General features: G+C 45.1%; 1 protein-coding gene across 1 annotated transcript; it reads right to left on the bottom strand.

Annotated features, from left to right (window-relative positions):
- Nucleotides 1-33153: 33153 nt before the first annotated feature.
- LEMD3 (LEM domain containing 3) lies at nt 33154-142232 on the bottom strand. Its single transcript, XM_069764684.1, has 13 exons — nt 141242-142232; nt 128821-128849; nt 124261-124324; nt 115789-115856; nt 87283-87362; nt 85085-85227; nt 76620-76721; nt 74788-74890; nt 58366-58541; nt 58146-58227; nt 34336-34441; nt 34171-34249; nt 33154-34084 (listed from the first exon to the last, which is right to left on the bottom strand). The coding sequence occupies exons 1-13, from the start codon at nt 142203-142205 to the stop codon at nt 33930-33932; spliced, it is 2151 nt and encodes a 716-aa protein (XP_069620785.1). The 5' UTR covers nt 142206-142232; the 3' UTR covers nt 33154-33929.
- Nucleotides 142233-144179: the final 1947 nt, after the last annotated feature.

Raw genomic sequence — 144179 nt, 5'->3', positions numbered from 1 at the left:
GAGCTTTGCACTGTGCCTCAAAAGTAGTTTTTGACCACATATGGGGTATCGGTGTACTCAAGAGAAATTGCACAAAAAAAATTCTCCTGTTACCCTTGTGAAAATAGAACAATTTGGAGCTAAAAACATTTTTCTGGCAAAAATGTGATATTTTTATTTCACGGTTCTACGTTACAAACTTCTGTGAAGCACCTGGGGGTTCCTTAAAGGAGTCTAGTTTCCAAAATTGGGTCAAATGTTGGGGGTTTCCATTGTTTAGGCACATCAGGGGCTCTCCAAACGTGACTGTCGTCCACTCTCTGTTCCAGACAATTTTGCGTTCAAAAAGACAAACTGTGCTCTTTCCCTTCCGGGCCCTGCCGTGCGACCAAACAGTAGTTTTTGCCCACATATGGGTTATCAACATAACAAAAGGGGTAACAGGAGAAAATGGACTGTACAATTTGCTCTCCTGCGTATGCCAATAACCCATATGTGGAGAACTACTGTTTGGGTACACGGTAGGGCTCGCAAGGCAAGGAGCACCCTTCAACTTTTGGAGCTGAAATAGATAGCAGATGCCATGTCGCATTTTGCAGAGCCCCTGATGTGTGTAAAAAAGTAGAACCCCCCCACAAGTTCCCTTAGTTTGAAAGTACACCCCTCAAAGAAATTAGCAAAAGGTGTGGTGAGCACCTTGAACCTGCAGGTCTTCAAACAATTTTATAACGTTAAGGCGGAAAAAAAAAATCACATTATTCAGATTTTGCTGGAATAGTTTGAAGGTATCACATTAGCAGAGCCCCTGAGGTGCCAGAACAACAGAACCCCTCCATAAGTGACCCCATTTTACAAACTGCACCTCACATTGAATTAATCTAGAGGTGCAGTGAGCAAGTTGACACCAATTGACACAGGTTTGGCACAGAATTGTATACCATTGGGTGGTGAAGAAAGAATACCTTATATACTTGAGTATAAGCTGACCCGATTATAAGCCGAGGCACCTAATTTTGCCACGGAAAACTGGGAAAGCTTATTGACTCGAGAATAAGCCGGGTATGCATTGTTTCCTCATCCCTGTCCTGCTACACGTGGCTCCCGCATCCTGTCCTGCTATGTGTGGCTTTCCCCTGTCGCTGTCCTGATATGTGGCTCCCCTGTCCTGGGATGTGTGGCTCCCCTGTTGTTTGCATGGCTCCCCCTATACCTTCATTGTATGCATGGCTCACTTCCTCCCATCCTACTCACCCTCCTCGTGCTGTCGCTGCATCTCACCCAATGCGGCAACTCTCCTGTGCTGAGCAGTCACGTGGTACCGCTCATTAAAGTAATAAATATGCGCTCCATGCCTATGGGAGTGGAGACTATTGCATATTCATTATCTTATTGAGTGGTACCATGTGACCGCTCAGCACAGGAAGAGCCGCCAGCGCCGGGACGGAGATGCAGGGATGGAGATGCAGCTACGGTGCCAGGAGGGTGAGTATGAAGTCTTCTGTTTGCCAGCTCCTGCCCCACCGCTCTCCCTCCCCCGCCAGCTTTCTGAACAATGACTCGTGTATAAGCCGAGGGGGGTGTTTTCAGCACAAAAAATGTTCTGAAAATCTCAGATTATACACGACTATATGCAATAAACATTTTAGTAGTAAAAATGTAATTATCTAGCACCAAATCTTTAATTTGTATAAGGGCCATCAGGAATGGACCCCATAATTTGTTGTGCAATTTCTCCTGAATGTGATAATACCATACATTTAATCGGGAAATACTTTTCAGGCACAGTGGAAACCTCAGAAGGGAAGGAGCGCCATATTGTAGGGCAGATTGGCAGATTTGGAGACCCTGAGGCGCCAGCACAGCAGAACACCCTCCATAAATGACCCAATTTTACAGACTACACCTCTCAATGAATTAATCTAAAGGTGAAGTGATTATATTGACACCAAGTGACATGGGTGCCTCACAGAATTTTATAATATTGAGCAGTGGGAAATGAGTAAAAATGGCACCAAAATTTGTCACACAATTTCTGCTGATCATGGAAATACCCAATATGTGGCTCTACAGTACAGCTTAGCCACACAGACATAGGAGAAAAAGAGCGGTATTTGACTCTTGGAGAATAACATTTTGTAGAATAGTTTGTGGACTCCATATGCAGAGCCCCTAAATGACAGAAGAGCAGAATCCCCCCTCAAATGACCCCATTTTGGAAATTAAACCGCTCTTGGAATTTATTTACAGATTTAGTGTCGATTTTGACTCCATGTGTGTTTTCCAGAAACAAGTAGTACTGGATGTTGCGGAGTGAAAATTGAAAACCTTCCATTGTGCCCATACATTGCAGTGCACAGTATATTGTAGTGCCCAGTACATTGTAGACCCAAACATTGTGCCTTCTGAAGATATGGGCCAAGTAATTTAAGTGGGCTCTCAACAATACAGAAATGACAAACATGTTGACGTTAAATGTGGTGTAGGCATACTGTGGGCTCAGAAGGGAGGTGAGCATTTAGATTTGGGAGTGCAGAATTTGCTGGATGTTTTTTGGGGTGGTGGTAAGGAGCCATAGTGCTTTTCCAGAGCCTTTGTACTACCAGCAACGCAGAAGCCCGATATATTTCATAGAATGATAGAGTTGGAAGGGACCTCCTGGGTCATCTGGTCCAACCCCCTGCTCAAAGCAGGATTCAGTAAATTATCCCAGAGAGATGTCTGTCCAGCCTCTGTTTGAAGACTTCCTTTGAAGAACTCACCACCTCTCGTGGCAGCCTGTTCCACTCATTGATCACCCTAACTGTCAAAAAGTTTTTTCTAATATTTAATCTGTGTCTCCTCCCATTCAGTTTCATCCTTCATTGCTTCTAGTCTTTCCTTGTGCAAATGAGAATAAAGATGATCCTTCTACAATGTGACAGCCCTTGAGATATTTGTAGAAAGCTATTAAGTCTCCTCTGAGTCATTTTTGCAAGCTAAACATTCCCAAATTCTGTAAGCGTTCCTCATAGGACATGTTTTGCAGACCAGTTACCATTCTGGTCGATCTTCTCTGAACTTGCTCCAGTTTGTAGATGTCTTTTTTAAAATGTAGTGCCCAAAACTGGACACAGTATTCCAAATGAGGTATGACCAAAGAGAAGTAGAGGGCAATAATGACTTCACGTGATCTAGACCAGTGGTCCCCAACTCCAGGCCTCGAGGGCCGCCAACAGTGCAGGTTTTCAGGATTTCCTTAGTATTGCACAGGGGTTGGAATCATCACCTGTGCAGATGATCACATTACCACCGATGCAATACTAAAGAAATCCTGAAAACCTGCACTGTTGGCGGCCCTCGAGGCCTGGAGTTGGGGACCCCTGATCTAGACTGTATGCTTCTGTTAAAACATCCCAGAATTGAATTTGCCCTTTGTGCTGCTGCATCACACTGTTGACTCATGTTTAGTCTGTGATCTATTAGTATACCCAAGTCTTTCTCACATGTAAAGTTGCTTAGCCCTATTCCTCCCATTCTGTATATGCCTTTTTCATTTTTATTGCCCAGATGTAGTACTTAGAATGATTTCTAACAGGGAAAAATGCAGTTAGTGGCTGCACACTGCTCCAGTTTATTTGTATCTTTTTGAATCCTCTCTCTTCTCGAATATTAGCTATCCCTCCTAGCTTTGTGTCATCAGCAAATTTAATCAGTTTACCCTCAATTCCTTCATCTAAATCATTGATAAAGATGTTGAACAATACAGGGCCCAGGACAGAGCCCTGTGATACCCCACTTGACACATTCATCCAACTGGATGTGCAGCCATTTACGACCACTCTTTGGGTCTGATTACTAAGCCAGTTATCAATCCTCCTAACAGTTGCCTTGTCCATACTTAGTAATTTTTTCAATAAGGATTGTGTGAGATACTTTGTCAAATGCTTTGCTGAAGTCGAGATATACTATATCTACAGCATTTCCCTGATCCACCCAGTCAGTGATTCTATCATAGAAGGAAATTAAGTTAGTTTGACATGACTTATTAGTTATAAACCCATGCTGACTTTGTTTAATCACTTAATTCTTATCCAGGTACTTACTTACTTACATGTTGTTTAATAATTTGTTCAAAGATCTTTCTGGTATAGAAGTGAGACTCATTGGCCTATAATTCCCTGGGTCCACCTTCTTCCCTTTTTTGAAGATTGGAGAAGAGCAAATGTTGTTCCTATCTTCTGGGACTTCTCCTGTTCTCCAAGAATTTTCAAAGACTATGGAGAGTGGTTCAAAAATTTCTTCTGCTATCTTCTTCAGTACTCTGGGGTGTAATTCATCTGGACCCGGAGACTTGAATTCATTTATGTTAGTTAAGCGTTTCCTCACTATCCTTCTGTTTATAGATATCCTTGATTCTTCTATTCCCTTAATAGGACAGTGAAAATCAATTGATGTTAGATTTTCTTTCTGAGAGAAAGCAGATGCAAAATAGGATTTTAAAAGTTCGGCCTTCTCAACATCCTTTCTTACCATTTCATCATTTTCATCCTGTAAAAATCCTACAGCATCTTTGAGTTTTTACTTTTGTCATATCCCCACAATCCTTTTTTATTGCTTTTGACGTCTCTTGCAAGCCTTAATTCATTGTCAGCTTTAACTAATCTGATTTGTGCCCTGCAGACAGCATTATATTCTTCTTTAGATATGCTTCCCTCTTTCCATTTGATAAACATCTTTCTTCTTTTTTAGAATGTGTTTAAGTTCTGTGTTCATCCATCCTGGTTTCCTTAAATGCTTCCTATTCTTCCCCTTTTTCGGAATTAACGATTGTGCTTTGAGAATCTCATTTTTCAAGATTTTACATCCTTTCTGGACATTTTTGTCCTTAAGGATTTCCAGCCATTGGATCCCTCAGATTCTCTGAGTCCCTTAAAATATACCTTTCTGAAATCTGACCTTGACGTCAGACTCACAGGTCTTCCTCCTCTAGTTATCCAAAATTCTAAATAGCATAGTCACTACCTCCTAGGGTCCCAGCCACTGTTACCTCCTCAACTATTTCCTCCCTGTTTATAAGGATTAAATCCAAGGTAGCATATCCCCTTGTTAGGTATCCTACCTTTTGGAAGATAAAATTGTCAGCAAGAGAGGATAAGAATTTGTTTAACCTGTTAGTTTTGCCTGAGAGAGATTCCCAACAAATGTCTGGATAGTTGAAAGCATTAAGCTACTCACCGGTAGCAGTTTTTTTCGGAGGCCCATGACAGCACCACAAGAGAGGGGATCCACCCATTAGGAACAGGAAACCTACAGATACAAAAGGGCGGCACCTCTCCCACATATCAGTTGTTTTACAGAGCCTGAGAGGACTACCGCGGTTAATGACAAGCATAATATACAATATGACATTTTTAATAAATTATCAATACAGATATCATATCATTTTTTTTTTTTTTTTAACGTTTAAGGACGTGCAACCCCCACGTGAAAAGGGAGGGAACTAAGGGTGCCGTTATGGGCCTCCGAAAAAAAACTGCTACCGGTGAGTAGCTTAATGCTTTATTCGAACTCCCATGACGGCACCACGAGAGATTTTACAGAGACGTAAACCATCTTAGGGAGGGACTACAGCCTGAAGCACCCTTAGCCCGAAAGTGAGATCAGAAGAGAACCCAAAGTCCAACCGATAATGTTTAAAAAAAGGAGGAAGGGGATGGCCATGGGGCCGCCTTACATATCTGATCTAGTGACACTCCAGACCTTTCCGCCCAAGACGACGCCATGGCCCGGGTGGAATGGTGCCTTCAGATTCTGTGGAGCTGGACCCCCACCTGCTGTGTATGCGAGAGAGATCGCCTCCCTAATCCATTTAGCTAGTGTATACTTCGGTGCTCTACCCCCTTTACTAGAACCTTGGAAGGAAAGAAATAGTGCATTATCTCTTTCCCAACCATTGGTGACTGAGATATACTGTAGAAGACATCTTTTAACATCCAGTGTATGAAGCTCTTCCTCTTTAGGATTAGAAGGATTAGGTATAAATGATGGTAGAACTATCTCTTGTGATCTACGAAATCATGTTACTACTTTCGGCAAGTACGCAGGGTCTCGCCTAAGGATTACTCTGTCTGATAAGAATTCCGTGTATGGGGCAGTCTGGAAAGCGCTTGGATGTCCCCTATTCTGCGAGCTGATGTTATGGCCACTAGAAAAGCTGTCTTGAGGGACAACATTTTGATTGAGGCTTCTTGTAGAGGTTCACAGGGGGGTTTCGTTAGAGATGAAAGAACTAAATTTAGATCCCACGGAACCATCCTGTCTTTATGTAATGGTCTAGTTCTATTGGCTGCTTTAATGAATCTTGATACCCAATAGTTGTTAGCAATATTGCAGGAAAACAGGGCACCCAGGGCTGAAACCTGCACTTTTAAAAGGTACTGGTAGAGAGATTTAATTCTAGCCCTCTCTGCAGAAACTCTAAGATGTGATGTATCGGCACTCCTTCCTGGATATTAAAATCTGAACTGGACAAGAACTTCCTCCAGGTACTGGAGTAAATTCTCGTTATCTGCTTCCTACTCTTCAGGAGTGTGTCTACCAATTTTGGAGAGAAGCCTCTATGTTCTAATAATGACCGCTCAAACTCCAAGCCGTTAAATGGAGTGCTGCCACTTGTGGATGGCAGATCGGTCTTTGAGAAAGCAAGTTCGGAATCTCTGGTAACACCCAGGGAGCCGACACCGACATTGTCCTGAGCCAGGCGAATCAGGTCCTTCTGGGCCAGAAAGAGGCGATAAGAATTACTTTTGCTCAGTCTTCCCCGATTTTCCTCACCACTAGAGGTAACCGGTTCAACGGTGGGAAAGCATAGGCCAGCGGAAAATCCCACTTTATTAGAAATGCGTCCACTGCCAGGGGATTCTCTCTGGGATTCAGTGAGCAGAAACTTTCCACTTTTTTGTTGCCTCTGATGACAAACAGATCCACCACTGGCTGACCCCATCTGCGGACAATATGATTGAAAACGTCCTTGTTTAGAGACCATTTTCCTTGTTTTAGTGTATTGCGGCTGAGGAAATCTGCTGTTAAGTTTTCTTTTCCTTTGATGTGGAGCGCCGTCAACGATCGAAAATTTGTCTATGCTATTTGAAATGGGCGATCCGTGATCCGCATTAAGGCTTCGGAACGTGTTCCCCCTTGACGGTTTATATAAGTGACTGCAACTCGGTTGTCCGATAGGATTCTGACTTGCTGGCCCTGCAGATATATGAGGAATTTTTTAACAGCTAAATCAACCGCCAATAATTCCCTTTGATTGGATGAGGATGTAGTGAAGGGTTCCCATTGCCCTTGGACCACCATGTCCTCCATGTAGGCTCCCCACCCTGAAGAGCTAGCATCTGTGGTTATCATCCGAGTAATATCCACTATCCAGGGAACCCCGCTGATAAATTTTCTTTATCTAGCCACCATCTAAGGGATTCTAATGTTATCGATCCCAACTTTAATTTTTTATTTAACGCACCCCCAAAACTCTGTCATGGAACAAGACTTCTCTTTGCATGGATCTGGTGTGAAATTGAGCCCATTTAACTGCTGGGATGCATGACGTAAGGGACCAGAGTAGGGACATGGCTTGTCGAAGCATCATGGAGGGTATTTTAATCGCTTTTAAGACATGACTTTAAATTTGGTCTAATTTCTCTATGGGGAGAAGACACTTGTGTTTTCGAATCCAATATTAACCCCCAAAATTTTTTAATGTTTAGGGGCTGTAACTTAGATTTTTTGTAGTTTATGACCCAACCTAAGCGTTCCAATTTAGTCTTAGTTATTTCCAATTGTGATAGGCAGTGATGTACTGAATTTCCGACGACGAGGAAATCATCTAAATAGGGCATTATAAGGACATTTGATTCCCTCAAATGTGCCATGACCTCAGCGACTACTTTTGTAAATACTCTGGGGGCCGAAGTTATGCCAAAGGGAAGTGCTCTGTACTGAAAAGGTCTAATGGTTCCCCCCATTAATACGGCTACTCTCAGGTATTTTTGGAAACCCGCATGAATGGGTACATGATAATAGGCATCTTTTAAGTCCACTACTACCATGAAACAGTTGTGAAAAATAATTTTTATTGTTGAGTTGATGGACTCCATTTTGAAAGTATGCTTAACGAAAAATCTATTGAGACCTCTAAGATTTATAATACGGTAGTCCTAAAAGTTTTGTCAGGTTTTTGAATCAAGAATTGGGGAGAGTAAAAACCTTTTCCTCACTCAGAGCGTGGGACCTCTATCAGGACGTTTTTTAGAACAGAGTCATTACTTCATCCTCTAAAGCAGCTTGTTCAGAGGCAGAACGTGAATGGGGTTAACTTAAATTTATCCCATGGGGTATGAATGAACTCTAGTTTGAGTCCCTGGGAAATAGTGTCTTGTATCCAAACACTATTTGTAATTTTTAACCACTCTGCAGTAAAGTGTAACAATCTCCCCCCCCCACTGGTCTTTCTAGTCATTGGTCTGGTTTTTCTCTTTCTCTCGATGAACGGCGGAACATGAATCCTGTACCTCGCTTCCTTCTATCATCCCATCTGGACCCATCTCTGACTGTGAAAAGGTGCGCTTCCCTCCCCGATTGAACTTCCTTTTGTTGAAGGGACGACGATATGACCCAAATAAACTAGGAAATTTCTTTTTGTCATCCCCTGCTTTCTCCAGGAGTTTGTCCAAGGTGGGCCCAAATAAATATTCTCCCTTGCAAGGGATAGCACAGAGCTTTGCTCTTGCTTGTATATCCCCCGGCCAGCACTTTAACCATAGGGCTCTTCTAGTGGCATTGGAGAGTCCTGCTGCTCTAGCTGCCAACTTAACAGAATCAATGGAAGCCTCTGACAAGAAAGCAGCCCCCTCCTGAATTACTGGTAACGCCGCTAGTATAGAGTCTCTAGAAGCCACCTGCTTCAACTGGGTCTCTAACTGGTCCAGCCAAACCATCACTGACCTTGCAGTACAGGTCGATGCTACCGCAGGTCTTAAGGCGCCGGCTGCCATCTCCCAGGTACCCTTTAGAAAGGGGTCTGCCTTCCTGTCCAGGGGGTCTTTGAGGGATCCCATATCCTCAAATGGGAGAGAGGCTTGTTTTGCCACTTTGGCAATTGCTGCATCTAACTTGGGGGCTTTTTCCCAATTGCTGACTGATGGGTGATCAAAGGGATAACTACGCTTCTGTGCTGGTGGCAAGGAACCCTTTTTCTCCATTTTTTTTCCACTCCCTGTTGATTAGTTGCTGTATTTTTTCATTTAAAGGAAAAACTCTATGTTTCTTTTGTTCTAGTCCACTGAACATCATGTCTTCTTTGGATAGCTGAGGCTTGGGTTCTGTTATACCCATTGTTCCCCTGACTGCTTTTACTAATTTGTCTATCCTTTCCAGGGGTAAGCAAAAATGGGCAGCGTCTTCATCCGAAGAGGAGGATGATGCAGCGAAATCGCCGGAGATTTCACCCTTGTCTTTGTCCACAGACGAATCGGATATCCACTGGCCTTTTTGCCTAGAGCTTCCTGCATGAGATAGGTCTTTAATGGACTGACCATCCTGACTATTTCTTTCAGGCTGGCCGCAATAGAAGAGGATTCTTCCGCTACCTGAGGGGGCAAGCAAGGCAATCCAGTCTATATAGATCTATGCCGCTATCCCCTCCCCCTTTCCAGGACCTCACCGTCTGCTGGACACAGGGGTCACATAGTTTTTTAGGGCATGAGTCAGGTAAGGGAACCCCGCAGATGGCACATTCCCTATGTTTCGCTTTACTGACGCTCTTCCCCTATAACAAAACATACGAGGTGAGACCAGTCACTGGGTGAACTTTCTCGAAGATCACTTACCAGTGGTTGCCCAAAATCAGAGAGATACTGGAGTATGAGGGGGATCCTGCCTGGCTGATGCGCCAGACTCGTCTGGAGGAGCTTTTGCGGTCAGATCCATTGCTCCTTCTACGGTGTTCCACATCCTTCTGTGGTACTTCTTCCAGCAGCAGAGGCTGCTGATCCTGCTCAGATTCCATCCTTAACTGGAAGCCAGAAGCAAGGAACACACCTGGAGCGCCATTATATAGCCCCTCCTCCGGTCAGATCTGCTCAGCGCTCCTTCCGGAACATTATCCACCCCCCAGCTGCAAGAGACAGCCCCAGGGCTTGAGGGTGGGTGGCGTGTTATTTTCCGGTGGGCGCCGCCATCTTGGGAGTTACTGCGCATGCGCAGAACCCGCTCCTTGCTGGATATGCCACTGCCGTGCAGCCCTTTCAGGACCACCGTGAGCACTTCAGGAACTCCGCACCGGCCGAGGTAGGAGACCACCTTCCCCCCTCAAGCTACCAGAACCGGCCGGCCTGGGATTCCTAAGTGTTGTGAGTTCTGTTTTTGGGCTCCCTCTGGTGGTTACTGATGGTACTGGGTGACTTGTGTTCTCTGCGGTCTCTGGTGTCCACCTGTTCCATCAGGTTATGGGTGTTTCCTATTTAACCTGGCTTTTTTGTCATTTCCTCGCCGGCTATCAATGTAATCAGCGTGTCTTTTTACCTCTGCTCCCTGTGTCTGTTATCTTCAGGACAAGCTAAGTTTTGATTTTCCTGTTCCACGTTTTGCTTACTTTTTGTCTTAGTCCAGCTTGCAGATATGTGATTCCTTGCTGCTGGTAGCTCTAGTGGGCTGAAATTACTCCTCATGTTCCATGAGTTGGCACATGAGTTCAAGTAATTTCAGGATGGTTTTTTGAAGGGTTTTTCGCTGACCGCGCAGTTCACTTTTGTATCCTCTGCTATCTAGCTTTAGCGGGCCTCATTTTTGCTGATTCTATTTTCATAACTACGTATGTGCTTTCCTCTCATTTCACCGTTATTACATGTGGGGGGCTGCTATTTCTGTGGGGTGTTTCTCTGGAGGCAAGTGAGGTCTGTGTTTCTTCTTATAGGGGAAGTTAATCCTTCGGCTGGCGCGAGACGTCTAGGAATCATCGTAGGCACGTTCCCTGGCTACTGCTAGTTGTGTGTTTAGGTTCAGGATCGCGGTCAGCTCAGGTTCCATCACCCTAGAGCTTGTTTTGTTTTTGTGCTTGTCCTTTTGTGATCCCCTGCCATTGGGATCATGACAGTATAGCCGGCCAGAAAAAAATTGGTCATCGTTTTGGCTGAAGTAGGAGGAAAAGTAGTCTAAGTTTTTTTTTTTTTTTCCCTCCTCAGTGTTTGCTGCCTAGCTGGACTGCTTCTTTCCTCCTCTTAATCCTTGAATGGCTCTGACCTCAGCTGTTTATCATGGACGTCCAGAGTTTGGCTTCCAGCCTGAATAATCTTGCTGCTAAGGTTCAAAATATACAAGATTTTGTTGTACATACGCCTATGTCTGAACCTAGAATTCCTGTCCCAGAGTTTTTTTCTGGAGATAGATCTAGTTTTCTGAATTTTAGGAACAATTGCAAGTTGTTTCTTTCCTTGAAATCTCGCTCCTCTGGAGACCCTGCTCAGCAGGTCAAGATTGTTATATCTTTCCTGCGGGGTGACCCTCAGAATTTGGCATTTGCATTGGCACCAGGGGATCCTGCGTTGCTCAATGTGGATGCGTTTTTTCTGGCATTGGATTTGCTCTATGAGGAACCTAACCTAGAGATTCAGGCTGAAAAAGCTTTATTGGCTCTCTCTCAGGGGCAAGATGAAGCAGAAATATATTGTCAGAAATTTCGGAAATGGTCGGTGCTTACTCAGTGGAATGAGTGCGCTCTGGCTGCAAAATTCAGAGATGGCCTTTCTGAGGCCATTAAAGATGTTATGGTGGGGTTCCCGGCGCCTACAGGTCTGAATGAGTCCATGACTATGGCTATTCAGATTGATCGGCGTTTACGGGAGCGCAAACCTGTGCACCATTTGGCGGTGTCTTCTGAACAGGCACCTGAGATAATGCAATGTGATAGAATTCAGTCCAGAAGTGAACGGCAAAATTATAGGCGGAAAAATGGATTGTGTTTTTATTGTGGTGATTCAGCTCATGTTATATCAGCATGCTCTAAACGCACAAAAAAGGTTGATAAGTCTGTTGCCATTAGTACTTTACAGTCTAAGTTCATTCTGTCTGTGACGCTGATTTGTTCATTATCATCCATTTCCGTCGATGCCTATGTGGATTCAGGCGCTGCCCTGAGTCTTATGGATTGGTCATTTGCCAATCGCTGTGGGTTTAGTCTGGAACCTCTGGAAGTTCCTATTCCTTTGAAAGGAATTGACTCTACACCTTTGGCTATGAATAAACCTCAGTACTGGACACAAGTGACCATGCGTATGACTCCCGTTCATCAGGAGGTGATTCGCTTCCTGGTACTGTATAATTTACATGATGTCTTAGTGCTTGGTCTGCCATGGTTACAAACTCATAACCCAGTCCTGGACTGGAAAACAATGTCTGTGTTAAGATGGGGATGTCAGGGGGTTCATGATGATGCATCTCCGATTTCTATCGCTTCATCTACTCCTTCTGAGGTTCCGGTATTTTTGTCTGATTATCGGGAGGTTTTTGAGGAGCCTAAGCTCAGTTCGCTTCCTCCTCACAGGGATTGCGATTGTGCTATAGATTTGATTCCTGGCAGTAAATTCCCTAAAGGTCGTTTGTTCAATCTGTCAGTGCCAGAGCATACTGCTATGCGGAATTATGTCAAGGAGTCCTTGGAAAAGGGACATATCCGTCCATCTTCGTCCCCTTTGGGAGCAGGTTTTTTTTTTGTGGCCAAAAAAGATGGTTCCTTGAGGCCTTGCATAGATTATCGTCTTTTGAATAAGATTACAGTTAAATATCAGTATCCTTTGCCATTGTTGACTGATTTGTTCGCTCGCATTAAGGGGGCTAAATGGTTCACTAAGATTGATCTTTGGGGTGCGTATAATCTTGTGCGGATAAGGCAGGGTGATGAGTGGAAAACCGCATTTAATACGCCTGAGGGCCATTTCGAGTATTTGGTGATGCCTTTTGGACTTTCTAATGCTCCTTCTGTCTTCCAGTCTTTTATGCACGATATTTTCCGTGAATATCTGGATAAATTTATTATCGTGTATTTGGATGATGTTTTGGTTTTTTCTGATGACTGGGAGTCTCATGTTCAGCAGGTCAGGAAGGTGTTTCAGGTCCTGCGGGCCAATTCTTTGTTTGTAAAGGGTTCTAAATGTCTCTTTGGAGTCCAGAAGATTTCTTTTTTGGGGTATATTTTTTCCCCTTCTACTATTGAGATGGATCCCGTCAAGGTTCAGGCTATTTGTGACTGGACGCAGCCTACATCTCTTAAGAGTCTACAGAAGTTCTTGGGCTTTGCTAATTTTTATCGTCGCTTCATAACTAATTTTTCTAGTGTTGTTAAGCCTTTGACGGATTTGACTAAAAAGGGTGCTGATGTTACTGATTGGTCTCCTGCGGCTGTGGAGGCCTTTCAGGAACTTAAGCGCCGGTTTTCTTCTGCTCCTGTGTTGCGTCAGCCAGATACGTCGCTTCCTTTTCATGTTGAGGTTGATGCTTCCGAGATCGGAGCGGGGGCGGTTTTGTCACAGAGAAGCTCCGATGGCTCAGTGATGAAGCCATGTGCGTTCTTTTCTAGAAAATTTTCGCCCGCTGAACGGAATTATGATGTTGGTAATCGGGAGCTTTTGGCCATGAAGTGGGCATTTGAGGAGTGGAGTCATTGGCTTGAGGGTGCTAGACATCGTGTGGTGGTCTTGACTGATCACAAAAATCTGATGTACCTTGAGTCCGCCAAGCGTCCGAATCCTAGACAGGCTCGTTGGTCACTGTTTTTCTCCCGTTTCAATTTTGTGGTTTCATACCTGCCAGGTTCAAAGAATGTGAAGGCGGATTCTCTTTCTAGGAGTTTTGTGCCTGACTCCCCTGGAAATTCTGAGCCCACTGGTATCCTTAGGGATGGGGTGATTTTGTCGGCTGTCTCCCCAGACTTGCGACGTGCTTTGCAGGAGTTTTAGGCGGATAAACCTGATCGTTGTTCGCCGGAAAGACTGTTTGTTCCGGATAATTGGACCAGTAGAGTCATCTCCGAGGTCCATTCTTCTGTGTTGGCAGGTCATCCTGGAATATTTGGTACTAGAGACTTGGTGGCCAGGTCTTTTTGGTGGCCTTCCTTGTCGAGGGATGTGCATTCTTTCGTGCAGTCTTGTGGAGTTTGCGCTCGGGCTAAGCCTTGCTGTTCTCGGGCCAGTGGATTGTTGTTACCTTTGCCTATCCCGAAGAGGCCTTGGACGCACATTTCCATGGACTTTATTTCGGATCTCCCTGTCTCTCAAAAAATGTCCGTCATATGGGTTGTGTGTGACCGCTTTTCTAAGATGGTTCATCTGGTACCCTTGCCTAAGTTACCTTCCTCCTCTGAGTTGGTCCCTCTGTTTTTTCAAAACGTGGTCCGTTTGCATGGCATTCCGGAGAACATCGTTTCTGACAGGGGATCCCAGTTTGTGTCTAGATTTTGGCGGACGTTCTGTGCTAAGATGGGCATTGATTTGTCCTTTTCGTCTGCATTCCATCCCCAGACGAATGGCCAGACGGAACGAACTAATCAGACTTTAGAAACTTATTTAAGGTGTTTTGTTTCTGCTGATCAAGATGACTGGGTTTCCTTTTTGCCGCTTGCCGAGTTTGCCCTTAATAATCGGGCTAGTTCTGCTACCTTGGTTTCTCCTTTCTTTTGTAATTCGGGGTTTCATCCTCGTTTTTCCTCTGGTCAGGTGGAGCCTTCTGATTGTCCTGGAGTGGACATGGTGGTGGATAGGTTGCATCGGATTTGGAGTCATGTGGTGGACAATTTGAAGTTGTCCCAGGAGAGGGCTCAGCAGTTTGCTAATCGCCGTCGCCGCGTGGGTCCTCGACTTCTTGTTGGGGACTTGGTGTGGTTGTCTTCTCGTTTTGTTCCTATGAAGGTCTCTTCTCCTAAGTTCAAGCCTCGGTTCATCGGTCCCTATAGGATCTTGGAAATTCTTAACCCTGTGTCGTTTCATTTGGATCTCCCGGCATCGTTTGCTATTCATAATGTGTTCCATCGGTCGTTGTTGCGGAAGTATGAGGTACCTGCCGTTCCTTCGCTTGAGCCTCCTGCTCCGGTGCTGGTGGAGGGTGAATTGGAGTATGTTGTGGAGAAGATCTTGGATTCTTGTGTTTCCAGACGGAAACTCCAGTATTTGGTCAAGTGGAAGGGTTATGGTCAGGAGGATAATTCTTGGGTGGTTGCCTCTGATGTTCATGCTGCTGATTTGGTCCGTGCTTTTCATAGGGCTCATCCTGGTCGCCGTGGTGGTTCTCGTGAGGGTTCGGTGACCCCTCCTCAAGGGGGGGGTACTGTTGTGAGTTCTGTTTTTGGGCTCCCTCTGGTGGTTACTGATGGTACTGGGTGACTTGTGTTCTCTGCGGTCTCTGGTGTCCACCTGTTCCATCAGGTTATGGGTGTTTCCTATTTAACCTGGCTTTTTTGTCATTTCCTCGCCGGCTATCAATGTAATCAGCGTGTCTTTTTACCTCTGCTCCCTGTGTCTGTTATCTTCAGGACAAGCTAAGTTTTGATTTTCCTGTTCCACGTTTTGCTTACTTTTTGTCTTAGTCCAGCTTGCAGATATGTGATTCCTTGCTGCTGGTAGCTCTAGTGGGCTGAAATTACTCCTCATGTTCCATGAGTTGGCACATGAGTTCAAGTAATTTCAGGATGGTTTTTTGAAGGGTTTTTCGCTGACCGCGCAGTTCACTTTTGTATCCTCTGCTTCTAGCTTTAGCGGGCCTCATTTTTGCTGATTCTATTTTCATAACTACGTATGTGCTTTCCTCTCATTTCACCGTTATTACATGTGGGGGGCTGCTATTTCTGTGGGGTGTTTCTCTGGAGGCAAGTGAGGTCTGTTTCTTCTTATAGGGGAAGTTAATCCTTCGGCTGGCGCGAGACGTCTAGGAATCATCGTAGGCACGTTCCCCGGCTACTGCTAGTTGTGTGTTTAGGTTCAGGATCGCGGTCAGCTCAGGTTCCATCACCCTAGAGCTTGTTTTGTTTTTGTGCTTGTCCTTTTGTGATCCCCTGCCATTGGGATCATGACACCTAAGGTCTTCCTGTCGGATCCAGTCCCTTTAGGAACAGGAAACCAACCGATATGTGGGAGAGGTGCCGCCCTTTTGTATCTGTAGGTTTTCTGTTCCTAATGGGCGGATCCCCTCTCTTGTGGTGCCATCATGGGAGTCCGAATAAATCTCCCATGACAACTATGTCATTTTTTGGAGAACTTGGCCATTTGATGCATAAAGAGTTCATCCTGATCTTCAGCTTGCACAGGCGGCCTGTATTAAATGCCTACAATGGTGTCCTTTCTGTTGTTCTCTCCTTGTATTCTTACCCAGTTTCCACAGAACTCCCAGTCTCTGAAACTTCAATCTCTGTGCAGATATATGCTTTTCTAACCTACAAAGTGACACCTCCTCCTTGTTTATCAAGTCTGTTTCTTGCAAATAAATTGTATCCTTCTAGCCTTGTATTCCAATCGTGTATCGTCCTACCAAGTTTCAGTGATTCCAATGACATCATATTTCTTCCTGCGTTAGTAGTTCCAATTCTCCATGTTTGTTGCCCATGCTTTGTGCATTCGTATAGAAACATTTTAGTTTGTGATTGGTTTCTCTTTCACCAATATTTTTATTATTTAGATTTGTTGTCTTTGTTCAAATGTTCCACTTCTAATAGCAGAGTTCTCAATAGTAGTGGTCATGTGTATGGCTTTTTCTGGCCTTTTGCTTCCCTTCCCACGTTGTTCTAATTTAAAGCTCTCCTGATGAGTGTAGCAAGGCGACTTCCAAATACATGTTTTCCAGTCTTCGTAAGGTGCACCCAAGCTCTAGCAAGTAGCCCATCGTATAGGTAATTCACTCAGTGATCCAGAAATCCAAATCCTTGCAAACGGCACCATCGAAGTAGCCAGTTGTTCACCTGCAGAATCTTATTCCACCTCGTTTCATCACCATCCACTGGAAAGATGGGAGAAGACCACCTGTGCTCCCAGTTCTTTCACTTTCTTTCCTAACTTTTCAATGTTACTGCAGATGGCTTCCAGGTCGTTTCTTGCTGTGTCATTTGTCCCCACATGTATTCACAGGAATGGGTAGTCATCTGTAGGTTTGAAGAGTCCTGATATCCTGTCAGACACATCTTTACTTTTGCACCAGGAAGACAGCACATTTCTTTTGAGGTTATATCCGGTCTGCAGATTGCTGAGTGCACACGTTCCAGATTTTTTGCATTTTTTCGCAACCAAAACGTTTAAAAACGCATACATATGCATCCCATCATTTATAATGGTTTCCGCAATTTTTGTGCACATACACAGCATGTTCATTCATTTTGCAGTTTTTAAGCGGATTTCCCACTATATTATTGCACTGGAACCTCCGGCAAAAAATCCGCACAAAAAAAAAAAAAACGTGTGACAAAAATGCGTGCAGAATTCCTGTGGAAAACCTCAGGATTTTCTCAGTAAATTTCTGCATACTTTCCGGACGTGTGCACATACCCTTACACTCAACAGGGAATCCCCCATGACCACAATTCTCTGTTTCTTCTTCACAACTTTTTTCTTTCTCCATCCAGGAGGACTCTGAGGACGTCCAAGGTTGTTCTTTGTGGGCAAAATATTATCTTCATGTATTTCTTAGTCATTCTCCTGTGTAAGAACCTGTTACTGGTTCCTGAGTAGTGTGGGTGCTGACTGCCTCTTGATCCTCCTGCTTCTCTGGGTCACATGCTTCCATTCCTCTATTTCATAAGGTGCACTCTGAATGTCTTCTCTTTCTGTAACATGAAGAGATAATTCTACTCTAAGAACTCTTCACCTTCCTTAATGATTTTTCCATTTGACAGATGACGGACCTTAGTGGGGACTTTTTTATGAATTGAGTTAAAACCTTTGTTGGGAACATACATTGGCATTTACACATTTGGGTACCCCTGGTTAAAATTACTATTATTGTGAGCAGTTAAACAAATTGAATATTAAATGATCTCTAAAAGGCCTAAACTTAAATATTACACATTTACTTTGTATTTTAAATAAAACATTATATACACTGCTCAAAAAAAATAAAGGGAACACTTTTACAACAGAATATAACTCCAAGTAAATCAAACTTCTGTGAAATCAAACTGTCCACTTAGAAAGCAACACTGTTTGACAATCAATTTCACATACTGTTTTGCAAATGGAATAGACAACAGATGGAAATAACTGGCAATTATGAAGACACTCAAAAAAGGAGTGGTTCTGCAGGTGGGGACCACGGACCACAGACCACATCTCAGTACCAATGCTTTCTGGCTGATGTTTTTTCACTTTTGAATGTTGGTTGTGCTTTCACACTCGTGGTAGCATGAGATGGACTCTACAACCCACACATGTGGCTCAGGTAGTGCAGCTCATCCAGGATGGCACATCAATGCGAGCTGTGGCAAGGTTTGCGATGTGACAGCTTAGTGTCCTGAGGCTGGAGGCACTGTGATGGAAATATATATATCATGTAGATCTCACTTGCATGTATACTCCTTTATAATCATATATACACTATAATAAATTGCTTAAAATGGCTGACATAAACTGATATAAGCCAGACAGACTGTATGGGGTTTTCCAGGCAAAAGCAGAACGCCAGATGTATTAAGCGATGATCAGATGTCTCAACTTTATCCTAGATGCAGACAGCTAAATATCAGCATTCATATGTGCATTAAGCACAATCTACTATATAATTGTCTACGGGTCACTTCCGTCTTTCTGTCTGTCACGGATATTCATTGGTCGCGGCCTCTGTCCTGGAAATCCAAGTCGCTGATTGGTCGTGGCTGTTTTGCTGCGACCAATCAGCGACGGGCACAGTCCGGAAGAAAATGGCCGCTCCTTACTACCCGCAGTCACTGGCCGGCGCCGGCTTACTCCCCTCCACTCACACAGGGTTAATGCCGGCGGGGCACTGCCAGAGCCCCGCAAAATGACCTCCAGTAGGCCACAAATGTGCATGTGTCTGCACAAACGGTTAGAAAACCGACTCCATGAGGATGGTTTGAGTGCCCCATGACCACAGATGGGGGTTGTGCTCTCAGCCTAACACCGTGCAGGATGCTTGGCATTTGCCACAGAACACCAGGATTGGCAAATTTGCCACTGGCGTCCTGTGCTCTTCACAGATGAAAGCAAGTTCACACGGAGCACATGTGACAGAGTCTGGAGACACCATGGAGAGCTATCTGCTGCCTGCAACATCCTTCAGCATGACCGGTTTGGCAGTGGGTCAGTAATGGTGTGGGATGGCATATCTTTGGAGGGCCGCACAGCCCTCCAGGTGCTCGCCAGAGGTAGCCTGACTGCCATTAGGAACAGAGATGAGATCCTCAGACCCCTTGTGAGACCACATGCTGGTGCGGTTGGCCCTGGGTTCCTCCTAATGCAGGACAATGCCAGACCTCGTTGCTGGAGTGTCAGCAGTTCCTGCAAGATGAAGGCATTATTACTATGGACTGGCCCACCCGTTCCCCAGACCTGAATTCTATTGAACACATGTGGGACATCATGTCTCGCACCATCCACCAATGTCACGTTGCACCACAGACTGTCCAGCAGTTGGTGGATGCTTTAGTCCAGGTCTGGGAGGAAATCCCTCAGGAGACCATCCGCCGCCTGAGAAGCATGCCCAGGCGTTGTAGGGAGATTATACAGGCACATGGAGGCGCCACACACTCCTGAGCATCATTTTCTTGTCTTGAGGCATTTCCACTGAAGTTGGATCAGCCTGTAACGTCACTTTCCCCTTTGATTTTGAGCAACATTCCAAGTCTAGACCTCCATGGGATATTAGTTGTGATTTATATTGATAATTTTTAGGTTTTATTGTTCTCAACACATTCCACTATGTAATGAATATTTAAAACTGGAATATTTCATTCAGTGATATTGAGGATGTGAGATTTTATTGTTCCCGTTATTTTTTGGAGCAGTGTTTTTTTTTTTATAAATATAAAAGTTCAACTCCTTAAGGACCACGCCACTTTGTAGGTTAATGACAAGGCCTTAATTTTGAAATCTGACCACTGTCACTTTATGTGGTTATAACTAACGCTTCAACGGATCCCGCTGATTGAGATTGTTTTTTTAGAGAAATATTGTACTTTGTTAGTGGTAAAATTTCAATCGATATGACTTGCGTTATTTGTGGGGGAAAAAATCTAAATTTGGCAAAAATTGAGAATTTAACATTTTTCAAACTCAATTTTTATGCCCCAAATCAAAGCGTTATGTCACACAAAATAGTTAATAAATAACATTTCCCACATCTAGATCAGCACAATATTGGAAACAATTCTTTTTTTTTTATTTGGAAGTTATAAGGGTTAAAAGTTAACCAGCGATTTCTAATTTTTCCAACAAAATTTACAAAACTAAACCACATTCAAGAAGTTTATTAACCCTTCAGGTGCTTCACAAGAACTGAAGCAATGTGGAAGGGAAAAAAATAACTTTTTTTTCTGCACAAAAATGTTACTTCGGACACAATTTCTTTTATTTTCTTAAGGGTTTCAGGAGAAAATTAGGTGCACAGCAAGGCTCGGAAGGGAAGGAGCACCATTTGAGGTTTTGAACGTAAAATACGCTGGAATTGAGAGAGGATGCCATGTCGCATTTGAAGAGCCCCTGATGTGCAAACAATGGAAAGCACCCAAAAGTGACCGCATTTTGGAAACTAGACCCCTCAAGGGAATTATCTAGATGTGTCTTGAGCACCCTGAACCCCCAAGTGCTTCACGTAAGTTTATAACGTAGAGCTGTGAAAATTAAATAAATTAAAAAAAAAATCAAATTTTGTTTCCACAAAACACATCCTTTAGCACCAAATTTTTTATTTTAATTAAAGGTTGCAGGAGAAAATGAACCCCAAAATTTGTTGAGTATGCCGATACCCCATGTGTGGGTAAAAACTAGTTTTGAGGAACAGTGCAAAGCTAAAAAGGGAAGGAGTGCCATATTATAGTGCAGCTTTAACTATTATGGTTTGAGGGTGCCATGACGCACTGGGAAAGCTCCTGAGGTGCCAGAACAGCAGGACTCCTAAGCGACCCCATTTCACAAAATATACCTCTTGATGAATTAATCTAGGGGTGCAGTAATCATTTTGACACCATCGTTGGGTCACAGAATTTCATACCATTGGGCAGTGAAGAAATAACTACACATTTTTAACCACAAAAATGGTTTTAGCCCCAGATTTTATATTTTCACACAAGTAGTGGATAAAATTGGCATCAGAATTTGTCCCACAATTTCTGCTGAATATAAAAAATAGAATTAGACTTACTGGTAATTCGGTTTCTAGGAACCTTCCACGACAGCAGGATCGGAGGATGTCTCCCCGCCCTAATAGGGGACAGGAAATCAGAGAGGTTAAATACCCTCCCCTTCCTGCAACCACCAGTGTTTTTTTCTGGCCACAGTAGCATGTATAGCTACCACTTAAGTGCAGGAATCATCCAATAAGAATATCAGATAGGGAGGGAAACTAGTGCTGTCGTGGAAGGTTCCTAGAGACCGAATTACCGGTAAGGGTATGTGCACACGTTGCGGATTCCCTGCGGATCGTTTTTTGAGGTGCAGATCCGCAATTGATTTACAGTACAATGTAAATCAATGAGAAAAAAAAATGTGCACACTTTGCGGAAAATCCGCTGCGGAAACGCTGCTGTTTAAAAGAAGTAGCATGTCACTTATTTTTTGTGAATCTGCAGCGTTTTTGTACCCATTCCATTATAGAAAACCGCAGGGGTAAAAACCGCAGCAAATCCGCAAGAAAACCGCAGCAAAAACACAAAAACCGCTGCGGAACCGCAGGTGTGTTTTCTGACAGGAAAGGCAGAATCCGCACCAGAAATTCCTAAGCCTAATCCACAACGTGTGCACATAGCCTAAGTCTAATTCTATTTTCTCTAGTCACCTTCCATGACAGCAGGATCGGAGTGATACCAACAGCTAATTTCTTTAGGGAGGGACAACAGCCTGCAGAACACGTCTGCCAAACGATAGATCCCTATTGAAATTTAGTGTGTAACGCCTGGTGAATGTATGGATTGACGACCAGGTGGCAGCTCTGAATATCTGCTCCGATGATGCGTTGCCCCTCTCTGCCCAGGATGTTGAGACTGAACAGGTGCAGTGAGCTTTCAGTGATGCCAGGGGAGCAATTCCCCAGGTTGAGTATGCAAGACAGATGGCCTGCTTGATCTAGTTGGCGATAGTACTTTTAGCCGCTTTTTTGCCTTTATTCCGTCCTGACCCCCGGACGAAAAGGTTTTGGTCTATCCTCCAAACCTCTTTGTTGGAGGAAGAAGAGAACCACCCTGCAGACATCCAGGGTGTGAAAGGTCTCTTCCTTCGGATTAGAGGGATTTGGACAGAATGAGGGTAAGACAATAGCTTGACTTCTGTGGAAGTCTGAGACTACTTTCAGCATAAAGGCAGGGTCCAGCTTAAGGATTATGCCATCCATGGTTATTGTTAGGTATGGCTCCTGTACTGATTAAGCCTGTAACTCCTATACGCCTAGCGGTAGTGATTGCTACTAGGAAGACAGTCTTGAGGGTCAGGATTTTAAGGCTAATGGCTGATAAGGGCTCAAAAGGGGTGCCTGGTCAATTATTTAGTACGAGGTTCAGATCCCAAGGAGGGGTCTGGGCCCAGAGCCTAGGACGAATCCTAGCTGCAGATACCATGAAACGTTTAACCCAACGGTGGCCTGCTAAATCCTGATCAAAAGGAACTTCGTGCTGACACCTGAACGTTTAGGTGCTAGGAGAGAGAGTCCTAGCTCCAGATCCTTTTGGAAAAATTCTAATATCTGAGCGATGTTGGGACAGAATGGATCAGGTTTGTTTGGGGCACACCAGGAAGAATTTTTTTTCCAGACCTTGCCATAAATGGCATTAGGTTACAGGTTTTCTACTTCTTTCTTTTTTTTTTTTCTTTCAACGTTCTTTTTATTAAGTAACAAATAACAAGGAACAGAGAAAATACAGTAATCTTGATCATGTCAATAAAGGACTTTAAACAATTGTGAAAAGAGTGTCGAAGTAGAGTCCTTTTTAGTAAGCAATACATCAATTATAGGTCCAGGTGTTAAGAGAATCAGAATAATCAAAAATTTGATTAGTTTTCCTGGAACAACTAGTGAGATTAATGATAAAGTAAACGAAACATTCAAGAGGTGAGGATATCAAACAGGAATTAGACAGAAGAAAAAAAAAGGGGGGGATGAGAGAGGGGTGGATAGGTAGGAAGTAATACGGGGGGGGGGGGGGGGGGCGGGGTGACCCAGCGGAGAATGTTCAGAAGCAAGATATAGATAGGGTGAGAGGTTTTAGTTATTAGATCAACTATCAGATACTTCTAGTATGAAGTTGGGGTTGGATCTGAATTGGATCCAGGGTTCCCATGTCTTGCGGAAAGAGAATGATGATTCTTGTGTGTTGGCTACTATTTCAGCCGTATGAAACAATAGATCGATTTTTTCCAGGACTTGCTTTTTGGAGGGGGTTTGGGTTGACTTTTTGGAGGGGGTTTGGGTTGACTTCCATCTAGTAGGAATTAGGTATTTGCCAGCTGCTATAATAATATTAGCCATCTTGGAAGCTGAGGAATTCTCTGGCCATAAAGGTAAATTAAGAAGAGCAGATTGTGGTTTCATCACAGGGGCTTGGCCCAGAACTTTTGTAATTATTTCACCAATCAGTTGCCAAAAGATCTTAATCACTGGACATGTCCACCATATGTGAAAATAGGTGCCCAAGTCTGCCCTGCATCTCCAACATTCCTCTGAAACGGAGGGATGCCATTGATGCAGTTGAGCTGGAGTACGTTTTCTACTTCTTTGTAGGGTTTGAATGACGTCATCTGAGAGACCTCTAGCTCTCAGAATCTCGGCCTCAGTAGCCAGGCTGCCAGTTTCAGCCTGTGTAAGTCTGGGTGTAGCAGTGGTCCCTGCTGAAGGTCTACTATCTGAGGTAGAAGTATTGGGCCTTCCAGAGCCATGCAGCTTCTTCCTGGCCACATCGGTGCTACCAGAATTGTTGTGACTCGATCCATCCGGATCTTCTGCAACGTCCTTGGCAATAAGGGAATTGGTGGGAAGGCGTATGCCAGAGCAAACTTCCAAGGATGGGAGAAGGCGTCCAGGATGGAAATCTTTCCGGCTTAGGAAGTCCGCCTGGACATTGTCTGACCCCTTTATGTGTACTGTCGAGATAGACAGGAGATGTCTTTCTCCCCAGGAAATCCTTGCAGCGGTTGATTTTCGGCTGGTGTATTTTGTGCCTCCCTGGTGACGGAGGTAGGCCACCGTAGTTGTGTTGTCTGACATAATCCGTACATGGTGACCCTGGATGAGGACAGATGCGGCTTTTAGCACCTCCTCTACCGCTTTCAGTTCTTTCAGATTCGAGGATCTTGATCTGATGCTTGGGGGCCACAACCCCTGGAACTGGGAACCTTCAATTATGGCACCCCAACCTCTCTGGCTTGCATCTGTTGTGAGTACCTTCAGAGGCCTTTGATCCCAGCTGACTCCTCGTTGAAGGTTCTGGGAGTTCAGCCACCATGAAAGGGAGGATTTCACGTGACTGAGAAGGGGAATCCTCCTGGTTAGAGCATTCTGGGGTCCTTTTGAATGTCTCAGGATGTGGGTTTGAAGGACTCGTGTGAGCCTGGGCCCAGGAAACTGACTGGATGCAGGACGTCAACGAACCCAGGATTGACACGGAGTCCCTTAGGGTCGGGAAATTCTGGCTCCTGAACGTGGAGATTCTGTGGACGAAATCATGCCGACGGTCCCTGGATAAGAAGGACATTCTTTCCCTTGAGTCAAAAAAAAAAACTCCTAGAAATTTTTTCCTTGGTGATGGATGGAGGTCTGACTTCGAGTTCGGAATCCATCCCAGTGACTTCAGGGTATCCAGGACTTTCGTCACATCCTGATTTAAACGAGGAACAGATGGAGCAATAATAAGAAAATCGTCCAGATACGGGATGATACAGATCCCCTGATGCCGGATGAAGATCACGGCTTCTGTCATGATCTTGGCAAAAACCCGGGGAGCTGACGAGACTCCGAATGGGAGGAAGTTGAACTGACAATGGCTCTTTCGATGGTTCTGGGTCAACGCAAATCTGAGGAACTTTCTGTGGTGGGGATGCATCGGTACATGATAGTAAGCGTCCCTCAGATTCAACGTTGCCATTACCCAGTCGTGGCCAATCAGCGGGATTGCGGATTTGATAGATTCCATTTTGAATCTGTGGTATTTGATTACTTGATTCAGGGGTTTCAGGTTTATGATAACCCGTTGTTTCCCAGAGGGTTTTTTCACTAAAAATAGGTGAGAATAGTGGCCTTCTCCTACTTCCTGAGGAAGTACCCAGGAGATTGCCCCTGCCTGAAGCAGATCAAGAATATCTGCATTGAGACATCTCCGAAGGTGTGGAGACTGTAGGGTTGTAATTGTTAGACGGTGAGGAGGAGAACTCTCGAATTCTAACCTTAATCCTTCCTGAATGGTACTCAGGACCCACCGATTTGTGGTGATGGTCTGCATTGGGGAAGAAAACCTGAGCAGTCATTGTTTCTCAGGGGTCTGCTCGGGTTGAGGAACAAGGATGTTCCTAGCTTTACCCCCTTTGGGGTAACTCCACCAACCAGATTTACCTTTACCCCTGTAATCCCTCTGTGGGACCTGTTCACGAAGGGGGGGGGGGGGGGGGAAAAAGCGTTTCATCAAGCTTTTTTGCTCCGGAAGAGCTTTCTTTTTATCCGTAGCCTTGTTTAGGATGTCATCGAGGGCTGGCCCGAACATATAGTGTACTAGGAAGGGAAGACCACATAACTTGGATTTAGAAGTTAGATCACCTCCCCAGGACTTAAGCCATAGAGTTCTTCTAGCAGAGTTGGAGAGAACTCCAACAGATTCAGCGGAAGCATCCACCAGGAACCCCGTTGCCTTCTGGAGTAATGGTAGGGAATTTAAAATTTCCTCCCTAGATGTTCCCTGGGAAAGATGATTTTCTAAAGGTATGTAACCAGAGAAATAGGGACCTGGCAACACATGTGGAGGCCACGTTTGTCTTCAGCAGATTAGAAGAGGTGTCCCAGGATTTCCTCGATAAGCTTTCAGTTTTACGATCCATAGGATCTTTGAGCTGTGAAGAATCCTCGAAGAGTAGAGCTGTTTTTTTGGTAACCCTGGACACCTGTACATCTACCTTAGGCATCTCCCATAAAGAGCAGTGCACCCCCACCAGAGGGAAACGATTTTTCAACTCAGATGGGACATTCAAAGCTTTCTCAGCTAGGGCCCACTTATAAAGGATAAGGTTCTCAATATTCTCATGAATAGGGAACCCTTTCGGGGTCCTAGGCTTTAACCCTCCAAACATGTCATACTGAATGGAATTACTTGCTACCTCCTCTTCCACCCCCATGGTGCCCCTCACCATGGAAATCAGCTCTTCCATATCTTCGGAAGAGAAGAGATTTTTTATTGTCAGTTTTGGGGTTGGAAGTAGAACCCTCATTCTCCCAAATGCCCTCTGAACCCGAGGTATGAATCTCGCCCGAGTCAAATGTAGTGGGAGCCATCTTCCTTTTCTTAGGAGGCTGAGGAGTCGGGGCCTGAGACAGGGCCGCCATAGAGGACTGAACCTCTTGTTTGATAAGGGTTCTGATGCTGTCCAGGAGGGAGGGCTGTTCACTACGCAGCACTTCATCCATGCATGGTTGGCAAAGCTTTTTCTTATAAGATGAGGGAAGCTTGGTCGCACATGTACCACACTTGCGGCTGGATTTTTTTTAGAAGCAGAGGCCTCGTCTCCCTAGAAAAGAGAGAGAGAGAGGCTGGACTAAAGGTACCTTCACACATAACGATATTGTTAACGATATCGTTGCTTTTTGTGACGTAGCAACGATATCGTTAATAAAATTGTTATGTGTGACAGCGACCAACGATCAGGCCCCTGCTGGGAGATCGTTGGTGGCTGAAGAAAGTCCAGAACTTTATTTCGTCGCTGGATCTCCCGTGGACATCGCTGGTTCGGCGTGTGTGACACCGATCCAGCGATGTCTTCACTGGTAACCAGGGTAAACATCGGGTAACTAAGCGCAGGGCCGCGCTTAGTAACCCGATGTTTACCCTGGTTACCTTCCTTAAAGTAAAAAAAAAACAAACAGTACATACTTACCTAACGCTGTCTGTCCTCCAGCGCTGTGCTCTGCACTCCTCCTGCACTGGCTGTGAGCACAGCGGCCGGAAAGCAGAGCGGTGAAGTCACCGCTCTGCTTTCCGGCTGACCGACGCTCACAGCCAGAGCAGGAGGCGTGCAGAGAAGCAGAGCGCCGGGGACAGACAGCGTTAGGCAAGTATGTACTGTTTGTTTTTTTTACTTTTAGGAAGGTAACCAGGGTAAACATCGGGTTACTAAGCGCGGCCCTGCGCTTAGTTACCCGATGTTTACCCTGGTTACCGGCATCGTTCGTCGCTGGAGAGCGGTCTGTGTGACAGCTCTCCAGCGACCAAACAGCGACGCTGCAGCGATCCGGATCGTTGTCGGTATCGCTGCAGCGTCGCTTAATGTGAAGGGGCCTTAAGTCTTTAATAACAAAACTGGACAGCAAGGGACCTCATCTTCTACTTACAGTAAGAGGGTGAACGCTGGGCTCTGCAGAAGCAGAGTGCAGGGGTTTGTCGCCGTCCACAGGGTCAGTCACCAGTCAGAAGGGACACAGAGAGGCCTTACCTGGAGGCTTCCCCCAACCAGGAATATATATACATAGGAGGTCGCCAGCTGATTTCATGCTCCTCCTCCTCCCAGGGTCCATAGGGGGTGCCGTGATTGAACCGTCTGTCATGGCTGCCGCAGGCTTGGAACGCCGGCCGGCGCGCGCGCAGGCTCCGGAGTATGGAGGCTTAAACTGGAAGTTCGGAAGAGTCACTTCAGGTGCGCGGCCTCCAGCGGCAGTGAGGTGGGAGGAGAGCCAGGGAGCTGCAAGAGGACCCCAGATAGCTTCACTGCCCTGCTTTGCCCCACGAGCGAGGCGCAGGAAAGGCGGGATGGAGGGTCCCAAGTCACGCAAAAGCTGCGGAGATGGGAGCAGTCACCGAGGAGGAGAGCTGATTCCCCAGACCTCAACTGCCCGGCTATTCAGGTAATAGTGCTCCGATCACCGGCAGCACCATCTGAGAACCTCTTCATGCCCCATAGGGGACAGGAAAAACACTGGTGGTTGCAGGAAGGGGATGGTATTTAACCTCTGAGTTCCTGTCCCCTATTAGGGCGGGGAGACATCCTCCGATCCTGCTGTCATGGAAGGTGACTAGAGAAATACCCCATAGGTGGCTGTGCAGTATTGCTTAGCCATACGAGAGTCTTGGTTGAGACTGAGCAGAATCCCCCCTCAAGTGATACCATTTTGGAATTTATACCCCTGCCAAATGTGAATGCTAAAGGTGGTTTATGCACACTGGGGGCTCAGAAGGGAGGTGGGCATTTGAATTTGGGAGCACAGAATTCACTGAATTTCTATTTGGGGTAATGAGCCATTTTCCTTTTACAGAGCCTTTGTGCCATCAGTAATGTGGAAGCCCCCTATATTTCTGTTAGCAGGTGACATATCTGAGTGGGACCTTTTTAGTGGATTGAGTTGAAGCTTATCCTGAGCACTTACTTTGGGGTTTCCATCTAAATCTGAGATGTGACATGAAACCCCTGAGGGATCCAATTACTATAATTAGGCAGCAGAGTTACTCTGGACTCCGTCTGGCCTTTGTTAAGGATTGTCCTTCCTTTCAGAGGTGCAGAAAACTATGGTGGACTGCATTTTTATGCATGCCTAAAAATAGACACTGCCAGATCACAGGTCAGACAGCATCCACAGTGCCTCCATCTGCCACATAGGGAATCTTCTGCCGGCGGTTCAGTCTGAATCACATATTTCAGAGATGTACATGGAAACCCCGGTATTAGCCCTCAGTGTAGAGCACAGGATAAATGTGCGTCGAGCATTACTGCGATCCTTGGGAGGCAGAATGAACAAATCCAAAAGCAGGTGAAGAATTGGTTTTATTTTTTACGTCATTCCTCGTACAGTATAAGGGATAAGGCGACTTTATTCTTTGGGTCTGTGCGATTACAGCAATACCAGATTTATATCCTTTTATGTTTAGCTGCTGTCACACACTAAAAAACGCTTTTTTGTAAGGAGAAGTTTTTGCAGCACCATATTTTGAGAGCTATCATTTTTCCATATTTCGGCTGACAGTCATGTGAGGGCTTGCTTTTGTAGGACAAGTTGACTTTTGGTACCATTTTCAGGCATGACATTTTTTTGATCGCGCTCTCTATATGGGGCAGCATGGTGGCGCATTGGTTAGCACTGCAGCCTTGCAGCGCTGGGGTTCTGGGTTCTAATCCCACCCAGGACAACATCTGCAAAGAGTTTGTATGTTCTCTCAGTGTTTGCGTGGGTTTCCTCCGGGCACTCCGGTTTCCTCCCACATTCTAAAGACATACTGATAGGGATTCTAGATTGTGAGCCCCATCGGGGACAGTGATGATAATGTGTTCAAAACTGTAAAGCGCTGCGGAATATGTTAGCGCTATATAAAAATAAAGATTATTAAAATAAAGATTATTCCGATTTTTGTGGAGGCAGAATGAACAAAAAAAACAAACAGCAATTAGGAGGTCAGCATGTGGAGCAGGAGCTCTAGAAAGGTAACACCCGGGAAGGGGGCCATCATAACTGCAGAGAAGTATCTACCAGTGGAACAGACTGCTGGTGATTGTTGTATTCCATGGACATTGATGAACTGTTTGGCGTACCGTCACCCATAGTAACTGGACTCATGGTAAGTGAGAAGGCCAGCATGTTTAGTGACAGAGTTGAAGCCGTATATAATGAACTGTGCATGACCTGGTTTATGCCGCATAAAATAAACCGCATGGACTGTGTGAGAAACCCGTGCCTGTGTGACTGAATCCCGTGCCAAGCGAGTATTCCCCAACACACTCAGTAAATACATATCTATCTGGTCACTGAGGGAGCAGTATGACCTTTCAGCAATCCTCATTATGAACCAGATCACCACGTAAAGACCCCCCCACAGGCCCACCAAAGCACGAGCAGATTATGAACTGAAAATTACGATTAAACAACCACAAGATGGATTGGATTTCATCACCAGGTATCATTGTAATCAGTACAACGGCACCAACCTGACACTGTCTGTAGGTTACTGTGCACAATCCTGCTGACAGGTTCCATTTAAGTAGCAAAAACTGATTTTTTTTTTTTTAGTGGGTGCTTTAACATTCTACCAGCAATGACCGTTTCAGCACCTATTTCCTCAACCCAACATTCACAAAGTATTCAGTTGAGAGTGGGGGAGCACAGACCAATCCCCACTTGCTATAATCAGTCAGTGACACTGCTGCTGGTGACCGATCACAGTGCAGAACAGCACAAAGAAAAACACTTACAATAAAGCGATTTGTAGATTATCTATTTAGCACATTACTGTCAGACAGCTTGATCTAATTTAATATGCAGTCATCATTCAAAAAACTTCCTTTAGCTTCTTTTCCCTGGCTAAAAAAAAATAAAACAAGGATGTGTGACTATCTTTAGGATACAGTCGCATCAATTTCCATCTGTGTAAAAGGGAAGGTACTCATGCATCCTTTTCTCTCTTATTGGAGGTTAAATCTGTGACTTAACCCCTTATCGACATGGCCAATTTGTTTTTGCATTTTTTGTGGGAGCTTTTCTTTGCAAGGAGAGTTGTACTTTGAATGACCATTACAGTAATTTTACCACTGATGTAGTGTCTTGGAAAACAACTCCAAGTGCAGTAAAAATCAATTACATTTTAACATGCATTGTGTGGATAAAATGACCTGGTAATATGATCAGGACTATGCCCAAATTATTTTAGCGGAAAAATTAAATTTGTAATAATAAAAAAAAAAAGTTATTTTCCAAGCCGCATTTTTTTCTCCAGCCAACTGAACAGTGTGAAAACTTTTTGTGAGGCAAGCATTTTAGTGTTTTTATTGATTACAATAAGAAGCGAGCAAAATGTCTCATCTTTCCCAAAATGCGGTGTTACAATGACAAAAAAAACACTACAATTTTAGTTTTACCAATGAGATTATTTTTATAGACTGAAATGGTGGTGAGTCTTCTAGTCAGATTTTACAGAAGCTTATTGGGGGGTGGAGGGAGGGGCAGGAGGCCAGGTCGCTGACGGAGGAAGCTGGCGGCAGCAGGAGTGGGGCAATGCTGCGAGCCCTAGCACTGCAGGTCCTGGGCTGTCAGAAGATGTCGACAATGAGCTGCATCCCCATACTTTCCATTGATATCCCTGCAGAAAATGGCCACGGGAGGCAGCGCATGCACAGATTGAGATCCTGAGATCTCAGGAGCCGAGAAGTCAATCTGTGCACGTGCTGCCTATAGCAGCCATTTTCCCCAAAGTCCACGACAGTGGAAAGGACGTGAAGTGCTGGAACTCCGCACCCTCTTGACATTTTCCAACAACCCAGGACCTACAGTGCCAGGGACACTTCCTCCTCCTTGCCCAGGGTCCTCATCATCACCCCACTCCTGTCAGCAAAGCTGCCTTTTGTGACCCAGCTATACCACAGCAAGCTACATTTCAATTATAAGATATACACATTTTCCAAGTTTTTTGGGGAAAAAAGGGTGTCTTCTAATCCGAAAAAATTGGGTCGTCTAATACAGAGGTCCCCAACTCCAGTCCTCAAGGCCCACCAACAGGTCATGTTTTCAGGATTTCCATTGCATTGCACAGGTGATGCAATTATTACCTGGGCAAGACTAAGGAAATCCTGAAAACATGACCTGTTGGTGGGCCTTGAGGACTGGAGTTGGGGACCTCTGGTCTAATAGATCAGACTTTTATGGATGTGTCAATACCACGTGTATTTTAATGGGGGGGACAAGGTTTCATACTTTTATTTATGAGTCCCCTTAGAGAACTTGAACCTGCAATCATCTAACTGCTTGTACTGTATATAGCAATAATCCCACAGGCTGGGTTTCAAAGTAGCTTCATGACGACCGGTATGGAGGTCTTCAGTGGACCCCTGGCTGTCTTAGTAACCCATCAGTGCCCCGGAGGTCACACGACTGGTGCGACCCCATGCTGGTGTGGTGTTAAATGCCGTTGTCAATCTCTGAAAGTGGCATTAACAGTAACAGGCAGAGCTCTTTTCCACACACACGACCCTTAAGAGGCAGGTCCTGGCGGTAGGTCAGCACTATTCACTGCCCAGTGTATGGGGCAGGTTCAACCTGTGAGCCCGCTCTACACACCCATACAGACTTGATCTATACATGCATGGTTGATGTCTGTAGTGTGTTAATTACAAATGGATGTAACAGATGGGAAACAAATGGGAAATAAGTTTTAAAAAATGGCTTAAGAAAAAAAAAAAGAATCTGTGTAAACTAATCAGTGATGCCCAGAGTCTTACAGATCAGAAAGATCCATTTTATTTCTTTATAACTGGTTTATGGAACAGTGAATCTATGGATCCATGTAACTAAACAGAGCAGATGAATGTAGTCTTCAATCACTTTATAACACCTCTGGAGACCACTTTTTAAATAAAACATCCATGGGCATCCTCCAATTCCTTGAAGAGAAGTCACACCTTACAACACAAATGCAAACTGCCAACTGAACTGCCTGGCGTTATAGGAATAAAATTAACTCAAGATAAAGCTAAGGTTTTAGTATTCAAGGAAACTGCTTTGCTAATTGATGGGTAGAAAAGGAAGTAGAATAACTGCTTCTTTTAATAAATCAAAAACTTTAATAGTGAGGAATACAGGCATCTTCCTTGTTTACACATTTACTACACATTTGGGTGTCAGGACCCAATGTATACGTGTAACAAAATTCACTGGCTTGATCTTTACAATTGCTATAGTGTGGAGGCCAACATTCTGGAAAACAAAACCTACTGCCACGTCAGCCATACCCTGTTCTAATATTTCTGAATAAATACATCATTTCACAAAATAAATTGTCCAGCATCTGCCAATTGCTTATTTATTGCTCACAATAATTGGAATCTTTACAATTGGTATCAGACCTCACGTGAAACAAAGTCAGACATTTTATATAAAACCTATAAAAGATATTTAAATTTGTATCTAATACTTTTAAAGGTAACTGGCTGGTTGACCTTTATGAGATGGTGCAGCCAATTTCTTATATAAAATAACATTGTTATGAATAAAATAGGAAGCTTATTTACTGCCTCTAAGCAGACATTTGCACAAGACTTGCCGCCACCAATTACACTTAAATACAAAAGGCAAAGTACATGTCTTACAATTCTTACCTTCGTAAGCCAGATATTCCCAATACTTCAGCTGTAACAATCACCATCTACAGCAGCAGAAGTCATAGTTAGCCTCAAAAATGTACAATTTACTATTAAGAGTATACATATATATGACAAAATAGTGTGCAGGATCCCATAGGAATTCAATAAATTATCTTCCACATTTCAATTCAAGAAAACAGTCGTATGGTTCACAAACAAGTCATGATCATCTCAAATTGGTCCTTTAATGCAAGAAACCACTAGTTTTCCTCTGTTTATCTTGTAATGTCCTTTGGATGATTATTGACAAGACAGAACAAGCTGTGTTCTCAATGGAAATGTTAATATACTGACGATGGGGGGAAAAAAGAAAAAAAAAAACCTAAGAAAAAAAAATAAAGGGAAGACAGGTGCAACTCAGGACCCCCCACCCCCGCTGCAAATATAACAGTCATTATGAAAGCAGTCTCATGAGGATGGAGATGTGCCTGTTCGCAGATTTAACTGTGACAAAGAGTTCATTTGTTTGTTTAAAGGCTTCAGAGGAGTGTTGCATGTCAGCGCCGGAGGAAAACGATGATGATATCGATCTAATCGCAAATATTTCACAGTCACCAGCTTTCCTAAAGGAAGAAAAAAAAACACTTACTAAACAGCTGGCCTAATCTAAACCAAATGTACTAAAAGTACAAAATGTGGCAATCCTTACCATCAAACCAAGATCCATGCAATGCCTTAAATGCCTTTCCTGCATAGTCCGGTGACAGACACTTTACATAGACACAACCCTATATAAAAAAAAAAAACATACAATTTATAAACAAGAAAAGCAGCGTGGAATTCAGAGACATGTAAAGAAAAGTAGGACAATTACCTCACGAGAATTTTTATCAACTGCAATGTGAACAATCCCTTCATTATCACTGCATTTCTCCAGAATAGCTTCCTGAATTGCCAAATGCCAGTGATCTCCAATTTCCCTAAAAAAATAAAAATAAAAAAATAAAAAAGTGAAAACACGGCCCATGAAACATTCTTAGTTTTTCATAACCTGTCGCTTTAAAAGTTTCATTAAGGTTTTTATTAATGATGAGCGAATATACTCGTTACTCGAGATTACCCGAGCATGCCCGGGTGTCCTCCGAGTATTTTTTAGTGCTCGGAGATTTAGTTTTCTGTGCCGCAGCTGAATGATTTACATCTGTTAGCCAGCTTGATTACATGTGGGGATTCCCTAGCAACCAGGCAACCCCCACATGTACTTATGTTGGCTAACAGATGTAAATCATTCAGCTGTGGCGCTAAAAACAAAATCCAAGCACTAAAAAATACTCGGAGGACACCCGAGCATGCTACGGACATCTCGATTAACGAGTATATTCGCTCATCAGTAGTTTTTATGTCAGCCAAAGTGTTCTTAATGTATACATTTACTTTCAAATCATTTTTTATAATCTTACACTGTATAGGTGGTACCTTTCAATTTAATTTCAACTGTCATGATAATGAAACTATAGAAAAGTCTTCTGTGCATATGGTACAACATGGGGAAATAAAAAATCTACATCCTGCAATTTAGATGCTAGATTCTTCCACTTCCTGTTCTATACAGAAGATTTTCCAGCAGCCTCATGACAAATACAATGACTGGTAACACCTCTACACAGTCACAGCTCCCTTATTCACACTTATAGGGAATCACCACCCCAAAATTGGCCTATAAACTAAGGCCACCAGCATCAGGGGCTTATCTACAGCATTCTGCAATGCTGTAGATAAGCCCCGATGTATCCTGAAAGTTAAGAAAAACAGGTTATATTATACTCACCCAGGGGCGGTCCGGTCAGCGCCACGGTCCGGGTCCAGCGCCTCCCATCTTCATATGAGGATGTCCTCTTGTCTCCCTGCCGCGGCTCATGCTCAGGCGTACTTTGTCTGCCCTGTTGAGGGCAGAGCGAAGTACTGCAGTGCACAGGTGCTGGGCCTCTCTGACCTTACTTTGCAGCGGGGCCGCCCCTGGGTGAGTATGATATAACCTGTTTTTCTTATCTTTCAGAAAACTTCGGGACTTTGCCCAAATAATAATAACCAAGTTTAGAGGCCAGTGTAAAATTTAAAGGTCAATTTTTCATATGTTAAACTATATTATCAAAAATATGGTAAATGCGCACACTGCTGACACTACAGATTTTTGCCTGGAAAGGAAGATGAAAAATTTGCAATGTATTTTAAATTAACAAAGAGGGTGAGCATTTACCCAAATCTCCATAAATAAAGCTAGCGTCTGAAATGTGTGGATTTAAAAACACAGAATGGCAATTTATGCTGCAGATTGTTACCCCCAGACATCACCGTTACCAGACATTTCATTTGGCATGTTTCTCCTTTAACCCCAAGACAGTTTTCACCTTCCTGACCTGACCAAATTTTTACAATTCTGACCAGTCTATGAGGTCATATATCTGGAACGCTTCAATGGATCCCACCGATTCAAAGATTTTTTTTTTCATGACACCTTTTACTTTATGTTAGTAGTAAATTTAGGTTGATTTTTTGCATTCGTGAAAATATAGGAATTTTGGCCAACATTTTGAAATTTTCAAAGCTGATACATATCTGGTTTAAGGCAACAAAAAATATAACTATTGTATGATATAACTAACATTTATCACATGTCTACTTTACATCAGCGTCATTTTGTAAAACAATGTTTTTGTTAGTTTAAAGTTTATGCTAATCTGCAATTTCATTTTTCAAACATTTTTTTTTGTAAGGAACAGAAGAAAATGGACTATACAACTTGTTGTGCAATTTTTCCCCCGAGTACGCAGATACCCCATGTGTGGTAGAAAACTACTGTTGGGCACACTGCAGGTCACAGGAGGGAAGGAGCGCCAATTGAATTTTGGAGCGCAACTTTGGCTGGAATAGATTGTGGATGCCAGGTCACAATTGAAGAGCCGCTGACATGCTTAAAAAAACAGCAGAAACCCCCACAAGTGACCCCACTTTGAAACTAAACCTCCTGAGGAATTCATCTAGGGGTATAGGGAGTAATTATACAATATAAGGGTAAGTAAATGGAAAATTATCACTTTTCCACTAAAATGTTGCTTTGACCCCAAGTATTCAATTTCTCCTATTATCCCATTTGAAAATTAAACAGTACAATTTGTTGTGCAATTTCTCCTGAGTTAGGCTACTTTCACACTAGAGTTTTCTGCAATCCGTCACAATGCGTCGTTTTGCAGAAAAAACGCATCCTGCAAACGTGCTTGCAGGATGCGCTTTTTCCCCATAGACTTGTATTGACGACGCATTTGCGACGGATTGCCACACGTCGCATCCGTCGAGCGACGGATGCGTCGTGCTTTGGCGGACCGTCGGGAGCAAAAAACGCTACATGTAATGTTTTTTGCTCCTGACGGACCGCTTTTTCCGACCGCGCATGCGCGGACGGAACTCTGCCCCCACTTCCCCGCACCTTATAATGGGGCAGCGGATGCGCCGGAGAAATGCATCCGCTGCCTCCATTGTGCAATGCGTTAAACGCTAGCGTCGGAATCTCTCCCCGACGCATTGCGTGTGAAAGAAGCCTAAGCCAATACCTTATGTGTGGTCAAAAACTATTTGAGGCACAGCTCAAAAAAAGAAAGGAGAGCCATATTGGTTTTCCGATTTTGCTGGAATGGTTTGTGGGTGCTATATCACATTGAAAGAACCCATGAAGGCGTCAAAACAGTAGAACACCCCATAAGTGACCTCACTTTACAAACTACACCTTTTCATCTAGTGGTGCAGAGATCATTACTACCACAAGTGTGTCACAATTTGATACCATTGACAGTGAAAGTTTTTTTTATTTATTTATTTATTTATTTTTACCACAAATCTTGTTTTAAGCCCAGATCTTACATTTTTTACATTTATAACGTAGAGTTTAGTTTATAACGTAGAGCCGTGAAAATAAAAAAATCGCTTTTGTTTACACAAAAATGATCTTTTTGCCCACAAATTCTTATTTTCACAAGGGTAACAGGAGAAATTAGACCACAAAAGTTGTTGTGCAATTTCTCCTGAGTACGCTGATACCCAATATGTGGGGGTAAACAACTGTTAGGGCGCACCGCAGAGCTTGGAAGAGAAGGAGTGCCGTTTTACTTTTTCAATGTAGAATTGGCTGGAATTGAGATCGGATGCCATGTCGCGTTTGGAAAGCCCCTGATGTGCCTAAACAGTAGAAATCCCCCACAAGTGACCCCATTTTGGAAACTAGACCCCCCATGGAACTTATCTAGATGTGTGGTGAGAACCTTGAATGCCCAAGTGCTTCACAGAAGTTTATAATGCAGAGCCGTGAAAATAAAAAATATTTTTTTTTTTTACAAAAAAGATTTTTTAGCCACCAAATTTTTATTTTCACAAGGGTAACAAGAGAAACTGGACCCCAAAAGTTGTTGTCCAATTTGTCCTGAGTATGCTGGTACCCCATATGTGGGGGTAAACCACTGTTTGGGTGCACGGCAGAGCTCGGAAGGAAGGAGCGCCGTTTTGGAATGCAGACTTTGATAGAATGGTCTGCGGGTATTATGTTGCGTTTGCAGAGCCCCTGATGTACCTAACCAGTAGAAACCCTCCACAAGTGACCCCATTTTGGAAACTAGACCCCCCAAGGAACTTATCTAGATGTGTGGTGAGAACTTTGAATGCCCAAGTGCTTCACAGAAGTTTAGAATGCAGAGTCGTGAAAATAAAAAATATTTTTTTTTTCCACAAAAAAGATATTGTAGCCCCTAAGTTTTTATTTTCACAAGGGTAACAGGAGAAATTGGACTGCAATAGTTGTCCAATTTATCCAGAGTACGCTGATGCGCCATATGTGGCGGTAAACCACTGTTTGGGCGCACGGCAGAGCTCGGAAGGGAAGGAGCGCCTTTTTGGAATGCAGACTTTGATAGAATGGTCTGTGGGCATTATGTTGCGATTGCAGAGCCCCTGATGTACCTAACCAGTAGTAACCCCCCACAAGTGACCCCATTTTGGAAACTAGACCCCCCAGGGAACTTATCTAGATGTGTGGTGAGAACTTTGAATGCCCAAGTGCTTCACAGAAGTTTAGAATGCAGAGTCGTGAAAATAAAAAATATTTTTTTTTTTTCACAAAAAAGATTTTGTAGCCCCCAAGTTTTTATTTTCACAAGGGTAACAAGAGAAATTGGACCCCAGAAGTTGTTGTCCAATTTATCCCGAGTACGCTGATGCCCCATATGTGGGGGTAACCCACTGTTTGGGCGCACGGCAGAGCTCAGAAGGGAGGGAGCACCATTTGACTTTTTGAGCGCAAAATTGGCTGTCGTGTTTGGAGACCCCCTGATGTACCTAAACAGTGGAAACCCCCCAATTCTAGCTCCAACCCTAACCCCAACACACCCCTAACCCTAATCCCAACCTCATCCATAATCCTAATCACTAACCCTAACCATAATCACAACCCTTACCCCAAAACAACCCTAATGTCAACCCTAACCATAACCCTAATCAAAACCCTAAATCCAACACACCCCTAATCCTAATCTCAAACCTAACCCTAATCCCAATACACCCCTAATCACAACCCTAACCTTAACCCTAATCCCAAGCGTAACCCTAATGCCAACCCTAACCCTAATACGAACCCTAATCCAAACCCTAACCCTAATCCCAGCTCTAACCCTAACTTTAGCCCCAACCCTAGCCCTAACTTTAGCCCCAACCCTAACCCTAGCCCTAAGGCTACTTTCACACTTGCGTCGTTTGGCATTCCGTCGCAATCCGTCGTTTTGGACAAGAAACGGATCCTGCAAATGTGCCCGCAGGATGCGTTTTTTGCCCATAGACTTGTATTGCCGACGGATCGTGACGGATGGCCACACGTCGCGTCCGTCGTGCACTGGATCAGTTGTGTTTTGGCGGAGCATCGGCACAAAAAAACGTTCAATGAAACGTTTTTTTGTACGTCGCATCCGCCATTTCTGACCGCGCATGCGTGGCCGTAACTCCGCCCCAGGACATAGATTGGGCAGCGGATGTGTTGAAAAACTACAGCTGCTGCCCACGTTGTGCACAATTTTCACAACGTGCGTCGGTATGTCGGGCCGACGCATTGCGACGGCCCCGTACCGACGTAAGTGTGAAAGAAGCCTAACCCTAAGTTTAGCCCCAACCCTAACCCTAAATTTAGCCCCAACCCTAACCCTAAATTTAGCCCCAACCCTAGCCCTACCCCTAACCTAACCCTACCCCTAACCTAACCCTAACCCTACCCCTAACCTAACCCTACCCCTAACCTAACCCTAACCTAACACTAACCCTACCCCTAACCTAACCCTACCCCTAACCTAACCCTACCCCTAACCCTACCCCTAACCTAACCCCTAACCCAACCCTAATTTTAGCCCCAACTGCTGTTCTCCTGCCGGCCGGCAGATGGAGACAGATGGCGGGCGCACTGGGCATGCGTCCGCCATGTTCTGCTACCGGCGGCCAGGAGGAGCAGCAAGAGGATCCAGGGACCTAGGTGAGTATGCTAGGGTCCCCGAATCCCCCTATTTCTCTGTCCTCTGATGTGCGATCACATCAGAGGACAGAGAATTACACTTTACTTTTTTTTTTTTTTTTTTTTTGCGGTCGCCGGTAAACAGTTAATTACCGGCGATCGCAAAACAGGGGTCGGTAATACCGACCCCGATCGTGCTCTTTGGGGTCTCGGCTACCCCCGGCAGCCGAGACCCCAAAGATTCTCCCGGTGCCGGCCGGCGGGCGCACTGCGCCCGCCATTTTGAAGATGGCGGTGCCCACCGGGAGACACGAGGAGCATCGGGGGAGCTAGGTGAGTATTGGGGGGCCACCTGGGACCCCTTTTCTCTGTCCTCCGATGTGCGATCACATCGGAGGACAGAGAAATTAAAAAGAGATCGCTTTTTTTTTTTTTTGTGATCGCCGGTAAACGGTTAATTACCGGCGATCGCAAATGCGGGGTGGGTTAAAAACCCCCCGAATCATGTTCTCTGGGGTCTCGGCTACCCTCGGCAGCCGAGACCCCGGAGAAAATCGGCCTCTGGGGGGCGCTATGGACTTTTTCCACAGCGCCGTTAATTAATGGCGCTGTGGTTTAAGTACCCTTAGCGGCCGCCGTTAAAAGGCGTATCGGCGGTCGCTAAGGGGTTAAACTAGGCTATTGTTTATGTTCTGCTACAAGGCCAGAGTGTTCTCTTGAACCAGATAATGAGGCACCTGTTGGTATGCTTTTTCTATCCTAAGAAGACACGACCATATCTGTAGTTTCCGTTTTTTCTGTATCCTCATGGGTTAAGTTTTTCCTGCATTTTTATAGGTTAAGAACTGAGCGTGCTCTTATGCTGATTGGTTGAAGTGTAATTTCTAAGATTATGAAAAGTGATACACAATAAACGGAGATCAGAGATCTGCTCGATCCCCCATACAGAGAGACACGTCTCAGTCTGGTCATTTTCAGTTGCCGGCAACGCCCTGTAGATTAATTTGGAAATCAGAGTCAACCGTGAAGGATCAATTTAGATTCTCCCTCAACAATATCTCTATGGGGCATCTTATGGGGCCATAATCAGCATTTGTGCAGCATTATAGGGGGCAAATGTGTCTATGGAGCATCTTATGGGGCCATTATTAACCTTTGTGCAGCATTATATGGGGCATATTTTAATGTGGAGCATCTTATGGGACCCATCATAAACATTATGGAGCATTATATGAGGCGTATTTTGTATGGAGCATCTTATGGGGCCCACCGTGAACTGTATGGAGCATTATATGGGGCTCCTGATTAAATATGGATATTCAAAAACACAACCTACTGATGTCTCAATTTTACTTTTATTAGTACCCATTTTTGAAATTTATCGGTAGCTGCTGCATTTTCCACCCTAGGCTTATACTCGAGTCATTAAGTTTTCCCAGTTTTTTGTGGCAAAGTTAGGGGTCTCGGCTTATACTCGAGTATATACGGTATTTTCCACCATAATTTTCAAAATAAATCTTGCCAAATCAGACAAGGTGATTTTCTGGATTTGTTTTCTCATTTTGTGGTCCAGCTATGATGTCAATTACAGGCCTCATCTTTTTAAGTGGAAGAACTTGCACAATTGGTGGCTGACAAATACACCAACCCCCCCCCCTATTGAGGAACAGGTGTAAAACGCTGCGGAATCCACACAAAAAATTGACATGCTGCAGAAAATACAATGCAGCACTTCCGTGCAGTATTTTCCGCACCAAGGGCACAACGGATTTGGTTTTCCGTAGGTTTACATGGTACTGTAAACCTGATGGAAAACTGCTGCGGATCCGCAGCCAAATCCGCATATAGCCTAACCCTAGTTCTAACCCTAACCCTAGTTCTAACCCCAATTATAACCCTAACCCCAATTCTAACCCTAACCCCAATTCTAACCCTAACCCCAATTCTAACCCTAACCCCAATTCTAACCCTAACCCCAATTCTAACCCTAACCCCAATTCTAACCCTAACCCCAATTCTAACCCTAACCCCAATTCTAACCCTAACCCCAATTCTAACCCTAACCCCAATTCTAACCCTAACCCCAATTCTAACCCTAACCCCAATTCTAACCCTAACCCCAATTCTAACCCTAACCCCAATTCTAACCCTAACCCCAATTCTAACCCTAACCCCAATTCTAACCCTAACCCCAATTCTAACCCTAACCCCAATTCTAACCCTAACCCCAATTCTAACCCTAACCCCAATTCTAACCCTAACCCCAATTCTAACCCTAGCAGAAAAAATAAAAAGTAAATAGATTTTCTTTATTTTATTATTGTCCCTACCTATGGGGGTGATAAAGGGGGGGGGGGGGGGGGTTCATTTACTATTTTTTTATTTTGATCACTGTGATATGTTTTATCACAGTGATCAAAATGTACCTGGAATGAATCTGCCGGCCGATTCGGAGGGCACACTACGCATGTGCCCGAGATTTTGGAAGATGGCGGCGCCCATGGACAAGACGGACAGACACCGGGAGGCTCGGTAAGTATGAGGGGGTGGGATCGGAGCACGGGGGTTGGATCGGAGCACGGGGGGGGGGGGGAGCGGACAGGAGGACGGAGAGGAGCGGAGCACAGTATGGGACAGGACGGAGGACTGGGGAGGAGATCGGTGGCGGGGGCAGATCAGGGTTTCCAGCTATGGCCGATGATATTGCAGCATCGGCCATGGCTGGATTGTACTATTTTACCACTTTTCACAGGAGAAATATTACAAATTACTCTGATTGGCTGTTTCACTTTCAACAGCCAATCAAAGCGATCGTAGCCAAGTGGGGGCAAAGCCACCCCCTGGGCTGAAGTACCACTCCCCCTGTCCTTGCAGATCGGGTGAAATTGGAGTTAACCTTTTCACCCGATCTGCAGGGACGCGATCCCTCCATGACGCCACATAGGCGTCACAGGTCAGATTGGCACCGACTTTCATGATGCCTACGTGGTGTCACAGGTCGGGAATGGGTTAATGGGAGCGCTGAAGACCAGCTGAACACTGCTCGGCTATCTCTGGTGGTTTTTAAGATCAAATCCCCAGAAATCAGGAAGTTATCCCCCAACAGAAACATACTCCTGATTTCAATTAAGTTTACAGAAATTTTTTTTTTTTTTTTTTTTTTTAACACAAATACCCACATATCCCTGGCTCGGGACCCTCCTTTACCTCTCCACCAATGGCAGGAGGATTCACATTTATTTTATTCATATGGTGCCAATAATTCCAGAAAGCATTAGGGTATGTGCACACGTCATTATTTCTTGCAGAAATTTTCCTGACAAAAACCGGACATTTCTGCCAGAAATCCGCATGCGTTTTTACCGCGTTTTTGATGCGTTTTTTTGTGCGTTTTTTCCCAGATGCATAGAATTGCGGGGAAAACGCAGAAAATCCGCAAAAACACCGGATTACGTACCGGTAATGCTCTTTTATAGAGCCACGACAGCACCCACTTGAGAGAGGGGATCCGCCCCTAGGAACAGGAAACCCTATGGAGAGAATAAAAGGGGCAGTCCCCCTCGCTCCCACAGTTGGGTTTACAGAGATTGCGAGGAACCGCCCATTAGATTTTAGTAGGTCATTCAATATTACCGTTTATAACTAGTTAACTTAAGTATGGCTAACTACAAGAACCAAACACCCTTAACCGTGCTTCTAAATAAAAAACCTATAAGGGTGGGAAGTGAAGGGGTGCTGTCGTGGCTCTATAAAAGAGCATTACCGGTACGTAATCCGGTGTTTTCTCTTCGCCACGACAGCACCCACTTGAGAGACTTTCAGAGATAGTCATTTGGGAGGGATCACCGTGTTAAGGACTGATCTACCGAAGGACAAGTCAGATGAGGAAGACAAGTCTAATCTATAGTGATTATAGAAGGTAGTAGGTGAAGACCAGGTTGCGGCCTTACATATCTGTTCTAACGGAACCTCCGCTCGTTCAGCCCAGGATGATGCAATCGCCCGGGTGGAATGTACTCTTACGGTCTCAGGCGGATTCTCCCCTTTGGATGAATAGGCCAGACATATTGCATCTCGAATCCACCGAGATAAAGTACCCTTCGTGATTCCAGCTCCTTCTCTATGACCCTGGAACGAAACAAAGAGAGCCCTGCTCTCCCTCCAAGCACTAGTCCTATCCAAATAGGCTAATATGGCTCTCCTCACATATATGTGTGGTATTTTTTTTCTTCCTGACTTGTAGGGTTATCATAGAAGGAGGGAAGGAAAATTTCTTGTGATCTGTGAAATTTAGTACATACTTTGGGTAAGTATGAAGGGTCTGTTTTTAAGACAACTCTGTCTGGGAAGACTGACATAAAGGGAGGATCTATAGATAGTGCCTGTATGTCACTTACTCTTCTTGCTGATACTAAGGCTACGAGAAGAGCTGTCTTGAGGGAGACATGTTTTATGTGAGCTGAATGTAGTGGCTCAAAAGGGTGGTCTGTAAGAGCTTCCAGAACTAAATTAACATCCCAAGGTGGTACATAGGGAATTCGAACTGTCTCTGACCTCTGGCATGCTGCAACAAATCTGGCTACCCATTTATTACCTGCGATATCATGACTATATAAAGCCCCTAGCGCAGAAATGTGTACTTTTAAGGTACTGACCGCCAGACCTAGACCGCGCCCTTTTTGAAGAAATTCTAGAATCATGGGAATATGAATTTCATTTGACAGGGCCGTTGGGTAGAGGTTTAAAAATTTTCTCCACACTCTTGCGTAGATGGAGGTAGTGGATTTTTTTCTACTTAATAGCAGAGTGTCAATCACTGTTTGAGAATCCTCTCATCTTTAGCAGCTGCCTCTCAAATTCCAGGCTGTTAGTCGAAGACCCTTCACCTGAGGGTGGTTGAAGGGGCCCTGGAAGAGAAGATCCTGATCCACCGGGAGGATCCATGGGTCTGAGATTGACATGGCTCTCAGCCAGGAAAACCATGGCCTCTTGGGCCAGAATGGAGTTATTAAGATCACGTTTGCTCTGTCCTCTCTTATCTTCCTGATCACTGTCGGAAGTAATATCAGCGGGGGAAAGGCATATGCCTTCTTGAATACCCATGGCACTTGAAGGGCGTCGAAGATATCTGGATTGTCGGATCGGAACAATGATGCAAATTTTTTGACTTGCCTGTTTTGTCTTGTCGCAAAGAGATCTATCTCGGGAGTGCCTTATTTTTTTACTATCATGCAAAAGATACGACGACTTAGAACCCATTCTCCTTGGTGGAGAGTGTGGCGACTGAGGAAATCTGCTCTCGAATTGTCGATTCCCCTCACATGCAGTGCTGACAGGGACAGAAGGTGCTCCTCTGCGATGGCTAGAATGTCGTTGGCTATAGACATGAGTGCTTCTGATCTTGTTCCTCCTTGGTGGTTTATGTATGCTACCGCTGTCATGTTGTCTGAAAAAAGACTCTTGTATGCGTTCCGTGTAGCTGCGGAAGAAATTCAGACACGGCATGATAGATAGCTTTTAGTTCTTTCTTATTAGAAGAATCATCCGATTCTCTAGGAGACCACAGACCTTGCACTATTTGATCTTCTAAGTGTGCTCCCCAACCACTAGGACTGGCATCAGTGAAGATAGTTTTTGATGGTTTAACCACCCAGGGAACCCCACTGGTAAAATGATCCGGATTCAACCACCAAGTGAGAGATTGTATTACATCTGTTGGTAAGGGAATACGACTATCCAGTCGGCCATGTAATCTTTCTTCCTCACGAAGAATTGTATATTGTAATTTCCTGCTATGGAATTGGGCCCACGGAACAGCTGGAATACAGGAAGTAAATGAACCAAGAAGGGACATACCTTCTCTTAGGGAAATTAGAGGGTGGTTAATCACTGATTGTACTTTGTTTATGATTGTTATTTGTTTTGATTCCGGAAGAAAGCACATTTGATTTGCAGAATCTAGAATAATTCCTAAAAATTTTTGCTTAGTTGTGGGGGATAATCTAGATTATTCCCAATTTACTAACCACCCTAACCCCTGTAGGGACGAAATTGAATCAGCTAAACGTTGATGACATTGAGAAAGAGTTCCCGACTATCAATAGGTCATCTAAATATGGTATTATGAGGGTGTCTTTTAACCTCAAATATGACATTACCTCTGACATTAGTTTTGTGAAAACTCTAGGGGCTATTGATAGACCAAAGGGCATTGCTGTGTATTGATAATGCCGAACCTGACCTTTGACCATAACTGCCACCCGTAGATATTTTTGATGTTCACTGAAGATTGGAAGATGATAATATGCATCTTTAAGGCCAAGAACCACCATGAAGCAATGGGGAAACAGAAGCTTAATAGTTGACCGAATAGATTCCATCTTAAAAGTTTGATTCTCTAAGAAGACGTTTAGTCTCTTAAGGTTAATTATTGTTCTATATGACCCGTCAGGTTTTGAAATCAAAAATAAAGGGGAATAAAATCCCCTTCCCTTTTGATGACAGGGGACTTCCACCAAAACTCCTTTGGACAGGAGAGTTATTATTTCCTGTTCCAAGGCTTCTTGTTGTGATGGTGACTTTAAGGAAGTCAGACAAAATGAGTCTTGGGAAAAACTTAATTTTAGGCCCGTAGTAATGAGGCTAGTTGCCCATGGATTAGAGGTTATTGTCAGCCACTGTATAGAGAAGAAGGACAACCTACCACCAACGGGTAGATCTGTCCTAACGGGGTTTATCCTCAGGTTTGAAAGGGCGTTTTCCGAAGAAGGCTCCTTTTTGTTTAAAGTCTTTATTAGCCCAACGGTCCTGGTTTTTATAGTCCCGTCTTCTGTTGAACATGGGCTTTCGGAACGCTCTCCTTGGCATGGTAGACCACATAACTTAGATTTCGTCTGTGGATCTCCTTTCCACCCTTTTAACCACAAGGCGCAGCGAGCCGCGTTGGTCAGACCTGCTGATTTGGCTGCTAACCGGATGGAATCAGCTGAAGCATCAGCTAGAAAGGCAGTAGCTCCTTTAATTAACGGAATAGATGATATGATTTTATTGCGGGAAAGGCCACCTTTCAAGCCTTCTTCAAGGTCATTCAACCAGACCAACATGGACCTTGCAGTACATGTGGCTGAGATGGCCGGTTTTAAGGCTCCTGTACAAGATTCCCAAGTTCTTTTTAAAAGGGAATCTGCTTTCCGATCAAGTGGGTCTTGCAAGGATCCGGAATCTTCTACAGGTAGTAGAGATTTCCTAGAAGTGGATGCCACCGCCGCATCTACTTTTGGGGCCTTTGACCATTTGGAGAAATCATCGTCACTAAAGGGATAGCGACGTTTTGAGGAAGACGGCAACCCTTTTTGCCCCTGGCTTTCCCACTCCTTTTTGACTAAGTCCTTTATCGCTGGAATAACAGGAAAGGAACGTCTCTTTTTCTCAGACAGGCCGGCAAACATCACGTCCTGTGGTGTCTTGGGGGTTTTAGTATCTTCTATACCCATAGTATTACGTATTGATCTGACTAGATTGTCAATACTGTCTGTAGGGAAACATGTATCCTGTTCACCCTCCGAGGATATAACCTCTTGGGAATCGTCCGAATCTTTATCCTCCACCTCAGATGACTGTTCAGATCTAGGAGAACTATATTTTTTCCTACTCTCAGGAACTTTATCCGAGCTTCGAAAAGCTCGTAATTCCTCTCTAATCATGCTACGTATATCTTCCGACCTTACAGAAGACTCCTCACGTAAGGTGGATTCGATGCATGAATGGCACAGCTTTTTTTAAATAGGTGTCCGGGAGCGGCTGAGCGCATAAGGCACATTGCTTATGTTTGGATTTCCCTGTTCTTTTAACCTAGGGAATTAGATAAAAGAGGGGAGTGTAATCAGCTTAAATAGGGTAGACCAACACTCACCCCTAAAGCTGTAGTCATAATACCGGCTGGAGAGGAGGAGACGGAGGCACAGATGGAGGAGCTGACCGGTCCGATCTTTTTTCTCTGGTGCTCTTGGAGGATGATCTGCGGCTACTGCTAGTCCGGCTTCCAGGAGTAATAGCAGTGACTTCAGCTGAAGGCAACGCTGTGTCCTGGTGAGATGCCATGATGGACGCTGGGTATCAGTGCCGGCGTCCTTTTGTAGATGGGGGCCGCCGTCATCTTCCTGCCGCACCCGGAAGTGACTACCACATCCGGGTTGCGGCTCTGCTGTGCGCGCCTGCGCCTCCACCCAGCAATCGCGCAGGCACCGTCCTCCTCCTACGTCACCCCGGAAGTTGTAGCAATACTTCCGGGGGAGAAACAATGGGCCACACGCTGCCTGTGCGCCTCCCGAAGATGGCGACACAGGGTCTTACCCAGCGGTCCGGTCCCTGCAGGTGCGCTGGATGATTCTCCGTGAGCCAGGCGACTCCCTGATCCTGGCCTCACGGTACCTGCCGACAGAGGGGGGAAGCTGCCATAGAACCCCCGACGCCGCTTCCAGCTCTGGAGCCCTTGCCGTCCCTATAAGGTAAACTGCGCAAGCGGCATCCAGGCTGGGAATCCTCTTCTCTCCCAGGTGTCTCCCGTAGGAACAGGAAACCAACTGTGGGAGCGAGGGGGACCGCCCCTTTTATTCTCTCCATAGGGTTTCCTGTTCCTAGGGGCGGATCCCCTCTCTCAAGTGGGTGCTGTCGTGGCGAAGAGAAAATAATGAACATGCTCATATTTTTTACCGCGATGCGTTTTTTTTGGCGGAAAAAAACGCATCCATGTGCACAAAACCTGCAGAATGCATTCTAAATGATAGAATGCATAATGTATGCGTTTTTAATGAGTTTTTATAGCGTTTTTAGCGCAAAAAAACCTGTACGTGTGCACATACCCTTACACACATTGTGAGCCGCATTAGGGACAGTGCTGATAATCTACTTTCCCCATCTGTAGGTCTTTGGAATGTGGGAGGAAAGCATTAAGCTACTTACTGGTAGCGGCGTTTCTCGGAGGCCCATGACAGCACGACAGAGAGAGGGGATCCGCCCATTAGGAACAGGAAACCTACAGATACAAGAGGGCGGTACCTCTCCCTTGTCTCAGTTTGTATTTCAGAGTCTTGAGAGGACTACCGCGGTTAGTGGCACAAAAAATATACACTATATACAAAATTATATACAGATTATATACAGATTCCCAACTATATATTTGGAACTGGTATCATGTGTGAGATATATATATCTATAGGAAGTGCAACCCCCACGTGAATAGGGAGGGAACTAAGGGTGCTGTCATGGGCCTCCGAGAAACGCCGCTACCAGTAAGTAGCTTAATGCTTTACTCGGACTCCCATGACAGCACGACAGAGAGAATTACAGAGATGTAAGGTACCTTAGGGAGGGACTATGGCCTGTAGCACCCTTAACCCGAATGTGAGATCAGAGGAAGCTCCCAAATCCAACCTATAGTGCTTAAAGAAGGTGGACGGGGATGACCATGTGGCCGCCTTACATATCTGGTCGATTGATACTCCAGATTTTTCCACCCAGGATGTAGACATGGCCCTGGTGGAATGCGCCCTCAGATTCTGCGGAGCTGGACCCCCACCTGCAGTATAAGCCAGAGAGATAGCCTCCCTAATCCACTTTGCTAGTGTGTATTTAGATACCCTGAGTCCTTTTCTAGGATTTTGGAAGGATAAAAATAATGCATCATCTTTCCTCCATGTGTCGGTAACAGATGTATTCTAGCAGGCATCTCCTAACGTCTAATGTATGGAGTATCTCTTCCTTAGGGTTAGCAGGATTAGGGAGGAAGGATGGTAAAATTATCTCTTGTGACCTGTGAAACCGTGATGACACTTTAGGCAAATAGGCTGGGTCCGGTCTGAGGATTACTCTGTCTGGTAGAAACTCTGTATAAGGGGATACCCTGGAGAGAGCTTGTATGTCTCCTACTCTACGGGCAGATGTAATAGCTACCAGAAACGCTGTTTTAAGAGAAAGGGCCTTATTTGAAGCTGATCGTAAAGGTTCAAATGGTTCTTTAGTCAGGGCTGATAGAACTAAGTTGAGATCCCAAGGCATAGACCTATCTTTCTGAATGGGTCTAGATCTACTGGATGCCTTAATGAACCTTGAAATCCAATAATTATTGGCGATGTTACAGGAGAATAGAGCCCCTAGGGCCGAGACCTGTACCTTTAAAGTACTAGTAGATAGACCTAGTTCTAAGCCTTTTTGCAGGAATTCTAATATCTGATTTACAGGAATTCCTTCTTCTAAATTGAACTCAGAAGAGGCCAGAAACTTTCGCCAGGTCCTAGCGTAGATCGTTGTAGTTATTTGTTTCCTACTTTTCATAAGGGTTTCAATCAAACTCGGGGAGAACCCTTTGTCTTTCAGTAACGCCCTTTCAAACTCCATGCCGTTAAATGCAGGTTCTTTATCTGCGGATGACTGATCGGCCCCTGGTAGAGTAAATCCGGAATCTCCGGAAGCACCCAGGGATCCTCCACTGACATGATCCTGAGCCAAGTGAACCAGGCCCTTCTGGGCCAGAATGGGGCGATCAATATAATCCTGGCTCGATCTTCTCTTATTTTCCTGACTACTAAGGGTAATAGGCCTAGTGGAGGGAATGCGTAAGCCAGCTGAAAATCCCAATTGATCAGAAGGGCGTCTACTGCCAGAGGATTCTCCCTGGGATTTAGGGAACAGAATTTTGCTGTCTTCCGGTTGTCCCTGGTAGCAAATAGATCTACCTCTGGATGTCCCCATTTGCGGACAATCTGATCGAATACGCCATTGTTTAGGGACCATTCCCCTTGCCTCAAGGTGTTGCGGCTTAGAAAGTCCGCCTTGGCGTTTTCCTTCCCTCTTATGTGCAGAGCAGATAGGGATAAAAAGTGACTCTCTGCTGTCTGGAACAGACGATCTGCCACTCTCATCAGTGACTCAGAATGAGTTCCACCCTGATGATTTATGTATGCGACCGCCACCTGGTTGTCCGATAGGATCTTGACATGATGACCCTGCAGATATGAGAGGAATTTATTTACTGAAAACTCTACTGCCATTAACTCTTTCTGGTTGGAGGAGGTTGATGTTAGGGAAGGGGGCCACAGCCCCTGAACCGTCATGTCATCTATGTGTGCTCCCCACCCTGCTGGGCTAGCATCAGTTGTTACCACACGTGTTACGTGAGACACCCAGGGAACCCCTGCTGATAAATTCTCACTGTCCAGCCACCACCTAAGGGAAGTGAGCGCTTTTGGACCTAAAGTAACCTGACTCTGCAGGGACCCCTGTAACCTCTTATCATTAACCAGGACCTCGGATTGTAATGGTCTGGTGTGAAATTGGGCCCAACGGACAGCGGGAATGCAAGAAGTTAAGGAACCCAATAGAGACATAGCCCGTCTAAGGGTCATGGATGGTTTGTCAATTGCCTTAGATACTTGTTGCTGGATGTGCACTGTTTTGTCGGGTGGCAGACAACACTGTTGTAACTCTGAGTTTAATGACAAACCTAAGAATCTCTGTATCTTTTGAGGCTGTAAGCGAGATTTCTCATAATTTATGATCCACCCCAGACGCTCCAGTCTGGATGTGGCCGACTCTAGCTGGGACAAACAATGATCTGCTGAGCTCCCTACTATAAGGAAGTCATCCAAGTAAGGAATGATCAGGATGTCGGACTCTCGCAAGTGTGCCATGACCTCAGCCACTAGTTTCGTGAATACCCTAGGAGCCGCTGATAAGCCAAAGGGAAGAGCCCTAAACTGGAAATGGCGAATGTTACCCTCCATTAACACTGCTACTCAAGAATTTCTGGAAATCCTCATGTATTGGAACATGATAGTATGCATCTAAGATCTACGACTACCATAAAGCAGTGATCAAACAAAATCTTTATTGCGGAATTAATGGTTTCCATTTTGAAGGACTCATTAACCAGGAATTTATTAAGACACTTTAGATTAATGATCGTTCTAAACGATCCATCTGGTTTTTTGATCAGAAAAAGAGGAGAATAAAATCCCCTTCCTTTTTCTGAAACTGGAACCTCCACCAATACATTCTTGGTGCATAAGTTTATGGCTTCAGCCTCTAGGGCTGCTTGCTCCAGGGGGGAGGAACGATAAGGGGTTAATTTGAATTTATCCCGAGGCCAATGATTAAAGTCCAACTTTAGACCTTTAGTAACAATGTCAATGACCCATCTACTGTTTGAAATGTCAAGCCATGCTGCGGAGAATGCTGACAGTCTGCCCCCCACAGGGACTGCTAGTCATTGATCTGGTTTTTTCTGATCCTTTGAGGAACGACGAAACATATATCCCGTACCTCTACCGCGTCTATCTTCCCATCTGAAACTCTCTCTAGTGGGAGAGGACCCTCTTTTCTTTCCACGACCAAATCTTCTTCGACTGAAGGGTCTGCGGTAGGATGCTGAATACAGGCTGGGAAATTTCTTTTTATCATCGCCTGCCTTTTCCAGCAACTCGTCCAGTGTTGGACCAAAGAGATACTGTCCTTCACATGGAATGGTGCAGAGCTTAGTTCTGGACTGGATGTCACCTGACCAGCATTTTAACCATAAGGCCCTGCGAGCTGCGTTAGACAGACCTGCCGCTCTGGCCGCCATCCTGACAGAGTCCACAGAAGCATCCGATAGGAAGGCTGCAGCGTTCTGAATTGTCGGAAGCGCTTTGAGAATAGAATCTCTGGATGCCCCATCCTTCAGCTGAGACTAACTGGTCTAGCCAGACCATTAATGACCTGGCTGTGCATGTCGTGGCCACTGCTGGTCTGAGGGATCCAGCCGCCATCTCCCAGGTACTTTTTAGAAAGATATCTGCTTTTCTGTCTAGGGGATCTTTGAGGGTCCCCATATCCTCAAAGGGTAATGAGGCTTTCTTTGACGCCTTTGCTACAGCCGCGTCCAACCTTGGAGCTTTATCCCATGTCTCCACCACTGGATCATCAAAGGGATATCTGCGCTTTAAAGCTGGCGGTAAGGCCCCCTTTTTTTCAGGCTTTTTCCATTCTCGGAGTATCAACTCTTTGATCTTCTCATTTACTGGGAAAGATCTATGTTTCTTACGATCTAACCCACTAAACATTAACTCCTGTTTAGAAGGCTGTGATTTGGGTTCCTCTATACCCATCGTGCCTCTAACTGACTTGACCACCTTATCAACCTTATCTAGGGGTAGACAAAATCGTCCAGATTCCTCGTCTGATGAAGAGGAGAAAGGACTAGAGAGATAAGCATCTTCTTCTCTTTCCTCTTCTGACGAATTAGCGTCCAGAGGGTTCCCATGTTTCGGGCCTTCCGCTTGGGATAGGGATCGTAACAACTCCCTTACTTCCAGCCGTATCATTTCTTTTAAATTTGCCGTACTCACGGACTCTTCTGCTACCTGGGGGAGGACAATATAGGTGATAACCACTATCTGACCTAAGGTCACTTCCACCCAACCACTCCTGTAGACCTCACCGTCTGTTGTATACAGGGGGCACATAACTTTTTAGTACAGGAGTCGGGTAAGGGGACTCCACAGAGGGCACACTCCTTATGTTTGGATTTCTCCGTACTTTTCTTCCCCTAGAAAGATAAAGTATAAGGGCCCCGCGTCACAGAGTGAACTTTCACGTAGATCACTTACCCGTGCGCCCAATCAAGTACCGAAATCCGAGGGGGTTCTTTTCTAGTCGAAGCTCTGGATCCTTGTTCGGATGAGCTCTTTCGACTGGGTTGGTCACCTCTATCCCACTCTCCATGACGGAATACAACCAAAAGCAAGGTACTGACCATGTGACCTGCTTATATCCCCCTTGGATCCGGTCAGCAGATAGGTCAGCGCTAACCCTATTGGCCCTGGACACCGCAAGGAGGGCAGAGGGCTATCTGGGTGAACCGGCATTCAGATGCAATGGGCGCCGCCATCTTGGAACGCCCGCGCATGCGCAGACGCCCGGCGACCCGGAAGCGACAACCAAACTCCGCCCCCAGACGTCACCGCACCCGGAAACGCTCCAGCACACGCTGAGAGCGGTGCAGGACACTGGGGACGGACCGGCAGCGCTCCGGAGCTCGACCACGCATCCGAGCCCGGTACCCGCAGCCATGCCGCACCGCTGCGCCACCAATGGGAATACTTACCTGCGCTGACTCTCCTGGATGCAGGAAATCCTCCGGACTCCGCTCCCTGCTGCGAACTCCACCGCGTGCAATCCATCCAGGACCACCGTGGCGTCTCCAGGGATCTCCGCACCGGCCGAGGTAGGAGACCCCCCCGCTACCGTAATCGGCCGGCCTGGGCTTCCATTCTCTGTAGGAACCCGTCCCCTCAGGAACAGGAAACCAAACTGAGAAAAGGGAGAGGTACCGCCCTTTTGTATCTGTAGGTTTCCTGTTCCTAATGGGCGGATCCCCTCTCTCTGTCGTGCTGTCATGGGAGTCCGAGTAAACCAAAGTTCCAGGAGGAAAACTATGTAAACAAACTCATAGTAACATAGTAACATAGTAGTAACATAGTAAGGCCGAAAAAAGACATCTGTCCATCCAGTTCAGCCTATATTCCATCATAATAAATCCCCAGATCTACGTCCTTCTACAGAACCTAATAATTGTATGATACAATATTGTTCTGCTCCAGGAAGACATCCAGGCCTCTCTTGAACCCCTCGACTGAGTTCACCATCACCACCTCCTCAGGCAAGCAATTCCAGATTCTCACTGCCCTAACAGTAAAGAATCCTCTTCTATGTTGGTGGAAAAACCTTCTCTCCTCCAGACGCAAAGAATGCCCCCTTGTGCCCGTCACCTTCCTTGGTATAAACAGATCCTCAGCGAGATATTTGTATTGTCCCCTTATATACTTATACATGGTTATTAGATCGCCCCTCAGTCGTCTTTTTTCTAGACTAAATAATCCTAATTTCGCTAATCTATCTGGGTATTGTAGTTCTCCCATCCCCTTTATTAATTTTGTTGCCCTCCTTTGTACTCTCTCTAGTTCCATTATATCCTTCCTGAGCACCGGTGCCCAAAACTGGACACAGTACTCCATGTGCGGTCTAACTAGGGATTTGTACAGAGGCAGTATAATGCTCTCATGTGTATCCAGACCTCTTTTAATGCACCCCATGATCCTGTTTGCCTTGGCAGCTGCTGCCTGGCACTGGCTGCTCCAGGTAAGTTTATCATTAACTAGGATCCCCAAGTCCTTCTCCCTGTCAGATTTACCCAGTGGTTTCCCATTCAGTGTGTAATGGTAACATTGATTCCTTCTTCCCATGTGTATAACCTTACATTTATCATTGTTAAACCTCATCTGCCACCTTTCAGCCCAAGTTTCCAACTTATCCAGATCCATCTGTAGCAGAATACTATCTTCTCTTGTATTAACTGCTTTACATAGTTTTGTATCATCTGCAAATATCGATATTTTACTGTGTAAACCTTCTACCAGATCATTAATGAATATGTTGAAGAGAACAGGTCCCAATACTGACCCCTGCGGTACCCCACTGGTCACAGCGACCCAGTTAGAGACTATACCATTTATAACCACCCTCTGCTTTCTATCACTAAGCCAGTTACTAACCCATTTACACACATTTTCCCCCAGACCAAGCATTCTCATTTTGTGTACCAACCTCTTGTGCGGCACGGTATCAAACGCTTTGGAAAAATCGAGATATACCACGTCCAATGACTCACCGTGGTCCAGCCTATAGCTTACTTCTTCATAAAAACTGATTAGATTGGTTTGACAGGAGCGATTTCTCATAAACCCATGCTGATATTGAGTTAAACTCCTTGTAGATGTTGTCCTTGGTAGGATTTGTACCCAGGACCCCGGCGCTGCAAAGTTGCAGTGCTAACCACTGAACCTCCATGACGTGTTGCACTGATCTCGTCACGGTGAACTGAAGATAGTTGGAATCTTGGGTGTAGGAAGAGTAAGAAAAACAAAGAAAACTAATCTATCCAATAAACTTTATTAAACAAAATAAGGATAAAAGACTGACACAACACCCAGACCCCTCTAAATGGGGGTGGGTCAATTAAAAAACCTGGCCCAAAAAGATTGTAAAGGGCAAAGGGTGGGAGGGACAACGGGGCCGATAGCAAAAACCCTACACGTCCCTACAAATATTCCCTGCCTGTCTGCGGAGGTTGGCACCCTCTTGGACGCAATATGGCGCCCCCGCTCACCGTCGACTCACCCTTAAGGCCCTATAAGTCCCTCTACATGTATAAAGATACTATACCACAAACAACACCCAATACATGGCCTAACCAAACTCGGGACCAAAAAAGAGAAAAAACACCAGGTAGTGATTCACCAGTAAAGACAAACGGTCTGACCGTACCAATCCCTAATGCTAAAGTATAACGCCTGAAACTAAGGCTAATACACCCTAAGGAGTCCCTAACCGAGTCTCCCTACCTGTCAGCGGAGGTTGGCACCCTCTTGAACGCAAATGGCGCCCCCGCTCCTCGGCGGCTGCCCCTATTAACCCTGGCTGAATCCCTAAAAGAAGATATATCGGGATACTAAATACGGGTGGTGCCTTAGGGGCTATACTAGTGACCCAGATAAATAGGTCCCTATAGCTCGGTCAGACCCTAAAGATAAAGCAAATAGCAACAATACTTAAACCAATGCTTGCACGGCAATAGGAAAGATGTATATAACAGCTTAACGAATACAACTATATTATGATCACAGTTGGTAAAGTACTCGTATGCAAATACAATGGTTGCGGGGAAAAAAAAAAAAAAAAACAAAAAAAAAAAAAAAAAAAAAAACACAACTGGTGAAAAACATATAAACTTATAAACTTAAAAGGCCTGAAACACTTATCTGTGTTCAGGTCTCGCCTCTACGCGTTTCCCCCCCATGATGTGGTTCCTCAGGAGGCATATGGGAAAAAGAGATACTGTGTGAATAGATCACATCAGAGATACATGTTGTGCCTGGTTGCAGGTGTAGGAAGAGTAGCAAATCCTGAGGGCACCAGCTGCTGTCCTATACCATAATTTAAAGGAACATTACTGAGCAATTACATTTTTACCATTAAATTTATTTATTTTGCCCCACATTTTTTTCCTCTTCACAGGCTGTAATAGGTGAAAATAACTGCTTAGTTTGTTATGAAATAACTTCCAAATGCAGCAACACCCCATCATTGTTTGAGAACATGGCGCACACACACCACTTGATTTTTGGAGCAATCATGTTTCTAGATGCGATTTGCCGACCTCTTAAGGTACCAGAAAATTATTTTTTCGGGGGGAGTGGTGGGGGTTTAAGGATGTGAGCATGTTTTTTTTTTTTAATGCATTCTGCCATCACAGGAAACTCCCTACATCTCCAATGACAGACCAGAGTAGTGGCTCATTTGAAGTTTATTGGTGCTGTAGGAGCTCAGCTGTCAATTAAACAAAGCGCCTGCAGTGTTATTGCCAGGCACAGAACCTGTGTCCACACGATCATCTGGTACATTTAATGTCGAGAAGGTAAATCGGAAGGGGGAGTGAATATTAATGTTCATGCCAATATGCCTTAGAGCAGTGGTCCCCAACTCCAGGCCTCGAGGGCCGCCAACAGTGCAGGTTTTCAGGATTTCCTTAGTATTGCACAGGGGTTGGAATCATCACCTGTGCAGATGATCACATTACCACCGATGCAATACTAAAGAAATCCTGAAAACCTGCACTGTTGGCGGCCCTCGAGGCCTGGAGTTGGGGACCCCTGCCTTACAGTATGTGAACAAGTAGGAAATGTGGTGCAGAATTTTCTGCACAAAATCCGCATCTCCTGGCAGAATCCGCAGCTGCGGATTTGCCGGGTTTTTATGCGGATTTGCTGCGGAATTGAAGCAGATTTTCTGCAATTTTTTGCCAGTGCGGATTTCTATCATGGAGGGGTGCAGAAACGCTGCAGATTCGCACAAAAGTAGTGACATGCACTTCTTTGAAATCCGCAGCAATTCCTCACCGATTTTTCCACACGATGTGCACAACTTTTTTTAAACCCATTGATTAACATTGTACTGTACATCACAGTGCGGATCTGCAGCGTTTCTGCGCGGAAAAATCCGCTGCGAATCCGCAGCAAATCCGCATCGTGTGCACATAGACTTAGACTACTACTTACATGACTGGGTCAAACATGTTCCGTATCTTTAAACAAGGAGTGAGACTGTTTGGAGGGGAATTTCTTTTATCCAAATGGAAAGCTGTAATAGAAGAAACCATGGTCAGCTGGCCAAAAAGGTAAATTGCAAAATAAGGAGTTCATTATTTGCATAAATCTATTGTTTCTCTCAAGGACAGCCAGACATCTGTGTTAAGAACTAGAAATCCAACACACCCACCCTGGCCTTGCCACACTTTAGATGGGATGACTGAAGGTTTTTCACATGTAGACGGCTGAGTCCATTTCCATACAAGGAAGTCTGCGCCTCCAATTTGCTTGGTTTCAGTACGTAAACGAGTTTCATTGGAAGCCAAGAATTCAACTGCTCTTTTCCAAACCTTCTTCATTTTTTTCCTGTGCAAAAGGAAGTAGTAAGGGATTGTTACTTTTGAAACCATATAATATTTGGTACAACCAAACAAAACTAAGAGCTACAAAGCCATACAAAAGGTTGTAGTTCTGTCGTCCAAAAGACACTGCACATGCAGAGTTTTCCCAGGCATAGATTTTTTTAATGCAGCTTTGCCAGCCGTTTTGACTTTCTTGTGGCAGTTCCATAGCTGGCATCTTTTATTGTATACTGTGAAATTTAGAGCCTGAAGAATGAACATGTCACTTAACTGCTTCAGGTTTGCAAACCCTGAAGCGGTTAAAAGCAGTGACAAAACATGTAGACAGCAATGTCTATGATTTTCATGTACATTATATTCATTTCACATATTGCTTTTGCAGGCAAATATGTTCACGTCAACAAGTATTTTAAAGATAGATCCCTATTCTTTAAACTTATCACGACCATTGATGTACATGTCAAAAGTTATCTGCCTTTTAGGGCTTGCACACAGAGTATGAATTTTTCCCGGCAAATGGCTGATTTAATTTAATCATGTGCAGCTGTTAACTTGTTAACCTAGTTGCGTTCCCGTGCGGTCGCGTTAAAAACAACGCATCCGTATACATCTGCATGTCCGATTGCGGCCATGTGTCAGCTGATTATCACAGCTGACATCCGGCACTATGTGCTAGGAGCAGTCACGGACCGCTCCCAGCACTTTACCCCCGTAACACTGCGATCATATATGATCGCAGCGTTCCAGTGGCATAGGGAAGCATCGCCCAGGGAGGGGCTCCATGCGTGCTTCCCCGAGACCCTCAGAACAACGCGATGTGAACGCGTTGTTCCGAGCGTCTCCTCAGTTCTCCTCCCTGCAGGCCCGGATCCAAGATTGCTGCGGAGCTCCTTCCGGGTCATGCAGGAAGGTGGCTTGCGAGCGCCTGCTGAGAGTGCTCTGCAAAGTGTCAGATCACCGATCGGACTTTATATAGCGATGTCCCACCCTGGGACAAAGTAAAAAAAAAAAAAAAATAAAATAGTATTTCAGTAAAAATTTTAAAAAACCTAAGTAAAAAATAAATAAATAAATATCGCTCCAATAAACACATTTCTTTATGTAAATAAAAAAAAATAGTACACATTTAGTATCGCCGTGTACGCAACAACCCAACCTATAAAAGTGTCCTGCTGGTTAACCCCTTCAATGAACACCGTAAATAAAAATAAAACCCGAGGCAAAAAAAACAATGCTTTATCATACCGCTGAACAAAACGTGGAATAACACGCGATCAAAAAGACAGATATAAATAAACATGGTACCCATGAAAACGTCATCTTTACCTGCAAAAAACGAGCCGCAAAACAGTCATCAGCGAAAAGATAAAAAGTTATAGCACTCAGAATAAAAGCGATGCAAATTTTTTTTTTTTTTTATACATAATAGTTTTTATTATATAATAGCGCCAAAACATGGGAAAAAAAAAAAAAAAAAGATATAAATGTGGCATCGCTGTAATCTTTCCAACCCGAAGAATGAAATTGATCAATTTTACCGCACGCGGAACGGAATAAACCCCCTCAAAGAAATTCATCAATTACTGGTTTTTGTTTATTCTGCCTAACAAAAATCGGAATAAAAAGCGATCAAAAAATGTCATGTGCCCAAAAATTTTACCAACAAAAACGTACACCACCTCACACGACTGTGGACCAAAATATGGAAAAGTTATAGCCCTCAATGTGATGACGCAAAAAATATTTTTTGCAATAAAAAGCATCTTTTAGTGTGTGACAGCTGCCAAACAAAAACCCGCTATAATATAGTAAATCAAACCCCCTTTAATCACTGCTTTAGTTAGGGAAAATAAAATTAAAAAAATGTATTTCTATTTTCCCATTAGGGTTGGGGCTAAAGTTAGGGTTTGGACTATGTTTACGGTAGGGTTAGTGGTGTGTCTGGGTGTGTTCGGGTTAGAATTGGGGGGTTTGCACTGTTTAGGCACATCAGGGGCTCTCCAAACGCGACATGGCATCCAATCTCAATTCCAGCCAATTCTGCGTTGAAAAAGTAAAACAGTGCTACTTCCCTTCCGAGCTCTCCCGTGTGCCCAAACAGGGGTTTACCCCAACATATGGGGAAGTTTTTGGAAGTGCATTTGAACAGCAAGGTGGATTGCTGTTGAGGGGAACTAGAAAAAAAAAAAAAAAAAAAATCTATATATCTTCAGCATAGCGAGTGTGAGCGAGCTGAGTGTGACCTGAGTGTAAGTGTGGACAGCGGTAAGTGTGACTTGTGATTCAGTGAAGAGGTATTTGGAAAGCCTTTAACAAATACCTGTGTGAATTGGTGTGAGTTGCTGAATTTGGAGTAGCTATATTCATAAGGGGTTAACTTAGGGTGGGGGCTCATAGTTAAGGGTTTATAAGGGGCAGCTGTTTGGGGCTCAAGTCCTTTTTGGAAGTGCATTTGAACAGCAAGGTGGATTGCTGTTGAGGGGAACTAGAAAAAAAATAAAAAATCTATAAATCTTCAGCATAGCGAGTGTGAGCGAGCTGAGTGTGACCTGAGTGTAAGTGTGGACAGCGGTAAGTGTGACTTGTGATTCAGTGACTTTGGAGTCAGGGAGATTCCAAGGGAGGAATTACTGAATTGCTGTCTGTTTTGTATTAATACTTTGTATTTATTTTTTTATTATTTAACTTTTCTGCCTGGTGCAATCCCCATTAGGAAATGTGCTCCACGATTGTTAATGCCATCCAGTGCACATCTTGCCACATGTATGCAGTCCTTGAGCAGCCGATCAAGGGTGCATACTGCTGTGCGAGATGAGCACGCTGTGCATTTGGAAACCCAGATTATGACTCTAAATGTGCAGCTGGCAACACTGAGATCCATAGACAATATGGAGAGGAGTCTTCTGCTCACTGAGCAGACGCTCAATGGGACAGATGAGGGGGGGGGATGGTGGGATGGAGCTGCAGGACGGTGAAGTAGCTAGCTGGGTGACAGCTAGGAAGCGGGGTAGAGGGAAGAGTGCCAGGGAGGCTAGTCCTGATCTGGCACACCCCAATAAGTTTGCTAAGTTGGCAGATGAGGGGGGTGCCAGTACAGGGGTAGCACTGCTGCAGCCAGGCATGTCCTCTGAAAGCCGGGGGAGTGACTGCTCCAGTAAGGAGGGAAATAGGAGAGCAGGGCAGGCCAGACAGGTGCTGGTAGTGGGTGACTCAATTATTAGGGGAACAGATAGGGCAATCTGTCACAAAGACAGGGATCGTCGAACGGTGTGCTGCCTACCTGGCGCTCGAGTCCGACACATCGCTGATCGGGTGGACAGATTATTGGGAGGGGCTGGTGAGGACCCAGCGGTCATGGTGCACATAGGCACAAATGACAAAGTTAGAGGTAGGTGGAAGGTCCTTAAAGATGATTTCAGTGAATTAGGCTGCAAGCTGAAAGAAAGGACCTCCAACGTGGTATTCTCCGAAATACTGCCTGTACCACGCCAGAGAGGCAACGGGAGATTAGGGAGGTTAATAAGTGGCTCAAGAATTGGTGTAGGAAGGAGGGGTTTGGGTTCCTGCAGAACTGGGCCGACTTCGCAGTTGGCTACAGGCTCTACAATAGGGATGGACTGCACCTCAATGGGGAAGGTGCAGCTGTGCTGGGGGAGAAAATGGCTAGAAGGTTCGAGGATTGTTTAAACTAGGGATTGGGGGAGAGGGTATTCAATTTATAGGAGGGGAAGATAGTGTAGACAGAGACCTGGGCACAAATAAGGAAGTTGGGTGTGGCGGTGGCATGGGGGGTGGGATTAGAACAGTTAATAATTTAAGAAAGTAGAGGTACAGAGAGGAACATCAAGTGCATGTATACTAATGCCAGAAGCCTCGCCAACAAAATGGACGAATTAGAATTAATGTTGTTGGAGCATAATTGTGACATGGTGGGGATATCTGAAACGTGGCTGGATGAGAGCCATGACTGGGCTGTTAACTTGCAGGGCTATAGTCTGTTCAGAAATGACCGTACAGATAAGCGAGGGGGAGGGGTGTGTCTATATGTAAAATAGTCCTTAAAACCCATCCTGCGTGATAATATAGGTGAATTTAATGAAAATGTAGAATCCCTGTGGGTGGAGATAAGGGGAGGGGGAAAAAATAATAAATTACTGATAGGGGTTTGTTATAAATCTCCAAAAATAATGGAAGCAATGGAGAATATCCTCGTAAAGCAAATAGATGAAGCTGCGACTCAAGGAGAAGTCATTATTATGGGGGACTTCAACTACCCTGAAATAGATTGGAGAACAGAAACCTGCAGTTCCAGCAAAGGTAATCGGTTTTTGACAACTGTGAGACAATTACCTTTCACAGCTGGTTCAGGACCCAACAAGAAGGGGGGCACTGCTAGACCTAATATTAACCAACAGGCCAGACCGCATATCAAATATAAGGGTTGGGGGTTACTTGGGAAATAGCGATCACAAAATAATAAGTTTTCATGTATCCTTTAAAAAGATGTGTAATAGGGGGGTTACAAGGACACTAAACTTCAGGAGGGCAAATTTCCAACGGATGAGAGAGGATCTTGGTGCAATTAAATGGGACGATATCCTGAGACACAAAAATACACAAAGAAAATGGGAGACATTTATTAGCATCCTGGATAGGACCTGTGCACAGTATATACCGTATGGGAATAAACATACTAGAAATAGGAGGAAACCAATATGGCTAAATAGAGCTGTAAGGGGCGCAATAAGTGACAAAAAGAAAGCATTTAGAGAATTAAAGGAAGTAGGTAGTGAGGAGGCATTAAATAAATACAGAAAATTAAATAAAGTCTGTAAAAAGCAAATCAAGGCAGCAAAGATTGAGACAGAGAGGCTCATTGCTAGAGAGTAAAAATAATCCTAAAATATTCTTTAACTACATAAATAGTAAGAAACTAAAAAATGATAGTGTTGGCCCCCTTAAAAATAGTCTGGGTGAAATGGTGGATGAGGATGAGGAAAAAGCCAATATGCTAAATGACTTTTTTTCATCAGTATTTACACAAGAAAATCCCATGGCAGACAAAATGACTAGTGATAAAAATTCCCCATTAAATGTCACCTGCTTAACCCAGCAGGAAGTGCGGCGGCGTCTAAAAATCACTAAAATTGACAAATCTCCGGGCCCGGATGGGATACACCCTCGAGTACTGCAGGAATTAAGTACAGTCATTGATAGACCATTATTTTTAATCTTTAAAGACTCCATAATAACAGGGTCTGTACCACAGGACTGGCGTATAGCAAATAAGGTGCCAATATTCAAAAAGGGGGCAAAAACTGAACTCGGAAATTATAGGCCAGTAAGCTTAACCTCTACTGTGGGTAAAATCCTGGAGGGCATTCTAAGGGATGATATACTGGAGTATCTGAAGAGGAATAACCTCATGACCCAGTATCAACACGGGTTTACTAGGGACCGTTCATGTCAGACTAATTTGATCAGTTTCTATGAAGAGGTAAGTTCCGGACTGGACCAAAGGAACCCAGTAGATGTAGTGTATATGGACTTTTCAAAAGCTTTTGATACGGTGCCACACAAAAGGTTGATACATAAAATGAGAATAATGGGGATAGGGGAAAATATGTGTAAGTGGGTTGAGAGCTGGCTCAGGGATAGGAAACAAAGGGTGGTTATTAATGGAGCACACTCGGACTGGGTAGCGGTTAGCAGTGGGGTACCACAGGGGTCAGTATTGGGCCCGCTTCTTTTTAACATATTTATTAATGACCTTGTAGGGGGCATTCAGAGTAGAATTTCAATATTTGCAGATGACACTAAACTCTGCAGGGTAATCAATACAGAGGAGGACAATTTTATATTACAGGATGATTTATGTAAACTAGAAGCTTGGGCTGATATATGGCAAATGAGCTTTAATGGGGATAAATGTAAGGTCATGCACTTGGGTAGAAGTAATAAGATTTATAACTATGTGCTTAATTCTAAAACTCTGGGCAAAACCGTCAATGAAAAAGACCTGGGTGTATGGGTGGATGACAAACTCATATTTAGTGGCCAGTGTCAGGCAGCTGCTACAAAGGCAAATAAAATAATGGGATGCATTAAAAGAGGCATAGATGCTCATGAGGAGAACATAATTTTACCTCTATACAAGTCACTTGTTCGACCACACTTAGAATACTGTGCACAGTTCTGGTCTCCGGTGTATAAGAAAGACATAGCTGAACTGGAGCGGGCGCAGAGAAGAGCGACCAAGGTTATTAGAGGACTGGGGGATCTGCAATACCAAGATAGGTTATTACACTTGGGGCTATTTAGTTTGGAAAAACGAAGACTAAGGGGTGATCTTATGTTAATGTATAAATATATGAGGGGACAGTACAAAGACCTTTCTGATGATCTTTTTAATCATAGACCTGAAACAGGGACAAGGGGGCATCCTCTACGTTTGGAGGAAAAAAGGTTTAAGCATAATAACAGACGCGGATTCTTTACTGTAAGAGCAGTGAGACTATGGAACTCTCTGCCGTATGATGTTGTAATGAGTGATTCATTACTTAAATTTAAGAGGGGACTGGATACATTTCTGGAAAAGTATAATGTTACAGGGTATATACACTAGATTCCTTGATAGGGCGTTGATCCAGGGAACTAGTCTGATTGCCTTATGTGGAGTCGGGAAGGAATTTTTTTCCCCAAGGTGGAGCTTACTCTTTGCCACATGGGTTTTTTTTGCCTTCCTCTGGATCAACATGTTAGGGCAAGTTAGGTTAGGCTATGGGTTGAACTAGATGGACTTATAGTCTTCCTTCAACCTTAACTATGTAACTATGTACTCCGGACAAATTGGACAACCACTTTAGTGGTCCAATTCCTCCTGTTACCCTTGGGGAAAAAAAAAATTGGGGGCTAAAAAAATCGTTTTTGTGGAAAGAATAAAAAAGATTTTTTTTATTTTCATGGCTCTGCGTTATAAACTTTAGTGAAACACTTGGGGGGGGGGGGGGGGGTTCAAAGTGCTCACCACACATCTAGATAAGTTCCTTAGGGGAGTGTTTTTACAGTTGAAAGAACTCAGTGTTCCACCGCAGCCCCCTTCTCCCTGGAGCTAATCCCTGTACCATGTTGGGCAAGATATTAAAATATAGAGACAGACATTCTTAGAAAGGCCAGAGAAATGGAGGATCTCACGGTTGGAGGTCAGAGAATTGCCATTTATCTGGATTACTCCACTGCGGTCCAGAAACAGAGAATCCAGTTTACTGGTGTCAAGAGACGTCAAGAGAGCTGGGGGTGCAATACTCCATGTTTTTTTCCGGCGAGACTAAGAGTGGTGGCTTTTAATAGAGTTCATTTTTTCCTGACACCAGAGGACGCTACCCAGTGGATTGATATTAATGCTAAGAAAATACAAGCTAAAGGAGACGGAGAACTCAGATATGGATATGGGATATTGGTTTCTCTTTGAAAGAGGAGAATTGGGTTAATTGCATACTTGTTTACTGCTTGTATTCTTTTCAATTAAGAAAGAGGAGTTTAGCCATTCTGGTTCTTTGGCCAGACAATGCTGCAATAGATGATGATGTTCGTCCTTCGCTTTTGAAGATGACCATGACTTCAGGGTTAGAAGAGAATTAATAGTTATGGGTCCGGAGGTGGCTGATGAGTCCAATCCGGGCCCTGAAGGTTCGCCCACATACTTGACATACGAAAGCAGATGTGGTCAGTACACCAGATTCTGCTTGTGCCTTGCGTACAGCACGCTTTGTTTTTGCGTCACCGATTTTTCCATCTTCAGCTGCACGTGCTCCTGAGGTGATCCTGCCCCAACCTGGGCAAGCTCTTCCCATTCATTGGTGTTGACTTCCAGGTTTTTGAGAGACACCTTAAGGCAGTCTTTATAGCGCTTCTTCTGCCCCCCGACTGCTCGCTTTCCTTGGCACAGTTCTCCGTACAGCAGTTGTTTCGGTAGTCGGCTGTCCGGCATTCGGACCACATGTCCAGCCCACCTGGCTTTGACTTTCAGCAGGAGAGTGTAAATGCTGCAGAGCCCAGTTTGTTCCAGAATTGCCGTGTCTGGGACATTGTCTTGCCACCTGATGTGGAGGAGTCTGCGGAGGCAACTCATGTGGAAATGATTAAGCTGTTTAGCATGCCGGCTGTACACTGTCCAGGTCTCGCTAGCATAGAGAAGTGTGGTGAGGACCACCGCGCAGTAGACCTTCAGCTTGGTGGTAGATAATATGGAGGGCAGAGGAGTGCTTTAGAAAAAGGTGTTCTGCGAATGTGTATTATACCTCTGTTCTAGGTTTTGAAATGTTTTAGATGAATAAAAAAAGTACAGAGTGGTGACCTTAATGGTGGCGGGAGAGGGAAGGAGAAAGTAATCCAAGGGAGAGTGTCTAATGGGCAGAGGAGCCCCACTCTCCACGAGGAAAAAGCATTAGTTGGGGGGGAGGGTAGGGATGGGAGTTGAGAGTTCAAAGCAGGGGGGAGGGGTTAGACGTCTCAGGCAAAGAAATAAGGTTACTCTGAAGGTTGACGAGAGGTATGATGGGGGACCGTATTAAAATACCGAGTTGGAATATAAGAGGCCTAGCGGATAAAACCAGGCAGGCGGCGGTTTTACACTATGCTCGTGATCAAAGGGCCTCATTGATATGTCTGCTTGAAACATGTAGTGCGTGAGGGTTGATGTCTTGTCTAGGCGCTGGATACAGAAAGCGTATCACTCTACTTTCTCTACGTACTCAAGGGGAGTGTCAGTTGGATTCCTGCAGGGGTGCGATTTGAGGAGATGAAGGTGTATGTTGATGCAGATGGTCAATATGTGGTGGTGAAATGTAAATTGCTGGGGTGCTGTGTGTAGTGGCTATGTATATTCCACCTCCCTATTCCAGTAAGAAAATTAGAGAAGTGTTGGAGCTGGTGGGGTGAGGGGACCCGATACCACATATTATTGAGGTCTCCAATGATTAGATGTGATGACTTCTGGGATAGGAACAAAAACTTACAGAATAGGTCTGAAGGTCATACTACTACGTTTGATTCATATGTTCAGGAAATTGGCATGATTGATCTGTGGAGGGTGCGACACGTTTACTGTTAGGGCAGTGAGAATCTGGAATTGCTTGCCTGAGGAGGTGGTGATGGCGAACTCAGTCGAGGGGTTCAAGAGAGGCCTGGATGTCTTCCTGGAGCAGAACAATATTGTATCATACAATTAGGTTCTGTAGAAGGACGTAGATCTGGGGATTTATTATGATGGAATATAGGCTGAACTGGATGGACAAATGTCTTTTTTCGGCCTTACTAACTATGTTACTATGTTACTATGTTGGGGAGAGGGGGTATTCTTGCTACTCACCGGCCCATGATACCTCATCTAGAATAGATATGGCTCTTGGAAATGAAATGTTAGATACAATGGTGGGAGATGTGAGATACCTGTCATGGGCATTTTCGGATCATAATCAGATTGAGGTGGAGCTGTGGCCGATAGGGGCGCGGGCCGGGTGCAGGGGAGAGTGGAAAATTCACCCTAACTGGTTGCGCAGTATTGATATAGACAACATACAGCGGGAGATAGGAGTTTTTTGAGTTTAATGATGGGAGTGCTGATATACCTACTATTTGGGAGATTATGAAAGCATATCTGAGGAGATTGCTGTTTAGAGATATTAGTAGATGTAAGCAGCGAGCAAAACAGGAAGAAAGAATGGCAAGTGAGAGGCTAAAGGTACCTTCACACATAACGATATTGTTAACGATATCGTTGCTATTTGTGACGTAGCAACGATATCGTTAATGAAATCGTTATGTGTGACAGCGACCAACGATCAGGCCCCTGCTGGGAGATCGTTGGTCGCTGAATAAAGTCCAGAACTTTATTTCGTCGCTGGACTCCCTGGAGACATCGCTGGATCGGCGTGTGTGACACCGATCCAGCGATGTCTTCACTGGTAACCAGGGTAAACATCGGGTAACTAAGCGCAGGGCCGCGCTTAGTAACCCGATGTTTACCCTGGTTACCATCCTAAAAGTAAAAAAAAACAAACAGTACATACTTACCTACAGCTGTCTGTCCTCCAGCGCTGCGCTCTGCACTCCTCCTGTACTGGCTGTGAGCCGGAAAGCAGAGCGGTGACGTCACCGCTCTGCTTTCCGGCTCCCAGACAGTACAGGAGGAGAGCAGAGAAGCAGAGCGCAGCGCTGGAGGACAGACGGCTGTAGGTAAGTATGTACTGTTTGTTTTTTTTTTACTTTTAGCATGGTAACCAGGGTAAACATCGGGTTACTAAGCGCGGTCCTGCGCTTAGTAACCCGATGTTTACCCTGGTTACCGGCATCGTTGGTCGCTGGAGAGCGGTCTGTGTGACAGCTCTCCAGCGACCAAACAGCGACGCTGCAGCGATCCGGATCGTTGTCGGTATCGCTGCAGCGTCGCTAAATGTGAAGGGGCCTTAAGAGTAGCGGAGGATGAAATGATTGCTCTGAGTACCCCTGAGGCTGGGAACTGTTAAAAGGAGCTCAGAATAAAATGGATAAAATTCTTTTGGAGAGGGCGGAGAGAAAGAAAGTTTCAGAGACTAGCTTTTTATCAGGAGGGGGAGGCGGTGGGTCATATGCTGTCGCTGGTGGCCTCTGCTTGGAGGAGTACATCACTTGTGCATTCATTGGTTTCAGCAAACGGTGCGAAGGTGCTGGAGACTTCTGAGATTTTGGATGTCTTTACAGACTTCTATGCGGATTAATACTCCTCGCGGGTGGATGCATCGATGGGAGACACTGAGGCTTTTTTAGGGGGACTTGAGTTGCCTAAGCTGAGTGAGGATGACAGGGAAAGTTTGGAGGCACCTATTACGGATGATGAATTGAGCCGGGCATTAAGGTCAATGGCAAGGGGTAAGGTGCCAAGGGCAGATGGACTACCAGCTGAAATTTACAAAGATATGGAAGAAGTGTTGATGCCCAGATTAAGAGTGGTCTCGGAGGAGGCTAAGAGTTGGGAATCCTGCCAGCCTCCATGAGAGAAGCCATAAAAGTGGTAAACCCAAGGACGATAAAGACTTACGATATCCTGAGTCATACCAACCAATTTCTTTGCTTACAACAGATGTCAAGCTTCTGGCCAGGGTGTTGGCAACCAGACTGTCAGGTGTTATCTCTAAATTAATACATCCGGATCAGTCAGGCTTTATGTTTGACAGGTCTATGGCAACTTAAGGCTTTTTATGAATGTACAGCTGGGTGCTGATAACTGTGGCCAAAGAGTTATTGCATCCTTAAATGCCCATAAGGCATTCGACAGTGTAGAATGGGCTAGAGTTAGGGTGAATGGAGAGTTTTCTTGTACGATTAAGTTACATAGAGGGATGAGACAGGGGTGTCCACTCTCCCCTCTCCCATTTGCTTTGGCTGTTGAGCCGTTGGCCGCCAAGATTAGGCAGTCTGCTGAAGCATCTGGGTTTAAGTATGGGTCAATTGAAGAAAAGAGCGTTATACGCGGACGACATACTGCTGTTCCTGAGTGATCCACATGTCTCATTGGGAAATGCTATTCGGCTTATTGAAAGATTTGGAGCATTGTCGGGGTTGAGGATAAATTAGAATAAATCAACTGTTTAAAGATAGATGTTATTAAAATGATTCTCATGCCTAAGGCTGGTTTCACATTTGCGTTTAAAAACGTAGCGTTTTAAACGCAAACACATTTGGTGAAAAAACGCGTTTAAACGCTGCGTTTTTTTAGGCGCATGCGTTTTTGCATGTTTTAACACAAACGCGGCATTTTGACCCGTTTACATGCGTTTTTTCCTGCGTTTGCGTTTTTGAAACGCATGATGAGAAGTGTGTGACAGCTGCCAATCATCAAAATCAACTAGAAAACCCACTATAAACAGAAATACCTAGGGTTAGGATCCCTAGTAACCCTAGGGATCCTAACTCTAACCCTAAAACACAAACTAACCCTAACCCTAGGGACCCTAACCCTAGGGACCCTAAGGACCCTACCCCAAACCCTAGGGATCCTAACCCAAACCCTTAAAGTTAGGGTTGGGGGGTGGCTTTTCAGTGTGTATTCTTGTGTTTTTCTATAAAAACGCATGTGCTTAAAAACGCATGCGTTTACATAGACATTAATACTTTTTTTTGCGGCAAAAAAAGCCGCTTAAATTACTATATGTTGCATTTGTGCAACACAACGCATGCAGAAAAAACGCATGCGTTAAAACGCGTCAAAACGCATGCGTTTTTAATGTTAAGTATAGGGGAAAAAAACACATTTTTTTTGCTTTTTTTTGGTGAAACCAGCCTAAGATAATGTCTGTTCTCCATAACTCGCCTATTTGGATACCACGTGGGAAATTTAAGCTGATTAACTCCTTATTTAGGAATTTGGTGTGGGGGAAGCAGCATCCCCACATTAGGTTTGAGACGCTTCAGAGACCTGAAGGAGGTTTGGCTTTGCCTTCCCCCGAAATATACTTCCTGGCGGCTCAGTGCCAGCAATTAAAGGGCTGGGAGTGTGAGGAGTCTTCCAGCGTGGTCCAACAGCTGATAGAGAGGGTGACGACAAGATGTCCTGCGGTACAGTGCTTGGAAGATGGGTCTCTGGGGGCACATGGGAAAATCTATCCTACGCCATTCCTGATATATAAATTATGGGGAAGAGTTAGCAAATTTCTGGAGTCATCTGTCTTACCAGGTTCTCCCCACTGTGGTTTAATAATTTACCAGAGTTTATGGCAATGGGATGCTTACGAGAATGGCAGGTCAGGGGGATACGATATGTCTATCAGGTTCTAGAGCGGCGAGAGCGGAAATCCTTTTCCCAGCTACAATCGGAATTTGGTATTAGGGCTTCTGGGGGATATCAACATGCACAGGTGAGACATGCGTTAAATGCCCAGAACAGGGGAGACTTAAAATTCAAGGCGATTTAGTGTTGGAGTATGTGTGTGGAGAGGGGGCAACGAGATGGGTTATTTCTATCTGTACAGAGACCTACTACATACTCATTTATTGGGTTTCCCGATTGGAGCTAAAACTAAATAGGAGAGAGAATTGGGCCATTTAGTGGATGAAACATGTATTTGTGTTAGAATGGATACCAGAACTGTCACTGAATGAACCGTATAGACTGTCTCAGCTTTATGTCCTACATAGAGTGTATAGATCTCCAGATGCTTTGTATAAGGCCGGATTGCGGTCTGATTCGGAGTGCCCTAGGTGTAGGAATGACAATGCTGGACTGCTTCACATGCTCTGGACGTGTCCGTGGTTGGCTACTTTCTGGTTGGTGATTATCAGTCGAATAGAGGGGGCTATAAATGCGTGGTCCCAAGGGAACCGGCTGTGTTTGTTGGGCTATGTACAGGAGATAAGGTTAGATAATTTGAAGATGGCAATTGCTAGACTATTGTACATGGGTCAGAAGGTCATAGCAAGAAACTGGATAAAAGAGGATCCACCTTCGAGAGGAGAAGATCTTCAATATGTGAAACATGTTATTACTCTAGAAAAGGGAGTTAACCATAAAAGAGGGAAAGTGGAGTTTTATGATAAACTGTGGACGCCTTGGCTGGAATTGGGGTGAGGGATGAGGGAAGAACGTTCTGGGAAGTTTTTTCCTTTTGGAATGTTTGTTTATAAGGGGACAGTAGGAGTCATCACATACAGTAATACTAAAAGTATATGCCGGTATACGATATGCTAAGGGAAGAGCGTGAGCTGTTTAAATGGGGAGAAAGGGGGAGGGGAGGAGATCTTTAAAATCCCTGAATTGTTGTAAAATGTTCATCGTGATTTTATACTTAATAAAAATCTATTTGAGCTAAAAAAAAATAAAAAAAAAGTTCCGAAGGGGGGGGTCTAGTTTCCAATATGGGGTCACTTGTGGGGGGTTTCCACTGTTTAGGTACATCAGGGGCTCTGCAAACGCAACGCAATGCCCGCAGTCCATTTCATCAAATTCTGCATTCCAAAATGCCACTTCTACCCTTCGGAGCCCCAACGTGTGCTCAAACAGTAATTTTCGCCCACATATCAGTGTACTCAGGAAAAATTGCACAACAACTTTTGTTTCTCCTGTTACCCTTGGCAAAATTAAAAAATTGGGGGCGAAAAGATTTTTCTGAAAAAAATAGGTTTGAATTGTTACTGCTCTGCATTATAAACTTCTGTGAAGCACTTGGGGGTTCAAAGGTTCTGTAGAAGGACATAGATCTGGGGATTTATTATGATGGAATATAGGCTGAACTGGATGGACAAATGTCTTTTTTCGGCCTTACTAACTATGTTACTATGTAAAGTGCTCACCACACATCTAGGTAAGTTCCTTAGGGGGTCTACTTTCCAAAATGGTGTCACTTGTGGGGGGTTTCCACTGTTTAGGCACATCAGGGGCTCCCAAAAGCGACATGGCGTTTAATCTCAATTCCAGCCAATTTTGCATTGAAAAGTCAAATGGTGCTCCTTCCCTTCCGAGCTCTGCCATGTGCCCAAACAGTGGTTTACTCCCCACATATGGGGTATCGGCGTACTCAGGACAAATTGTACAACAACTTTTGTGGTCCAATTTCTCCTGTTACACTTGGTAAAACAAAACAAATTGGTTTTGAAGTAAATTTTTTGTGAAAAGTGTTTTTTTTTTTTTTAAACATTCCAAAAATTCCTGTGAAGCACATGAAGGGTTAATAAACTTCTTACATGAGGTTTTGAGCACCTTGAGGGGTGCAGGTTTTAGAATGGTGTAACTTTTTTGGTATTTTCTATCATATAGACCCCTCAAATGGACTTCAAATGTGATGTGGTCCCTAAAAAAAAAAAAAAAAAAAAAAGGTGTTGTAAAAATGAGAAATTGCTGGTCACCTTTTAACCCTTATAACTCCCTAACAAAAAAATTATTTTTGGTTCCAAAATAGTGCTGATGTAAAGTAGAAATGGGGGAAATGTTACTTAAGTATTTTGTGACATATCTGTGATTTAAGGGCATGAAAATACAAAGTTGGAAAATTGCAAAATTTTCAAAATTTGCCAAATTTCCGTTTTTTCCCCCCACAAATAAACGCAAGTAATATCAAAGATTTTACCACTATTATGAAGTACAATATGTCCCGAGAAAATGTCAGAATCACCGGGATAAGTTGAAGCGTTTTAGAGTTATAACTTCACAAAGGGACAGTGGTGAGAATTGTAAAAAATGGCCCGGTCATTAACGTGCAAACCACCCTTGGGGGTAAAGGGGTTAGAGATAGGTACGCAGGACGCATGCAGAAGTAGGCAGACCTAAACGGAAGTAGTGTGGAAGTGGGCGAAGCTTCAGGGAGGAAGTATGCAGCCGTCTGCAAAGCCCTGGTACGCAAGTGTGAATGCAGCCTAAGGCTACTTTCACACTAGCGTTTTTTTAATACGTCGCAATGCGTCGTTTAGGGGAAAAAACGTATCCTGCAAAGTTGTTTGCAGGATGCGTTCTTGCCCCATAGAGTAACATTACCGACGCATTGCGAGGTATTGACACACGTCGCAACCGTCGTGCGACGGTTGCGCCGTGTTGTGGCAGTCCGTCTGCAGCAAAAAAAACACGTTTCATGTAACTTTTTTGCTCCCGGCGGTCCGCCACAACACGGCGCAACCGTCACACGACGGTTGCGACGTGTGTCAATACGTCGGTAATGTTACTCTATGGGGCAAAAACGCATCCTGCAAACAACTTTGCAGGATGCGTTTTTTCCCCTAAACGATGCATTGCGACGTATTCAAAACAACGCCAGTGTGAAAGTAGCCTTAGTCTCCTGTGCTGCTTCGTCCCGGATGGCAGCTTTTCAGAGTCAAACATGTCTAGCTGAAGTCATGCAGCCAGTGTCCGATACACGCAAAATGTATCAGCCGCCAGGTTCCCGTTAATCCTTTCCAATTTGAGGACATTTTCATTTGTGCGCTTTTCAGGCACACCCCCAGTAAATGATCCAAGTTACCTGGACTTGAAAACTCATTAGGGGACAAACTTTTCCAATATCTCAAGAGGTGAAAAAAAAAAAGAAAAGTTTTGCTAGACCATTGGGACCCCCAATGATCCAGAACTCTACTTTATTGAAGGTCTGTGCAACTATCATTTGCTCCATATGTTAAGATCCCAGGAACAGTTATTTTTAGTTGATGTCAATTGTACAAATATAACTGGCATCACATGTGTGCATGCATAATTCCATATCATCACCATAAGATCAAAACCAGTAACATACCTGTCACATGGAGGTATCAAAGAATCTCTCACATGGGGGATTGGTGTATACGGCTCTAGTTCTTTGTTTTCTTGGCAAGCTTCATTGTGACTTTTTAACACATCTGAAGGCACAATGACATGTTACTTGTAACAAGCTTTATAAGTGTAATGGTATATGGCATATACAGTGGGGAAAATAAGTATTTGATACACTGCAGATTTTGCAAGTGCAAGTTTTCCCACCTACAAAGAATGGAGGTCTAATTTTACCGTATGTACACTTCAACTGAGAATCTTTTAGAAAAACAAAAATCCAGAAAATCACATTGTAGGAATTTTAACCCCTTTCCGACATCGGGTGTAGTAGTACACAGATGTCAGACTCCCTCCCTATGGTGTGGGCTCCGGCGCTGAGCCCACATCTCTTCCGGCCCAAGTCAACAGTTTTGAACAGCTGAAATGTGCCTCTAACAGCCGAGGGTGGAATCACAATCCACCTGCTGCGGTTAACTAGTTAAATGCTGTCAATCTCTGACAGCGGCATTTAATGCACGCTTCTGGCAAACACGCCAGAAATCCCACCCATCGGTGACCCAGTCACATGATCGCGGGTCACCGATGGTTTGGCATGAAAATCAGAGGTCTCCAGCTGACCTTTATGCTTCTTACTCCCAAATTACTATGAGCACCGCCCTATGATCGGCACTCATAGCAAGTGAGCAATTCTGCTACATACAGGCGATCTGGTCATCACCTGTATGTAGCAGAGCCAATCAGATTATGGCAGCTTCTAGTCTCCCATGGAGACTATTGAAGCAAGCCAAAAAGTTGAAAAGAAAAAAAAAAGTTTAAAAATATAAAAAAATTTAAAGAGTTCAAATCACACCAGAAATACGGGCAAATGGTATTAAAAACATCAGCTCGGCGCACAAAACAAGTCCTCACCCAGCCCCAGATAATGGAAAATGGTGCACTTTGTTTTCCTTTTAAACTTTAGGTTCTTTTTAATTTAATTGAGAGAAAAAACCCCAATTTCTATTACTCAATCTGTTAAAACCAAAAGGTGCCGTTCAAAAGTGCAACTCGGCATACAAAAACATGCCCTCACATGGCCATTTTGACCACCAAAAAAAAAATAAAAAAAAGTTATGGCTCTAGGAATAAGGGGAGCAAAAAATTAAAATGCAAAACAAAATGCCTCTGGTCATTAAGGAGTTAAATAATTAAATTGCATTTTGCATGAAGTATGTATTTGACAAGTATTCTGGCTCTCAGACAGTTTCTCTTTATGAAGTCCTTCACCTCTGCACTCATTACCTGTATTAATTGCACCTGTCCACACTCACTATAACCTCTCCACCATGGTCAATACCAAAGAGTTGTCTAAGGACGCCAGGGACAAAATTGCAGACCTGCACAAGGCTGGGATATACTTATTTTCCCCATTACATTAGTAATTAAATACCATATGCACAGTCAAAATGGAAATAGGCATTACAGAAATAAAAGTAGCAATAAACAACTGCAATATATTTGTACCATATGTGAAATTCCTTCTAACTGTTCATGTATCCAAGACATTTATTTTAGGACACTGGCTTGATGTGATTTTTTTTAATACAACTACTTGAGGGGGAAAACCCAAATACCTCCGAGTCCACAGGTGAGAAATATCAGCTGTGTTCACATAGAAAATAGTCCTCGCAGCATTGAAAGGAATACTAATATTCCATTAATCTGTATTTTTATTCCATAGCTAGTTTACTTGTTGAGCCAATTACGTATAAACATTCAATAGATACAGATTATAATGTATACAACTACAGCAAAATCTTGTATAACAATACTAACCAATAATTTTCACCACAAGGTCATACATTTGCTTTGTTTCCTCTTCCTCTTTTTTCCAGTGGTATCGCATATACTGAAGCGCTCCAAAAACCCCAGCAACACCTTCACAAATATAGAAAAGAAAGTAATTAAATGTTCAATGCCACCATTCACTGAATAATGGGGTTTGACAAAACATGCTGAAAAAACAAAACAAAAAAAAAAGTCTTGGGCTGCGTGTCCACGAACAGGATGGCCGGCGGTTTAGTCGGAGCTGCAATCCCGCTCTGCGCTAAGCCCCACCCCCTTCTGGGACACGATGATGCCGGATGTGTTCATAGCACACATCCGGGATCATCGCACCACACACATAGGGCCCTGTGCTAGATCTTGCGGCGGCGCAGCAAGATATACGGACACGCTGCGGTCTTAAAAGACGCGCCGCATGTCCGTAGTCGCAGGGCCGCCGCGTGCATGTTACCACACATAGTGGAGACGGGATTTCATTAAATCCCCTCCACTATGCTGTAACATCTGGACGCTGCGTGTTTGACGCTCTGTCTCTATGCAGCGTCAAACACGCAGCGTTTCCTGCACGTGGACACAGCCTTAAGTTCAGTCTATATATGAGCTTCACATGAGACCCAAGATGGCAGTGATGCATGTCTCCAGCGGGCACATGGCTGTCATATGAACCCATATGTGCCCCTTCATAGTGTTGCAGGAGCGCACAAGAACTCATTTAAATGCCGCTGTCAGTCAGATAGTGGCACCTATATTGACAAGTGCACTGTTGGGCCTCATGCAGACAGTGTTTTATCTGTATTTCACAGATGAGCATGTTCCCTTCAGACTGTCCACGCAAAATTAAAAAAAAAGGGATGAAAAATACCAATACAAGTCTATAGTATATATTAAAAAAAAAAAAAAAAAACAGCGCAGGGTTGTCATCTGTCCTGTGTTTACAAAGCCTCTGCTATTCTTTGCAAATTTATTCATCCAATCGTGTATATAAATGATAAACACAGAGACCCTTTTCATCCTTTTGCGAGTACAATACACGTAATATTGGTGTAAAGGGAACTGGTCAGTGGGATCAACACTCCCTAGAGATCTGAGCATAGTCATGGGAAGCTGAATAAAAGGATACCACGACATCTGCAATCTGATGTCCTATTCCAGAGAAATCCACTTTCTTATTTGTAAATGAACTCTTCCAGGCTATGGGGTAGATGTCTCCCTCCTTTATTTAAAAAGGGAACCTGTCACCAGGTTTGGGTAATACGAGTTACAGCCACCCCCTTTCAGGGATTATATACAGCATTCTATAATGCGGTGTATAAGCCTCTGATCTGACCTGTAAGAGAAGAAAAATAAATTATACTCGCCTGCGAGGTGGTGCGGTCCGGTGGGTGTCACTGTTCTTGGTCCAGCGCCTCACATCTTGCGATCCACATCCTCCTGCTTACTTCATGTGGATGACATGTCCCTGCGTCATCCACACAGGCTCCCCAGAATCGCACTTCTGCGCAGGCGTAGTTCTCTGTCCTGTTGAGGGCAGAGCAAAGTACTGCAGTGTGCAGGTGCCGGGAAAGGTCAAAGAGACCCAGCGCCTACGCACTGCAGGACTGACCACGCAGGTGAGTATAATAGTTATATTTCTTCTCCTACAGGTCGGATCGGGGGCTGATATACAGCATTTTAGAATGATGTAGACAAGCCCTGAAAGGCGGTGGCCGTAACTCGTATCGGTCAAACCTGGTGACAGGTTCCCTTTAACATAATCTCTGGTGGGCGTTATCTGTGAGACAAGTAACAGAAGAGGACAAATAAAATGTGTCTTCTTGGAAACACTTGCAGCTCTGAGCTTTGCTGTACTGCAACCCTGTCTGCCTGTGAGATGGAAACAGAGGAACCTGCAGATGTGTCAGTGATAACCACACCGTTCTGTAGTGAGTGGCCATTACACATCACACTAGCAACACCCTCTCCATGAAAAATAAGCTCTGGAGGCAGCGTTATCTTCCAGGCAGTGTCCTCCCCAGACCCTGCAAGTGGCCATTTACCGGTATATAAATTGAGAGGATTTAAACAAGCACGTTGGCTCAGTGGTTAGCTCTGCAGAGCTGGGGTCCAGGGTTCATATCCCACCAATAACATTTGAAAGGTATGTTCTCAAGTTAGTGTGGGTTTCCTACGGGTACTCCGGTTTCCTCCCACACTCCAAAGACATACCGAAAGGGAATTTAGACTGTGAGCCCCATTGGGGACAGCTATGATAATGTATGTAAAGCTCAGCAGAAAATGATAGCGCTATAAGCAAAGCATAATAAATAAAAACAAGGCATCTGATAGAAGTACTAGAAGGTAACTTTTCAGCAGTCTCACCACATTTGACAGATCAATATGGGCTTACAGGTTATAGATAGCCTATATAAAAAGCAGTAAAATTAGGACGAGCATCTCCGTTATGCAACTGGCTGCACTGCTGCTTCTGGCCAAAATCTGACCACACACCGCTTTTGACTGCTGTTGGCTCAGGTCTGAAGTCATCCGCTTGCTCTACCCTACCCATTTTCTCATATTAGAGTTAGGGTGTATGCACATTGTAAAGTATTTGTTGCAGACATTTCCGCATCAAGAAGGGGGAATTAGTCCTATCCGTAATTGTATTTCCAAAAGTCCATCAAGACCGGGCCACCAGGAAGTTAGATTTTCTGATCCTCGATAGTGACAGGAACATAGGAGAGGTTCAACAGCCCCTCCCACCATTGATCTTTTCAAGTTCCACACCAGGATGGAGGCAACGCTATTCATTGAGCTTCATTCTACATAGGTTTATCTTACATAGCAGAAATGAATCGGGGGGTTGGGAAGAGAAATATAAGGGGTGATGTCATGGACTCCTGGAAATACAATTATCGTTAGCACCAATTCCCCTTTCCAGGACGTCCCTACTGAGAGCACCACCAGATGCAGTACCTGATAAACCAGAGAGACTTTTCTCCCAAAGGAAGTCTTAACTTGACAGAATGTCCAACTTATAATTCTTGCAAAAAGTGCCCAGATTTGACCATGTTGCTGCTCTGCAGATCTGGTCTACAGAGGCCCCTACTCATTAGGCCCATGTAGAGATTTCTCTAGTTGAATGGGCTCTGACTTTCTCATGAGTTTTACCCCCTCAGAAGAGTAGGCAATGCCAATTGCAGATTTAATCCACCTTGCCTCTATAGACTTTGAAGCCTTCTTTCTTCTGTTCTTGCCCCCAAATTGACTCGAGGTTAAAATCTATTCACCACTTCTAAGCGATCATGTATTGTAAAACAGTTTCTTACATTAAGGCAGAGACCTGAACATTCCTGATTTCCATGGTTCTGTCAGAAAAAGGGCAAAACGATTGATTCCTATGAAAAGTCATCACTATTTTGGGTAGGAATGCTGGATCCACTCCAAGAATGATAGATACAGTCCTCAACAACACCATGAAAGGGATCTCTGATGGACAAGGCCTGAATTTTCCCATGCACTTCGCAGTCATAGTAGCCACCAGGAAGACCGTTTTAAGGGATAGGGATCTTATACTTTCATCCTCTAAAAGGCTCATATGGGGGTCTACAGTGGTGTATGTAGAAATACATGCAGCCGCATGCTCTGGTCCCGAGTGCCGGCGGCAGTGTCGGGTATTGAGGTGTTAGTTTCTCGCATTGCACTTGCAAGTGTGACTCCGGCCTAAGGCTGAAATCTGGACCTTCAGTGTACTGGGTCTTAGTCATTTATCCTGACCGCAGAAGTCTAGGATCCTTGGGATCCAGGCAAACAGATGTAAACAAGTATACCATCAGACTATGGAAGTAGCGTCTTGATGGTAGGATGACTGACTCACCAGAGCCATCTGCCTTAGAAGGGAGAACCAACTTTTTTGGTCCAGAATGGAACTATTAGAATTACTCTGACCTCTATTTATGCCTTTTCCTAACCTCCCTCCCCAAGTTAACAAAAAGTTCAATAAAAATTTATTGGAAAAAGAATTAATCTGACCTGATCTTTCCAAATCTTCCATAGCACCCCTGGGATCCATGGAAGTGGAAGGAAGACATAAGCCAGATCCATGTCCCAACTCTGGAACAAGGGGGTCTATTCCATCAGGATTGTCCCCTGGTTTATCAGGGATTCTCACCACATTTGACCTATCTAAACTTTATATGGGCACACAGTTTTATAGACAGCTGAAAGAATGTCCTACCTGTATGCCTTTGTTGAGAAATCATCTTTTATCACTTTATATAAATGATCTCTTCCAGGCTCTGAAGAGGATCTTGTCGTCCAGAGCTGGTTATCTTTTTCAGACGAGTTATAAAATGTAGGGGGGGGTGGGAAGGGGGTTAACAGCATGACGTGTAGTGGCCACTCTGCATCACACTGCAGAGTTATGTCTGATTATAACTGACTAGTTATGAGGAACATGCTCGGATAATGCGTTAGAGTGTCTTGTTTTGCGTTGGTAGTCAGCCGCAACACATGCAGGGATTGACTGTTCGGCAATCCCCTCATGTGTTGCGACTGTCTACCATTGCAAAATATGCAGCTGCCGGCACTCCAATATTATTCATGCACGTCCAAAATACTGATAAAAGAACGTGATCACATAATGTGTTATCACTGACATCTGCAGGCTTCTCAGCTTCCATCTCACATATGAAATATTGTCGCAATATAGAGTTGAGAGAAGCAAAAAAAAAAAAAGTATGCAAGAAGACAAAAGTTAATTTCTCTTGTTCTGTGTTAGCTACTTGTCTCACTGGTAACTCCCCCTTCATAGAAAACAAGCTCTAGGGGAAGTCATCTTCCAGACAACATCCAGGCGCTGGGGAGGAAGAGGTCGTTTATATAAAACTGATGAGGATTTCACAAGGCATGTGATGTGAGGCATACAGGTAGGACTTTTTAGCATTCTATAACCTGAATGCCCATATTAATCGTTTAGATGGTCAAGTGTGGTGACAGATTCCCTTTAAGGAATTATAGTTATTCTGCCTTTGCATTTTTCCTGGAGGTGAATAGATCTACCGGAGGGATGCCCCAGCACTGGGTGAATTGATGGAATACCTCTATGTTCAGAGCCCATTCTGATGGCTCCTTCCTTATGCCGAGTGGTGTATCTCCAAGGCTAAGCACTGAAGATAGGGATGCTTCAGGCCCTGATGAAGTAAACCATATTGATGTCTGAGAAAATTCAGACATACTGGTTTCTGAGAACGGTCTGACACCTTCATTTTGTGTCCCATACAGCTCAAAGTGCTCTGTATATGTAGCGAACTGATGGCCAGGTGCCCTGAAGGTATTAGCCATTTATATGTGCTCCCCTACCTCTGCAGCTTGTGTCGGTAGTGATCTTCACGTATGGGGACAGTGTTTTCCTCTTTGAAGATTCATTGCTGAGGTCCATCAACTCAGATTCCTTCAGTTCTATCGATAGTCTTATTTTCTTGTCCAGACTACCTGGCTGTCCATCCCAGGAAGATAAAATTGCCTGTTGCAAGTCCCTTGTGTGGAACTGGCTCCACAGAAGGCTTGACATGCAAGATGCCATTAGACCTAGAACTTTCATGGCCTCTGAGTGATATACGTGCCTTCTTCTGAAAGGACTGAGTTTTTGCTCTGATCTCCACCTGCTTCTGTTTTGGGAGAAAATATGTGTATAGTCCCGAGTCCAGAAGAACCTAAAAATCAATCTTGCTTTTTTCTGGTTTGAGTTCTGATTTTTTTTTTTTTCCTTTAAATTTATAGTCCATCCCAGCCTGTCTAAATACGGATACTGTTGCAGCTAGGTGTAACTTTCACTGTTGTGATGAGTCCACTAGGAGAAAGTCATCCTGATACGGGATGATCGGAACATCCTTCTTAAGTAGGCCATAACTCCTGCGACCAGCTTGGTAAAGATTCGAGGCACAGAGGACATGACAAACGGAAGACACTAGAACTGGAAGTGATGGTTCTTGTCTTGTTCATCCGTGCAAATCTCAGGTACCTCTGGGCATGATGAATGGCCACCTGGTAGTAGGAGTTTTTCAGGTCCAGGGTACACCACCATATCTTTCCCTTTTAAAGGGAACCTGCAAGTCAGAAAAATGGTATTAACCTGCAGATATGGAGTTAATCTGCAGGTTAGTAGCATTATTAATCCGCTTGGAGCCTGCACTTACCAGAACACTGCAGTGAAAAGTTTATTGCTCCCAGCAGCGTTCCGGTTTCAATCACGTTGGTGGCGCTGGCACTAGTTGTCACTTGTCTCTTAGTATACAGATGTTCACCGTAGAACGCCGTACTTGACAGATGGATTAAAAGTTATATTTTATAACTTAATTTTTAAAAAATATTTATAAAGTGCAAAAACAAACCATCATTTGAATCAGCAACAGCCAAGTTCTCTTTGTCTAAACTACTATTTCACTCCTGGTGAACCTTGAGAGGAGAAACACGTTGAATGTTAAGTTAGTTCTTTTTATCTACAATTTTTTGCGGTTATAGATTGCTCCTGGTGGCTAGGTTATCTTATACCAAGGTTTCATCAATTGAGTATTCGTTCTCAGTTGGGATACTGCTTTTTTTGCCTTTCGGCACCCAATCCTATGGCGGTTATCATAAAGAACGCAACAATTATCCAAGTAATTGACCTGGTGACTTTTTTTTTTTTTTTTTTTTTTTTTTTTAAGATAGAAAGCCCCTTTTATGTGGACCTATTACTCCCCTCCTTTTTTGGATCTCTCCTGAAATCCATTTAGTAGAACATAAACAATGGTGTGTATTTTCCTGCTAGACTACTCTACCAATGAGGATTCTGGGTAATATTCCCTCACACCATCTTACTATTTACAAAAGGCACTAAGCACTTTACCTCCCATTTCCTCTTCAATTTATTTTTACTTTAAACACCTAGTGAGGGACAGCCGCCAATGAGCTGGGATGCCAACCCCTGCTGATAGGCAGTTCAAGCCACAGAAAGGCAAATATATAACATTTTTACATTTAAACCCCTCCGGATATCCGTTACCAGGATATATTGCCAATCAGACCCTTTAACACAAACCAATTTTTGCATTTATAGTCCACATGTGTCATAACATCTCACCCAGACATTCTTGGCTGTATTTGTTTTTTCTTCCCCTGTTTCATCTAGCTGGGCGAATCATGGACAAGCAGGGGCGCCATTGCGCAGATAATAGGGTGCCAACCTCGACTAGGAAGTAAGGTGGTTCAGCTTTGTAGTAGAGATAGGTACCTTTACAAGTGTCTTGATACCTTGGTGGTTGTGTGTTAATTTTTAAAAACCTTTATAATTTTTATTTTTTTTACCTGTATGGGGTTCTACAGTGAATACATGTTCTTACAGTAAAAATGCTCCTACATTGAATCTGTTTTCAACTGAGAATTAACTCACCTCTTGAGTATACTGAGCGGCAGGTGTAGCCGTGCCCCCAACACTGACTGAGCCAGCCCCAATGCAGAGCCAGGAGAATGGTTACATCCACAGCTCTGTATACTCAGCAGTGACTGAACGAGGTGTGGATATACCCAAAGTGTTACCAACACGGAAGGGGAGCGAGTTGTACGAAGAAGTGCAGCCAACTGTATTAGAGGGAAGAGTGTGCATGTGCACAAAAAGCATCAGTGCGCTTTGCTGTGGATTAAAGATCACACGTCTTGTATTAAAAGCAGTATATGAATGAAGCAGTGTAGAATTTAAATGGTGGTAATCAGCAACCTGGACATATCCAGTATGTATGCTGGCTACACATGAGATGGCAGCAGAATGAGCATTTGGGCAACAGCTCTACCTTTCCCTGTTCCCCGTACACAAATAGTCAGCTGTGCCATCCATGCATTCCTACTCTAGATGCAGCTTTTCTCAAAAGGAGGGGGTGGACATTTATATCTATACTCTCCGACTCCTCTCCCCAAATGAGAGGAAGAGTTTGGAAATCCCCACATGCATTAGATTGTCAGTAGATGTCTAGAACTTATTCTAGGGTTAGATGTAATGTGAAGCCATAATTGTGAGAACGGTGGAGGTCCAACACCCCCACTGATCAGAGGACACCTACTCAAGCAGCATCCAGGTATAAGTGATGCCTTGAGTAGAACTCAGCAGCCCCATACATTGCTTAGTGGACACTGCAGAGTATTGTGTATTATGTGAATGGCAGAGTAATTTTCAGATCAGTGGGGGTGTCAAGTGTTAGATCCCCAACTCATTACCTATAAGTATCTATAGGATAGGTCAATTGTTAAGTCGGACAACCCCGTTATTATATACACTAGACACTCCCACATTTGAAAATGCTGAAAAGAGGAACAGATTGTTTACTTCCATATGCAGTTTTCATATTAATGAAAGATACTACAGTTTAAAACTGCAAAGCAAAAACTGGTTCATAGAGCTATGTCAATGGTACACGCTACAGCACATATTGCATTAAGGAAGTTACCAAGAAGGAGGAGTGATAATCTGTGAGCTACAATCACAATGGCACGGCGGATGCGACATAGAAACGACATCTGCGGCTGTGTGGATTCCAAGTATTTCACACTCGTAATAGTTAATTTAGAGTCGTCGACATCTCCAAAGCACCTGAACAAAATAAAAAAATAAATAAAGTTAAACGGTTGTACATAAATGTCAATTATACTATGAACTTTCATTGAAATGTCAGAGCACAGTCCACTAGTCCAGACCGTAGTAGCAAGAGTGGGGCGATGCTGCTGGCCTCAGGGTGTGTTTGTGTGTGTTACATATGCATCTGTATGTGCTTATAACAAGTCACCGATCCTTCAGTGAGCTGCCTACTTTACATAATGCATACAACAGTTATATTACTGTTGATAATATATATTGTTGACAACACCTACAGTAATGTGGCTATTGTGAGGCTCAGAAAGAAAAAAAGTTATGTCCTGAAAAATGGCACAGGCGCAGTAGGATCTATCTTACAGCCAACTTTTTTTTCCAGCATTCACTGAAAGGGTTAACTAGGACGAAAGTTTGAGGCCATGTGCACACGTTCAGGATTTCTCGCAGAAAATTCCTGAGAAAAACCCGGACATTTTCTGCAGGAAATCCGTAAGAAAACTGCAAGCGATTTTGCAGCGGTTTTGACGCGTTTTCCCCAGACACTTCCCAATGCATTTTGTAGTGGGAAATCTGCAAAAAAAAACAGCAAAATTAATGAACATGCTGCGGTTTTTACAGCGATGCGTTTTTTTCACGGAAAAAAACCGCATCATGTGCACAAAACATGCGGAATTCTTTCTAAATGATGGGATGCTTATTGTATGCTTTTTTTGCGGTTTTATAGCGTTTTTATCGGGAAAGACATGCAACGTGTGCACACAACCTTATGGTTGGGTCGTTCTGGACGCAGCAAGACTAAATGTGTATTGTGTTTTTTATTCATTTAAGAAAAGTTAAAAATATTCTAAACTATTTTTACATTGTCCCACTATGGGACATCATCTTTACACTAATCTGATACTCTGCAATGCTTTAAGGCTATGTGCACACGCAGAAAGCTCTGCGAATTTTTCTGCAGTGGATTAGAGAAATCCGCAGGTAAAACGCACTGCATTTTACCTGCGGATTTACAGCGGATTTTATGCAGATTTTGTGCGGATTCCACCTGTGGTTTTACACCTGCGGATTCCTATTATGGAGCAGGTGTAAATCGCTGTGGAATCCGCATAAAGAATTGACATTCTGCGGAATGTAACCCGCAGCGTTTCCACGCTATTTTTCTGCAGCATGGGTACTGCGGATTGCGTTTTCCATAGGTTTACATTGTACTGTAAACGCAAGGAAAGCTGCTGCGGACCCGCAGCTGCAAGTCCGCAGCAAAATCCGCAACGTGTGCACATAGCCTTACATTGCACCAGAACATTGACAGGCAGTGTAGGTGGTGTGACAGCTCCTGCTCTTAGCAGGCGTTCACAGGCTACCTTCCCTGCAGGACCCCACAGCCATCTTGTGGCCTGGGGTTACCATGGAGACAATCAGCACAACACAATTGCATCATGTTGTGCTCATGGGAGCAGACTGGGATCTCACTCCCTCTGCAATGCTTCTCTGTCACTATTGACAGCAGCACAGGGATTAAACGTCCACGATCTGTGCTAGCACCGACTGGGCATTGCTGCAGGGTGTCAGGATGACCAGGACCAATACAAGTGTATTGGTCCATGAAAACCACGTACAACACACAGATGCCATGTTCATGTTTAACACTGCTAAGTATAGCAGAAGCTTTGTAATTTATTTTTATACCCATCCCTGAAAAACACCGATGACAAATTGATGATAAAAATGGACACGGATGCAAAATACTGATCATACTGGTACAAATTTTTCAAGTACATGTTTAAATACGGACATGTGAATTAGGCATAACGACGCATATTCATGCTGCCTGTGTTTTAGGCAGCATGAATCAGAAGGCAGGTTCTCACTAATGCACCGTTCACAGGTTCGGTCTACAGAAACAAGCGACATCCTGGGAGCCTCTACTATTTATTAGACCCAACAAGGTTGCAGGTCCTGTCAAGCACCAAAAGTGCCTATGATGCTGGGGGAAGCAATGAAGAGCTGCATGTGTCACACAAAAGGTCATTATGTGAAACATGCTAAAACACTCACCTGATGCCAACATCTTTTCCTGACTGTAAAATCCATGCCAGAGAATTGTTGAGTTCACCAATATATTCTTGACCTAAACCCTGTAAAAAAAGCATAATTTGTAAAAACGTGGTGGGGGGGGGGGGGGGGGGGAGGGGTTTGGGGGCTTCGGGACAAACTAAAAACAAACTTGAGGGTGGGGGAGAAGAAAAAAAAAAAAAAAAAAAAACAGTAAAGACTTAGCTACTGCATTTTAAATCATCAATGTACCCAATGAAATTTCCTCCGGTGACATTGCTCCCAGTGCAGGCACCACACGCAGTTTAATAGCGTTATTTTGCATGACCAGTTCCCTTTAGAGTGAATTTTACACCAGATACATGCTGCCCAATCTGTGGGCAGCATGCATTAGGTGCTGTCTGTATCAACACAGCTAGGCACGTTGGACTCAAACGCAGCAGTGTTTCAGAGTACAATTTAAAAGCTGCCGGAGACTGGGACTGCTGTAGACTAGATGGACATGCAGGTCCTCGACTTTCTTTCCACCTGCTGACCTGAAGTTACAGGTCTCTGCTTACATGTGCGTATAGACAGATAACATGGCCGAAGCTGGTGGAGATCTATCGATAACATTTTTTTGTATTGGATGGTGAGGGGAAAAGATCTTTTTGCCTTCCAAAGAGAAATAAATCAGGTTTTCAAGGAGATTCAATTTACTCTAACACATTAAACAGAACTGCAATCTCTGGACACTAGTTTACAGAGAATGATACAGTGTACGGATTTATTTTATTAAATCCACTGATGGTCTCCAGCATTTTGATAGTAAATATAAATGTCAGATGAATGAGTCAGTGAACAAGACTATGGAGGATAGAGGAAAGATATATATCTTGGTACCGTGTTAGCCAGTGGATAGAAAAATATTTAGAATTGAGAGTCCTCAGTGGTTGATACCTTTTTAATGGCTAACTGAAAAGATGGTAAAATACAAGATTTTGAGACTACACAGGTCTCTTCATCAGGCATAGACTAATAGAAATTCTGAAGAATCCTCAGATTCCTATGATGCTGCACAGTAGGAAAGAGGCAGAGGGAGATGGGGGAGAACCACAGATAAGTATTGCGCATGCCCAAGAATCCCAGCCCCACAATGTGAATTAATCAGAAGAGACTGCGGAGCGGGATCTCGAGCCGCGCGACCACGCAGGCGCAATAAAAGACATCAAGTGAGGTCAGTGGATGGGCAGCGCTAACTGCGCATGCCCAAGGCCAAAGATGACCGCGCAGGCGCCGGGACAATTCAAAAACGCTGAGGAGGCGGCGCCCGGAGGCCATGAGTGACGGCTGTGGTGCATCTGTATTAGGGGGGAAAGACCTGCCCCCAGGACGATTTCAAGGTATGAGGGACAAATTTCATAAACGATTACTTCAGCAGTGCCAGAAACACAGGAGCAAGAACTAAAAGCCACCTTGTCAGAATGCAGCATTAGGCTACGTTCACATTAGCGTTGTGCGGGGCAGCGTCAGGTGCAGCCGCGGCGACGCATGAGTCATGTGCCCCTATATTTAACATGGGGGGGGGGGTGCATGGACATGCGTTGTCTTGCGTTTTGTGACGCATGCCTCATTTTGGCGCAACTGTCAGGGCACAGAGGACGCTGCATGATGCAGTTTTTTCTGCGCCAAAAATCATGCAAAAATGAACGCATGCGTCACAAAAAGCTGCGTTGTGCATGCGTTTTTGCATGCATCGTGCGGAGTCGCCGACGCTGCCCCACACAACCCTAATGTGAACGTAGCCTTAGTGCTGCACAAGGTGGCTTTTAGTTACAAACGCCCGGGATGGGGGGGTGACAGGTTCCCTTTAAGGCAAGAATAGATGAGACTTTAGGGGAATATGATGAAAATTTGAAGTTTATCTCCAGATGTTACTTTACTCCCACTTTTTTGTTTGAGGGATAGATTCCATACTCCAAATGAAGGAGGATACCCTTTGTGTTAGGCTATCTGGCAAAGGATGGAGAAAAAAAATTATACTGACAACTAACAGAGCAAGTCAAGACTTGGGAACTTTCCTTGCCTTGGGTGTACATGCTGTGACAATATGCTGAAGGGAAATGCGTTTTCACATCCCTGAACTGGTAAAAGGTATTGGATAAAGGACAGATACACCTGGATTATATGGCATGGGCTCATGTGCACTTGAACTTACAGTTATTCTGGGACATTTACACATGATTGGTGCAGGGCTGCCAAGACAACAAGAATGCTTTAAAGTGATAGGTGGATCAAAAAAAACAACCTTTTGTCCACCTCCTGGAGTTTTTTAATGTATACACACACACACACACGTTAATTATGGGATACTTGTATGCTCTATGATGTTCTTTATATAATACTAGATGGCAGCCCGATTCTAAAGAATCGGGAGTCTAGAATCCATATATACTTTATTTATTCAAATGTAAGAATAATATAAATAATAGTAAGAAAGAACAAAAATAATAGGCAGTATATGGAGAAAACACCAAACAAAAGTTCAAAATTGGTGTGAAAATGTCACTGAACCACTTCACAACTAAATATATATAGTTTTGGTAAGTGGTATTATCATTTTTTTGACGAAATTCGGCAGGAGCTTGAAGAGCAACGTCACTGGGCCCGCCTCCACGCAGTAGAAACTTGCTGTGAGGTAAAAATTCAAAAATCACACCAAAATGGTGGGCGGAGTGTGTCACAGTACGGCACGTTTCTGATTGGTCGCTCGCAGCAGGCGGCAACCAATCAGACACTGGACACTGTTGACGTCACTTATCTCCGGACATTAGCTCCGGACATTAGCTCCGGACAAAGCCACGGAAGTTGGCACAAATTGCAGGAAGTAGTATTCTAGGCAATTATATATTAGATAAATGTGGTGTGTAACCAACATGTATTTTTGCAATGGTAGCTTGATGAGAATAAAAAGCTTATCTTAATATATTACTAAAAATGAATAAAAGTGAAAATGCCTTCCTTAAAATAAGGATTATTGTTCAAGATCTACACTATTTCAAGGAGAATCAGGCCAAAGTGTTTAATATAAATTCTGGTCAGGAACTAGAAACTGATCATTCCTCGACTGACACTGAGGTATCGGACAACAAAGCCAAAAGTAAGGGCCAGCAAGGGAGAGGTAGGGGTCATGACCACCAAAGAGGGAGGGAAAGGTTTGGGTGGTGCACGTTGTCAATTATCACCTAAGGAACCACCTAGCTCCCCTAGAAGACCCACAAATGACATCTGATCTACAGGTCATCAATTTGTCCTGATGGGCACTTAGCAATGTAGATTGATTTGTTCAGGGGGAGTTGATTTAAATGTGCTCGAAAGCGCAAATGAAAAAAAAAAAACAACACATTTCGCTAGACAGAATAAGAATCTTTGTAACGATTTGGCCATTCCTGTAAACACATTTGATGATACAAGACTACTTGATAGTCTGGCTGATAACGACCTTTTTCTGATCTTTGCACCAAGAGTAAAAGAAAAAAAAAATAAAATGCCATCCAACTTTAACCCCTTAACCCCCAAGGGTGGTTTGCACGTTAATGACCGGGCCAATTTTTACAATTCTGACCACTCTCCCTTTATGAGGTTATAACTCTCGAACTCTTGCATGGATCCCGGTGATACTGACACTGTTCTCGTGACATATTCAACTTCATGATAGTGGTAAAATTTCCTCGACATTACTTGCATTTATTTGAGACAACAACAAAAAAACGGAAATTTAGCGAAAATTTTGAAAATTGTGCATATTCCCAAGTTTGAATTTTCATGCCCTTAAATCAGAGATATGTCACCCAAAACACTTAGGCAACATTTCCCATATGTCTACTTTACATCAGCATAATTTTGGAACCAAAATTTATTTTGTTAGGGAGTTCTAAGGGTTAAAAAGTTGACCAGCAATTTATTTTTACAACTTTTTTTTTTTTTTTTTTTTTAAAGGGGCTACATCACATTTGATGTCACTTTGAGGGGTCTATATGATAGAAAATAACCAATTGTAACACCATTCTAAAAACTGCACATCTCAAGGTGCTCAAAACCACATTCAAGAAGTTCATCAACCCTTCAGGTGTTTCACAGGAATTTTTGGAATGTTTAAATAAAAATGAACATTTAACTTTTCACAAAAATTTACTTCAAATTCTATTTGTTTTATTTTACCAAGGGTAACAGGAGAAATTGGACCCCAAAAGTTGTTGTACAATTTGTTTTGAGTATGCGGATACCCCATATGTGGGGGGTAACCACTGTTTGGGCGCATGACAGAGCTCGGAAGGGAAGGAGTGCCATTTGACTTTTCAATGCAAAATTGACTGGAATTGAGATAAGACACCATGCCGCATTTGGAGAGCCCCTGATGTGCATAAACCGTGGAAAAACCCCAATTCTAACCATACCCCTAGTCCGAACACACTCCTAACCCTAACCACACCCCCAATCCCAACCGTAAATGTAATCGTAGCCCCAACCCTAACGGGAAAATAGAAAAAAAATTATTTTTTTTTAACCCCTTTACCCCCAAGGGTGGTTTGCACGTTAATGACCGGGCCAATTTTTACAATTCTGACCACTGTCCCTTTATGAGGTTATAACTCTGGAACGCTTCAACGAATCTTGGCGATTCTGAGATTGTTTTCTTGTAACATATTGTACTTCATGATAGTGGTAAAATTTCTTCGATATAACTTGCATTTATTTGTGAAAAAAAAACGGAAATTTGGCGAAAATTTTGAAAATTTCGCAATTTTCCAACTTTTAATTTTTATTCTGTTAAACCAGAGAGTTAAGTGACACAATATAGTTAATAAACAACATTACCCACATGTCTACTTTACATCAGCACAATTTTGGAAACAATTTTTTTTTTCTAAGAAGTTACAAGGGTTAAAATTTGACCAGCAATTTCTCATTTTTACAACAAAATTTACAAAACCATTTTTTTTTTAGGGACCACCTCACATTTGAAGTCATTTTGAGGGGTCTATATGGCAGAAAATACCCAAAAGTGACAATTCTAAAAACTGCACCCCTCAAGCTGCTCAAAACCACATTCAAGAAGTTTATTAACCCTTCAGGGTTTTCACAGCAGCAGAAGCAACATGGAAGGAAAAAATGAACATTTTACTTTTTAGTCACAAAAATGTTCTTTCAGCAATAATTTTTTTTAATTTCCCAAGGGTAAAAAGAGAAATTGGACCCCAAAAGTTGTTGTACAATTTGTCCTGAGTACGCTGATACCCCATATGTGGTAGGGAACCACTGTTTGGGTGCATGGCAGGGCTCAGAAGGAAAGGAGCGCCGTTTGACATTTTCAAGCTAAAATTGGCTGGAATTGAGATCGGACGCCATGTCGCGTTTGGACAGCCCCTGATGTGCCTAAACAGTGGAAACCCCCCACAAGTGACCCCATTTTGGAAACTAGACCCCCTAAGGAACTTATCTAGGTTTGTGGTGAGCACTTTTATCCCCCAAGTGCTTCACGAAAGTCTATGATGCCCGGCGTGAAAATAAAAAATTTTTCCCCCACAAATGATCTTTCAGCCCCCAATTTTTTATTTTCCCAAGGGTAACAGGAGAAATTGGACCCCAAAAGTTGTTGTCCAATTTGTTCTGAGTACGCCGGTACCCCATATGTGGGAAAAAACTGTTTGGGCACTTCGGGACTCAGAAGGGAAGCAGTGACGATTTGGAATGCAGACTTTGATGGACTAGTTCTGAGGGCGTCATGTTCCGTTTGCAGAGCCCCTGATGTGCCTAAACAGTAAAAAAAAAAAACAAGTGACATTTTGGAACCTAGACCCCCAAGGAACTTACTTAGATGTGCCCCCTCTTTGGAACTAATCTACTGGTTCCTGTTAAGTAAATTAGTAGTGCATGGAGGTGTGGTACAATTTGAAGCAGTCCTTCATACACAGGCCAGGTTTGTCGGGGCAGGTGTCGCATTGATAGATGGTGTCCTTGCGTACTCCTCTTTTGTAGCACACTCGGCACCTTTTTTGCGGCTTACTTTTTCTATCAGTTGGCGGGACCACCCCCGGAAAATGCTGACCTGGTATGATACGAGCACCCTCAGTTCCGGAAGTACTGGGGCCCGCTCCTTCCCTCGTGCCAAATATCAGGGCCTTAACCACTACCTCCTGGAACTGAAGGTACGACGTATCAGTGTGTCGTGCACATCGTGACAGCAGGAAAGCGTTGAGCATTGCCATTTGTACGATGTACACGGACAGCTTTTTGTACCACACCTTGGCCTTCTTCAAAGCACTGTACGGTTGGAGGAGTTGATCGGAGAGATCAACGCCCCCCATGTTTTTGTTGTACCCCAGTACACAGTCCGGTTTGCAGACCTGTGTTGAGGTACCCCGTACACTGCTGAGGGCACTGCCATCACCGTGTATGGTGGTCAAGAGAAGGACATCCCTCTTGTCCTTGTACTTGACCACCAGCAGGTGGTCGCTACATTGGGCTTTGCTCTCACCTTTTCTGAGCATCTGCCCAAGTAGCGTCTTCGGGAGGCCTCTCTGATTTTTGCGGACAGTACCGCAGGCTGCGGTACCTCGCGCAGAGAGGGATTTGTAGAGTGGGATGCTGGAATAAAAGTTATCGGTGTAGAGGTGATAACCTTTATCCAGCAGTGGGTGCACCAAATCCCACACAATTTTCCCCACTCACTCCCAGGATGGAAGGACACTCAGGCGGTTCAATCCTGCTGTCCTTCCCTTCGTACACTCTAAAGCTGTAGGTGTACCCTGAGGTACTCTCACAGCTTGTAGAGTTTGATTCCGTACCTGGCCCTTTTGCTGGGCAGGTATTGACGGAATCTGAGCCGCCCCTTAAAATGAACCAAGGACTCATCCACACAGATGTCCCTTTTGGGCACGTACACTTCAGCAAACTTTTTGCTGAAATGTTCGATGACCGGCCGAACTTTGAACAGACGGTCAAAATTGGGGTCATCTCGTGCGGGACACCGTGCATTATCGTTGTAATGCAAAAACTTATGGATGGCCTCAAAACGCGTCCGAACCATGACCATTCGGAACACTGGAGTGTTATATAAAATATCTACACTCCAATATTGCCGAATTTCTGGCTTCTTCACGATCCCCATATGGAGGACCAGGCCCCAAAACTGCATCATTTCAACTGCGTCCACAGGAGACCAGTTAGAAAGTGATGAACAGGAGTTTTGCTCCAAAAATTGCCGAGCATACAAATTAGTTTGCTCCACCATGAGGTTAACGAAAGCCTCAGAGAAAAAGACTTTGAAAAAGTCTATTTCTGTGAGGCCGGTGGTGTCAAACTTGATTCCTGATTCTGCCACAAAATCAGGAATCAGTGGCTCATAATTTTCGGGGGGCGAAGAGGGTCGCGCTGGTTCATTTTCAGGAGTGGGCGCTGCCTGATCTTCTCTCCTGGGGCGTCTGCGTGGCGGTTCCGCAAGACCCGAGGAGGAAGATGAGGAGGAGGAAGAGGATGAAGAATCTGAAGAGTAAAGGAATGTGGGATCCTCTCCCTCGCTATCAGTGTCGGAGGCAAGGAAAGCATATGCCTCCTCCAATGAATAGCGCTGCTGGGACGAACGGGACATTTTTTGTGTGATTATGGTGCTTGGGTGTAATATTTATTGGTAACTGTACGTGTGTGTGGGGGGGGGGGGGGGGGGGGAAGTGTTTGGTGCAAACTATTCTGAAAGGAAAAAGCTAAAGGGAAAAAAAATACCTGTAAAAGGAAAAGTCTAAAACAGCAGGCCCTAGCTCTGATAAGTGAACTGCGTCACTTATCAAAGTTCGGCGGCTGCTGGGTGTGTGAACGGGGATGTGTAAAAAAAAAAAAAAAAAATAAAGAAATGAAAGGCACGGGTTCAGACGCAGCGGCGGGGTGCGTGGACGGGGATGTGGGAACGAAAAGCGAGCACGAGTGTTGATCGGTGAACTGCGTCACCAATCAACGCTCGGCGGCGCTAAGGGGGGTGAAAAAGAAAAGCGAGCACGAGTGTTGATCGGTGAACTGCGTCACCAATCAACGCTCGGCAGCTGCTAAATTTGGGCACGGACGGACGCGGCGCAAAGTGGGGGTGGAGGGGGAAGGGGAGGGGGAGAGGGGTAAGGGGGGGTTGAAGTAAGATCGGGCCGGATCGGGGATGAACACTTACGGTTGTAGTCTCTTCTTTCTTCTGTCTTCTTTCTTTAGCAAGAATTGTGGTGTCACAGGCTACTGTGGCACCACAAGTCTCAGCACAGGAGGGGATCTGTCAGCCAAGTGTGAGGATTCCTGAAGAGCAGTCAGACAGGTCAGGGACAGGTGAGACAGGTCACAGAGCGGTCACACCGCTGCTGTGACCTGTCATTGGTGGGATCGAATGATCACATCGATCCCACCAATCAGAGGTGGCCCTGGTGACGCCGGTGTCGCTAGGCACCAGCCTATGATCGGAGCTCACAGCTCCGATCATAGGCAGGTCACCAGCAAGTGACCGGCAGGTCACCATCAGGGCACAGCGCGGGCACACCGCTGCTGTGCCCTGATTGGCAGAGCTGCAGGAGGTGGTGGGGGAGGTGGCAGGAAGATGAGGCAGGGCCCGGCACATGGATTTCCAAGCAGGGCACAGCGCGGTACCACCGCCGCTGTGCCCTGCGATCGATGTGATCGTCGATCGTGCCGATCCGGGGGGTCTGTTCCTGATTGGCGCGATCGACGATCACATTGATCGCGCCAATCAGCTGCAGGATCCGGAGCCGCAGGGCAGCTGAGGAAGGCTCCGGATCAGGTACTTTCAGGCAGGGCACAGCGCGGTAACACCGCCGCTATGCCCTGCGATTGGCGCGATCGATGTGATCGTCGATCACGCCACCCAGGCACCGGCCCCAGGATCGAGTACATCGGTACTCGATCCTAGCCTGGAACCTCACTGTTTCAGCCAAGCTGATTGGCTGTTCAGAATTGAACAACCAATCACAGCGATCGGGAGGCGGGGGAGGGGACGCCATACCCAAGGATGCCGAGGCCATCTTCCCTGAGGTAAGATGGCGTCGGAATTTTAATGCAATCACCGCGACTTAAGTCGCAGTGTCGCATTAAAGGGCATGACGTACTATCCCGTCCCTGGTCATGGGGGCCCACCCCACCTCGACGGGATAGTACGTCTGATGTCAGAAAGGGGTTAATTTTATTATTTTTTCCCCCCAACTAAGGCGGTGATAAATGGGGGTTTGATTTACTATTTATAGTGGGGGTTTTAGCGGATTTTTATGATTGGTAGCAGTCGCACGCTAAAAGACGCTTTTTATTGGAAAAAATGGTTTTTGCGTCACATTTGAAAACTATAATTTTTCCATATTTTGGTCCACAGAGTCATGTGAGGTCTTGGTTTTTGCGGGACGAGTTGACTTTTTATTGGTACCATTTTCAGGCACATGACTTTTTTTGATCGCTTTTTATTCCGAATTTTGTGAGGCAGAATGAACAAAAAACAGCAGTTAATGAATTTGGGGGGCGTTTATACCGTTACGCGTTTGGTAAAATTGATAAAGCAGTTTTATTCTTCGGGTCAATACAATTACAGAGATCTCATTTTTTACATTTTGGCGCTTTTATACAATAAAAACTATTTTATATAAAAAGTAATTATTTTTGCATCGTTTATTCTGAGGGCTAGAACTTATGTTTTTGCTGATGACGCTGTATGGCTGCTTGTTTTTTGCGGGACAAGATGACTTTTTCAGCGGTACCATGTTTATTTATATTGGTCTTTTTAATCGCGTGTTTTTTGCCTCGTTTATTTTTTTTACAGTGTTCACTGAAGAGGTTTACTAGCGGGACAGTTTTATAGGTCGGGTCATTATGGATGCGGCGATACTAAATGTGTACTATTGTTTTTTTATTTACATAAAGAGATTTATTGGAATATTTTTTATTTCTTTATTTAGGATTTTTTTAAATATATTTTTACACACTAATTTTTATTTTTCTTTATTTTTAACTTTTCCCCCAGGGTGGGACATCACTATGTAGTGTGATATTACTGATCTGACACTTTGCACATCACTGTCAGATCAGCGATCTGATAAGCAGTGCTAAAGGCTTGCCGGCGCCTGCTCTCAGCAGGCGCTCGCAAGCCACCGCCCTGCAGGACCCGGAAGGAACATTCCGACCATTTTGGATCCGGGGCCTGCAGCAAGAACGGGGAGATCCTCGAAACGCTGCGATCACATCGCGTTGTTCCTAGGGTCTCAGGGAAGCCCCCTCCCTGCACGATGCTTCCCCATTAGTGATGAGCGAATATACTTGTTACTCGAGATTTCCCGAGCATGCTCGGGTGTCCTCCGAGTATTTGTAAGTGTTCGGAGATTTAGTTTTCATCGCCGCAGCTGAATGATTTACAGCTACTAGCCAGCATAAGTACATGAGGGAGTTGCCTGGTTGCTAGGGAATCCCCACATGTAAATCAAGCTGGCTTACAGATATAAATCATTCAGCTGCTGCAAGGAAAACTAAATCTCCGAGCACTTACAAATACTCGGAGGACACCCAAGAGTGCTCGGGAAATCTCAAGTAATGAGTATATTCGCTCATCACTATTCCCTATGCAACCAGAACGCTGCGATCAAGTTTGATCACAGCATTCCAGGGGTTAGTGTGCCAGGAGCGGTCCGTCACCGCTCCTGGCAGTGCCGGATGTCAGCTGTCATAATCAGTTTACACCCGGCCGCGCTCCCCCTGTGAGCGCGGCTGTTCGCCTATGACGTACTATCCCGTCCATGGGAATTAAGTCCCAGGGCACATGGACGGGATAGTACATCCAATGGCAGAAAGGTGTTAATGATGTCACAACTAATGACGTATTTGTCAATAGAGTAACAGTATCTTCGTCATTTATAGGATATGCCTCCCCCTACAAGATACACAAATGCTTCTCACAAAATTAGAATATCAAAAATGGTAGTTACTCACCGACAACGGTGTTTCTCTGAGCCCATGATTGCACCACGGAGAGAGGGGACCCGCCCACCAAGGACAGGAAACCTACAGATAAAAAGGCGGTACCTCTCTCCCGCATCAGTTGTTTACAGAGCATGAAGGGAATATCAGGTTAATAGTTTCAACATTACTAAGCCTTAATAGAGATACCGCGTGCTTCTTGCTAAATATTTAACCAAACATTATAATAGTGTGCACACCCACACGTGAAGGGAGGGAATGTACGGGTGCCGTCATGGGCTCAGAGAAACACCGTTATCGGTGAGTAACTACCATTTTCTCTGTCCCCCATGACGGCACCACAGAGAGAATTGCAGAGACTGTACATTAGGGAGGGACTACCGCTTCCAGAACCCTTTTACCAAATGTAAGGTCTGAAGAAGAAGTTAAGTCCAACCGATAGTGTTTAAAGAAGGTTGAGGGTGAAGACCAAGTAGCCGCTCTACATATCTGGTCAATTGAAGCGCCGGCTCTTTCCGCCCAGGAAGCCGCCATTGCTCTAGTTGAATGAGCTTTAACCTTCCCTGGAACTGGCATCCCGCATGAGGTATACGAGAGGTTGATGGCATCTCTGATCCATCTTGCCAGTGTACCCTTGGAGGCCTTTTTGCCTTTTCGAGGGCCCTGAAAACACACAAAAAGAGACCCATCTTCCCCTACACTCCCTAGTAGCTTCCAGGTAATGAATGAGACACCTTCTAACATCCAATGTGTGTAATGTTTTTTCCCCTTCGTTTTTAGGGTTTGGACAAAAGGAGGGAAGGGAGATCTCTTTGGATCTATGGAACCGGGAAGCTACTTTTGGTAAATATGCCGGATCTGTTTTTAATACCACCCTGTCATCTAAGATTTGTGTGAAGGGTGGGCCGGCTGACAAAGCTTGTATGTCACTAACCCTTCGGGCTGAAGTAAGGGCTACCAAAAGGGAGGTTTTGAAGGATAGGATCCTTAAGGGAAGTTCCTCTAAGGGCTCAAAGGGGGGGGATTAGTTAGGGCTGTGAGGACTAAATTTAAGTCCCACTGCGGGGCCCTTCGTAAGGGTAGAGGTCTAGATCTTTCTTCCGCATTAACAAATCTGGAAACCCAATGATTCCTTGCCAGGTTGTAGTTAAACAGTGCCCCAATAGGAACCTTAATTGTGCTTGTGGCTAGACCTTTCTCTAGCCCATTTTGTAAAAACTCTAATACGGCTTTAAGCGGGATTCCTTCAGACACTTTACAGCCTGAGGAAGAGAGGAATTTCTTCCAAATTTTACCATATTGCTTGGTGGTTGTTAGTTTCCTACTTTTCAGGAGGGTTGATACTAAACCTTGAGAAAAGCCTTTCTCCATCAGTAACCCCCTTTCAAATTCCAAGCTGTCATATGTAGTCTTGCTACCTGCGGGTACGTTACTGGTCCCTGGAATAGGAGATTGGGAAGATCTGGGAGTACCCAAGGATCTGTTACAGACATTCTCCTGACCCAAGAAAACCAAATCCTTTTCGGCCAGAAGAGGGCTATTAAGATTACTCAGGCCCTGTACTCCCTTATCTTCCTCATAACTGCCGGTATCAATGCGATTGGGGGAAACGCATAAGCCAGTTTGTGATTCCAAGGAATTAGGAAAGCGTCCAACGCCACCGGGTTCCCTGCTGGGTTTATGGAACAAAAGGTGGTCACCTTTCGATTTAGATTGTTCGCAAAGAGATCTATAACAGGAGTTCCCCATTTCTCTGATCTGATTGAATATGGATTGGTTCAGCTCCCATTCCCCTTGTCTTAGGCGGAACCGACTTAGGTAGTCCGCCATGAGATTGTCCACCCCTTTTATGTGAAGGGCCGACAAGGATGCTAAATTGTTCTCGGCCATCTGTAAGATTGAATATGTCACTTTCATCAGTGGTTGAGAGTGGGTGCCTCCCTGATGGTTTAGGTAGGCCACTACCACCCTGTTGTCTGAAAGCATTAAGCTACTTACTGGTAGCGGCATTTCTCGGAGGCCCATGACAGCACGACGAGAGAGGGGATCCGCCCATTAGGAACAGGAAACCTACAGATACAAAAGGGCGGTACCTCTCCCTTGCCTCAGTTGTATTTCAGAGTCTTGAGAGGACTACCGCGGTTAGTGGTACACAAAAATATACACTATATACAGATTATATACAAAATATCAGACATCTATTGGGACTGGTATCTTATTGTGAAATATATACATTTATAGGAAGTGCAACCCCCAGTGAATAGGGAGGGAACTAAGGGTGCTGTCATGGGCCTCCGAGAAATGCCGCTACCAGTAAGTAGCTTAATGCTTTACTCGGACTCCCATGACAGCACGACGAGAGAATTACAGAGATGTAAGGTTCCTTAGGGAGGGACTATGGCCTGTAGCACCCTTAACCCGAATGTGAGATCAGAGGAAGCCCCCAAATCCAACCTATAGTGCTTAAAGAAGGTGGACGGGGATGACCATGTGGCCGCCTTACATATCTGGTCGATTGATACTCCAGACTTTTCCGCCCAGGATGTAGCCATGGCCCTGGTGGAATGCGCCCTCAGATTCTGCGGAGCCGGACCTCCACCTGCAGTGTAAGCCAAAGAGAGAGCCTCCCTAATCCACTTTGCTAGTGTGTACTTTGATACCCTAAGTCCCTTTCTAGGGTTTTGGAAAGATAAGAACAACGCATCATCTTTCTTACATGTGTCAGTAATAGAGATGTATTCTAGCAGGCATCTCCTAACATCTAATGTATGGAGTAGTTCTTCTTTAGGGTTGGAGGGATTGGGAAGGAAGGATGGTAAAACTATCTCCTGTGTCCTGTGAAACCGTGATGACACTTTTGGTAAATAGGCTGGGTCCGGTCTGAGGATTACTCTGTCTGGTAGAAACTCTGTATAAGGGGATACCCTGGAGAGTGCTTGTATGTCCCCAACTCTACGGGCAGATGTAATTGCCACAAGAAAAGCTGTCTTAAGAGATAGGGCCTTAATTGAAGCTGATTGTAAAGGTTCAAACTGCTCTCTAGTCAATGCTGACAGTACTAGGTTGAGATCCCAAGGCATAGATCTATCTTTATGTATGGGTCTAGATCTAATAGATGCTTTAATGAACCTCGAGATCCAATAATTATTGGCGATGTTACATGAAAATAGAGCCCCTAGGGCCGAGACCTGTACCCTTAGAGTACTAGTGGATAGATCTAGCTCTAAGCCTTTTTGCAGAAATTCTAAGATTTGTTTTATAGGTAATCCCTCTTCTAAATTAAAATCAGAAGAGGCCAGAAATTTCCGCCAGGTTCTAGCGTAAATTGTTGTGGTTATTTGCTTTCTACTTTTCATAAGGGTCTCAATTAGACTTGGGGAGAACCTTTTGCTTTTTAGCAACGCCCTTTCAAAATCCATGCCGTTAAATGGAGATTCTTTACTTGAGGATGACTGATCGGACCCTGGTAGAGCAGATCTGGAATGTCCGGAAGTACCCAGGGGTCCTCCACTGACATGATCCTGAGCCAAGTGAACCAGGCCCTTCTGGGCCAGAATGGGGCAATCAATATAACTCTGGCCCGATCTTCGCTTATCTTCCTGACTACTAGGGGTAACAGGCCTAGTGGAGGAAATGCATACGCCAGTTGAAAATCCCATTTGATTAGAAAAGCGTCTACCGTCAGAGGATTTTCCCTGGGATTTAGGGAACAAAATTTTTTTGTCTTCCGGTTGTCCCTGGTAGCAAATAAATCTACTTCTGGATGTCCCCATTTGTGGACGATCTGATCGAACACGCAATTGTTTAGGGACCACTCCCCTTGTCTCAAGGTGTTGCGGCTTAGAAAGTCCGCTTTGATGTTTTCTTTTCCTCTTATGTGTAGAGCGGTTAGGGATAAGAAGTGATTTTCTGCTGTCTGGAACAGACGATCCGCCACTCTCATCAGTGACTCGGAATGAGTTCCACCCTGATGATTTATGTATGCGACTGCCACCTGGTTGTCCGATAGGATCTTGACATGATGACCCTGCAGATATATGAGGAATTTTTTCACTGAAAGCTCTACTGCCATTAACTCTTTCTGGTTGGAGGAGGCTGATGTTAGGGGAGGGGACCATAGACCCTGAACCATCATGTCATCCATGTGTGCTCCCCAACCCGAAGGGCTAGCATCCGTTGTTACAACACGTGTTATCTGTGACACCCAGGGAACTCCCGCTGATAAGTTTTCACTGTCTAGCCACCACCTAAGAGATGTGAGTGCTTTTGGACCTAAGGTAATCTGATTCTGCAGGGACCCCTGTAAGATTCTATCATTAACCAGCACCTCGGATTGTAACGGTCTGGTGTGGAACTGGGCCCAACGGACGGCGGGAATGCAAGAGGTTAAAGAACCCAATAGTGACATAGCCTGTCTAAGGGTCATGGATGGCTTATCAATTGCCCTAGACACCTGTTGCTGGATATGTAACAACTTGTCGGGTGGAAGACAACACTGTTGGGATTCTGAGTTTAACAATAGTCCCAAAAATCTTTGTATTTTCTGGGGCTGTAAACGAGATTTTTCGTAATTTACGATCCACCCCAGATGCTCAAGTTTGGATGTGGCTGTCTCTAGCTGAGAACGGCAATGGTCTGCAGAGCTCCCTACTATAAGAAAGTCATCCAAGTAGGGAATAATTAGGATGTCAGACTCTCGTAAGTGTGCCATGACTTCGGCCACTAACTTTGTAAACACCCTAGGAGCTGCCGATAAGCCGAAGGGAAGAGCTCTGAACTGGAAATGGCGAATCTGGCCCCCCATTGACACAGCTACTCTCAGGAATCTCTGGAAGTGTTCATGTATTGGAACATGATAGTATGCATCTTTTAGATCTACAACTACCATGAAACAGTGATTAAACAACATTTTTATTGCTGAATTGATTGTTTCCATTTTAAATGATTCATTGACCAGGAACTCATTAAGACATTTGAGATTAATGATCGTTCTAAAAGATCCGTCTGGTTTCTTAATCAGAAAAAGAGGAGAACAAAATCCCCTTCCTCTTTCTGATTCCAGTATTTCAATCAGCACGTTCTTGGAACATAAGTTGATAACCTCTGCTTCCAGGGCTGCTTGCTCAAGGCGGGAGGAACGTAAAGGGGTTAATTTAAATTTTTCACGAGGCCAGTGATTGAAGTCCAGTTTTAGACCTTCAGTAATGATGCCTCTGACCCATTTACTGTTTGTAATGTCAAGCCAAGTTGAAGAGAATGCTGACAGTCTACCCCCCACAGGGATCGCTAGTCATTGGTCCGGTTTTTTCTGATCCTTTGAGGAACGGCGAAACATATATCCCGTACCTCTACCGCGTCTGTCTTCCCATCTGAAACTTTCTCTAGTGGGAGAGGACCTGCGTTTCTTCCCGCGACCAAATCTCCTTCGATTGAACGGCCGGCGGTAAGAGGAATATAGATTGGGGAATTTCTTTTTGTCATCCCCTGCTTTTTCCAACAACTCGTCCAGAGTTGGACCGAAGAGGTATTGTCCTTCACACGGAATGGCGCAGAGCTTGGTTCTAGACTGAATGTCACCTGACCAGCATTTCAGCCACAAGGCCCTGCGAGCCGCATTGGATAGTCCTGCCGCTCTAGCCGCCATTCTGACAGAGTCCACCGATGCGTCCGATAGGAAGGCTGCAGCATTCTGGATGGTCGGTAGAGCCTTCAGAATAGTGTCCCTGGATGCACCGTCCTTAAGCTGAGACTTTAACTGATCTAGCCAGACCATTAATGATCTGGCCGTACATGTTGCCGCCACAGCAGGTCTGAGAGATCCAGCCGCCATCTCCCAGGTACCTTTAAGGAATATATCTGCTTTTCTGTCCAGGGGATCCTTGAGGGTCCCCATATCCTCAAAGGGTAATGAGGCTTTCTTTGACGCCTTTGCAACAGCCGCGTCCAATTTAGGAGCTTTATCCCATGTATCCACAACCGGATCGTCAAAGGGATACCTGCGTTTTAATGCTGGTGGTAAGGCCCCCTTTTTTTCTGGTTTCTTCCATTCTCTAAGGATCAAGTCCTGAATCTTTTCGTTTACCGGGAAAGATCTACGTTTTTTACGATCAAGTCCGCTAAACATCATCTCCTGTTTCGAGGGTTGTGATTTAGGTTCCTCTATACCCATGGTGCCTCTAACTGATTTGACAACTTTGTCGATTTTATCCAAGGGTAGACAGAATCGTCCTGACTCCTCATCTGATGAAGAGGAGAGAGGACTGGAGAGATAGGAATTTTCCTCTCTTTCTTCCTCTGAAGAATTAGAGTCCAAGAGAGTCCTATGCTTTGAGCCTTCCGCTTGGGATAGGGACCGTAGCGATTCCCTTACTTCCAGCCGGATCATTTCCCTCAGATTTGTCGGAGTTACTGACTTCTGCTACCTAGGGGAGGACAATATAGGAGATAACTAATATCTGACCTAATGTCACTACCACCAACCCGCTCCTGTAGACCTCACCGTCTGCTGTATACAGGGGGCACATAGTTTTTTTGAACAAGAGTCAGGTAGAGGGACTCCACAGAGGGCACACTCCTTATGTTTAGACTTTCCCGTACTCTTCTTCCCCTGGAATGATAAAGTATAAGGGGCCCGCGTCACAGAGTGAACTTTCACGTAGATCACTTACCCGTGTGCCAAAGTAAAGTACCGGAATCCGAGGGGTTTCTTTAGTCGAAGCTCTGGATCCTTGTTCGGAAGAGCTCTTACGACTGGGCTGGTCGCCTCTATCCTTCTGTTTGGGCTTCTGACGTACCTCGTCTGGCAGCTGCTGCTCACCACCACTCTCCATGACGAAATGCGACCAAAAGCAGGGATCTAACATCTCCACCTGCATAAATACCCCTTGGATCCGGTCAGCAGATGGGCCAGCGCTGTCCCTATTGGTCCAGGATACAGCAGAGGGCAGGAGATCTTGCGGTCAAAACCGGCACACAGACGCGATGGACGCCGCCATCTTGGGACGACTGCGCATGTGCAGACGTCCGGCGACCCGGAAGAGGCCGCTAACCCCGCCCCCTGACGTCACTGCACCCGGAGATGCTCCAGCACGCGCTGAGAGCGGTGCAGGACGACGGGGATGGAGCGCAGCGCTCCGGGAGCTCACCCACACGCCTGAGCCCGGCACCCGCAGCCACGCCATACCGCTGCATCACCAATGGGAATACTTACCTGCGCCGGCGCTGATGGAGGCAGGAAATCCTCCGGACTCCGCTCCCTGCTGCGAACGCCACTGCCGTGAAATCCAGCAAGGACCACCGTGGCGTCTCCAGGGATCTCCGCACCGGCCGAGGTAGGAGACCCCCCCGCTACCGTATTCGGCCGGCCGGCCTGGGCTCCTTCTGTAGGCATCCGTCCCCTTCAGGAACAGGAAACCAACTGAGGCAAGGGAGAGGTACCGCCCTTTTGTATCTGTAGGTTTCCTGTTCCTAATGGGCGGATCCCCTCTCTCGTCGTGCTGTCATGGGAGTCCGAGTAAAATATTCTTACATGATGAGAGCGAAGGGGGGTCAGGAATTCTATAAGCGCGAATTTCACTGCCAGTAGTTCCTTCATATTGGAGGATACGGCTTTTAAGTCATCTGACCATGTCCCCTGAGCCACTAGATCGTCTAGGTGAGCCCCCCAACCCATGGGTCTTGCGTCCGTGGTTACCACTTGATATTAGGACTACCCATGGAAGGCCGCGGCCCAGAGCGCTCTCCCTCGTCCACCAATCTAGTGAGAGGGTTGTGTTTGACCAGAAGGTGAACTGACTCTCTAAATTTCCTTTCAGAGAACTTTCCTCTGCCAATATCTGCCATTGAAGTTCCCTCGTATGTGACTGGGCTCATTGGACCACGGAAATACAAGCTGTCATAGACCCCAGAAGAGACATTGCTTCTCGAAGCGATATAGAGGAGAGTTCCCTTGCCCGGGACACTAGCCCCACCATCTTTTGGATTTTCCCTTGGGGTGGGCGACACTCTTGGGAGATGGAATCTAGCGTGATGCCCAGATATTCCTGAATCTGACTCGGTGTTAACCTGGACTTTTCTAGATTTAGGAGCCAACCTAAGTTTTTTTTAGTCCATGACTATCTCCAGCTGATTTTTGCAATGCTTGGGAGAGTTGCCGATCACCAGGAAATTGTCTAAGTATGGGACGATTAGAGTTTTGTTTTCTCAGATCTGCCATGACTTCTGCTATCAGTTTGGTGAACACCCTTGGGGCTATCGCGAGACCGAAAGGGAGAACTGCAAACTGAAAATGCCTTACATACAACCCCTTCGATCTCGATCGCCACCCTGAGGAATTTTTGGAAGTCTCTGAATGGGGACGTGGTAGTATGCATCCTTTAGATCTAATACTACCATGAAACAACATTTTAACTGCTGTTTTTATTGTTTCCATTTTGAATGGTTCCACTATCAGGTGTTTGTTTAAATTTTTTAAATTGATAATTGTCCTGAAAGACCCGTCTGGCTTCTGCCTGAGAAAAACCGGAGAGTAGAACCCTTTCCCTCTTTCTCGGAGAGGAACTTCCAGAAGAACCCCTTTGCCAAGCAATGTTGCTACTTCCTGTTCCAGAGCTATTCGCTCCTGCGGAGAAGCTCTCTGAGATGTTACCAGGAAGGACGGCTGAGGAAAGGTGAGGAATCTGAACTTTAGTCCCGATCTTATCAAGTCCAGAATCCAGGCGCTGCTGGTTATCTATTCCCAGGCTGAGAAAAAGAGGGACAATCTTCCTCCCACCTGGGGCGAAAGTTCATTGTGAGGGTTTTTTGGTATCGGTGGGGATTTTGTTGAATATAAACCCCTTATTTTTGTTCTTTGTCTTCCCACCTGTCCTGTGTTCTAGGGGGTTTTCTACGGTTGAATCTCTTACTTCGAAAGGGACGTTTGTAAGATGGATATGCCAGGATGGGGAAGGACTTCTTTTTGTCCCCTGCCTTTTCCAGAATATCATCCAGAGTGGAGCAGAATAGAAATTCTCCTTCGCAGGGAATATTACAAAGTTTTGACTTTGTTTGGAGGTCTCCAGGCCAACATTTGAGCCAGAGAGCTCTCCTGGCTGCGTTGGAGAAAACCGCTGATCTGGCCGTCAGCCTGATGGAATCTGCTGACGCGTCGGCCAGGAAAGCGGCTGCCCCTTTCATTACTGGCAAGGTACTTAATATACTGTCTCTGTATGATCTCCTTTTGAGCTGAGATTCTAGCTGGTCTAACCACACCGACAGGGAGCGGGAAGTACAAGCAGCGGCCACTGCCGGTTTCAGTCCCCCTCCAGCTGCCTCCCAGGAACTTTTTAGAAAAGCGTCCGCTTTTTTGTCCCCCATATCCTCAAAAGGTAGGGCAAACTTTTTTGACGCCTTAGCAATGGCTACGTCTAATTTGGGAGCTTTCTCCCAGAAGGAGCATGCTGGTTCCTCAAAAGGATATTTCCTTTTGGGAGTAAGCAAGGTCTTCCTTATAGGTTTTTTCCACTCTTTATTAATTAGAGCCTGTATTTTATCATTGAGCGGAAATACTCTTTCTGCTCAAGCCCCCCAAACATGATGTCTTGGACTGTTTTTTTGGGATGAGAATCAGTTAGTCCCACGGTGCTTCTGATAGCTTTAACCAGGGAGTCCGTTTCTTCTAATGGGAAGCAACTACGGCCCCCTCGAGAAGAGGATGATGATGAAGATGAGGCATTAGAAGAACCCAAACTAATCTCCCCACTCTGTCACTGGAGTCAGATAGGGGATTTGTGTCTGATTTTTTTACGTTTTTTACTCTCGTGGAGGGATTTAAAGGTATCATCTACTTGAGCTTTAATGATTTGAGCTCTGTAGCGAACCCTGGAAGCCCCTCGCAGAGCGTTTGCTCTATACAGGATTTACACAATCTCTTTTCCCACGTAGTAGGTAAATCTTCTTTACAAAGCGCGCAGATTCTGTGTTTGGACTTCCCTGAGCTTTTCTTTCCCTAAGACAAGAGAAAGCGTAGGCTCTACAGTCATGGACAAAAATTTTGAGAATGAGACAAATATAAATTTTTCCAAAGCCTACTGCTTCATTTTTTCTAATGGCAATTTGCATATACTCCTGAATGTCAGAGTGATCAGCCTAACAGCAATTACTGTACTTGCAAAGTCAATATTTGCCCAGAAAATGAACTTTTATCCCCAAAACACATTTCAACATCACTGCAGTCCTGCCTTAAAAGGAGCAGCTAACATCGTTTTAGTGATTGATCCATTAACACTGGTGTGGGTGTTGATGAGGACAGGGCTGGCGATCAGTCATGATTAAGTAAGAATGACATCACTGGACACTTTAAGAGGAGGCTGGTGCTTGGTATCATTGTTTCTCTTCAGTTATCTCTAAAGAAACACGTGCAGCCATCATTGCACAGCACAAAAATGGCTTAACAGGGAAGAGTATCGCAGCTACAATGATTGTACCTCAGTCAACAATCTATCGCATCATCAAGAACTTCAAGAAGAGAGCTTCCATTGTTGTCAAAAAGGCTCCAGGGCGCCCAAGAAAGACCAGCAAGATCCAGGACCGTATCTTAAAACTGTTTCAGCTGCGGGATCGGACTACCAGCAGTGCCGAGCTTGCTCAGGAATGGCAGCAGGCTGGTGTGAGTGCTTCTGCACGCACTGTGAGGCGGAGACTCTTTGAGCAAGGCCTGGTTTCAAGGAGGGCAGCAAAGAAGCCACTTCTCTCCAGAAAAAACATCAGGGACAGACTGATATTCTGCAAAAGGTACAGAGAGTGGACTGCTGAGGACTGGGGCAAAGTCATTTTCTCTGATGAATCCCCTTTTCGATTGTTTGGGACATCTGGAAAACAGCTTATTCGGAGAAGAAGAGGTGAGCGCTACCACCAGTCTTGTCTCATGCCAACTGTAAAGCATCCTGAAACCATTCATGTGTGGCGTTGCATCTCAGCCAAGGGAATCGGCTCACTCACAGTCTTGCCTAAAAACACAGCCATGAATAAAGAATGGTACCAGAATGTCCTCCAAGAGCAACTTCTCCCAACCGTCCAAGAGCAGTTTGGTGCCCAACAATGCCTTTTCCAGCATGATGGAGCACCTTGCCATAAAGCAAAGGTGATAATTAAATGGCTCATGTAACAAAACAGAGATTTTGGGTCCATGGCCTGGAAACTCCCCAGATCTTAATCCCATTGAGAACTTGTGGTCAATCATCAAGAGACGGGTGGACAAAAACCAACAAATTCTGGCAAAATGCAAGCATTGATTATGCAAGAATGGACTGCTATCAGTCAGGATTTGGTCCAGAAGTTGATTGAGAGCATGCCAGAGAGAATTGCAGAGGTCTTGAAGAAGAAGGGTCAACACTGCAAATATTGACTTGCTGCATTAACTCATTCTAACTGTCCATATTATGAGTACCAATAAGTTATATTATTGCAATTATATTTCTGTATGCGATATAAACATCACACAAACACTAATAAAAACCAGAGGGCAGCAGATCATGTGAAAATATAATTTTGGTGTCATTCTCAAAAATTTTGGCCATGACTATTAGCCGGAGCATTCACGGAGATCACTCACCACCTGGTGTGCCCCTCAGTACCGGCTATGGACGGTCCATATCCACTATGGGATGCTCCTTTGGTCCGGATGCAGCACTAGAATTCTTGCTGTGCTGGGATCCTGACCGTGCCCCAGATCCACGCTGCTGGCCATGAGGGGCTCCTTTCCCCTGCTGCCGGCGTTTCTGCTGCTGCTGCGGTTCCTGCGCTGGTGATCCCTGCAGTTTGGGGGTCACTCATTAGGCTGCTGGGGAGCACTGGCTGGACTCCATTAGGGCAACCAGTCAGTGAAGCGACCCCCATTAAATATAGAGTGGCCGCATGTTCCACGCTGTGCACGCGTCCCCTCCGGGACCATCATGCACTGCGCACCTCACGCGCGCGGCCCATCATGCAGTGCGGCGCCCGCGCGTTACCTCACAGGAACCCGGCGCCATTTCTGATGCGGCTGTTATCGCGCCGTGTTCCACCTCTGGAGGGACCCCTCACGGTAGTTTTTGCAGGCTCCGTGGTGCCAATCTGGAAGCCCCCTCGTTTTGTGAGGATCCTTCCTGGGAGCAGCAACGCTGCTGCTGCCGCCGCCCGCACACCCTCGAGACCTACTGATCCCAGCAGTGGCGCATCGGGTGGTCTAGCCTAGCCGAGGCAGGGAACCCCCGCTGCCTGAACCGGTCTGACTGGCCCCGGAATCCAACAACGATCTGAGGTAAGATCTGCTGCAGGTTCCCCATCAAGGACAGGAAACCAAACTGATGCGGGAGAGAGGTACCGCCTTTTTATCTGTAGGTTTCCTGTCCTTGGTGGGCAGGTCCCCTCTCTCCGTGGTGCAGTCATGGGGGACAGAGAAAAGTTAATTTCAGTTCTTCAATACAAGAAGTGAAACTCATACCGTCATTACAGAGTGATCCATTTCAAGTGTTTATATGTTAATGTTGAGGATTATGGCTTACTGCCAATGAAAATCCAAGTCATTATCTCAGTAAATTAGAATAATTAAACACCTGCTGAGGCTTCCCAAGCATTTAAAAAAGGTCCCCTAGTCTGTTTTAGTAGGCTCCACAATCATGGGGGAGACTGCTGACTTGACAGATGTCCAGAAGGCAGTCACTGACACACTCCACGAGGGTAAGTCACAAAAGGTCATTGCTAAAGAAGCTGGCTGTTCACAGAGTGCTGTATCCAAGCATATTAATGTAAAGTTAAGTGGAAGGAAAAAAGTGGTAGAAAGGTGCACAAGCAACCTGGATAACCGCAGCCTTGAAAAGATTGTTAAGAAAAGGCCATTCAAAAATTTGGGGGAGATTCACGTGTGGACTGCGGCTGGAGTTATTGCTTCAAGAGCCACCACACAGTGATTTCCAGGACATGGGTTACAAGTGTTGCATTCCTTCTGCCAAGCCACTTGACCAATAGACAATGCCAGAAGTGTCTTACCTGGGCCAAAGAGAAAAAAAAATGGATTGTTGCTCAGTAGTCCAAGGTGTTTTCAGATAAAAGTAAATTTTGCATTTCATTTGGAAATCAAGGTCCCAGAGTCTGGAGGAAGAGTGGAGAGGCACACAGTCCAAGCTGTTTGAGGTCTACTATGAAGTTTCCATAATCAGTGATGGTTTGGGGAGCCATGTCATCTGCTGGTATAGGTCCACTGTTTTATCAAGACCAAAGTCAGCGCGACCATCTACCAAGAAATTTAGAGCACTTAATGGTTCCCTCTGCTGACAAGCTTTCTGGAGATGGAAATTTCATTCTCCAGCAGGACTTGGCACCTGTCCACACTGCCAAAAGTACCAATATCTGGTTTAAAAACAACAGTATCACTGTGCTTGACTGGCCAAACTTTCCTGACCTTAACCCCATGGATAATCGTCAAGAAGACTACTAGTTACCAGACCCAACAATGCAGACAAGCTGAAGGCTGCTGTCAAAGCAACTTGGGCTTCCATAACACCTCATCAGTGCCACAGGCTGATCACCTCCATGCCATGCGCATTGATGTAGTAATTGATGCAAAAGGAGCCCTGACCAAGTCTTGAGTGCATTTACTGAACATACATTTCAGTAGGCCAACATTTCATATTTTAAAATCATTTTTCAAGCTGGCGTTATAAAGTATTCAAATTTACTGAGATAATGACTTTTGGGTTTTCATTGGCTGCAAGTCATAATCATCATCAACATTACCAGAAGTTAACTGACATTGAGGGGGAAGTCAGTACAAGTCAGTATCCTCAGTATCTTAGAATTATGGCTCACTAGTAATTTCTTCACATTTGATGGCAAGTACTTACACCAGCTCAGGTGCACAGCTATGGGTAGCCCTTGTGCACCTAGCTATGCTAACTTGTTCCTGGGCTGGTGGGAGGAAAATATTTTCTGATGTTAAATTCCACACAGGTAAGATCAAAATGTGGAGTCCTTAGGTCGAAAAGGTCTCCCTGATTTGGAAGGGCATCTTTAATTTAACCCCTTAGTGACCATTAATACGTCTTTTTACTGACATGCAATATAAGAGACTAGCATCCCCTGACAAGTGAATCCAGCAGCCGTCAGCTGTACACTGTAACTGACAACTTGCTGCTTCAGCCATGATTAGTGCTGGGGCCGAATATAGCCGTTTAACCCCTTAAATGCTGCCTTCAATGACTACAGCATCTAGATGGTTAACAGTGTGGGGCTCCCTCTAACATCGACACCCTGAGATCTTGATCGTGTGGTTCTGATGTTTGCCATGGCAACTCATGGCCAAATTAATCCCAGCCGGACCACTATCCCTCCACAGAGATACAGATTTTAGTCTAAGAGGATACATGTTCCCATACAGATGAAGACTGTTCTAAGAGGAAAGGCATTGCTAGATCCTGGAAAAGAAACGCCTGAACGTGGCTTTCATGTATACATGAATTGGCCAATTTATGGGCTAAGCTCTCAATTTTGTATATTTCTAATGCAGTAATGCAATTTTCATATTTCACATTTGCATGCTATGGTGCAGAGTGCTGTCTTTTTTGTTTGAGTGTATATGAGTTGTTGACTCAGTTAGCATCTGTTCACACTTAATCTATGCTTGGATGTGACGGTCAGTTTTTTGAAATTTGAATTCATGGCCAAATAACGGCCTTAATGTCTGCCAGTTACAGGGGCCTGTTCAGACGTTATCAGCATTGACGTGGTAAAATACAGTACAGACCAAGAGTTTGGACACCTTCTCATTTAAAGATTTTTCTGTATTTTCATGACTATGAAAATTGTACATTCACACTGAAGGCATCAAAACTATGAATTAACACATGTGGAATTATATACTTAACAAAAAAGTGTGAAACAACTGAAATTATCTACTATATAATTGTCTAAGGGTCACTTCCGTCTCTCCTGTCTGTCTGTCACGGTTATTCATTCGCCGATTGGTCTCGCCAGCTGCCTGTCATGGCTGCCGCGACCAATCAGCAACGGGCACAGTCCGGAAGAAAATGGCCGCTCCTTACTCCCCGCAGTCAGTGCCTGTTGCCCGCATACTCCCCTCCGGTCACCGCTAACACAGGGTTAATGCCGGCGGTAACGGACCGCGTTATGCCGCGGGTAATGCACTTAGTTACCGCCGCTATTAACCCTGTGTGTCCCCAACTTTTTACTATTGACGCTGCCTATGCGGCATCAATAGTAAAAAATGTAATGTTAAAAATAATAAAACCTGCTATACTCACCCTCCGTAGTCGCTCGCGCCGGCCGCCATCTTCCGTTGCAGGTTCCAGTGGCAAAGATGGTATGGGAGCAGGACCTGCCATGACGTCACGGTCATGTGACCGCGATGTCATCACAGGTCCTGCGCTCATACCAACCCTGGGACTGGAAGCTGCCGTGGACTACAAGGGGCCCTCGGAAAGGTGAGTATATGTTTATTTTTTTTATACGTGGCTGGGCAATATACTACGTGGCTGGGCAAAATACTACGTGGACATGCATATTCTAGAATACCCGATGCATTAGAATCAGGCCACCATCTAGTGTCTTATAGTCTAGGTTCTTCAAAGTAGTCACCTTTGGCTGCAGGGTGTGCAAAGCAGCCATCAAAGCAAAAGGTGGCAACTTTGAAGAACCAAGAATATAAGACAATTTCAGTTGTTTTACACTTTTGTTAAGTATATAATTCCACATGTGTTAATTCATAGTTTTGATGCCTTCAGTGTGAATGTACAATTTTCATAGTCATGAAAACAGAAAAATTTTTAAATGAAGAAATGTACAGTACAGACCAAAAGTTTGGACACACCTCATTACAGTTATGCCACTTTGCATTAATTCCTGAAAACCATCTAAAGGAGTTAAACTACATGAAAGCAATTTTGAACACGTTGAGGGGTGCAGTTTTTAAAATGGTATCACTTTTCTGATAAACCTTGTTTTTGTTAAACCTTCTAAAATACTAATAAAATAAGACATTTTACAAATGGTGCTGATGTAAAGCAAACGTGGGAAATTTTATTTAGTAAAGAGAATCTGTCACCACATTGTAGGCCTATAATCCAAGGCCACCGCCATCAGGGGCTTATCTACAGCATTCTGTAATGCTGTAGATAAGCCCCCGATGTAACCTGAAAGAAAAACAAGTTAGATTATTCTCACTACACCTATTAGGCGCTATTAATCCCCCCCTCCCATATTAATTGAAATATAAAGCAGGATCCCAGGAGCTATGATCTTGTGACTCCTCACATGACTGTTGCAGGTCACGTGACGTGACTGATGACACATCGCTCCAGAAAGGTCCTATTTGAGCCGCATCATTACATTCTAATGGAAGGTCCTGTAAAGCAACGTCATAGGATCAGTGTTTGGCCGCATATTAGCGGCATGTATGCCCTAGGTAATACTTCCCATGTATGCAGTTAGTTTGACCAAGTTACAGGTGGGGGGGGGGGGTTTACATGGGGTTCCCATCTTAATACTTAAATGAACTGGATTGTTTTTCACTGCCACGCCATTTTTGAGTAACAGCAATGTGGGCAGTGGACACTTGGCCTCGATTCCCCTGATGACCTGAGAGGAGAAACGCTATACTATCTGACCGCTGTCAGTCATTTTCAGGTATCCATTGTGAGGTACTGATCAATGCTTTTTTACACCTATATGCACTGTCGTTCTTGGGTCTACGTAAAGTATTGTTTCTGGTTTTTTGCTGCGTGATGTATATAGAAAGACCTATCGATCAATACTTTAGTCGACCAATGTGGCTGCATTACAGTTTTCCAATCCTTATTTAAGGAAGGCATTTTTGCTTTTATTCATTAATATTTTAAAAGTTAAGTTTTACCTATTCTCACCAAGCTACCATTACACTGATTTTGTACAGTCTGGTGATTTTCAATACATCGTTGTTTGAGTGGTATGATGAGGTGGGGACGGAGTGCTTCGTGACTGGTACTTCAGTAATGATCTATGCCATTTAAAGCAGGCTTGATAGATCACAAGCATTAAAAAATATATTTTAGGTCGAAACATTGAACTTTATGGCAGAATAAGTTTTGAATTTTCTTCACCATGACTGGATGCTGTCCAATTCATTTATGTGCTCACCCAAAGTTGGCTCCTTGGGACTTTTCTGACTGTGCGTTCATAGAAGGGCGATTGCACCATCAAATGTCCAGAGTGGAGTGCTGTGTTTTTCTACTTATGTGCTGTAGAGTGGTTGGATAGGCAGGTCCTCGGCGGCTTCTCCCCACCCGCCGACCTAGAGTTACACATCTCTGCCTACATGTGCGTATGAGCAGATCTGTGAATCCAGGGACTTGGGTGAGGAGAAAAACAAAAACCACAAAAGTAGTCAGGGACCAATCGGTGGGGAGCATGCATTAGGATTTCTTTCATAATTAGAATGTGTCATTCACAAATGCCTCATAGTATTCCTTTTGTAATTAGACTATGCTTATCTGCAAGATCGGTGAAAACATAACTGACCTTTAAATAATCTGCTGCCTCTTGGACGGAAATATGTCTGTAGTCAGCATCTCCACATGTGAAGTCTCCTATAGCAATGCGATTAAAAGAAAAAAACAAAATGCATTTAAAGAATCTGCACGGCTTTAACAATAAAAATTAATTCTTGCAACAGAAAAAGAAAAAACCCTTTCACAAATAGACGTCAGAAAAGTTTTGTTTTTTGTGCACCCTTTAGCATTTTCCGATATTGTACGTTATTAGTATGTCTTAGTTTTCAAGATACTCCCACAAATATGCGTAGGTAGGTCCTGGTGATTGTGTGAGCTCAGGAATCTGGGCCTAGTACGATTAACCAGTGAGCTTGGCTGAAAGGGATTTGTCCAGGACTCTGACAATGCCAATCCCAACTGCTATATTCCTCTTCTAAAATACAACCTTCTAGTGCTACTCTACCAACATTTGAGCTGGGTGTCACGTGACGTGAGCTCCGGATCAATCAGCACCTGCTAATTGGCCGCTCCACTCTTGCTTCCTTCAGAGAAATGGAAGGTAGTGAACACTGCAGCGGCACTGAATTTTTCTGGATGTAATGTGAAAGTAGCCTTATTTAACAATCAGGTTTTCACCATCAGACTCAATCTGGCGAATCAAAAAAACAGATCCGGTTAATGTTGCCACCGGATTAGTTTTTTTTATCCATAGACTTGTATTAGTGCCGGATGTCTTTGCGTTTTGTCAGTTTTTCGCCGGATCCGGCAAATCTGCTGTTTCCGGTTTATGGGAAAAACATCCATAGCAACGTTTTTTGTCTCCAGCAAAAAAGCCGGAAGCGCCGGATCTGGCACTTCCGGCTGTATGCTAGAATGGAAGCCTATGGGAGCCGGAAGGTGCCAGATCCGGAAAACGACGGATTCTGGCTTTTTAAACTGAGCATGCTCCAAATTTTTTTTTTAGCCAATTATCTGGATATGCTAGTCAGATCGGTCAAAAAAACAGATCCGTCGCATCAGTTTCACAATCTGCACCGGATCAGTTTTTTCTAACATTCGCCAGATTATGCCTGATGCAAAAAACCTGATGTGTGAGAGTAGCCTAAGGTAAGCAACACCACTTCTTCCAGATGTTAGTTTCGTCTGAAAGCAGCAAAAGTGAAGCGGCCCATTAGTAGCCACTGAATGGCTGCAAGGCTCATGTAACAACGTCAGGTAAGCGGCGGCAGAGATATTAAAGCAATTTAAAGGGGTTGTCCAAGAAGTAGTGACAACTTCTGATAGCCAGACTCCTGCAGTAACACTCATCAACATGGTTAGACAGCCATGGACAATGTATAGCAGTGACAAAACTAGAAGCATGTGGGGAATAGCCCTTTATACAAACACCATCCTTGCACAACGCAATCACAGTATGCCAATAGGTTTGCTTTAATATGGAGGTTATAGAATGACAACCATCAGAAGGCTTTTGCTAAGTAAGCTACACTGTCAGGTTGGCAGTGCTAGGATGGTGTCACACTTGCGAGTACAATGAGAGTCTCGCATCACTTCCCGGCACTGCCGCCAGCAATCAGGACAGGAGTATGCAGCTGCATGCATTTCTTTGCAGTTGAAGTCTCTGGTCCGAACCACTGGCAGCAGTGCCGGGAATTGATGCAAGAGACTGACTGCACTCGCAAGTGTGACACCGGCCTTAAACTGATTAAAATGAAACCTGGGGTGAAGAAATCCATCTTGATGTTCTTGTGTAATCAGTGTTAGGCCGGTGTCACACTCAGCGTAGGGAAATACGGTCCGTATTTTACATGCATAATACGCAGAAATGTTCCCAAAATAGTGGTCCGTATGTCATCCGTAGGCAAGGTGTGGCTGCGTATTTTGTGCATGTAAACCTCCATATGTAATCCGTATGGCATCCGTACAGCGAGATTTTCTCGCCGGCTTGCAAAACCGACATATGGACATACAATGGATCCATGGGCTCAAATATTCATGAAAACATATATACAGTAGACAGATTTACTACAGTGCTAGATAGCTTAAAAGCCGGTAATTCAATTGCCGGCTTTTGCCATCTCCTTCTCAAACCCGACAGGATATGAGACATGGTTTACATACAGTAAACCATTTCATATCCCTTATTTTTTTATTTTTTTTTTTTTTACATATTCCTCAATAATGTTACAAGTGTGTGTAAAATTTGGGGGCTGTTAAAATAAAGGGTTAAACCACAGAAAAAATTGGCATGGGCTCCCGCGCAATTTTCTCCACCAGAGTGGTTAAGCCAGTGACTGAGGGCAGATATTAATAGCCTAGAGCGGGCCCCCACCCCCACCCGGCTAAAAACATCTTCCCCCAGCCACCCCAGAAAAGGCACATCTGGAAGATGCGCCTATTCTGGTACATAGCCTCTCTTCCCATTCCCGTGTAGCGGTGGGATATGGGGTAATAAAGGGTTAATGCCACCTTGCTATTGTAAGGTGACATTAAGCCTGGTTAATAATGGAGAGGTGTCAATAAGACAACTATCCATTATTAATCCAATAGTAGTAAGTGGTTAATAAAACACACACAATTAGGAAAAAAGTATTTTATTGAAATAAAGACACAGGGTGTTGTAATAGTTTATTATACTCTCAATCCAAAAGACGACCCTCGTTCTGTAAAAAAACGAAATTTGCGCTCCCAAATCTAAAATGCTTCCCCCCCCCCCTTCTGAGCCCCACAGTGTGCATCCACGTTTGGCTAACTGTAGAGAGGAGAAATTAATTTACAGGTGCACGTATTGGGCAGTCTTCACTCTGCAAGGTCCATTGTACTTGTTAAAGGAAACCACCCATGGCATGAAAATTATCGCTACATCCATAGATTAATTCCCAGAGTGGTGCGATTTCCAAAAGGGGGTCATGTGAGGGAGTTTCTGCTGTTCACTTTGTTAATTAAATGCAATCATGTTGACCAAAACTCACCACATTACAATGTGTCAAAAAAAAATTTCAGAATCACTTGATATGTAGAGGCGTTTCAGATTTATTACGATACTAGCTAAAGAGCCTGGAGTTGCCCAGGCATAGTAACCAACGGTGGTTAGTTATAGCACCTCACTTCTCATCCACCCCCCCCTCAGTATATACCTGCATGTCATCTCCCCCTGTATGTAGTATATACCTGCAAGTCATCTCCCCCTGTATATAGTATATACCTGCAAGTCATCTCCCCCTGTATGTAGTATATACCTGTATGTCATCTCCCCCTGTATATAGTATATGCCTGTAGTCATCTTCTGTATATAGTATATACCTGTATATCATCTCCTCCTGTATATAGTATATACCTGTGTGTCATCCCCTCCTGTATTAGACCCCATTCACACATTATATGGTCAGAATTTTAACCTCAGTATTTGTAAGCTGAAACTTGGAGTAAAACAATCAGAGGAAAAGTATAATAGAAACATGTCCCCACTTCTGTATTTTTCTCCCACTCCTTGTTTTGGCTTACAAATACTGAGGTAAAATACTGACCAAATACTGCTAGTGTGAATGTGGCCTCCACCTGCAGCACCTCACTCTTCTCTATACACAGCCTCATACTGCAGCAGCACCTCACTTCTCTCATTTCCCCCCTCACATATCTATCCATGAGGCTCCTCCCTTCCCTTGACATAATGCCTCACAGGAGCAACTCCATTCTAGACATGACAGCGCTAGATGTGGCCTGTGCCAGCTATGTGGAGTGGGCGGAGCGCGATACACACACATACACCTTTATATATTAGATAAAGTGACACTGGTCAGAATTGAAAAGTTTGTTCTTTCCAGGAAGGTAAATATGCTTTGACAGTAAGGGGTTAAACAAATTCTAATGTAATTTATCAGAGTAGAGTATGGGATATTTGTGCAACTATGTAAAATGTTATGTGCCCCAAAATGTTACCAATAAGGCCGGCTTCACACTCAGCGTATGAAAATACGGTCCGTATATTACGGCCGTAATATGATTTGAGACATGGTTTACATACAGTAAACCATGTCTTCTCTCCTTTTTTTTTTGCAGATTCCACACTACTAATGTCAGTAGTGTATCTGCAAAATTTGGCCGTTCTATCTACTAAATTAAAGGGTTAAATGGCGGAAAAAATTGGCGTGGGCTCCCGCACAATTTTCTCCGCCAGAGTAGTAAAGCCAGTGACTGAGGGCAGATATTAATAGCCTGGAGAGGGTCCACGGTTATTGCCCCCCCCCCCCTGGCTAAAAACACCTGCCCCCAGCCACCCCAGAAAAGGCACATCTGGAAGATGCGCCTATTCTGGCACTTGGCCACTCTCTTCCCATTCCCGTGTAGCGGTGGGATATGGGGTAATGAAGGGTTAATGCCACCTTGCTATTGTAAGGTGACATTAAGCCTAATTAATAATGGAGAGGCGTCAATTATGACAGATTTTACTGCTATGGTTTGCAGGTACCATGACCCACTACTGGGAGCCCCATAGATGCCAGAATAGCAGAACTCCTTTTAAAGGGAACCTGTCACCCCCAAAATGGAAGTTGAGCCAAGCCCACCGGCAACAGGGGCTTATCTACAGCATTCTGGAATGCTGTAGATAAGCCCCTGATGTAACCTGAAAGATGAGAAAAACAGGTTTGATTATACTCACCTGGGCGGGCGGGCGGGCGGTCCGATGGGAGTCACAGTCCGGTCCTGGGCCTCCCATCTTCTTACGATGACGTCCTCTTGTCTTCATGCTGCGGCTCCAGCGCAGGCGTACTTTGTCTGCCCTGTTGAAGGCAGAGCAAAGTACTGCAGTGCGCAGGCGCCAGGAAAGGTCAGAGAGGCATGCCACCTGCGCACTGCAGTACTTTGCTCTGCCCTCAACAGGTCAGACAAAGTACGCTGGAGCCGCGGCAGGAAGACAAGAAGAGGACGTCATCGTAACAAGATGGGAGGCCCCGGACCGCAATGCCCATCGGACCAGGACCGCCCCTGGGTGAGTATAATCTAACCTCTTCTCTTTCTTTCAGGATACATCGGGGGCTTATCTACAGCATTACAGAATGCTGCAGATAAGCCCCTGATGACGGTGCGCTTGGCTCAACTTCCATTTTGGGGGTGACCGGTTCCCTTTAAGTGACCTCATTTTACAAAATACACCTCTCAATGAATATATCTAGGGCTGCAGTGATCATATTGACACCACAGGTATGTCAGAATTTTATACCATCGGGTAGTGAATTTAAAATAAAAAAAAAAAAAAAAGTTTACCACAAAAAATAAAAATTGTTTTATCCCAGATTTTACATTTTTTACAATGAGAAATGGGGAAAAAAAAGTGTGTCCCACAATTTCTGCTGAATGTGGAAATACCTCCTATGTGGATGTACAGTACTGCTTAGACATACGGAGATACTCGGGCGGAATGGAGCACTTTCTGCCTTCTGGAGCGCAGATTTTCCTAGAATAGTTTGTGGACTCCACATATAGAGCCCCAAAGAGCAGAATCCCCCCTCAAGTGTCGCCATTTTGCAATTTATAACCCTTTGGGAATTTATCTACAGATGTAGTGACGATTTTTACTCCATGGGTATTTTCCAGAAACAAAACGACATGGATGTTACTGAGTAAATTGCAAACTGTAGTGACCAGTACATTGTGCTCAGCTTGTGCTTGTTGAGACACGCAAATGTAAAGTAGGAGGGCCCTCATCACTACAGAAATGCCAAATATGTGGGCACTAAGTGTAGTTTAGGCACACTGTGGAGCTCAGAATGGAGAGGGGCATTTGGATTTGTGAAAGCAGAATTTGTTGGATTTCTTCTGGGATGCAAGAAGCCATAGCCCTTTTCCAGAGCCTTGGTGCTACCAGTAACATGGAAGCCCCCTATATTTCCATTGACAGACCTGAGGGAACTTTGTGAATTAAGTTGAAGCTTTTATTGTGAACATTTTACATAACATTTGGGAGCACATTTATCAGATGCGCTACACTGAGCACTTGCATCGGGTTTTTCCATCTAAATCTCCGAGAGACTCAATTCAGAAGAATCCCCCCCACACACACACACACACTCTATAATGAGGCAGAAGAGTTACTCTGGACTCAGTCTAGCCTCTGTTCAGCTGTTTCCTTTTCAGAAATGCACAAAACTGTGGCGGACTGTGCTTTTATGCAAGCCTAAGGCTATGTTCACATGCTGCGGATCCGCAGTGATTTCCCACGAGTTTACAGCACAATGTAAACCTATGGGAAACACAATCTGCAGTGCACATGCTGCAGAAAAAAACATGCGGAAATGCAGCGGTTTACATTCCGCAGCATGTCAATTCTTTGTGCGGAATCCGCAGCGGTTTTACACCTGCTCCATAATGGAAAAGCGCAGCTGTAAAACTGCAGTGGAATCTTTACAAAAAAATGCAGTAAATCTGCAATAAATCTGCAGGAAAAACGTGCAGTTTTTGCCCTGCGGATTTATCAAATCCGCTGCGGAAAAATACGCAGAGGATCATTCTACGTGCGCACATACCCTAAAGAGACGACACCGCTGGATCACAGGTGGCCAGACAGAATCCACAGTGCTTCCATCTTCCTCATTATAAAGGCTCTTCCGCCCGTGGATTTATCTGAATCATGTATTTCAGAGATTTACACGGAAACCCCGAAGTAAGCGCTGGACAAATGTAAACAGTCTTAGGCTATGTGCACACGTAGGAAATGTGGTGCAGAATTTTCTGCACTAAATCTGCATCTCCTGGCAGAATCCGCAGGTGCGCTTTTTGTGCGTTTATGCGTTTTTTTGTGCAGATTTCACCACTGTGGATTTCTATAATGGAGGGGTGCAGAAACGTTGCAGAACTGCACAAAAGAAGTGACATGCACTTTGAAATCTGCAGCGTTTCTGCGCAGATTTTTCTGCACCATGTGCACAGCTTTTTTTTCACATTGATTTACATTGTACTGTAAATCACAGTGCAGTTCTGCAGCATTTCTGCTGCAGAAAAATCTGCTGCAGTTCTGCACTAAATCTGCATCGTGTGCACATACCCTTTATAGCGTTATTTGGGTGGCAAAATTAACAAATCAACAGCAGGTGAAGAATTGGTTTTATTTATTTTTTATTTATTTTTTAACGCTGTTCCTCGTGCAGTATAAGGAATTAAACTTATTCTTCAAGTCGGTGCAATTACAGCGATACCAGACATCTTTTATATATGTTTGGCTGATGTTACACAAAAAACAAAACAAAAAAAATCAAACATTTTATTGCAAAACTACGTTTTGGCATCGCCATATTTAGACAGCTATAATTTTTACCATTTTTCAGCAGTCATGCGAGTGCTTGTTTTTTTTACTTTTATTGGTACCATTTTCGGTCGCAAAGTTTTTTTTGGATTGCCCTCTATTCTGATTTTAGGGAGGCAGAATGAAAAAAAACCAACACATCAGAATGTTTTTTTTGCTGTTCCCTGTGGCAAACTTGATAAGGCTTTATACTTCGGGTCAGCACTTCAGCAGTGATTTTTGCTTTTTACGTTTCAGCGCTTTTACACAGTAAACACTGATAGAAATGATTACTTTGCATCGCTGTAATCAAAGAGCTATAACTTACTTTTTCGCTGATGAAGCTCTATGGCAGCTGTTTTTTGAGGGACAAGATAACATTTTCAGAGATATCATTTTTTAATTTAGACTTTTTGATCACATTTTCTTCCACTTTTTGTTTGGCGATGTGACGAAAAAGCAAGTTTTTTCCCCCTTTATGAGGTTCACTGAAGGGGTTAACAGTTTTATGAGTCGGGTCATCATGGACGCAGCGGTACTAAACAGGTACTTTTTTTTTTTACATAAAAATATAAAATGTATCAGGGCAATATATTTTTATTATCTCTTTTTTTCATATATTGTCCCACACGGGACTTCACTTTCAGCAGCCCGATTGTTGCTATAATTCATTACAATGGTTTTTAACTTTCAGTGCTGCACTGACAAGGCGAAGACAGTGGTCTGCGCATGGTGAGGTGCTTGCCGTTGATTGGTGACCTGGATGTCCTCATGAAGACATTGGGCCACCAAGGCAAAAATCGGGTATGCAGAGGGGACTCCCTCCCTATCAATGCCTGCTATCGCAGTATTTAGGAGCTAAAGTGCCAGTAGCGCTGTGGGCACCACTCCACTGAGTGCCGGGTGTCAGAATCAGCTGACAGCCAGTGCCAGTGGTGATCGCCTGAACGTACTCAGTACGTCTAAGATGGTTAAGTACCAGCCGACCAGGATGTATCAAGTACGTACAATGTTGGGAAAGGTTTAAGGGCCAACCTAAAATCAAATTGAGACTAATCATTTATATACAACTTCTACATGCATGATGGACAACTGAAGGGGGGGGGGGGGGGGAAATATTGTACACAATTCTGAGCAATGTATATGGGTGTAATTGACTGTTCAGTGGGCAATATGTGACAGCAATCTCAAGTACTTGTCAAACTTTTTGTAGAAACTTACCTGCTCTTTTTGACAACTTGTCATGAAGCTTATGGAGTGCATTCATAAGATTTTTCTCAGCTTTCTGAAACAATGAAATATGAAAAATCTCAAACAATATGCAGCTATTTAACCTATGCCCTTTACTAGAACATTGTTTTTTAATATGCTTTAGTCTTCTATTAAACCAATGATACCAAGTTATTTAAGTCAAAGACAGGTAACAGAACTCTAAAAATGTTCGAACATGCATGGGCATTTTTAGTGCATCTCTACTAATTTTAAAAGAGAAGTAGAGCTCATTGCATTTCTTATCTTACAGTTTTGCCATTATATACTTAAATATATAGGTTGTGAATAGCTCCACCACTGAGAAGCAGCCACAAATACAGCACAGCTTTACTTTGGACCCTTTCTAACTCCATAAAGGATCACCCAACCAACATCCAAGCTCAGGTCTCTATTCACATCTACCTGAGGTGCTGGTTCAGCCAATTTTGGAGTGATAGTCTTAGAAGAATCAGACATTTATAGCATATCCTGCAAATATGCAATGTCTAAGGGTACCGTCACACAGTGGCATTTTGATCGCTACGACGGTACGATCCGTGACGCTCCAGCATCGTAACAATATCGCTCCAGCGTTGTAGACTGCTGTCACACTTTGCAATGTACGACGCTGGAGCGATAATTTCATGACGTATGTGCGATGTAGAAGTCGTTGGTTACTATGCGCACATCGTATACGATATATGTTACACCATGCGATCATGCCGCCACAGCGGGACACTAGACGACGAAAGAAAGTTTCAAACGATCTGCTACGACGTACGATTCTCAGCGGGGTCCCTGATCGCAGGAGCGTGTCAGACACTGCGATATCGTAACTATATTGCTCGAACGTCACGAATCGTGCCGTCGTAGCGATCAAAATTGCACTGTGTGACGGTACCCTAACATGTCCAAAGCAACATCTTAATCCTTAGATTTCGGAAGCACCTCTATTCTATTCATTTCTCTTAAGTATCGGCACACGTTACCGCCAGCAGCAGCAGGAAGCAGGTGGCTGACAGTGTGCGGTAATGAAGAGGAATGAATACGCACCGCGATCTCCGATGAACACCTGGTATTCCAGCAGTTGGGCTCTGCTTGTGAGCAACCCATGATGTCCCCATCATACGCTGCTTACAAGCATTAAGCAGCTGCTGGCACCGGAGCAGGACGCTGCGACTGCGAGGGAGCAGAGGAAGCGAGGTAAGTAATGGTTTGGGTTTTTTTCTTTAATCTTTTCTGATGGGGCCATGTATACCAGAACTGGGATGGGGCCAATCAATCATATCAGAATAAGAATGGGACCATGCATACCAGGACTGGGATGGGGCCATGCATACCAGAATGGGGATGAGGGGGACCATATTTACCAGGATAGGCGATCTTAAGTACAGAACTGACCACATTTTTTGCTTCAGTTTTTTTTCCCCAATTTACTCCTCTAAAACCTAGATGCGTCTTAGTCCAAAAAATACGGTGTATATATCTCGCCTACATCATGGTCCGTGTGCCGTGCCATTTTCCTCTCACCAATTGACTTGCACTGGCGAGTCTCGGCCATTGTACGCGGCCATATGAAGCATGTTGTGATTTTTTTCTCACCCCAATTCCACTTGAGGAAAAACTCACAGATGAATACTGGAGTGGTGCCACTACTTAAAATTTCCTAGTGTTATATTCTCTGACCGCCATTTTCTGTAGTTTGTGACGTGCCCAATCGCTCCAGTGTTTTGGTGGGTGATCTAGAAGTCATAACTCAATGCAAGACTACGAAAGCCAGAAGATGGTTCTTATAGACTAAGACTATATAGACTAAGACTATGTGCACACGTAGGAAATATAGTGCAGAATTTTCTGCACTAAATCTGCATCTCCTGGCAAAATCTGCAGGTGCGTTTTGTGCAGTTTTTGTGCAGATTTTACCACTGTGGATTTCTATAATGGAGGGGTGCAGAAATGCTGCAGAACTGCACAAAAGAAGTTACATGCACTTCTTTGAAATCTGCAGCGTTTCTGCGCAGATTTTTCTGCACAGCTTTTTTTTTTTTTCACATTGATTTACATTGTACTGTAAATCACGGTGCAGTTCTGCAGCGTTTCTGCTGCAGAAAAATCTGCTGCAGTTCCGCACTAAATCTGCATCGTGTGCACATACCCTAACAATGAGAGCTTGTGACCATTACCTCTGACTTCCGGTCAGAAGTTGAGGTCACAAGCTGGCAAGAAAAGCTGAAGACAGTAGCTGTAAATATAATACAACTAAATCTACCGTATATACTCGAGTATAAGCCGAGACTTTCAGCCCAAATTTTTGGGCTGAAAGTGCCCCTCTCGGCTTATACTCGAGTCAAGGTGGGTGGCAGGGTCGGCGGGAGAGGGCGCTGAGGCATACTTACCTGCTTCCAGCGATCCTGGCGCTCCCCCTGCCGTCCCACGGTCTTCGGTGCTGCAGTTCTTCCCCTCTTCAGCGGTCACGTGGGACCGCTCATTAGAGAAATGACTATGTGGCTTCACCTCCCATAGGGGCGGAGCCGCCTATTCATTTCTCTAATCAGCGGTAACGGTGACCGCTGATAGAGAAAGAAGCTGCGGCACCGAAGACAGCTGTCCGGGGGAAGGAGCCGGACGCCGGGACCAGGTAAGTATGTCATTCACCTGTCCCCGTTCCAGCCGCCGCTCCATCTTCCCGGCGTCTCTGCGCTCTGACTGTTCAGGTCAGAGGCCGCGATGACGCATATAGTGTGCGCGGCGCCCTCTGCCTGATCAGTCAGTGCAGAGAGACGCCAGGACCGGACGCCGGGAGCTGCAAGCAAGAGAGGTATGTGTTTTTTTTTTTTATTGCAGCAGCAGCAATGGCACAGCTTTCAATGGAGCATCTATGGGGAAATATGAACGGTGCAGAGCATATATGGGGCACAGCTATGGGGGAATATGAACGGTACAGAGCATATATGGCAGCTATGGGGAGATATGAACGGTGCGGAGCACTATATGGCAGCTATGGGGAGATATCAACGGTGCAGAGCACTATATGGCAGCTATGGGGAGATATCAACGGTGTGGAGCACTATATGGCAGCTATGGGGAGATATCAACAGTGCAGAGCACTATATGGCACAGCTATGGGGAAATAATGATCTATTTTTATTTTTGAAATTCACCGGTAAATGCTGCATTTCCACCCTAGGCTTATACTCGAGTCAATAAAGGTACCTTCACACAACGATATTGTTAACGATATCGTTGCTTTTTGTGATGTAGCAACGATATCGTTAATAAAATCGTTATGTGTGACAGCGACCAACGATCAGGCCCCTGCTGGGAGATCGTTGGTCGCTGAATAAAGTCCAGAACTTTATTTCGTCGCTGGACTCCTGCTGACATCGCTGGATCGGTGTGTGACACCGATCCAGCGATGTCTTCACTGGTAACCAGGGTAAACATCGGGTAACTAAGCGCAGGGCCGCGCTTAGTAACCCGATGTTTACCCTGGTTACCATCCTAAAAGTAAAAAAAACAAATAGTACATACTAACCTACCGCTGTCTGTCCTCCAGCGCTGTGCTCTGCACTCCTCCTGTACTGGCTGTGAGCGTCGGTCAGCCGGAAAGCAGAGCGGTGACGTCACCGCTCTGCTTTCCGGCCGCTGTGCTCACACAGACAGTACAGGAGGAGTGCAGAGCACAGCGCTGGAGGACAGACGGCTGTAGGTAAGTATGTACTGTTTGTTTTTTTTTACTTTTAGGATGGTAACCAGGGTAAACATCGGGTTACTAAGCGCGGCCCTGCGCTTAGTTACCCGATGTTTACCCTGGTTACCGGCATCGTTGGTCGCTGGAGAGCGGTCTGTGTGACAGCTCTCCAGCGACCAAACAGCGACGCTGCAGCGATCCGGATCGTTGTCGGTATCGCTGCAGCGTCGCTAAATGTGAAGGGGCCTTAAGTTTTCCCAGTTTTTTGTGGCAAAATTAGGGGGGGGGGGGTCGGCTTATACTCGAGTATATACGGTAAGTTGCCAGACCCTTGTAACACGCCAACGGTATCGAAGAAAAAAAAAAAGTTGGAGTGGTGCTTCAAGTTCAAAAGGACTGTGCTTTTGCATAATAAAATGTAAAATAATGTAAGGCACAAGTGGACAACCTGCGTCCCAGAGTTACACAAAGCCTACAATGCCATTCTCTGCAGCCCCACAAGCATATTGACATATTCATCTGTCTGCTCGCATGTTATTTCCCCATGCCAGAAAGCAAATGTAAAGGTGGTTATTTACAGAGGCCATCTTATTTTAGTTTATGGGTGTAGTAAACATGGTAGTGAAAGCTGCATGTGAGGTTCTCTTTCTAGAACTTCCACTTATCATTTGTAGCTTATACAACATCTCCGATAGGCCATAAATGTTTCAGATTGAAACGCCCGATTAAATTTTACTACGGCTGTTGGGTTTGGTGTTGGCACCAAATTGTCAGATGAAACCAAGACTGCCATCTCCTGCTATACAGGTTTTTAAGAACAAGAAATATATAATACTTACATCACCAGGTAAATCTTCAGTACTTCTTACTAAGAAAAGGGGGGAGGGATAAAAAGTGAATAATTTTAGTATTAATGTAAGGTTATACAATAATGCAAACTAAAGTATGCATTTTGTCTTTTAACATGGCTATCTGTTTTCACAGAAATTTGGGTCACACACACACACCTAATGCTTTAAAATACAAACTCAAGAAGTATTTAACAGGTCCCTGCTGCTCCAACCACTTGCCTCAGAGGTGATTAAGTCAACTGCATAACGTAGCTGAGGCTAGTGATTAACTGCAGTGGTCACATACTGTAGACAGGACATCATTGCAGCAGCGCTGTAAACTAAAACCTGGAAGAGGCAGAGACATGGCAGTGGGGTGGCTTCCACAAGCATAGACTCCTTATTTTGTTGTGTGAACAAGACATGTGTCCAAAATATTTAAACATCTGTCCACAAGCAGCAAGTCGGTTACATTAAGTAGTATACTTCTAGTAAAAAAAAAAAAAAAAAAAAAAAAAGTGGCACTCGCCATCCAAGACAGTCGTTTATTTAGTCCATAAAACGAGTACAGTGGAGCAGAAACCTTCTGTGGACGACGGCCATTTTGTGCTGACTGCGCTTCAACGGGTCCTGTGCACAGAAGGTTTCCGCTACTGCTGTACTCGTTTTATGGACTAAATAAACGACTGTTTTAATTGGATGGCGAGTGCCACTTTTTTATGGACCATACTGGATTTATCTTTTTGGTGTGCACCCGTATTCCTACAGTTGTCTGGTATTCAGCTAACACGTAGATTTTCAATCACAGCTGGGATAGTCACAGAAGGCAGTACACTCCCTAAGGCTACGTTCACATTAGCGTTCCGCTAATGTGCGTCGCTGTTGCGTCGGCGACGCAGCGGCGACGCGCCCCTATGTTTAACATGGGGGACGCATGCGTTTTTTTTGTTGCGTTTTCTGACACGTGCGTCGTTTCCGACGCTAGCGTCAGACGCAAGAAAATGCAACAAGTTGCATTTTTCGTGCGTCCGATTTTCGTAAAAAAACGCACGCGTCGCAAAACGCAGCGTTTTTGCGTGCGTTTGCGTGCTTTTTTGTGCGTCGTGCGTTGCGTCGCCGACGCAGCGGCGCGCAACGCTAATGTGAACGTAGCCTAAGGCCGGTTTCACACATCAGTGGCTTCGGTACGTGAGGTGACAGTTTCCTCACGTACCGGAGACACTGACTCACGCAGACACATTAAAATAAACCGTGTGTCCGTTTGAAAAACACGGAGACATGTCAGTGTGTGGGAACGCACGGCTCACACGGACCCATTAAAGTCAATGGATCCGTGTAAAACACGTACCGCACACGGATGCTGTCCGTGTGCAGTCCGTGTGCCGTGCAGGAGACAGCGCTACTGTAAGCGCTGTCCTTCCCCCCCCCGCGTGTGGTGCTGAAGCCGGAAATCATCCCTTCTTCCCAGCAGCGTTCGCTGGAGAGAAGGAATGAATAATTTTTTTTTTCTTTCCCCTTAAAAATAAAGTTTGTGCGTCCCCTCCCGCCTCCCATCCCCTGTGCGCCCCCCGCTTGCCAGGAAATACTCACCGACACCCAGCTCCAGCGATGTCTCCTCTCAGCGGCTGCAGCCTGTGCTGTGTGAGCGGTCACATGGTCCCGCTCATTACAGTGAGGAATATGCGCACAAACTTTATTTTTAAGGGGAAAAAAAAAAAATTATTCATTCCTTCTCTCCAGCGAACGCTGCTGGGAAGAAGGAATGAATTCCGGCTTCAGTACCGCACGCAGGGGACAGCGCTTAACTAACGCTGTCTCCTGCACGGTCCGTGTGGTCCTCAGTCGGCACACGGCTGCCGCGCGTGTGCCACACTGATGTGCTACGTAAGCACACGGACAATTCCGGTACCGGAATTATCTGGACGTGTGGGACAGGCCTAACACATACTTACATTTACACCCTGCCACCCCTGCTAAGTTCCCTGAGACCCCCCACCCGGCTGCCTAGTCACATCCTTTATGTCCCCACAAGACTGCTCATACCAATCACCAGCTGAAGAAGTATCTGTCAATAGACTGCCGAGGTCATATTTGCTACAGTGGTTACAAGAGGTATAAAGGATGTAAACAGAGGTACCATGGTAAACCGAAGACCTTAACAGTAAATGGGTCGGAATGCATTAAGAAATTATATAGCACAAAAACTCATTTGCGGTCAAATGCTAACTAGGAAACTTTGAAAATCGCAGGCTTTGGTATACAAAAACCCCTTTAAAGACAAAAGAAACATTTATGCATAACAACTTATCGATGCCTCATTTGGAAATTTAGTATATTTAGTTTAAGTCTTAAAATTCCACACATCTTTGTAGTCCGTGAAACCATAAACAACGTCATGAATTGCTGAATTAAGAGGGGGGAAAAAAAGTGCATTTACAGGAATTTGCACTGTGCCAGATTATGAAAAACTGACATATAAAGTTATGAAGGAACCAAGTTCCATCCTTGATTACCAAGCCATTGAAGCCTCACAACCGGGTGCCCATTTATAGCAAATACTGAATAAGGCATATACAGCTATAGACCTATAATTACATCTTCAGCTTCAACCCTTAAGGGCTAGGACAGCTCTGAGGGCCTTTTTGCCAAACAAATTGCAGTTTGTTTTTTTTTTAAACTTTTAAAACAAAGTATTGAAAAAAAACAAAACAGAAAAGGCGGGTAATTTCAATGTTCACGTTACGGCGTGTAACGTGCAGTTTAATTTTATTTTTTGATGGAACAAATTTACACATGTGGCAAAAGCTTTTTTTTAAATTTATTTATAAACAAAGAAATAGTTCTAAAATCAGTTTAACCCCTTAACGACCGCCGATACGCCTTTTAACGGCGGGAGTTGAGGGTAACGTTAACTAACGGCGCTGTGGAAAAAGTGAATAGCGCCCCCAGAGTCGGATTTTCTCTGGGGTCTTGGTTGGTGGGGAACAGTGGCTTTGCGTCATAGAAGTACACAAATGACAGCAACATGGACCTAAAGCAAGATCCCAGCTGACATGGTAGCCTATCTGGGAGTGCACAACGCTGACAACTAAACAAATGCTGTCAAGCCGACAGCAGCATGCTACGTTCACATTAGCGTTGTGCGGCGAAGCGTCGGACGCAGCCGCGGCGACGCATGCGTCATACGCCCCTATATTTAACATGGGGGGGCGCATGGACATGCGTTGTATTAAGTTTTGTGACGCATGCGTCATTGTGGCGCAACTGTCAGGGCGCAGAGGACGCTGCATCATGCAGTTTTTTCTGCGCCAAAAATCATGCAAAAAATGAACGCATGCGTCACAAAACCCTGCGTTGTGCATGCGTTGTGTCGCCGACGCTGCGCCGCACAATGCTAATGTGAACGTAGCCTAAATGGTTTACAGTGATCAGAGCTTAGCCTGTTCAACACACAGATCCCAGCTATGAAGGCTATAACAGTCAAGATTTTAACAGATGCCACAGATTGATAGACGACCTGCAAGAAATACCATTACAACACAATCATGAATTACAGAATTTGAGAGCCTGCAGTAGCCATTATTGTGCCAGTATATAGAATCCTTGACATGTGCATAAGTCCATAAACTACATTAAACAGAAGCAAACGGGAATTTCCACTACCAGCAGATGTTAACCAAGTGTCAAACCCCAAGTGTTGAAAAAAAATAATTTGCTTGTGTATTACCATAACCTGAGGCCTATAATGTTTTAAAATTTCAGTCCAAAAAAAAAAAAAAAAAAAAAAAGGTATGTCTGATTTTAGGCTGCCTCATACTTTAAGGCTATGTGCACATGGTGCGGATTTTTCCGCAGTGCCGTTTTTGCTAAATCCACAGGTAAAACGCACTGCGGATTACCTGTGGTTTTTGTGCAGATTCCTATTGAGGAGCAGGTGTAAAACGCTGCGGAATCGGCACAAAGAATTGACATGCTGCAAAAAATACAACGCAGCGTTTCCATGTGGCATTTTCCGCAGCATGGGCACTGCGCATTTGGTTTTCCATAGGTTTACATGGTACTGTACAACACATGGAAAACTGCTGCCAATCCGCTGCGGATCCACAGCCAAATCTGCACCGTGTGCACATAGCCTAAGTGGGAGACTTCAGGCACAGATGCATAAGTATTACAACTTGCCCACCTCCTGAAAAGCGTGCACTATCATCAGGTACTAAGCAAATCTAGTCTAATGAAAAGAACATGTGCATATACGTGTCTTGCCAAGTGTGTGTCTTAAAGGAAATCTGTCAGCAGGATCATGCACAGTAAGCTACAGTGTCTGCTCAGAGACATTATATTGATTACAATGATACCTCGGTGATGAAATCCGTCTTGTGGTTGTTTAACCCCTTAGTGACCGAGCCAAATTTTTGAAATCTGACCAGTGTCACTTTATGTGGTAATAACTCTGCAACGCTTCAACAAATCCCAGTGATTTTGAGATTGTTTTTTCGTGACACATTATACTTTATGATAATGGTAAATTTAGTTCAACATTTTTTGTGTTTATTTATAAAAAAATATAAAAAATTTGAGAAAAATGTTAAAAAATTAGCAATTTTCTAAATTTGAATAATTATCCCTTTAATCCAGATAGTCATACAACAGCAAACCATTAATAAATAACATTTCCCACATGTCGGCTTTACATCAGCACCATTTGTAAAATGTTATTTTATTTTGTTAGCATTTTAGGAGGTTTAAAAATGTAGCAGCAATTTTTCATTTTTTCAAAGAAATTTACCACATTTATTTTTTAGGGACTTATCCATGTTTGAAGTGACTGTAGGGGTCCCATATATTGGGAAACCCCCAAACGTGATACCATTTTAAAAACAGCACCCCTAAACATATTGAAAACTGCTGTCAGGTAGTTTATTAACCCTTCAGGTGCTTTACAGGAATTAATGCAAAGTGACATGACAGAAATGAAAATGTGTATTTTTACCACCTAAATGTTGCTAACTTCTAAACAGATTACTACAGCCGACAGACTCTAAGGGTACCGTCACACTATAACATTTCGATCGCTACGACGGTACGATTCGTGACGTTCCAGCGATATCGTTACGATATCGCTGTGTCTGACACGCAGCAGCGATCAGGGATCCTGCTCAAAATCGTACGTCGTAGCAGATCGTATGGAACTTTCTTTCATCGCTGGATCTCCCGCTGTCATCGCTAGATCGGTGTGTGTGACACCGATCTAGCGATGCGATCCAGCGATGCGTTCGCTTGTAACCAGGGTAAACATCGGGTAACTAAGCGCAGGACCGCGCTTAGTTACCCGATGTTTACCCTGGTTACAAGCGTTAAACTAAAAAAAAAAAAAAAAAAACAGCACATACTTACATTCTGGTGTCCGTCAGGTCCCTTGCCGTCTCTGCTTCCCGCACTGTGACTGCCGGCCGTAAAGTGAAAGCAGAGCACAGCGGCTGTGCTTTCACTTTCACTTTACGGCCGGCAGTCACTGAGTGCGGGAAGCAGAGACGGCAAGGGACCTGATGGACACCAGATGTAAGTATGTGCTGTTTTTTTTTTTTTAGTTTAACGCTTGTAACCAGGGTAAACATCGGGTAATTAAGCGCGGTCCTGCGCTTAGTTACCCGATGTTTACCCTGGTTACCCAGGGACCTCGGCATCGTTGGTCGCTGGAGAGCTGTCTGTGTGACAGCTCCCCAGCGACCACACTACGATTTACCTACGATCACGGCCAGGTCATATCGCTGGTCGTGATCGTAGGTAAATCGTATAGTGTGACGGTACCCTAAGGCCGCTACTTGGTCATGAATTGCCATCGCAAACATCAAGACCACAAAATCATGATCTAAGTGCACCAATTGGGATAAAGAAGAAGCCCCCACACTCTGTTAACCATTTATAATGAAGTAGTCACTATTGACAGCAGCATCTAAGGGGTTAAACAGATTTGGACGGTGCAAATACTGATCGTGGCTGATACAGCAAGTTGTCAGCTATAGTGTACAACCAACAGATGCTGGATTGTCATCTGTATGGGGAGGCCATTCTCTTATATGTCAGGTCAGTTAAAAGGCGTATTGGCGGTCATTAAGGGGTTAATCTTTATTTTCAGTTTGTAGTTAATGATGTGCCCATGTTGTGGGGCGGCCTGTGTGGGGGGTCTTCATGTGGTGCTCTGATTAGGTATTCATAATGCAGACTACTGACAGGTCACTGATCCCTCACTGAACTGCCCCCTAGTTTACATACTGAATATCTGTACATAAAAAAAAAAAACCTTCTGCAGGCAGGTGCCAGACGTGGGTCCTGCAGCATAATCGCATGTTTTGTGTGCCAATAATACATTTTATTCCTGTTATTCAACTAAAGAAAAAAAAAAAAATTTGAAAATGAAAGATGGCGCCCGCCACACCTGCGCAGTAGCAGCGCCTAGCTGTGATCTCAATAGCTGCTACTGCGCATGAGCCGGCGGCACCATCTACTGGAGAAGAAAAAAATAAATAAATACCTCCAAGATGGCGCCACCCGTACCTGCACAGTAGAAGCTCTTGGAGATCACAGAGAGCTGCTACTGCAGAGGCGGGTGGCGCCATCTTGGAGGACATGTTTTCACTCTTCTTCAGCAAGATGGCGCCGCAAGCTCAATAGTAACTATCGGATCTCTATACACCAACCCCGATAGCAGCTACTGCACAGGCATCATTTTCAAAATGTATGTTTTACACTCGCTCAGTAACATCAAGAATACTTATTAACTGAACGCTAAACATGAGATTATGCTGCAGTAGAGGTGCCATGGCTGCCACCTGCCTGCAGAAGTGTGTTGTTTTTTTCTACAGTATGTACATATATTCATTATGTAAACTAGGGGGCAGGTCAGTGAGGGATCAGTAACCTGTCAGCAGGCTGCACTGTGAATACCTAATCAGAGCACCACATGAAGACCCCTCCCACCACCAGCAGCGGCTCTCCCCCTCCAGGCCCACCCTGCAGCACAGGCATCTCAATACAAAACTGAAAAGATTAAAAACGACCACAAGACAGATTTCATCACCCAGGTATCATTTTAATCAGTATAATAGCACCGACCTGACAAAGTCTGTAAGTTACTATGCACAATCCTGCTGACAGATTCCCTTTAAACCACTCCCTTCCAATTCAGAAGTTAGCTGCTCCAGAACTCACTATACACCCCATAACAAATGATGACCTATCAGCTATAAGATCGGTGATTGTCCAATAGGCAGCACCCAAAACGATCCCCCCACCACAGCCGATCAACTGAAATCTGTTCTGCAGTGGCTAGATAGAAGCAATGTAGTGACAGACAGCTTCGAACAACCTTTTTTCTTTTTTAAATGTGCACTCGCAGTAATTTATTTTAGTTTCCGAGACCAGAAGTCAGTTGCCCAGAGTCATCACTAGTGCTGCTCAACATGGACCCTCATTAAAAGGGCGTGGAGTCAGACATCATAAAAGTGGTGTTCACCTCTCCACGTATCTAAGGACAGGTTCACATTTGCAGTTGAGTCAGCAGAGTTTCGTACGCAACAGAATGGCATGATAACGCTGCGGTTTTTTATCCGCATCAACTTACGCATGACGGATAAAAAAAAAAAAAAAAACGTTTGCACGCGTTTGCGTTTATGGCATGCTTTTGTTATGAAAACATTTTTCAAGGAGAATTTCATTGACAAGCCATCCCAATGGGTGTGGCTCATGGGATTTCTGTATATAGACCCTTGGGCAAACGCAAGCGAACGCATGTCCTTGCGTTCCCATAGACTGTAATGCGTTTTGACACACTCCTTCCGCAAGCATATGGCGGTGAAAATTTGAGGCCAAAAAATTCTAAGCAAACGCGGATGAATGCATGCACCTGCGTCTACAATGTTAAAGATAGGAGATCAAGACGCATGCGGATGTATACATCAGAAACCCTGCGAACTGAAAATGTGAAACCACCCTTAACCCCTTCATGACCAGGGGATTTTTCGTTTTTCCGTGTTCGTTTTTCGCTCCCCTCCTTCCCAGAGCCATAACTTTTTTATTTTTCCGTCAATTTGGCCATGTGAGGGCTTATTTTTTGCGGGACGAGTTGTACTTTTGAACGACATCATTGGTTTTAGCATGTCGTGTACTAGAAAACGGGAAAAAAATTCCAAGTGCGGTGAAATTGCAAAAAAAGTGCAATCCCACATTGGTTTTTTGTTTGGCTTTTTTGCTAGGTTCACTAAATGCTAAAACTGACCTGCCATTATGATTCTCCAGGTCATTACGAGTTCATAGACACCAAACATGACTAGGTTATTTTTTATCTAAGTGGTGAAAAAAAATTCCAAACTTTGCTAAAAAAAAAAAAAAAAAAAAAATTGCGCCATTTTCCGATACTCGTAGCGTCTCCATTTTTCGTGATCTGGGGTCGGTTGAGGGCTTATTTTTTGCGTGCCGAGATGACGTTTTTAATGATAGCATTTCGGTGCAGATACGTTCTTTTGATCGCCCGTTATTGCATTTTAATGCAATGTCGCGGCGACAAAAAAAAACGTAATTCTGGCGTTTCGAGTTTTTTTCCCGCTACGCTGTTTAGCGATCAGGTTAATACTTTTTTTTATTTGATAGATCGGGCAATTCTGAGCGCGGCGATACCAAATATGCGTAGATTTGATATTTTTTTTATTGATTTATTTTGATTGGGGCGAAAGGGGGGTGATTTAAACTTTTATGTTTTTTTTATTTTTTTCACATTTTTTTAAACTTTTTTTTTTAACTTTTGCCATGCTTCAATAGCCTCCATGGGAGGCTAGAAGCAGGGACAGCACGATCGGCTCTGCTACATAGCAGCGATCTGCTGATCGCTGCTATGTAGCAGAATTGCACGTGTGCTGTGAGCGCCGACCACAGGGTGGCGCTCACAGCGACGGGCAATCAGTAACCATAGAGGTCTCAAGGACCTCTATGGCTACAATGGAGACGCATCGCCGACCCCCGGACATGTGACGGGGGTCGGCGATGACGTCATTTCCGGCCGCCCGGCCGGAAGCGGTAGTTAAATGCCGCTGTCTGCGTTTGACAGCGGCATTTAACTAGTTAATAGGTGCGGGCAGATCGCGATTCTGCCCGCGCCTATTACGGGCACATGTCAGCTGTTCAAAACAGCTGACATGTCCCGGCTTTGGTGCGGGCTCACCGCGGAGCCCTGCATCAAAGCAGGGGAGCCGGCATCGGACGGTATAGTACGTCCGATGCCGGTAAGGGGTTAAGGTACAGTTACACTAAACGATTTACCAACGATCACAACCAGCGATACGACCTGGCCGTGATCGTTGGTAAGTCGTTGTGTGGTCGCTGGGGAGCTGTCACACAGACAGCTCTCTCCAGCGACAAACGATCGGAGAACAACTTCGGCATCGTTGAAACTGTCTTCAACTATGCCGAAGTCCCCGGGTAACCATTGTAAGTGTTAAAAAAAAAAAAAAAAAAAAAAAACACTACATACTCACATTCCGATGTCTGTCACGTCCCCCGGCGTCAGCTTCCCTGCACTGTGTAAAAGCGCCGGCCGTAAAGCAGAGCGGTGACGTCACTACTGTGCTCTGCTTTACGGCCGGCGCTGACACAGTGCAGGGAAGCTGACGCCGGGGGACGTGACAGACATCGGAATGCGAGTATGTAGTGGGTTTTTTTTTTTGTTTTTTTTTTTTACTTTTAGAATGGTAACCAGGGTAAATATCGGGTTACTAAGCGCGGCCCTGCACTTAGTAACCTGATATTTACCCTGGTTACAGGTGAACACCGCTATATCGGCGTCACACACGCCGATCTAGCGATGACAGCGGGTGATCAGCGACCAAAAAAAAGGTCCTGATCATTCCCCACGACCTCCCAGCAGGGGCCTGATCATTGGTCGCTGTAACACAAAGATATCGTTTGCGGGATCGTTGCTACATCACAAAAAGCGTGACGTTGCAAAGATATCGTTAACTAAATCGTTATGTGTGAAGGTACCTTTACTCCATCCAGTCAAAGACCATTTTATGCCACAAATCTTTCTCTACACTACAACTTGTCCTTAGACGCACAAGCACCATAATGCTCTGCTCCAGATCTGCACATTGGTTTTTTGCAGAGCTAGCCAAAAGTCAGAAAAATTGTGCAAGCTTACACTGTGCAAAAAATATGGCTTCTCAAGGTCTTTTATGCACTGCAACAGTGATGAATTGGGGCCTATCTATTCCTAAGAAAAGCATGTATGCGTTCATGAATAGGAGCATTTCAGCTCCATGCATGGTACGCCTCAGCCAGAGCAAACAGCTGATCACTGGGTGTGCCATGTGTTAGAGCCAATCAATCTATTGATCACCTTTCAGGACTTAAAGGGAACCTGTCACCCCCAAAATCGATGGTGAGGTAAGCTCACCTTCATCAGGGGCATTATGGAATGTTGTAGATAAGCCGCCGATGTTACCTGAAAGAGGAGAAAAATAGGTTAGATTATACTCACCCAGTGGGTGGTCCCGCTGCGGTCTGGTCAACTGGGTGTCTCAGGTCCACTCTGGCGCCTCCCATCTTCATTCCATGACGTCCTCTTCTGGTCTTCACGTCGCGGCTCCGGTGCAGGCGCACTTTGTCTGCCCTGTTGAGGGCAGAGCAAAGTACTGCAGTGCGCAGGCGCCGGGCCTCTGACCTTTCCGGCGCCTGCGCACTGCAGTACTACTTTCCTCTGCCCTCAACAGGGCAAAGTACACCTGCACCGGAGCCGCGGCGTGAAGACCAGAAGAGGACATCATGGAATGAAGATGGGAGGTGCCGGAGCGGACCCGAGACACCCATTTGACTAGACCGCAGCGGGACCGCCCCTGGGTGAGTATAATCTAACCTCTTTTTCTCCTCTTTCAGGTAACATTGGAGGCTTATCTACAGCATTACAGAATGCTGCAGATAAGCCCCTGATGACGGTGAGCTTACCTCACCATCGATTTTGGGGATGACAGGTTCCCTTTAAAGGGAATCTGTCACCCCATTTTTCGTATATAAGCTGCGGCCACCAGGGGCTTATCTACATCATTCTGTAATGCTGTAGATTTGCCCCTGATGTAACCTGAAAGATGAGACAAACAAGTTATATTATACTCACCTGGGGCGGTCCGGTCCAATGGGCGTCGCAGTCCAGCGCCTCCCTTTTTCATATAATGACATCCTCTTCTTTGCTTCCTGCTTTGGCTCCTGCTCAGGTGTACTTTATAAAGTACAGTAGTGCGCAAGCGCCAGGAAAGGTCAGAGAGGCCCAGCGCCTGTGCACTGCAGCACTTTGCTCTGCCCTCAACAGGGCAGATAAAGTACACCTGCACCAGAGCTGCGACAGGAAGCAAAGAAGAGGACATCATTGTATGGAGATGTGAGGCCCCGGACCGGATCGCGACGCCCATTGGACCGGACCGCCCCAGGTGAGTATAATCTAACTTGTTTTTCTCATCTTTCAGGTTACATTGGAGGCTTATGTACAGCATTATATAATGCTGTAGATAAGCCCCTGATGGCGGTGGGCTTAGCTTATAGGCGAAAAATGGGGTGACAGATTCCCTTTAACTTATTTTCCTGGGGAACATCTTAAAAAACAAAAATTACATATGTAGCCACTATGGCATGCAGCCATCTTAGAGAATACTAGAATATGCAATGCAAGATCATCATTCTCCTACAATATTCTGTTAGATCCTCTGCTGGCTGCCAAAAAAAAATTCTATAGAGAAGACCCACAGATTGCAACATTAACTGGAATTAGAATGAAAAGAAATAAAAAGCCCAAAAGGTGGTCAAACTACGGCACAAGTATGCATGGAAAAAAAGAGTTCCTATACACTTAGACGGCTTCAATAAAAAATGTGATTTAAGAAATCTTATGCTTCAATAACAAAATAAGCAGCATTTACTAGCATTAAGCAAGATTTTCAGGTCCCTGGTCAGGCATCCACATTGTCACAGGGCACTGGTGTTAGAGAGATACTGGTGTGGAAGCCAAACCATGGGCCTGGGAAGGTTTTTGCAAGTTGAAGCCCCCACTGGCCTTTGTTTATAGGCGTTACATCAGTGATGTCATGTCTACAACCTATTATCACAGCAGACAATGACCGGCTGCAGACAATGACCGGCTGCAGCATCTCCCTTATCACCAAGTCTGGTGCTTGGCTGCAGCAGTCACAAAACCAGTGCACTAATAAAGCCACACCACCCCTATGTAAGAAACTATGTTAGATTCCCTGCGGGCTATGGTGGAGATCAGGAGGAGATCTTCTCAGTACAAGTGTATGGCCGTGGCACATATGTAGCCATCCACCCTGCACTTGGCAGCATGGTGAGGGACTGGACCACCAGGAATGCTTCCATCTCCATGGACTATACTTACTGGTGCCCCTCATTCCCAGGTAGGTGAGTGCCAGCAGCAGGAAGAAGAGGAAGGCGGCCGTGAGCAGGATCATGGACAGGTAGTGGGCGCTGGAGGACACCTCGCCGCCCCGGAACTGCTGCAGCAGCGCCTCCTCGGGCTCGGCCGGCTTGTGCGGCCTCTTCTTGGTGTACGGGTAGGGGCTGTGGTTGGAGCCGGCATGGTTGTTGCCGGTCAGGTAGAGCCGGGGCCCGTCCGCGCTGTACGCCGCCCCCAGGTGGTTGTTGCTCTTGTCCGGACAGTGAGGCTGCCTTGCGGGGGGCCGCTGCCTAGGAGACGCCGGGGCCTCCTCCCGGTCCCAGGCCGCCGTGCTCCGCTCCATGCCGTTGTCCCGGGGCGGTGCGGTCACAGGCCGCCTGCTCCGGCGGCTCGGCAGCGGCTCCTCCACATTGTCCTCCTCGTCGGAGTAGCCCCTGCAGTAGGAGAGGCGGCTGCCGTTCACGGTCCTACTCTTGGCCGCCGCCTCCGTCCGGAGCCTGCACGTCCCCCACCAGACAGGCGCCTTCCGCCCGTCTACCTCGTCCGCACAGTCCCGCCGGGCCGGGCTCCTCTCATGCGGGGGGCTGCTCCTCTCCCGGCGCCCGCCATGCGCCCCCAGGGCAGAGTCTCCGTCCGACTCGTCCGAGCTGAAGCCCACGACGTGAGCCTGCTTAGCGGCCTCCGCCTGCTGGTAGTGCCGGCCGCCGCGCCTGTGCGTCACGTCCCCGGGCAGCGAGCGGGCTCCTGGGCTCTCCGAGTGGCCATCCACCGCCGGGCTGTGGTGTGGTAACCGCGTTTTCCCGGCTCGGGGCCTTTGTTCCTCTCGCAGCTTCTTAAGTTTCTTCAGGTAGACCGGCCGGGTGCTTTCCGTGACCGGTCCCGGCATGACGCCAGAGCGCTTCAGCTCTCGAATCAGCTCCTCATCCGTTAACTGTGCGGCCGCCATTTTGACCACTCGTCTGGGATATCTGCCCCCCCCCCACGCTGGCTGTGCCCCGGAAGTGACGTCAGCGAACTAGACTGTGAACTAGACCAGACGCTCACCCAGGAGCCAGTCTGACGGCGTGCGGCGGCCCAGGCGGCTGGGGACTGGGAGATGCGGCGGCCCAGGCGGCTGTGTGCTGGGGACTGGGAGATGCGGCGGCCCAGGCGGCTGTGTGCTGGGGACTGGGAGATGCGGCGGCCGTGTGCTGGGGACTGGGAGATGCGGCGGCCGTGTGCTGGGGACTGGGAGATGCGGCGGCCCAGGCGGCTGTGTGCTGGGGACTGAGAGATGCGGCGGCCCAGGCGGCTGGGGACTGGGAGATGCGGCGGCCCAGGCGGCTGGGGACTGGGAGATGCGGCGGCCGTGTGCTGGGGACTGGGAGATGCGGCGGCCCAGGCGGCTGTGTGCTGGGGACTGGGAGATGCGGCGGCCCAGGCGGCCGTGTGCTGGGGACTGGGATATGCGGCGGCTGTGTGCTGGGGACTGGGAGATGCGGCGGCCCAGGCGGCTGTGTGCTGGGGACTGGGAGATGCGGCGGCCCAGGCGGCCGTGTGCTGGGGACTGGGATATGCGGCGGCCCAGGCGGCTGTGTGCTGGGGACTGAGAGATGTGGCGGCCCAGGCGGCTGTGTGCTGGGGACTGAGAGATGCGGCGGCCCAGGCGGCCGTGTGCTTGGGACTGGGAGATGCGGCGGCCTAGGCGGCTGTGTGCTGGGGACTGAGAGATCAGGCGGCTGTGTGCTGGGGACTGAGAGATGCGGCGGCCCAGGCGGCTGTGTGCTGGGGACTGAGAGATGAGGCGGCCCAGGCGGCTGTGTGCTGGGGACTGAGAGATGCGGCGGCCCAGGCGGCTGTGTGCTGGGGACTGAGAGATGCGGCGGCCCAGGCGGCCGTGTGCTTGGGACTGGGAGATGCGGCGGCCTAGGCGGCTGTGTGCTGGGGACTGAGAGATGCGGCGGCCCAGGTGGCCGTGTGCTGGGGACTGGGAGATGCGGCGGCCCAGGTGGCCGTGTGCTGGGGACTGGGAGATGCGGCGGCCCAGGCGGCTGTGTGCTGGGGACTGAGAGATGTGGCGGCCCAGGCGGCTGTGTGCTGGGGACTGAGATGCGGCGGCCCAGGTGGCCGTGTGCTTGGGACTGGGAGATGCGGCGGCCTAGGCGGCTGTGTGCTGGGGACTGAGAGATGAGGCGGCCCAGGCGGCTGTGTGCTGGGGACTGAGAGATGCGGCGGCCCAGGCGGCTGTGTGCTGGGGACTGAGATGCGGCGGCCCAGGTGGCCGTGTGCTTGGGACTGGGAGATGCGGCGGCCTAGGCGGCTGTGTGCTGGGGACTGAGAGATGAGGCGGCCCAGGCGGCTGTGTGCTGGGGACTGAGAGATGCGGCGGCCCAGGCGGCTGTGTGCTGGGGACTGAGAAATGCGGCGGCCCAGGCGGCTGTGTGCTGGGGACTGGGAGATGCGGCGGCCTAGGCGGCTGTGTGCTGGGGACTGAGAGATGCGGCGGCCTAGGTGGCCGTGTGCTGGGGACTGGGAGATGCGGCGGCCCAGGCGGCTGTGTGCTGGGGACTGAGAGATGCGGCGGCCCAGGTGGCCGTGTGCTGGGGACTGGGAGATGCGGCGGCCCAGGTGGCCGTGTGCTGGGGACTGGGAGATGCGGCGGCCCAGGCGGCTGTGTGCTGGGGACTGAGAGATGTGGCGGCCCAGGCGGCTGTGTGCTGGGGACTGAGATGCGGCGGCCCAGGTGGCCGTGTGCTTGGGACTGGGAGATGCGGCGGCCTAGGCGGCTGTGTGCTGGGGACTGAGAGATGAGGCGGCCCAGGCGGCTGTGTGCTGGGGACTGAGAGATGCGGCGGCCCAGGCGGCTGTGTGCTGGGGACTGAGATGCGGCGGCCCAGGTGGCCGTGTGCTTGGGACTGGGAGATGCGGCGGCCTAGGCGGC

Source organism: Ranitomeya imitator, chromosome 4 (assembly GCF_032444005.1).
Source record: "Ranitomeya imitator isolate aRanImi1 chromosome 4, aRanImi1.pri, whole genome shotgun sequence".
Classification (NCBI taxonomy): domain Eukaryota; kingdom Metazoa; phylum Chordata; class Amphibia; order Anura; family Dendrobatidae; genus Ranitomeya; species Ranitomeya imitator.
The sequence above is the reverse complement of the archived record's forward strand: the minus strand, read 5'-3'. Positions and strand labels throughout refer to the sequence as shown.

Bases quoted from the DNA above. Each gene is read 5' to 3' on its own strand.
- LEMD3 (XM_069764684.1), bottom strand. From the start codon at position 142,205: ATGGCGGCCGCACAGTTAACGGATGAGGAGCTGATTCGAGAGCTGAAG. The intron at 87,363-115,788 runs GTCAGTTATGTT...CTTTTTTTACAG, and splicing joins AGGCAGCAGATTATTTAAAG to GGTTTAGGTCAAGAATATAT. The intron at 34,250-34,335 runs GTAATTGTCCTA...TTTTTTATATAG, and splicing joins TTGATAAAAATTCTCGTGAG to GGTTGTGTCTATGTAAAGTG.